The sequence below is a fragment of the Bombina bombina genome, chromosome 1 (genome assembly GCF_027579735.1).
Source record: "Bombina bombina isolate aBomBom1 chromosome 1, aBomBom1.pri, whole genome shotgun sequence".
NCBI classification, from domain to species: Eukaryota; Metazoa; Chordata; class Amphibia; order Anura; family Bombinatoridae; genus Bombina; species Bombina bombina.
The window spans coordinates 1,096,122,233-1,096,266,411 of NC_069499.1; positions in this window are offsets into that span (position 1 = coordinate 1,096,122,233).

Here is a 144,179-nt window from a genome sequence, read left to right on the forward strand (position 1 = left end):
TAAGGGTAATGGTAATGTAAATTAAAAATTAACACTTATAATTAGAGGAAAAATATAATAATAAAAAATTATTGTTGTGCACTGCACTGTGTACTACAGATGATCTATCTTCTGGGAATCTACACTTGACTGAATTGATTCAATTATATATTAAATATAAATAAAAATGTATTACATTTTCATCTATCCATCTGTCTCCAATTAGTCTATATATCATATCATTCTCATCCTCTATAAGCATACGTGTAGTAGATAGATATTATGGTAACATGATGAACATCATGTTGAATATATTATATATATTTTTTTTTAATTCACTTCACAATACATCATACAAGCAACCCTAAATGAACATTTATAAATAAAATATATTGTAAAATCAAACACAATGTTATGCGTCTCAAACACAGAATTAAAAAAAAACAAAAAAAAACAGTAACATAGTAACATAGTTACATAGTAACATAGTAGATAAGGTTGAAAAAAGACTGAAGTCCATCGAGTTCAACCTATACAGTAAGGCACTTTAAACTTTTTTTTACAAAACTCACTATATTGCTCAGAACTTTGAGTTGTCCCACCGCCACACCACCGCTTGACCACCGCTTGACCACCGCCACACCACTCCCATATGACTCTCAGAACACCTGTTGCTCCCACACACTCTGTCTGCAATCTCTTCCAAAATGGCCATTTTGCGGGCCTTCTCAGGTCTTCCCACGGCCGCACACTGGTCCGCCTCTCATCCTCCCTCTCCGCCTCCGTTTTCATAACGAATAGAGCCATTCTTTTTTTTTTTCTTCAAAAAATCGCATACTCTTGCGGTTTTTAAACCGCGGCGATAAATCACGGTTTAAAATAGCAACCGCGATTAATTGTGCAGCCCTAATATATACTGTATATATATATATATATATACACACACACACACACACACATACACAATGTATAATTTTACATTACAATCTCAAAGTGTTTAATGTCCCTTTAAGGAGTGCAGTGAAAACAATATTGTGCTAATTAAAAAAAATGATGTTAATAAAACATTTTTTTAGAATTACATTTAGCACACTTTAACATTATCAGAATTTTGACTGCTGATTTTCTTTCTAAATGTCAAAAAACAATTACGGATATTTGTTTAAATCTTGTTCATAACCTTAAATCAACTTTATTTGTTTCAAATTACGCTTAAATATTAAGACGTATATCAAAAGATCAAATGTTTCATTGAAATATGCATATATGCTGACATCATAATGACTTTAAGGTTATTATTCCATTCAACGGCATTTTTATACCTAAAAATGATGCCAGACTGAAAAGAATTATATTAAGAATGTAATAAAAATGAAAATCAAATGCAAAGCAAAAGCAATAATATCAATCAGTAAATTAGCACAATGGATGACAGATGCAGATTTGCAGTTAAAATATATATTTTGCAAATAACTTGTGGCACCGTTCTAATGGTTTTCGATATAATGATAATTTCTATTTATCTGCCAATGTAGTGTACGGGGATGACTTTAAATAATAGTTTGTCTAATCGTCAGAACTATGATGAACCCAGTATTTTAAAATATTTATTTTAATGTTTTGTATGTTACAAAATAATTTAAATACTCAAATAAATTTCACTATAGGAAAACAAACTGAAGATTAAAGTCCCACAGTTTTATTTTCAGTTAATATACTTTAAGGGACATGGAAACCAAAATTATTATTTCATGATTCAGATAGAACAAACAATTTTAAACAACTTTCCAATGTATTTTTATTATAAGATCAGCTTCATTTACCTGGTATACTTTGTTGAAGGAGCAGCTATGCAATACTGGTTGCTACTGGTTGCTAGCTAAACACACCAGGTGAACCAATGACAAGAGGTCTATATGTTTGTTTGTTTATGATTCAGATAGAACATGCTGTTTTAAACAACTTTCCAGTTCACTTATATTTTCTAATTTGTTTCGTCTTCTAAACAAGCTGTATTATATACTTCAGTTAAAGGTTATTATCAATTTTTCTTCCTTCTCTTGGGCTGGCCCATCTTTGGTTCAGCACCTGAGTAGGGCTTGCTGATTGGTGGCTAAATGTAGCCACCAATCAGCAAGCGCTACCCAAAGTGCTGAACCAAAAATGGGCCAGAACTTAAGTTTTACATTTCTGCTTTTTCAAATAAAGATACCAAGAGAATGAATAAAAATTGATAATAGTAGTACATTAGAAAGTTGCTTAAAATTGCATGCTCTATCTGAATCATGAAATAATTTTTTTGGGGTTCAGTGTCCCTTTAACCTGCACAATACAGAGCTTGAGCCATACATTTTGCAGTGAAAGCATTTCTCTATTATTCTTGAGGGCTTTTAATATTTGTCATGTAACTTTTAAACTATGTAAAAAAAACAAACAAAAAAACGCTACAATGTAAGTATTCCACTTTTTATTGTGTAAGCTAACCAAAAGGTATAGCAGTCAAAAATCCAGTGGCGTCACTGATCTGTAAGAGTGCACTGCTTGTGTGACAAGATGTAACAATCTGTGATTATGAAGATAGCATTGCCCAGTATACTGATGCAGAGCTTAGCCAAATGGCTTCTTTAATGGGTAAAACAAGAGAATGGGGGGGACTTATTGATAGTGGCCATCTTAAGTTGCAATCTTTTGTACAAGTTATCTATTTAGAATCTCAGTTTCCTGGGCTCATACAGTGCTTGAACCTGCAGAGCATGAGTTAGAAACTGTCCCTGAATGAATAGAGCTATTTTTTAGGTTGATCTGCAGCTCTAGTATCCTGGAGTATTTATTGAGGGTACAAACCCTGACAGCTACCTCTGGTGCATTGCAGAAAAACAGGAACAGAGGTAAAAGTGAACTCTTTATTTTCTTCAAAATTAACAGCATGTAAAACAATATGAGTAGGAGATATAGGGGGGTAGTTATCAAGCCGTCTACTTTTCTGGCTTCGCCGGCCCAATACGCCCGCCTAAGCTCGCCTCACATCGCCGCCGCGGACCTGAAAAAATACGCCTAAGTTATCAAATAAAGCTGTCCAAAAGCCGCGGGGCGATGAGCAGCGGACTGTGAGAGTTATCACTCATCCGATCTCGCTGCCCTTCGGCTTTTTCCCAGCTTTATTGCTAGCCTGTCACTAAGCACTCACACTAAACTACACTGTTCTACCCCCTATACCGGCGCCCCCGGAGCCTCCCGCAACTCAATAAAGTTACTAACCCCTAAACCGCCGCTCCTAGACCCCGCCGCAACTCTTATAAATGTATTAACCCCTAAACCGCCGCTCCTAGACCCCGCCGCAACTCTTATAAATGTATTAACCCCTAAACCGCCGCTCCTAGACCCTGCCGCAACTCTTATAAATGTATTAACCCCTAAACCACCGCTCCCGGACACCGCTGCCACCTACAGTATACCTAGTAACCCCTATCCTGCCCCCCCTACACCGTCGCCCTCTATTATAAAATTATTAACCCCTATCCTGCTGATCCCGCACCTCTCCGCAACTAAATAAATAGTTTAACCCCTAAACCGCTGCTCCCTGAACCCGCCGCAACCTATATTAAACCTATTAACCCCTATCCTGCCCCCCCTACACCGTCGCCACCTATAATAAATTTATTAACCCCTATCCTGCCCCCCACTACACCGCCGCCACTGTAATAAAATGATTAACCCCTAAACCTAAGTCAAACCCTAACCCTAACGCCCCCCTAACTTAAATATTAATTAAATAAATCTAAATAAATTAACTCTTATTAACTAAATGAATCCAATTTAAAACTGAATACTTACCTTTAAAATAAACCCTAATAGAGCTACAATATAAATAATAATTATATTCTAGCTATCTTAGGATTTATTTTTATTTTACAGGTACCTTTCAATTTATTTTAACCAGGTACAATAGCTATTAAATAGTTATTAACTATTTAATAGCTACCTAGCTAAAATAAAGAGAAATTTACCTGTAAAATAAATCCTAACCTAAGTTATAATTACACCTAACACTACACTATACTTCAATAAATTATTCCTATTTAAAAATAAATACTTACCTGTAAAATAAACCCTAAGATAGCTACAATATAATTAATAATTATATTGTAGCTATTTTAGGATTTATATTTATTTTACAGGTAACTTTGTATTCATTTTAGCTAGTTAGAATAGTTATTAAATAGTTATTAACTATTTAATAACTACCTAGCTAAAAGAAATACAAAATTACCTGTAAAATAAATCCTAACCTAAGTTACAATTAAACCTAATACTACACTATCATTAAATTAATTAAATAAACTACCTACAAATAACTACAATTAAATACAATTACATAAACTAACTAAAGTACAAAAAATAAAAAAAGCTAAGTTACAAAAAATAAAAAAATAAGTTACAAACATGTTAAAAATATTACAACAATTTTAAGCTACTTACACCTAATCTAAGCCCCCTAATAAAATAACAAACCCCCCCAAAATAAAAAAATGCCCTACCCTATTCTAAATTAAATAAATTTCAAAGCTCTTTTACCTTACCAGCCCTTAAAAGGGCCATTTGTGGGGGCATGCCCCAAAGAAAACAGCTCTTTTGCCTGTAAAAGAAAAATACAACCCCCCCCAACATTAAAACCCACCACCCACATACCCCTAATCTAACCCAAACCCCCCTTACAAAAACCTAACACTAATCCCCTGAAGATCATCCTACCTTTAGTTGTCTTCACTCAGCCGAGCCACCGATGGAACTGAAGAGGACATCCGGAGCGGAAGAAGTTAATCCTCCAAGCGGCGCTGAAGAAATCTTCCATCCAATGAAGTCATCATCCAGGCGGCGCTGAAGAAAAGTCTTCGATCCGGCCCATGTCATCTTCAAAGAGGCGCTGAAGAGGTCTTCTATCCGGGCGAAGTCATCTTCCAAGCTGGGTCTTGAATCTTCCTTCCGCCGACGCGGAACCACCTTCTTCACCGACGGACTACGACGAATGACGGCTCCTTTAAGGGACGTCATCCAAGATGGCGTCCCCTCAATTCCGATTGGCTGATAGGATTCTATCAGCCAATTGGAATTAAGGTAGGAAAAATCTGATTGGCTGATGGAATCAGCCAATCAGATTGAGCTCGCATTCTATTGGCTGTTCCGATCAGCCAATAGAATGCAAGCTCAATCTGATTGGCTGATTGGATCAGCCAATCGTATTGAACTTGAATCTGATTGACTGATTCCATCAGCCAATCAGAATTTTCCTACCTTAATTCCGATTGGCTGATAGAATCCTATCAGCCAATCGGAATTGAGGGGACGCCATCTTGGATGACGTCCCTTAAAGGAGCCGTCATTCGTCGTAGTCCGTCGGTGAAGAAGGTGGTTCCGCGTCGGCGGAAGGAAGATTCAAGACCCGGCTTGGAAGATGACTTTGCCCGGATAGAAGACCTCTTCAGCGCCTCTTTGAAGATGACATCGGCCGGATCGAAGACTTTTCTTCAGCGCCGCCTGGATGATGACTTCATCGGATGGAAGATTTCTTCAGCGCCGCTTGGAGGATTAACTTCTTCCGCTCCGGATGTCCTCTTCAGTTCCATCGGTGGCTCGGCTGAGTGAAGACAACTAAAGGTAGGATGATCTTCAGGGGATTAGTGTTAGGTTTTTGTAAGGGGGGTTTGGGTTAGATTAGGGGTATGTGGGTGGTGGGTTTTAATGTTGGGGGGGGGGGTTGTATTTTTCTTTTACAGGCAAAAGAGCTGTTTTCTTTGGGGCATGCCCCCACAAATGGCCCTTTTAAGAGCTGGTAAGGTAAAAGAGCTTTGAAATTTATTTAATTTAGAATAGGGTAGGGCATTTTTTTATTTTGGGGGGGTTTGTTATTTTATTAGGGGGCTTAGATTAGGTGTAAGTAGCTTAAAATTGTTGTAATATTTTTAACATGTTTGTAACTTTTTTTTTAATTTTTTGTAACTTAGCTTTTTTTATTTTTGTACTTTAGTTAGTTTATGTAATTGTATTTAATTGTAGTTATTTGTAGGTAGTTTATTTAATTAATTTAATGATAGTGTAGTATTAGGTTTAATTGTAACTTAAGTTAGGATTTATTTTACAGGTAATTTTGTATTTCTTTTAGCTAGGTAGTTATTAAATAGTTAATAACTATTTAATAACTATTCTAACTAGCTAAAATAAATACAAAGTTACCTGTAAAATAAATATAAATCCTAAGATAGCTACAATATAATTATTAATTACATTGTAGCTATCTTCGGGTTTATTTTACAGGTAAGTATTTATTTTTAAATGGGATTAATTTATTAAAGTATAGTGTAGTGTTAGGTGTAATTGTAACTTAGGTTAGGATTTATTTAACAGGTACATTTCTCTTTATTTTAGCTAGGTAAGCTATTAAATAGTTAATAACTATTTAATAGCTATTGTACCTAGTTAAAATAAATTGAAAGGTACCTGTAAAATAAATATAAATCCTAAGATAGCTAGAATATAATTATTATTTATATTGTAGCTATATTAGGGTTTATTTTAAAGGTAAGTATTTAGTTTTAAACAGGATTCATTTAGTTAATAATAGAAATATTATTTAGATTTATTTAATTAATATTTAAGTTAGGGGGGCATTAGGGTTAGTGTTAGACTTAGGTTTAGGGGTTAATAATTTTATTACAGTGGCGGCGGCGTAGTGGGGGGCAGGATAGGGGTTAATAAATTTATTATAGGTGGCGACGGTGTAGGGGGGGCAGGATAGGGGTTAATAAATTTATTATAGGTGGCGACGGTGTAGGGGGGCAGATTAGGGGTTAATAAGTTTAATATAGGTTGCGGCGGGTTCAGGGAGCGGCGGTTTAGGGGTTAATACATTTATTATAGTTGCGGTGGGCTCCGGGAGCGGCGGTTTAGGGGTTAATATGTATAGAGTAGCTTGCGGTGGGCTCCGGGAGTGGCGGTTTAGGGGGTAATAACTTTATTTAGTTGCGGCGGTGTAGGGGGGGACAGATTAGTGGTGTTTAGACTCGGGGTACATGTTAGGGTGTTAGGTGTAGACAGCTCCCATAGAAATCAATGGGATGTCTGTCAGCAGCGAACTTGCACTTTCGCTATGGTCAGACTCCCATTGATTCCTATGGGATCCGCCGCCTCCAGGGGTGGCGGATTGAAAACCAGGTACGCTGGGCCGTAAAAGTGCCGAGCGTACCTGCTAGTTTTTTGATAACTAGCAAAAGTAGTGAGAATGTGCCGCACTTGTGTGCGGAACATCTGGAGTGACGTAAGAATCGATCTGTGTCGGACTGAGTCCGGCGGATCGATGCTTACGTCACAAAATTCTACTTTTGCCGGTCTCGAGCCTTTGATAACTAAGGCGTATCAGCCTCGCCACAAATACGATGCGGAATTCCAGCGTATTTGAGGTTAACGGCTTGATAACTAGGCCCCATAGTCTTATGCTTTTCAGCTGGAACATACCTTAATCATAGACATGTTTCTCCTCTCTCCTACCCAATATTTTACTGTACAGGTTAGCATTGATAGGTGGAAAAGATATTATATAAATTTAGCAATCACATTTAAAGAGATAGACTACATTGGCAGGGTATACACTGTATAAGAAGCAAAATGCAATTATGTATACAAACCATCATTTTACCTGTATCTATATGGTTGCAAATCCAAATATGACACTGTAGATTTAGCATAACTAAATGTGAACTGTATATCACATTCATTCATATTATGGTATTCCACAAATTGGATAGCCTAGGACTCTGTACCTGTCCAAAAAATATCAGATCGTCAATGTATCTTTTTCAGTATATATAGCAATATGTTTTTTGAATGGGGTCCCATCTCCAGAAACATTGGACATCTCCCACCAACCGATATACAGGTTGGCATAGGAGGGAGCTACCTCCGATTACTTGCTGTATTGCAGCATTTTGTGTTCCTGCTGAGTGTTTCTAGTATTACTTTTTACCAGGCCTTGCCTAATGTTTTGGGGTTATGAAAGATTGAAGGTTTGGTGTAGCCAAATTTTGTTATAGAGACAGTTACAGATGATTTGCTGGCTCTGCTGACAGACCTCTAGGAGGAATATTCCAGAAAATATGGTTTTAAATTTGTGGACCGTGAATCCCTCTCTAATGAGTGTGAGAATATCCCTTGCTTTGTCAACTCTTCCAAGTTGTCCGGGGCTATAGAGAAACCTACTTCACTAACCCTATGTACCTCATGTAATGACCCGGGACCAGTTGAGAAGAAGGATTAGTGGCCAGGGGAGATGCAGGAGCTGGGATCCAATAGCTCTTCAAGGGGCAATGTAAAGGAAGAGATAGAGGTCGGCAAGTATATGCAAGAGCTACTGGATGGCACACAGCTGATTGTAGAGGAGGCGAGCTTTTTGGAAGTTGCTTGAATATGAAGGTAGAAGCCTCCCTTCTTAAAACAAGAGGAAAGGGTCTTATGACTATGCTAATTATTAGTTAAGCTTCCCCCTCTTACAGATTCAATCTTATGGATACTCATGGAGATCGTGTACTCTCAAAGTTTTATCTGCAGTCAGTCTTTGCAATCAATGGAGCCTGGAAGAAGCCCTAGTTGTTCTGCTGACCTCGATAAAACAGGTGATATGGAGATTTGGATTGAGCTAGAAAGACTACAGAGACTTCTGGTAGTCAGGCAGCCTCTAACTGCTCTGGTAGTCAGCTGGACTGGCTGGATGTTACCTATTTACCTTGTTTAAATATGGGTACACAACAAGCAGGATTACTTTAGAGAACATCCTGGAGTCATTTGATCATCAAACTATTTTAGAAGTAATTTGCACATCATCAGACATCATCAGGCTTGTAAAGTCATCAGCTAAAGTAAAACATTCTGGGTGATGACATAAGAATGATTAGCAGATTACCTTACTGATTACTTCACAAGCAAGAACAGCCAGTGAATGACTCTAGAGTCATCTCATTTAAATATTTCAGCCTGTGGGCATACTTCAGAATGACTTCTGATGACTAGTCTGGAGTCTTCTATTACTTCAGAATGACTCCAGGAAGATTATCATTTTTTGACTAGGGGGTTTACTAAGTCTAAATATGTTTTTAAATGGTTATACTATGGCTCCTTAGTGAGAAACAGCTTCTTTTGACAACTCAGTAGTTGAAAGTTTAAAGGGACATAAAACCCAAAAATGTATTCAGATATAGCATGCAATTTTAAACAACTTTCCAACTTAATTCTATAATCTAATTTGCTTCATTGTTTTTGTATTCTTTGTTGAACAAGCAGCAAAGTACTTCTGGGAGGTAGTTTGCACATTGAGTGAGCCAATAACAGGAAACATATGTACAGTCTCCAATCATCAGCTCCTGAGTCTACCTAGGTATCCTTTTCAACAAGGGATACCAAGTCAACTAAAATAATTAGATAATAGAAGTAAATTGGAAAGTTGTTTAAAATCACATGCTCTATCACATCACATGCTCTAAGAACAAATGTGGATTTCATGCCCCTTTAAAGCTGTGTAAAATACTGTAGGAAAAATGATTTACCAATTTATGTAGTGTTTTTTCATGTTTGTAGAAAGCACTAGGGGTGCGATCCGATATACGGAGCAGGTTTCAGCGCAAGCGTGGAAACCTGCGCCGCCCGTAGTTTCAGCTCGCAACTCGAGCTATCTTATATACGGCGCCGTCAGATGCTAAAGTCTGACAAACTAGCAATGTCCAGAAATATTATAAGATATTTGTAGTTTATTTAATTAATTTATTGATAGTGTAGGTGTATTTGTAACTTAGGTTAGGATTTATTTTACAGGTAAATTGGTAATTATTTTAACTAGGTAGCTATTAAATAGTTATTAACTATTTAATAGCTATTGTACCTAGTTAAAATAAATACCAAGTTACCTGTAAAATAAATATAAACCCTAAAATAGCTACAATGTAATTATTAATTATATTGTAGCTATCTTAGGGTTTATTTTATAGGTAAGTATTTAGTTTTAAATAGGAATAATTTAGTTAATATTATTAATACTATTTAGATTTATTTTAATAATAATTAAGTTAAGGGTGTTAGAGTTAGATAGGGTTAATATAGTTAATATTTATAATATAATAACTATATTAACTATATTAACCCTAATATAATTAGGGTTAATATAGTTAATATAGGTGGCGGCGGTGTAGGGGGGTCAGATTAGGGGTTAATATATTTAATATAGGTGGCGACGGTGTAGGGGGATTAGATTAGGGGATTAGATTACAGGCAAAAGAGCTGATTACTTTGTGACAATGCCCCGCAAAAAGCTCTTTTAAGGGCTGGTAATAGAGCTGGTTACTTTGGGGTAATGCCCCGCAAAAAGCCCTTTTAAGGGCTGATAATAGAGCTGGTTATAGCAAAAGAAGAGAGAAAGTATACACTTATAGCACTCCTAGGTCTAGAGGTAAATTTAATCTAACTAGGTAACACAAATTATTCCATAGGGAATAAATGTAAGGGGGAGAAAACAAATTTGAAAATTAAAATATAACTTTTATTGGGTTAAATTAAAATAGGAATGAACTTAAAATCACACTTTGGCACCGATTGTGTATGATTAGTACAAACAAACTATTACAGATTAGGATTGCTGCTCCTGGCACTTGTGTGATAATTGGCTGGAGTAGGGATTGCTATGTGCTTATATTTTAGAGATGTGAAGCACCACACGTTATGTATAAAATGCTCACAGATCTAATATGGAAATTCAATAAATAACGTTATATTTTATAGTAGATGTCTCCAAAGTGATATGTCTATATATAGAAATCTTAGTATAAGTGGAATATCAAGTATATAATTTATCTTTGCTTTTATTCAGCTAGAATTATATATACCACTTGTTACTTGAATTCTAAGTATCATTCATATTGGGACAAATTTATATTAGTAACGTTTACCGTTAACAGTTACAAACAGTATTGCTGCTTGTCCAAAGTAACTAAACTGATATGATAGCAATTACCTACTTAGAAATTAAAGTGTAAGAAACTCACTCTGGAATTCAAAAACTGTCATTCGTGAGCACTCTTATAGTGTATATTGGTGATTGAACTGTATTTAATAAAATTTCTACTTTTTTGAAATATTGTAAATACTTAATCGTTCATCGGCTGGATAAGCAATATAATGTTATAGATTCCTCTAAGGTTGTACATAAACCGCTGATTAGATACACTCTGATTCTAATTGCAAAGATTGTGTTCTTTATTATATGAACTTAAGCTAATTGTGCCAAGTGGCTCCGTAGATATCTCAATTGTATTATGGTAAGTGTCACTGTTCTGTGCTTTCCAAATCATACAATCATACAATCTCTATTAGGGTGCCCTTAATTATTGTGTATTGCTTATGAACGTAATCAAGTTAAATTTGCTAATGCTCTTAATATGTATATTTAGCGGCTCTTGGAACCGGTATGTGGTATAAGTTTAAGCAGCAGTAAAAAGGTATACCTGAGTGATATATTGCACAACTTGTGAGTCAAAGTTAAATTGTGTAAATTAAATGAACTTGGGTGGAAGTTGCATGCTCACAGTTTATTGCATAAGGTGCGCTTCTGTCAGACCACCAGATTATAAACAAATGCAATGTATTAAACAGAATTTTAGTACCTCATTGTGTTCGGGTACTTATACAGTGTGGTATGTTTAACAATGGAACGTGTTTGTTCCAAGCACAACAGGAGTTTAGCGCAATATGTACAAAGATTCTACTTGTATTGCAAAACTGTGAGTTTTAATACTACTGTGTTTAGTTTAAAGTTGCACACTCGCAACTGGTTAAGCAAATCTGTGCACGTTCAACCACCCTATCATGATCTCTACAGGTTATATTGTTGCACTGCTCTTTGTATGAGCGGTGTTAGAGACAAAGTTGTGCCTTTGTAATCAGGCTGCACTATATTGGTTAAAGAGTCACTTATTGCGAGCTAGTAAAAAACAAGAGCAAATACAATTTAGTTCCTAATGTGCTTAGTGCACATTGGCTTTAAGAGCAGAGATATCTATAAGCAACTGTGTATCGTAGATGTACTGAATGCAGCTAGAGGTCGATTGTAAATAGTTAGGCAGTAACCGCAATTGTGATTATATTGTCCAGTTACATTCACACTATACGTTTTTTAAAGCCAGTTATTGCAAGAGGAGTAGCGCTTAAAACAATACTCGGTGCCAGCACAGTAAATTAACACATAGTTAAATCTGAGCGTTCAGTATTTAAAAAGTAAATAGTTTGCAGACTACAGTAAGTTTCGGTAGCCTAAGGCTGTCTAAAAACACAGGAGCTCCTAGGACTCCTCACCATTGCCCTATCGTCCCTAACATGTTTCGCAACTTCACATTGCTTTTTCAAAGGTCCATAATTTACTGTGCTGGCACCGAGTATTGTTTTAAGCGCTACTCCTCTTGCAATAACTGGCTTTAAAAAACGTATAGTGTGAATGTAACTGGACAATATAATCACAATTGCGGTTACTGCCTAACTATTTACAACCGACCTCTAGCTGCATTAAGTACATCTACGATACACAGTTGCTTATAGATATCTCTGCTCTTAAAGCCAATGTGCACTAAGCACATTAGGAACTAAATTGTATTTGCTCTTGTTTTTTACTAGCTCGCAATAAGTGACTCTTTAACCAATATAGTGCAGCCTGATTACAAAGGCACAACTTTGTCTCTAACACCGCTCATACAAAGAGCAGTGCAACAATATAACCTGTAGAGATCATGATAGGGTGGTTGAACGTGCACAGATTTGCTTAACCAGTTGCGAGTGTGCAACTTTAAACTAAACACAGTAGTATTAAAACTCACAGTTTTGCAATACAAGTAGAATCTTTGTACATATTGCGCTAAACTCCTGTTGTGCTTTGAACAAACACGTTCCATTGTTAAACATACCACACTGTATAAGTACCCGAACACAATGAGGTACTAAAATTCTGTTTAATACATTGCATTTGTTTATAATCTGGTGGTCTGACAGAAGCGCACCTTATGCAATAAACTGTGAGCATGCAACTTCCACCCAAGTTCATTTAATTTACACAAATTTAACTTTGACTCACAAGTTGTGCAATATATCACTCAGGTATACCTTTTTACTGCTGCTTAAACTTATACCACATACCGGTTCCAATAGCCGCTAAATATACATATTAAGAGCATTAGCAAATTTAACTTGATTACGTTCATAAGCAATACACAATAATTAAGGGCACCCTAATAGAGATTGTATGATTGTATGATTTGGAAAGCACAGAACAGTGACACTTACCATAATACAATTGAGATATCTACGGAGCCACTTGGCACAATTAGCTTAAGTTCATATAATAAAGAGCACAATCTTTGCAATTAGAATCAGAGTGTATCTAATCAGCGGTTTATGTACAACCTTAGAGGAATCTATAACATTATATTGCTTATCCAGCCGATGAACGATTAAGTATTTACAATATTTCAAGAAAGTAGAAATTTTATTAAATACAGTTCAATCACAAATATACACTATAAGAGTGCTCACGAATGACAGTTTTTGAATTCCGGAGTGAGTTTCTTACACTTTAATTTCTAAGTAGGTAATTGCTATCATATCAGTTTAGTTACTTTGGACAAGCAGCAATACTGTTTGTAACTGTTAACGGTAAACGTTACTAATATAAATTTGTCCCAATATGAATGATACTTAGAATTCAAGTAACAAGTGGTATATATAATTCTAGCTGAATAAAAGCAAAGATAAATTATATACTTGATATTCCACTTATACTAAGATTTCTATATATAGACATATCACTTTGGAGACATCTACTATAAAATATAACGTTATTTATTGAATTTCCATATTAGATCTGTGAGCATTTTATACATAACGGGGTCGATCCGATAAAAATCGTGGCCCGCAAAAGCCGGCGACGCCAATATTTACGCTGGTTTGGTATCACATATACGGCGTAACCTAGAAGTTACGCGCGTATATTTCTGCCGTCGCCCGTAGTTTTTTGGGCTATAGGCAGGTATACCAAACCAGCGCAGTTTGGTATCCAATATGCAGCGTAAGGACTTACGTGGCGAAAATGGAGAAAACTTACTCCATTTTCACCTCGCCACAAAAAGCAGCCGTAAGAAGCCTTACGCTGACTATTGGAGCCCCGTAACTCCCTAAACTGGCTGCTAAAATAAACCTAACACCTAACGCATGCGCAATGTCTATCTCCCTGTCAACCGCGATCTTCTAAAATAAACCTAACACCTAACGCATGCGCAATGTCTATCTACCTGTCAACCGCGACCCCCCCCCCGAAATCCCTAATAAAGTTATTAACCCCTAAACCGCCGCTCCCGGACCCCGCCGCCATCTACATAAACTAACCCCCTCCTGTGAGCCCCTAAAACCGCCGCCATCTACCTTATCTATCCCCTAATTAGAACCCCTTACACCGCTGTCATCTACCTTATCTATCCCCTAATCTGACCCCTTACACCGCCGCCACCTATATAAAAATTATTAACCCCTAATCTAATCCCCCTATACCGCCGCCAGCTATATTAATATTATTAACTCCTAATGTAAGCCCCTTACACCGCCGCCATCTCTATTAAAATGATTAACCCCTAATTTAATCTACCTACCCCGCCGCCAGCTATATTATCTATATTAACCCTAAGTATATTATAGTTAATATAGGTATTACATTATATATATATTAACTATATTAACCCTAATTATATTAGGGTTAATATAGTTAATATAGTTACTATAGTATTTATATTAACTATATTAACTCTATCTAACCCTAACACCCCTAACTAAATTTATATTAAATTAATCTAATTCATTTATAAACTAAAATATTCCTATTTAAATCTAAATACTTACCTATAAAATAAACCCTAAGATAGCTACAATATAATTAATAATTACATTGTAGCTATGTTAGGGTTAATATTTATTTTACAGGTAAATTGTTAATTATTTTAACTAGGTATAATAGCTATTAAATAGTTATTAACTATGTAATATCTACCTAGTAAAAATAATTACCCAATTACCTGTAAAATAAATCCTAACCTAAGTTACAAATACACCTACACTATCAATAAATTAAATAAACTACAAACATCTATCTAAAATACAATTAAATTAACTAAACTAAATTACAAAAAAAAAACACTAAATTACAAAAAATAAAAAAAAGATTACAAGATTTTTAAGCTAATTACACCTATTCTAAGCCCCCTAATAAAATAATAAACCCCCAAAATAAAAAAATTCCCTGCCCTATTCTAAATTAAAAAAAGTTCAAAGCTCTTTACCTTACCAGCCCTTAAAAGGGCCTTTTGTGGGGCATGCCCCAAAGAATTCAGCTCTTTTGCATACAAATACAATACCCCCCCCATTACAACCCACCACCCACATACCCCTATTCTAAAACCACCCAAACCCCCCTTAAAAAAGCCTAACATTACCCCCCTGAAGATCTCCCTACCTTGTCTTCACCACACCGGGCCGAACTCCTGATCCGATCCGGGCGATGTCTTCCTCCAAGCGGCAAAGAAGAATTCTTCCTCCGGCGATGTCTTCCTCCAAGCGGCAAAGAAGAATTCTTCCTCCGGCGATGTCTTCCTCCAAGCGGCAAAGAAGAATTCTTCCTCCGGCGACGACTTCCTCCAAGCGGCAGCAAAGTCTTCATTCTTCCGGCGGCATCTTCAATCTTCTTTCTTCGCTCCGCCGCCGCGGAGCATCCATCCCGGCCGACGACTGAACGACGAATGAGGTACCTTTAAATGACATCATCCAAGATGGCGTCCGCCGAATTCCGATTGGCTGATAGGATTCTATCAGCCAATCGGAATTAAGTTAGAAAAATCTGATTGGCTGATTGAATCAGCCAATCAGATTCAAGTTCAATCCGATTGGCTGATCCAATCAGCCAATCAGATTGAGCTCGCATTCTATTGGCTGATCGGAACATATTTGTATGCAAAAGAGCTGAATTCTTTGGGGCATGCCCCACAAAAGGCCCTTTAAGGGCTGGTAAGGTAAAGAGCTTTGAACTTTTTTTAATTTAGAATAGGGCAGGGAATATATTTTATTTTGGGGGTTTATTATTTTATTAGGGGGCTTAGAATAGGTGTAATTAGCTTAAAAATCTTGTAATCTTTTTTTAATTTTTTGTAATTTAGTGTTTTTTTTTGTAATTTAGTTTAGTTAATTTAATTGTATTTTTAGATAGATGTTTGTAGTTTATTTAATTTATTGATAGTGTAGGTGTATTTGTAACTTAGGTTAGGATTTATTTTACAGGTAATTGGGTAATTATTTTAACTAGGTAGATATTAAATAGTTAATAACTATTTAATAGCTATTATACCTAGTTAAAATAATTAACAATTTACCTGTAAAATAAATATTAACCCTAACATAGCTACAATGTAATTATTAATTATATTGTAGCTATCTTAGGGCTTATTTTATAGGTAAGTATTTAGATTTAAATAGGAATATTTTAGTTTATAAATGAATTAGATTAATTTAATATAAATTTAGTTAGGGGTGTTAGGGTTAGATAGAGTTAATATAGTTAATATAAATACTATAGTAACTATATTAACTATATTAACCCTAATATAATTAGGGTTAATATAGTTAATGTATATAATGTAATACCTATATTAACTATAATATACTTAGGGTTAATATAGATAATATAGCTGGCGGCGGGGTAGGTAGATTAAATTAGGGGTTAATCATTTTAATAGAGATGGCGGCGGTGTTAGGGGCTTACATTAGGGGTTAATAATTTTAATATAGATGGCGGCGGTGTTAGGGGCTCACTTTAGGGGGTTATAGATATAATATAGCTGGCGGCGGGGTACGGGAGCGACAGTTTAGGGGTTAATAACTTTATTAGGTTGCGGCGGGGTACGGGAGCGGCGGTTTAGGGGTTAATAGCTTTTTTATTGTTAGGATAGTGAGGGGGGATAGCGGATAGAGGGTTAGACGTGTCGGGCTATGTTAGGGAGGCGTGTTAGACGTGTCGGGCTATGTTTAGGAGGCGTGTTAGACAGTGCGGGTGATTTAGACTTTAGTCAGGTTTTATAGGCGCTGGCAGTTTCTAACGTGGCGCAAGTCGCTGGCGACTCCAAAAATCTGTACTTACGCAGATTTCTGGACATCGCTGGTTTGTGAGACTTGCGCCACTTTAGCAAGTGACGGCGCCGCATATTGGATGGCTCGAGTTGCGAGCTGAAACTGCGGGCGACGTGGGTTCCCTCGCTTGTGCCGCAAACTGCGATCTATATCGGATGGCGCCCAACGTGTGGTGCTTCACATCTCTAAAATATAAGCACATAGCAATCCCTACTCCAGCCAATTATCACACAAGTGCCAGGAGCAGCAATCCTAATCTGTAATAGTTTGTTTGTACTAATCATACACAATCGGTGCCAAAGTGTGATTTTAAGTTCATTCCTATTTTAATTTAACCCAATAAAAGTTATATTTTAATTTTCAAATTTGTTTTCTCCCCCTTACATTTATTCCCTATGGAATAATTTGTGTTACCTAGTTAGATTAAATTTACCTCTAGACCTAGGAGTGCTATAAGTGTATACTTTCTCTCTTCTTTTGCTACAATTACGCTCATATACACAGCACCCTCATCCTGACAAACAATTGAGGAATTTGTAGGAATTTAGGTCTTATATTACAGTAGTGCCATTGGTTTCTTTTCAAATTCAATTGAATAGAGCTGGATACTTTGGGGCAATGCCACTCAAAAGGCCCTTTTCAGGGCTATTTGTAGGGTTAGACTTAGGTTTAGTGGTAGGGAAATTTTTGTATTTTAGGGGTTAATAAATTTAATATAGGTTGCGGCGGTATAGGGGGATTAGATTAGGGGCTAATAATTTTAATGTAGGTGGCAGCGGTGTAGGGGGATCATATTAGGGGGTAATATAGTTTAAATAGGTGGCGGCGGTGTAGGGGGATCACATTAGGGGTTAATATAGTTTAAATAGGTGGCGGTGGTGTAGGGGGATCAGATTAGGGGGTAATATAGTTAATGTAGGTGGCGGCGGGGTAGGCCGGTAGGGGGCTCACATTAGGGGGTAAAACATTTAATGTAGCTAGCGGCGGTGTAGGGGGGTCAGATTAGGGGGTAATACATATAATATAGGTGGAGGCGGGGTCCGGGAGCGGCGGTTTAGGGGTTAATATATTTATTATTAGGAGTGAGAGGGGGGATTGCGGATAGAGGGGTATACGTGTCGGGCTATTTTTCGGAGGCAGGTTAGACAGTACGGGTGATTTTATAACTTAGTCAGTTTTTTTATGCGGCGGCAGTTTCTAAAGTGCCGTAAGTCACTGGCGACTCCAGAAATTTGCACTTACGCAGATTTCTGGACATCACTAGTTTGTCAGACTTACGGCACTTTAGCATCTGACGGCGCCGTATATGAGATAGCTTGAGTTGCGAGCAGAAACTACGGGCGGCGCAGGTTTCCTCGCTTGCACCGAAACCTACGCCGTATATCGGATCGCGCCCCAGAATTGTCCTTTTTTTATACACTGTAGGTATGTGCATGGTTCACAATTTTTTTTAAGGGAATTCTATAGAGATAATATTAGTTAAAAATAGTTTCCATCATACTGGTATGACTTTGCTTCTAGCTAATCTCACTTCACTGTGAATGTGTTTTCTTCCTATATCTCTTGTTGAGATTTTTTTATTTTATTAATATAAGTGATGTCTGAAGCAAATTAATGTTAAATCTGTATAATGTTCCACAGCTCACACGTGTCAGGTAAATTTGCTTAATACTTTGTACATTTAATTTTGTCAATGTAAATAAGTCAAATCTTTTTCTTTATATTGTAGTTGGAAAATGTAATAAAAATTATAAAATAAAAAAAATAAGGAAGAGAATAGCTTTAAAGAGATCTGTGAGTACAGAATGAAAAACAATAGCATGGTTATTAGTAACCATACTACTGGAAATGTACTTTTAGTTTATAGTTTATTTTAGTTGCATAAATTATAAATTTCATTTAAAAAATTTTTTTAGATTTGTTTGTGCAAATGTGCAGAAAGATTAAAGGGACAGTGTACTGTAAAATATGTTTTCCTTTAATGTATTACTAATGAGTTGTTATAACAGCTGGAGGGTATGAAATGTAGAGGAAACTGTTCATTTATGTTTATTTTTGCAGGTGATAAAGTTGCTTCTATTAGATGAGACTACAACACAATGAAATGGACTGTGCAGGGAGAGCAGATGTCATTAGCTTAATGCTCTTTCAGACACACAGAAACAGTATCTTACCTTAACCCCTTAATGACCACAGCACTTTTCCATTTTCTGTACGATTGGGACCAAGGCTATTTTTACATTTTTGGGGTGTTTGTGTTTAGCTGTAATTTTCCTTTTACTCATTTACTGTACCCACACATATTATATACCGTTTCTCTCTCCATTAAATGGACTTTCTAAAGATACAAATTATTTTCATCATATCTTATAATTTACTGTAAAAAAATATATAAAATATGAGGAAATTTAAAAAAAAAAAAACACTTTTTTTTTACCTTTGACCCCCCAAAATCTGTTACACATCTACAACCACCAAAAAACACCTATGCTAAATAGTTTATAAATGTTCAAGAAAAAGAGAACAAACGATGGCACTACTGAGGTTGTTGCCCTTTTAAGTTTAAATATTATTAAGCCTACATTGGAGGCCAAAAATATATACAAGTGGATATCTAATAGGGCGGGTGCTGTACACTTGACAGAAGTAATGCACAGAAAAAGGATTCAGTCCAGGACTGAGAAAGAGTGTACATACATAGCACTCAACAACCGTATGTAATTGATTATTATTAACGGTACTAGCCTTAATAAAAGGAAGTGGTATAAATGTCTGGTTCCAATGTGTAAAATGTAACCTTTATTGTTATAAAATTTAAAAACAGTGTAACGCTAACAAAACCCTAAATGTTAAAAACACAGTCGCGGTGTCAGGGTGTGTGGGCAAAAAACACACAGGTATGGTGACTTCACCTGATAAATTGGAGCACTAATCAGGGTGTAGTAACTTGAACGAACTAAGAGGTGACTATAGGATAAATTTGGTCTCCTAAATGGAGAAATGATATTGAGCAGTACAATCAGGAGGATAACTATTCAAACCTCCTCTAAAGTAGAAACAGTGTGGGGGGTTATGAAGTGACAAATTAGTGTATCATTTGTCCACGTATCTGGGTGATGCTCTAAATTGTGTGATTCCCCTTTGTATATCACAATAAGTTTTAGATCAGCTGCATTTATGATGTATGGGCCTCAGTTAATATCTGGTTTATCTGCCAAAAAATTGCCATGCAGCACTGTGAAATGGGAGATTAACATTGCCGTTTAAAGTGGGTATATAACTTCCTGGAAAAAATGATCAGTATGCTTCACTTGTGTATTTGTAAAGTGTTTATTTTTTACACAATATTAACCTAACCATAGGTACACAGTCCGTTGACTTGTATCAGTTTATTTATTTATTTTAGTATTTGAGTACATATACCATAAGTATGATTATCGTATGGCGTGCACTATGTATAATCAAATTCCAAAGGTAGATAATGGTCACCTGAAGTTTAATATATATTATTCGATAGTTAATACTGGATATTAATTTGTAGCATAGGTATTCCCCATCGTATCACCTCTATCACATCGGGTTGAGTATCCCTGTGTTGTCAATTTATCAAGTCAAACATTAAAGTAATGAACAGTCATTACCTATCATTTACTAAAATGTGTCGATACCCATATAACTACAAATTAAATGTTGATACTGGTTTCTGCACAGTTTCCCGTATAGGAGTAGTAATCAGAATATTACCCTACGCCACATTTATTATGCGGCTGAAATTCTGAATTAGTTGCAATACTGCAGTAAAAGGTTTTATGGCTGTCTTAGTATACCGCCATCCACAATATCAATTACTAATATATTTAACTTAGGAGAACCATAGAATATTAAGGTGATGAATAGTTATTACCTATCATTTACTAAGATGTGTTAATACCCATATAACTACACATTAAATGTTGATACTGGTTTCTGCATAGTTTTCCGGTATAAGAGTAGTAATCAGAATATTATCTTGTGCCATATTTATTATGCGGCTGAAATTCTGAATTAGTTGCAGTACTGCTGTAAAAGGTTTTATGGCTGTCTTAGTATACCGCCATCCACAATATCAGTTACTAATATGTTTTACTTAGGAGGACCATATAAATACTCTGGATATAATATCCCTATATTATCAATCTGCCAGATAAATTATTTCAGTGGTGAGCGATTGTCACCTTACGTTTAGTACAATGCAATGTAGACCATATAGGCGTATATTTGATGCTAGTATTGGCTCAAGTACTACTTTTCTATGTAGAAGTGGTAGTCAAAGTATTGCCCTGTGCTGGAACCAGACATTTATACCACTTCCTTTTATTAAGGCTAGTACCGTTAATAATAATAATAATAATCAATTACATACGGTTGTTGAGTGCTATGTATGTACACTATTTCTCAGTCCTGGACTGAATCCTTTTTCTGTGCATAGTTTCTAAATGTTGTCCTGAGTTTAGAAATACCCAATGTTTACATGTTCTTTGCTTTTTTGCAAGTTATAGGGCAATAAAACATAATTTATGTAAGAACTTACCTGATAAATGTATTTCTTTCATATTGGCAAGAGTCCATGAGCTAGTGATATATACAATACAATCCTACCAGGAGGGGCAAAGTTTCCCAAACCTCAAAACGCCTATAAATACACCCCTCACCACACCCACAATTCAGTTTAATGAATAGTCAATTAGTGGGGTGATAAAGAAAGGAGTAAAAAGCATCAACAAAGGAATTTGGAAATAATTGTGCTTTATACAAAAAAATCATAACCACCATAAAAAAGGGGTGGGCCTCATGGACTCTTGCCAATATGAAAGAAATTAATTTATCAGGTAAGTTCTTACAAAAATTATGTAATTGGCAAGAGTCCATGAGCTAGTGATGTATGGGATAGCAATACCCAAGAAGTTGAACTCCACGCAAGAGTCACTAGAGACGGAGGGATAAAATAAAAACAGCCATTTCGCTGAAAAAAATTAATCCACAACCCAAATATAAGTTTATTCTCATAAATAAAAAAGAAAAACTTAAATCATAAGCAGAAGAATCAAACTGAAACAGCTGCCTGAAGAACCTTTCTACCAAAAAACTGCTTCTGAAGAAGCAAATACATCAAAATGGTAGAATTTATTAAATGTATGCAAAGAAGACCAAGTTGCTGCTTTGCAAATCTGATCAACTGAAGCTTCATTCTTAAAAGCCCAAGAAGTGGAAACTTATCTAGTAGAATGAGCTGTAATTCTCTGAGGCGGGGCTTTACCCGACTCCAAATAAGCTTGATGAATCAAAAGCTTTAACCACGATGCCAAAGAAATGGCAGAAGCATTCTGACCTTTCCTGGAACCAGAAAAGATAACAAATAGACTAGAAGTCTTCCTGAAATCTTTAGTAGCTTCAACATAATATTTCAGAGCTCTCACCACATCCAAAGAATGTAAAGATCTCTCCAAATAATTCTTAGGATTAGAACACAAAGAAGGGACAACAATTTCTCTATTAATGTTGTTAGAATTCACAACCTTAGGTAAGAATTTAAATGAAGTCCGCAAAACTGCCTTATCCTGATGAAAAATCAGAAAAGGAGACTCACAAGAGAGAGCAGATAATTCAGAAACTCTTCTAGCAGAAGAGATGGCCAAAAGGAACAACACTTTCCAAGAAAGTAGTTTAATGTCCAAAGAATACATAGGCTCAAATGGAGGAGCCTGTAAAGCCTTCAAAACTAAATTAAGACTCAAAGGAGGAGAGATTGATTTAATGACAGGCTTGATACGAACCAAAGCCTGTACAAAACAGTGAATATCAGGAAGTTTAGCAATTTTTCTGTGGAATAAAACAGAAAGAGCAGAGATTTGTCCTTTCAAGGAACTTGCAGACAAACCTTTATCCAAACCGTCCTGACAAAACTGTAAAATTCTAGGAATTGTAAAAGAATGCCAAGAGAATTTATGAAAGGAACACCATGAAATGTAAGTCTTCCAAACTCGATAATAAATCTTTCTAGAAACAGATTTACGAGCCTGTAACATAGTATTAATCACTGAATCAGAGAAACCTCTATGACTAAGCACTAGGCGTTCAATTTCCATACCTTCAAATTTAATGATTTAAAATCCTGATGGAAAAATGGACCTTGAGACAGAAGGTCCGGTCTTAATGGAAGTGGCCAAAGTTGGCAACTGGACATCCGAACAAGATCCGCATACCAAAACCTGTGAGGCCATGCTGGAGCCACCAGCAACACAAACAATTGTTCCATGATGATTTTGGAGATCACTCTTGGAAGTAGAACTAGAGGCGGGAAAATATAAGCAGGTTGATAACACCATGGAAGTGTCAACGCATCCACTGCTTCCACCTGAGGATCCCTGAACCTGGACAGGTACCTGGGAAGTTTCTTGTTTAGATGAGATGCCATCAGATCTATTTCTGAAAGACCCCACATCTGAACAATTTAAGAAAACACATCTGGGTGGAGAGACCACTCTCCCAGGTGTAAAGTCTGACGACTGAGATAATCCGCTTCCCAATTGTCTATACCTGGGATATGAACCACAGAAATTAGACAGGAGCTGGATTCAGCCAAAACAAGTATCCAAGATACTTCTTTCATAGCTTGAGGACTGTGAATCCCACCCTGATGATTGACATATGCCACAGTTGTAATATTGTCTGTCTGAAAACAAATGAATGGTTCTCTCTTCAATAGAGGCCAAAACTGAAGAGCCCTGAGAATCGCTGCAACCAATTTCAAACGTCTCATGTCCATTAGAGACAAAGTCATGGACACTGAATCTATCTGGAATCCTAAAAGGGTTACCCTTGTCTGAGGAATCAAATAACTTTTTGGTAAATTCATCCTCCAACCATGTTTTTGAAAAAACAACTAGTTGATTTGTGTGAGATTCTGCAGAACGGAAAGACTGAGCAAGTACCTAGAAATCATCCAAATAAGGAAACACCGCAATACCCCGCTCTCTGATTACAGAGAGTAGGGCCCTGAGAACCTTTGAAAAGATTCTTGGAGCTGTCGCTTGGCCAAAAGGCCAAAAGGAAGAGCAACAAATTGGTAATGCTTGTCTAGAAAAGAGAATCTCAGGAACTGATAGTGATCTGGATGAATCAGAATATGAAGATATGCATCCTGTAAGTCTATTGTGGACATATAATGCCCTTGCTGAACAAAAGGCAGAATAGTCTTTATAGTCACCATTTTGAAAGTTGGTACTCTTACATATCGATTCAAAATGTTTAGATCCAAAACTGGTCTGAATGAATTGTCTTTCTTTGGGACAATGAATAGATTTGAATAAAACCCCAGACCCTGTTCCTGAAACAGAACTGGCATGATTACCCCTGATAACTCCAGGTCTAAAACACACTTCAGGAAAGCCTGAGCCTTTACTAGGTTTGCATGGATGCGTGAGAGAAAAAATCTTCTCACAGGCAGTCTTACTCTGAATCCTATTCTGTACCCCTGAGAGACAATACTCTGAATCCATTGATTTTGGACCGAATTGGTCCAAACATCTTTTAAAAAATCTTAATCTGCTCCCTACCAGCTGAGCTGGAATGAGGGCCGCACCTTCATGTGGACTTGGCGGCTGGCTTTGATCTCTTAAATGGCTTGAATTTATTCCAATTCGAGGAAGGCTTCCAATTGGAAACAGATTCCTTAGGGGAGGGATTAGGTTTCTGTTCCTTATTTTGTAGAAAGGAACAAAAACGATTAGAAGCTTTAGATTTACCCTTAGGTCTTTTATCCTGAGGCAAAAAAAACTTCCTTCCCCCCAGTGACAGTTGAAATTATTGAATCCAACTGAGAACCAAATAACTTATTACCTTGGAAAGAAAGAGATAGCAATCTGGACTTAGAAGTCATGTCAGCATTCCAATATTTAAGCCACAAAGCTCTTCTAGCTAAAATAGCTAAAGACAAAGATTTAACATAAATAACAAATAAAATTACTAGCATGTTGAATCAAGTTAACAATGCTAGACAAATCAGGATCCAATACTTGTTGCGCTAAAGTTTCCAACCAAAAAGTTGAAGCAGCTGCAACATCAGCCAAAGAAATTGCAGGCCTGAGAAGATGACCTGAATATAAATAGGCTTTCCTTAGATAAGATTCACGTTTCCTATCTAAAGGATCTTTAAAAGAAGTACTATCTTCCGTAGGAATAGTAGTACATTTAGCAAGAGTAGATATAACCCCATCAACTTTGGGGATCTTTTCCCAAAACTCGAAAGTAACTGCTGGCAAAGGATACAATTTTTTAAACCTTGAAGAATGAATAAAATAAGTACCAGGCCTATTCCATTCCTTAGAAATCATATCAGAAATAGCATCAGGAACTGGAAAAACCTCTGGAATAACCACAGGAGGTTTATAAACAGAATTTAAATGTTTACTAGTTTTAATATCAAGAGAACTAGTTTCCTCCATATCCAATGTAATCAACACTTCTTTTAACAAAGAATGAATATACTCCATTTTAAATAAATAAGAAGATTTGTCAGTGTCAATATCTGAGGCAGGATCTTCTGAATTAGATAGATCCCCATCAGAGAAGGATAAATCAGTATCTTGCCGGTCATTTGAAATTTCATCAACTCTATGAGAAGTTTTAAAAGACCTTTTACATTTATTAGAAGGCAGGATGGCAGACAAAGCCTTCTGAATAGAATCAGAAATAAATTATCTTAAATTTACAGGTATATCTTGTGCATAGATGTTGAGGGAACAGCAACAGGTAACAAACTACTACTGATGGATACATTCTCTGCATGTAAAAGTTTATCATGACAACTATTACAAACCACCACAGGAGATATAACCTCCACAAGTTTACAACAAATGCACTTAGCTTTGGTAGAACTGTTATCAGGCAGCAGGGTTCCAACAGTGATTTCTGAGACAGGATCAGATTGAGACATCTTGCAAATGTAAGAGAAAAAAACAACATATAAAGCAAAATTATCAATTTCCTTATATGGCAGTTTCAGGAATGGGAAAAAATGCAAACAGCATAGCCCTCTGATAGAGAAAAAAGGCAAGAGGCATATAGGAATGGGGTCTTAAATAATGAAAATATTTGGCGCCAAGTATGACGCACAACAAACAGAAAAATATTTTTTGGCACCAAAAACGTCCGGAAATGACACACTCGCGTCACAGATGACGCAACCTTGTGAAGGATGAATTTGCGTCAACGAACGTAACTTCGTGCCAAAAAAATCTCGTGCCAAGAATGACGCAATAAACTTTGGCATTTTGCGCCCTCGCAAGCCTAATTCTGCCCGCGAATTTAAAAGACAGTCAATTTGAAAAAGAGACTATACCCCAGGTAAGAAATACATTTTTCCTAAAAAAAACATTTCCCAGATATGAAACTGACAGTCTGCAAAAGGAAATATACTGAAAACCTGAATCATGGCAAATATAAGTACAATACATATATTTAGAATTTTATATAAATACATAAAGTGCCAAACCATAGCTGAGAGTGTCTTAAGTAATGAAAACATACTTACCAAAAGACACCCATCCAAATATAGCAGATAGCCAAACCAGTACTGAAACGGTTATCAGTAGAGGTAATAGAATATGAGAGTATATTGTCGATCTGAAAAGGGAGGTAGGAGATGAATCTCTACGACCGATAACAGAGAATCTATGAAATAGATCTCCCGTGAGGAAAACCATTGCATTCAATAGGTGATACTCCCTTCACATCCCTCAGATATTCACTGTACTCTGAGAGGAATCAGGCTTCAAAATGCTGAGAAGCGCATATCAACGTAGAAATCTTAACACAAACTTACTTCCCACCTCCATAGGAGGCAAAGTTTGTAAAACTGAATTGTGGGTGTGGTGAGGGGTGTATTTATAGGCATTTTGAGGTTTGGGAAACTTTGCCCCTCCTGGTAGGATTGTATATCCCATACGTCACTAGCTCATGGACTCTTCCCAATTACATGAAAGAAATACAAGTAGCACTTTGCTATTTCCAAACCACTTTTTTTCAAAATTAGTGATAGTTACATTGGGACACTGATATCTTTCAGGAACCCCTGAGTATCCCTTGACAAGTATATATTTTTTTTAGAAGATTGATCTAGGCCCATTTTGGTATATTTCATGCCACCATTTCACCGCCAAATGAGATCAAATAAAAAAAATTGTTAACTTTTTCAAGAACTTTTTCACAAACTTTAGATTTCTCATGGAAATTATTTACAAACAACTTGTGCAATTATGGCATAAATGGTTGTAAATGCTTTCCTGGGATCCCCTTTGTTCAGAAATAGCAGACGTGACTTTGGCGCTGTTTTTTGGTAATTAGAAGGCCGCTAAACACGTGTATTATGCCCAGCAGTGAAGGGGTTAATTAGGGTGCTTGTAGGAAGCTTGTAGGGTTAATTTTAGCTTTAGTGTAGTGTAGTAGACAACCCAAAGTATTGATCTAGGCCCATTTTGGTATATTTCATGCCGCCATTTCACCGCCAAATGCGATCAAATAAAAAAAAATGTTCAGTTTTTCACAATCTTTAGGTTTCTCACTGAAATTGTTTACAAACAGCTTGTGCAATTATGGCATACGTGGTTGTAAATGCTTCCCTGGGATCCCCTTTGTTCAGAAATAGCAGACATATATGGCTTTGGCGTTGCTTTTTGGTAATTAGAAGGCCACTAAATGCCGCTGCGCATCACACGTGTATTATGGCTAGCAGTGAAGGGGTTAATTAAATATTCTTTTTTATTTTTTTCTGTAGTGTAGCTTCCCCCCCAAAGACCAACCCGCCAGACCCTCCCAGATCCCTTAGGTTCTTTTTATTTTTATTTCCCTTCCCCCTCTCTCACACTTTTTTTACAAATATTTTCTGTAGTGTAGCGGTTCCCACCCACTCCCGACCCGTGCACACGCACACCCCCAGCCCCTCATGCACGCGCGTGCATCCCTGCGCGCCCCTGGCTATCCCGCCCACGACCCCGCCCCCCTCTGCATCATAGAAGCCATCGATGGCCGCCTACCCGCCTCCCACGTCAACACCCACCAACCAACGATTGCGGCCATCGATGTCCGGTGCAGAGAGGGCCACAGAGTGGCTCTCTCTGCATTGGAGGGGTAAGAAAGGTTATTGCAGGATGCCTCGATATTGAGGCATCACTGTAGTAACCGGAAAGCGTCTGGAAGCGATCAGGATCGCTTCCATCGCTTTCCAAGACCGACGACGTGCAGGGTACGTCCTCAGTCGTTCAGTATATTTTTTTGGAGGGCATACCCTGCACGTTGTCGGTCGTTAAGGGGTTAAAGGGACTCTGAACCCAAAAAATTTATTTTGTGATTAAGATAGAGCATGCAATTTTAAGCAACTTTCTAATTTACTCCTATTATCAATTTTTCTTCGTTCTCTTGCTATCGTTATTTGAAAAAGAAGGCATCTAAGCTTTTTTTGTTTCAGACTCTGGACAGCACTTTTTTATTGGTGGATGAATTTATCCACCAATCAGCAAGAACAACCCCACCAAAAATGGGCCAGCATCTAAACTTACATTCTTGCATTTCAAATAAAGATACCAAGAGAATGAAGAAAATTTGATAATAGGAGTAAATTAGAAAGTTTCTTAAAATGTCATGCTCTATCTGCATCACGAAAGAAAAAATGTCTTAACTCTCCAATGCAGAGAGAGCCACTCTGTGGCCCTCTCTGCACCGGACATTGATGGCCGCAATCGTTGGTGGGTGGGAGTTGACGTGGGAGGCAGGTGGGCGGCCATCAATGGCTTCTATGATGCAGAGGGGGGCAACAGCCAAATGGGTCATTATGAACATATTAAAGAGAGAAAAAAAACAAAAAAATACTGAAACGAAACAGTGAATTGAATTTAAAAAGCCAAGAAATCCTGGAAAAGTAATAATTGGAATACTCAGACATCCCAAGTCTCCATGAAGTTCAGGGAGTCTCCCTGATTGTAATAGCAGCTCCCTGATGCCAGCAAATGGAGTGCAATCTACCTGAAACTCCAAGTACTATGATCCAATGTGGCCCAAATCCGCAAAAGTGTTTCTTTAAGGAATGCCTTTAGTTGCTGGGACGTTATAGAACCCTCAAATCCTGCATCAGTAACCAAAAGACTGATTTTAATAAAATAAAACACAAATACTACCTTATTTACTGCACGTAATTAAACTTCGTATTCTAAAATATTTGAGCATTCAACAAGCGTATGATCACTGAAAAATAGGAGGATAGAAAAACAAGGGGCGCCAACATAGTGTGAATCAGTTTGGAAAACTGGAAAACAGTAGTTATAATAAAATCTACTCACAAGTGGAGTGGCACCTAGAACCAACTGGGTGCATACAGGCAGGCTGACATTCAGGACCAGCAGTCAGTACGCTGGGGGTCTCACCCGGGAGACCTGTGGGTGGGTCAGATGAGGTAGATGGAGTCGGCTGTGTGTCGTCTGGTGAGCCGGATCGCCACTGTGGAAGTCCAAAGGGCTGTGTTGTTTATCCCAAAAGGGTAGCTGCTCACACGATCAGCCTTGTTTCCAAACGAGTTTCCAATGTCGGTGTATGGAACAAAGGGATAAAAACCGGCGATCCGGCTCACCAGACGACACACAGCCGACTCCATCTACCTCATCTGACCCACCCACAGGTCTCCCGGGTGAGACCCCCAGCGTACTGACTGCTGGTCCCGAATGTCAGCCTGCCTGTATGCACCCAGTTGGTTCTAGGTGCCACTCCACTTGTGAGTAGATTTTATTATAACTACCGTTTTCCAGTTTTCCAAACTGATTCACACTATGTTGGCGCCCCTTGTTTTTCTATCCTCCTAGATTTCCTGATTCATCACACCTTGGATTCAAGCGGAGCAAGCCATTTGTTTTGATCCTTTGAACTTTTGTTCTTTATATATCCTTTACATTGAATTTGGACTTTTTATCTCTGAACACTTATCACATATTGGACTTTTCAGTTTTTTGAGTTTAATCAAATTCAACTGTTCACATATTTTGTTGCAAGTCTTTAGTTCTTTGCAATATTCCAACTGATTTTTTGTTTAGGTATCACAATTGTTTCATGATTTGTTTGCTTATGTATCACAATTGTTTCAAGTCTTACGGTTTGTAACAAGTCACACATTCTCCTTTGATTAACAAGATTTCACTCAATCATATACACATATACACCTCTACTCTCACATACTTATCTGTCACGGTTCAACTCACACGATACCAGAGGAATTTCATTCACATCAACACAATTTCTATCAACACTACAGCGCGTCCCCTTAGTTTTTTCTTATAGAAAATACTTCTATACTTCACTGAAAAATAGGTTTGTTGTATGTGGTTGTGCAATAAAGATACTTTTTTTTAAATGTGACTTTAGTGGGAAGCTACTTTAATAATAAGTCTCTATCTTATTTAGGGTTTCAAGGTGTCCAATATATAACTGGGGGGGGCGGCGCAGTAGTGGGAGAAGCCAACTCCCTGAAATTAGTTTTTGGAGGTTGGGATGTCTGAATACTGGTGTCAAAATCTCTCCATGCAAGATAATATGGGCCCCATTTATGAAGCTGTTGATGCAGCTTCGGGGCCAGAGCATTTCATGCTTGCACGAGTGGGCCTGAAATGCTAGTTAAAGGGTCATGATACCCAAATGTTGAAACACTTGAAAGTGATGCAGCATAGCTGTAAAAAGCTGACTAGAAAATATCACCTGAACATCTCTATGTAAAAAAGAAAGATATTTTACCTCAAAAGTTCCTCAGTAGCCACATCCCATTGTAAAGGACTTCTAAGCAGCAAATCAGTATTTCTGTCCCGGGACAGCTAAGGGGTTGAGCCTTGTGCACTCTTATGTTATTTCCCTATTCAGTTTACAGGAAGTTTACTATGAAATCTCATGAGAGGTAAGTCAAATCTCATGAGATCACAGTAAAAGAGTTCATGACCTCAGCACTGTTGATGCTGATTGGCTGCAGTTCATGCCTTCATTTTATTTTATTTATTTTTTACCTGCAGCTGGGCAGCAGCTGACTATAACTTTTTACACAGAACTTACTCTGCTAAGCTGAGGAGATTTTGAGGTAAAATATCCTCCATTATTACATAGAGATGCTCAGGTGATATTTTCCTGTCAGCTTTTTACAGTTATACTGCATCAGTTTCAAGTGATTTAGCATATGAGTATTATGTCCCTTTAAGGGACATGATACCCAAATGCTGAAGCACTTGAAAATAATGCAGCATAGCTGTAAAAAACTCACTAGAAAATATCACCTGAACATCTTATGTAAAAAAGAACTATATTTTACATTAAAATGTCCTAAGATTTCCTGGGACTAGCCAATTAGGATGCTTGCATCTGGCATCTGCAGGCACAGTCATGTTATTTTACTATTCAGTTTAAAGAAAGTTTAATATGAAATCTCACAAGATTTAAGTGAAATCTCATGAGATCACAGTAAAGCAAAGCATGACCTCAGCACTGCTGATGCTGATTTGCATTTTTTTTAGCTTTCAGCTGGATAGCAGCTCAAGGATAACTTTTCACAGAGCACTAATGCTGGTGAGCTGAAGAAATTTTGAACAAAGAGATGTTCAGGTGATATTTTCATGTAAGCTTTTTACATGAATCCCTTAACAATCAGTGATGTACAAGGCATGCCGCAGTCATTAAAGGGTAAAAAAAAATAATAGACAAATAAATTTAAAAAAAAAAGGTAAACACACAATTTTCAAGAATCAATTAACCTAATTCAGTTTTGTAGTTCTATCAATAAACCATAATTTCATTGTTAATTGCACTATTTTACATGCCCATTCTTTATTATTCTGTGCAATAAAGATTTGTGGAACTTAATTTCTTATTGAATGGCTTTAATTGCCATTTTAAAATGATGGACTCTTTATTTTAAATTACAACTGTTTTGAAGAAAAACAATAATAATGCTTTAATTCCTTTAGCAAATGCTATTGATAATCAGGATCTTGGCCTATGTATTGTATGGGAAATAATTGTGATTTGTGCAATAAAATGAGAGAATGTTAACATGTTGGTATAACTGTGCTTCTAATTATTTATTCTAAGTAAACACAATCAGTGAAGATTCCAAGATATCTACAGAGATGGGAGTAGCTGCATTTTTCATTTGATGTTATTATTTTTATGACATCATTACCTTTCTGATACATATCATTTAAAGATCTAAAGCTTTTTTTTCCCTTCGTTAATTCATGTTCTTCTTTGCCCACAGTAACAAAAGTCCATAAATATTTCAAGCTTAGTTTTCCACTGTAGGATCTAGATTTTTATATCTATCACATTAAGATCGTGTTTCCGTTCTGTAATTACTTTTTATTAATATCTAACACTTTTAAACTGAAGCTGACTGTATAAAAAGCCAAAAAGGAGAAACCACAATGAAAGCAATTACTAAAAAGAAAATGTTCTTATACATATTAAATTACATTTTGTATTATAATTGCCAACTCTTCAGTGGTTGGAATAACTAAATGAATTTATACCATACATTGTAAGCTTGATGCTAAGTCAGACATATACCCTTAGGGTATTTTGAAATCAGAGCTAGCATGAATTGGTAACTATGCTTTGTGACCCTAAAAAGTTGTCTGCTAGTTTTTTTTCCTTTTATACTGTCACTATTTTCCTTTTTGATAGACTATAAGTATATAAATCAGCCGTTAGTGTAATTATGTGCTAATGTACCAGTAATTATATTTAAGCACTTCTGAATGTTTTTCTTTGCAATGACCCTTGCCTAAAGATGTGACAGTCAAGGACCAACAATTTAAAACAAATTATAATAAATACAATTACTTTCTACTTATATTATTTCTTCTATAAACTTTGATATTACTGTATTAAATATGGCCAGACATCAGAGGTTTCATCTCATCAAGTGTAAAATGTTTCTAATGACAGTGAAATGGTTAAGAGGCCGGTAGTTATAAATTAAAAGGCATTCCATAAAAAGTAGGGAGATAGATAGATAAATAAATATAGACAGGAAAAACTTTTATAAAAAAATACTGATTTATAGTACGTTTCCTGCTAAATATTTACTTTTTAAAAAAAATCTTACGCCTAGATTACGAGTCTTGCGTTAGGGTTAAAAAGCAGAGTTGGCCGGTCCCAACGCTGCTTTTTAACGCCTGCTGGTATTACGAGTCTTGAAATGACAGGCTCACCGCTCACTTTTTTGGCCAGACTAGGAAATACCGCAAATCCACTTACGTCAATTGCGTATCCTATTTTTTCAATGGGATTTGCATAGCGCCGGTATTACGAGTCTGACAAAAAGTGAGCGGCAGACCCTCTCCTGTCTAGACTGGTACCGCATTTTAAAGTCAGTAGTTAAGAGTTTTACACTACAACGCCGTAGCATAAAACTCTTAACTAAAGTGCTAAAAAGTACACTAACACCCATAAACTACCTATTAACCCCTAAACCGAGGCTCTCCCGCATCGTAAATACTAAAATAACATTTTTAACCCCTAATCTGCCGAACCGGATATTGACGCCACTATAATAAACATATTAACCCCTAAACCGCTGTACTCCTGCATCGCAAACACTATTTAAATATTATTAACCCCTAATCTGCCGGGCCCTAACATCACCGACACCTACCTACATTTATTAACCCGTAAAGTTATTAACCCCTAAATCTAAGTCTAACACTAACCCTAACCCCCCCAACTTAAATATAATTACAATAAATCTAAATAAAATTACTACAATTCACTAAATTATTCCTATTTAAAACTAAATGCTTACCTATAAAATAAACCCTAAGATAGCTACAATATAACTAATAGTTACATTGTAGCTAGCTTAGGGTTTATTTTTATTTTACAGGCAACTTTGTATTTATTTTAACTAGGTACAATAGTTATTAAATATTTATTAACTATTTAATAACTACCTAGTTAAAATAAAGACAAATTTACCTGTAAAATAAATCCTAACCTAAGTTACAATTACACCTAACACTACACTACAATTAAATTAATTACCTAAACTAAATACAAGTAATTACAATTTAAAAAAAAATATCTAATCTAATATAAGTACAAAACCCCCCCACTAAATTACAGAAAATAATAAAATAATTACAAGATTTTTAAACTAATTACACCTACTCTAATCCCCCTAACAAAATAAAAAAAGCCCCCCAAAATAAAAAAAAGCCCTACCCTACACTAAATTACAAATAGCCCTTAAAAGGGCCTTTTGCGGGGCAGTGACCAAAGTAATCAGCTCTTTTACCTGAAAAAAAAGTACAAATACCCCCCAAACATTAAAACCCACCACCCACACAACCAACCCTACTCTAAAACCCACCCAATCCTGCCTTAAAAAAACCTAACACTAACCCCTTGAAGATCACCCTACCGTGAGACGTCTTCACCCAACCAGGCAGAAGTGGTTCCCCAGATGGGCAGAAGTCTTCATCCAAGCCGGGCAGAAGAGATCCTCCAGACGGGCAGAAGTCTTCATCCAGACTGCATCTTCTATCTTCATCCATCCGGTGCGGAGCGGGTCCATCTTCAAGACATCTGACGTGGAGCATCCTCTTCATCCGGAGTCTTCTTCAACAATGATGGTTCCTTTAAGTGACGTCATCCAAGATGGCGTCCCTTCAATTCCTAAATTCCCTTCAATTCTATAAGCCAATAGGCCACACAAAAGGTCCTTTTAAGGGCAATTTGTCATTTAGTGTAGGGTAGAGCTTTTTTTATTTTGGGGGGCTTTTTATTTTGTTAGGGGGATTAGAGTAGGTGTAATTAGTTTAAAAATCTTGTAATTATTTTATTATGTTCTGTAATTTAGTGGGGGGGTTTCGTACTTTAGATAATTTTTTTAAATTGTAATAAATTGTATTTAGTTTAGGTAATTAATTTAATTGTAGTGTAGTGTTAGGTGTAATTGCAACTTAGGTTAGGTTTTATTTTACAGGTAAATTTGTCTTTATTTTAACTAGGTAGATATTAAATAGTTAATAACTATTTAATAACTATTGTACCTAGTTAAAATAAATACAAACTTGCCTGTAAAATAAAAGTAAAAGCTAAGCTAGCTACAATGTAACTATTAGTTATATTGTAGCTATCTTACGGCTAGATTACGAGTTTTTGTCGGTAAGGCTTGCGTGGCTAATGCTCCTTTTTTTCTTACCGCTCCCTTAAGCCAACGCTGGTATTACGAGTTTTCTGCAAGCCGGCGTTAGCCTCAAAAAAGTGAGCGTTGAGCAACATTTAGCTCCACATCTCACTTCAATACCAGCGTTGCTGGCAAAACGTGCTTGTGTATGATTTCCCCATAGGAAACAATGGGGCTGAGCTGGCTGAAAAAAAACACCTGCAAAAAAGCAGCGTTCAGCTCCTAACGCAACCCCATTGTTTCCTATGGGAAAATAAAAAATATGTCTACACCTAACACCCTAACATGAACCCCGAGTCTAAACACCCCTAATCTTACACTTATTAACCCCTAATCTGCCGCCCCCGACATCGTCGCCACCTGCATTATACTATTAACCCCTAATCTGCCGCTCCGGACACCGCCGCCACCTACATTATACTTATAAACCCCTAATCTGCTGCCCCCAACATCGCTGACACCTACATTATATTTATTTACCCCTAATCTGCCCCCCCAACGTCGCCGCAACTATATTAAATTAATTAACCCCTAATCTGCCACCGCCAACGTCGTCGCCACTATAATAAAGTTATTAACCCCTAAACCTAAGTCTAACCCTAACCCCCCCTAACTTAAATATAATTTAAATTAAACAAAATTAATTTAACATAATTAAATAAATTAATCCTATTTAAAACTAAATACTTACCGATAAAATAACTCTAAACTAGCTACAATATAACTAATAGTTACATTGTATCTAGCATATGATTTATTTTTATTTTACCGGCAACTTTGTATTTATTTTAACTAGGTACAATAGTTATTAAATAGTTATTAACTATTTAATAACTACCTAGCTAAAATAAGTACAAAATTACCTTTAAAATAAATCCTAACCTAAGTTACAATTACACCTAACACTACACTATCATTAAACTAATTACCTAAACTACCTACAATTAATTTAAATAAACTAAATTACGGAAAAAAAACACTAAATTACAGAAAATAAAAAGAGAATTACAAGAATTTTAAACTAATTACACCTAATCTTATCCCCCTAATAAAATAAGAAAGCCCCCCAAAATAATAAAATTTCCCTACCCTATACTAAATTACCAATAGCCCTTAAAAGGGCCTTTTGCGGGGCATTGCCCCAAAGTAATCAGCTCTTTTACCTGTAAAAAAAAAATACAATACCCCCAACATTACAACCCACCACCCACACACCCCTACTCTAAAACCCACCCAATCCCCCCTTAAAAAAAGCTAACACTAACCCCCTGAAGATCACCCTACCTTGAGCCGTCTTCACCAAGCCGGGCACAAGTGGTCCTCCATACGGCAGAAGTCTTCATCCGATCGGGGTAGAAGAGGTACTCCAGACTGCAGAAGGCTTCATCCAGGTGGCATCTTCTATCTTCATCCCTCCGGAGCGGAGCAGGTCCATCTTCAATCCAGCCGACGCGGAGCATCCTCTTCAAACGAAGTCCTAACGAAGAATGAAGGTTCCTTTAATTGACGTCATCCAAGATGAAGTCCCTTGAATTCCGATTGGCTGATAGAATCCTATCAGCCAATCGGAATTAAGGTAGGAAAAATCCTATTGGCTGATGCTATCAGCCAATCGGATTGAAGTTCAATCGGATTGGCTGAACCAATCAGCCAATAGGATTGACCTCACATTCTATTGGCTGATTGGAACAGCCAATAGAATGCAAGGTCAATCCTATTGGCTGATTGGAATTCAAGGGATGCCATCTTGGATGACGTAATTTAAAGGAACCTTCATTCTTCGTTAGGACTTCGTTTGAAGAGGATGCTCCGCGTCGGCTGGATTGAAGATGGACCCGCTCCGCTCCGGAAGGATGAAGATAGAAGGTGCCACCTGGATGAAGCCTTCTGCTGTCTGGAGGACCTCTTTTGCCCCGATCGGATGAAGACTTCTGCCGTATGGAGGACCACTTGTGCCCGGCTGGGTGAAGACGGCTCAAGGTAGGGTGATTTTCAGGGGTTTAGTGTTAGGTTTTTTAAAGGGGGGATAGGGTGGGTTTTAGAGTAGAGGTGTGTGGGTGGTGGGTTGTAATGTTGGGGGGGTATTGTATTTTTTTTTTACAGGTAAAAGAGCTGATTACTTTGGGGCAATGCCCCGTAAAAGGCCCTTTTAAGGGCTATTTGTAATTTAGTATAGGGTAGGGAAATTTTATTATTTTGGGGGGCTTTTTTATTTTATTAGGGGGATTAGATTAGGTGTAATTAGTTTAAACTTCTTGTAATTCTTTTTTTATTTTCTGTAATTTGGTGTGTTTTTTTCCGTAATTTAGTTTATTTAATTTAATTGTAATTAATTGCAGGTAGTTTAGGTAATTAGTTTAATGATAGTGTAGTGTTAGGTGTAATTGTAACAGGTTAGGATTTATTTTACAGGTAATTTTGTACTTTTTTTTAGCTAGGTAGCTAATAAATAGTTAATAACTATTTAATAACTATTGTACCTAGTTAAAATAAATACAATGTTGCCTGTAAAATAAAAATAAATCATAAGCTAGATACAATGTAACTATTAGTTATATTGTAGCTAGCTTAGGGTTTATTTTATTGGTAAGTAGTTTTAAATAGGAATAATTTATTTAATTATGTTAAATTAATTTTGTTAAATTTATATTATATTTAACTTAGGGGGGGTTAGACTTAGGGTTAGACTTAGGTTTAGGGGTTAATACATTTATTAAAGTGGCGGCGATGTCCGGTCGGCAGATTAGGGGTTAATAATTGTAGGTAGGTGGCGGCGACGTTGGGGTGCAGCAGATTTGGGGTTAATAAATATAATGTAGGTGTCGGCAATGTTAGGGGCAGCAGATAAGGGGTTCATAGGTATAATGTAGGTGGCGGCAATGGCCGGTTCGGCAGATTAGGGGTTAAAAATATTTATTTTAGTGTTTGCGATGTGGGGGGGCCTCGGTTTAGGGATCAATAGGTAGTTTATGGGTGTTCGTGTACTTTTTACCACTTTAGTTAAGAGCTTTATGTTCCGGCGTTAGCCCATAAAACTCTTACTACTGACTTTTAAATGCGGTAGGAGTCTGGACAGGAGAGGGTCTACCACTCACTTCTTCCAAGACTCGTAATACCAGCGTTAGGCCAATCCCATTAAAAAGATAGGATACGCAATTGATGTAAGGGGATTTGCGGTAGCCTCGAGTCGTGGAAGAAAAGTGAGCGGTACACCTCTACCTGTCAGACTCGTAATACCAGCGGGCATTAAAAAGCAGCGTTGGGACCTCTCTCCCCCAAAAGAGAGGGGGAGAGAGAGAGAGTGCAAAAGAGAGGGGGAAGAGAGAGAGTAAAAGAAAGGGGATAAAAAGCAAAAGAGAGGGGGGAGAGAGAGAGAGCAAAAGAGAGGGCAAGAGAGAGAGACTGCAAAAGAGAGGGGGAATAGAGAGAGTAAAAGAAAGGGGAGAGAGCGCGAAAGAGAGGTGGAGAGGGAGAGAGTGAAAAAGAGAGGTGGAGAGAGATAGAGCAAAAGTGAGGGGGAGCGCGAGAGTAAAAGAGAGGGGGAGAGAAATCAAAATAGAAGGGGGAGAGAGAGCAAAAGGGAAGCTGGAGAGAGAGCAAAAGAGGGGGGAGAGAGAGCAAAATAGAGGGGAGAGAGAGCAAAAAAGAAGGGGGAGAGAGAGCAAAAGATAGGGGAGAAAGAGCAAAAGAGAGGGTGAGAGAGAGAGCAAAACAGAGGGTGAGAGAGAGCAAAAGAGAGAGTGAGAGAAAGAGAGAAAGAGCAAAAAAGAGGGTGAGAGAGAGCGCAAAAGAGAGGGTGAGAGAGCGCAAAAGAGAGGGCGAGAGAGACTGCAAAAGAGAGGGGGAATAGAGAGAGTAAAAGAAAGGGGAGAGAGCGCGAAAGAGAGGTGGAGAGTGAGAGAGTGAAAAAGAGAGATGGAGAGAGATAGAGCAAAAGTGAGGGGGAGAGCGAGAGCAAAAGAGAGGGGGAGAGAAAGCAAAATAGAAGGGGAAGAGAGAGCAAAAGGGAAGCGGGAGAGAGAGAGAGCAAAAGAGGGGAGGAGAGCAAAATAGAGGGGAGAGAGAGCAAAAGAGAAGGGGGAGAGAGAGCAAAAGAGAAGGGGGAGAGAGAGCAAAAGATAGGGGAGAAAGAGCAAAAGAGAGGGTGAGAGAGAGAGCAAAACAGAGGGTGAGAGAGAGCAAAAGAGAGAGTGAGAGAAAGAGAGAAAGAGCAAAAAAGAGGGTGAGAGAGAGCGCAAAAGAGAGGGTGAGAGAGCGCAAAAGAGAGATTGAGAGAGAGAGCAAAAGAGAGGGTAAGAGAGCGCAAAAGAGAGGTTGAGAAAGACAGAGAACAAAATAGAGGGGGAGGGAGAGAGAGCAAAATAGAAGGGGAGGGAGATCAAAAGAGAAGGGGAGAGAGAGCAAAAGAGAGTGGAGAAAGAGCAAAAGAGAGGGTGAGAGAGAGAGCAAAAGAGAGGGTGAGAGAGAGAGCAAAAGAGAGGGTGAGAGAGAGAGCAGGGTGAGAGAAAGAGAGAGAGCGCAAAAGAGAGGGGGAAGAGAGAGAGAGAGAACAAAAGAGAAGGGGGAGAGAGAGCAAAAGATAGGGGAGAAAGAGCAAAAGAGAGGGTGAGAGAGAGAGCAAAACAGAGGGTGAGAGAGAGCAAAAGAGAGAGTGAGAGAAAGAGAGAAAGAGCAAAAAAGAGGGTGAGAGAGAGCGCAAAAGAGAGGGTGAGAGAGCGCAAAAGAGAGATTGAGAGAGAGAGCAAAAGAGAGGGTAAGAGAGCGCAAAAGAGAGGTTGAGAAAGACAGAGAACAAAATAGAGGGGGAGGGAGAGAGCAAAATAGAAGGGGAGGGAGATCAAAAGAGAAGGGGAGAGAGAGCAAAAGAGAGTGGAGAAAGAGCAAAAGAGAGGGTGAGAGAGAGAGCAAAAGAGAGGGTGAGAGAGAGAGCAAAAGAGAGGGTGAGAGAGAGAGCAGGGTGAGAGAAAGAGAGAGAGCGCAAAAGAGAGGGGGAAGAGAGAGAGAACAAAAGAGAAGAGGAGAGAGAGAGCAAGATAGAGATGGAGGGAGAGAGAGCAAAATAGAGGGGGAGAGAGAGCAAAAGAGAGGGGGGAGAGAGCAAAAGAGGGCAGGAGAGAGCGCAAAATAGAGGGGAAAGAGAGCAAAAAAGAGGGAGTGAGAGAGCAAAAGAGAGGGGAGAAAGATCAAAAGAGAGGGGAGAAAGAGCAAAAGAGTGGGTGAGAGAGAGAGCAAAAGAGAGGGTGAGAGAGAGAGCAAAAGAGAGGTGGATAGAAAGAGAGACAGTGTAAAAGAGAGGGGGAAGAGAGAGAGCAAAAGAGAGGGGAGAGAGTGTGAAAGAGAAGGGGAGAGAGAGAGCAAAAGAGAGGGGGAGGGAGAGAGAGCAAAATAGAGGGGAGAGAGAGCAAAAGAGAAGGGGAGAGAAAGCAAAAGAGAAGGGGGAGAGAGAGCAAAAGAGAGAGGGAGAGAGAGAGAGTGCAAAAGAGAGGGGAGAGTGTGAAAGAGATGGGGAGAGAAAGAGAGAGCAAAAGAGAGGGTGAGAGAGAGAGTGCAAAAGAGAGGGGGAGAGAGAGAGCAAAAGAGAGGGGAGAGAGCGCGAAAGAGAGGGAGAAAGAGAGAGCAAAAGAGGTGGAGGAGAGAGAGCAAAAGAGAGGGGAGAGAGAGCAAAAGAGAGCGGGTAGAGAGAGCAAAAGAGAGGGGGAGGGAGAGCAAAAGAGAGGGGGAGAGAGAGCAAAAGAGAGGGGGAGAGAGAGAGAGCAAAAGAGAGTGGATAAAAAGCAAAAGAGAGGGGGAGAGAGAGAGAGAGCAAAAGAGAGGGGGGTAGAGAGAGAGTGCAAAAGAGAGGGGGAAGAGAGAGAGTAAAAGAAAGGGGATAAAAAGCAAAAGAGAGGGGGGAGAGAGAGAGAGAGCAAAAGAGAGGGCGAGAGAGAGAGACTGCAAAAGAGAGGGGGAATAGAGAGAGTAAAAGAAAGGGGAGAGAGCGCGAAAGAGAGGTGGAGAGGGAGAGAGTGAAAAAGAGAGGTGGAGAGAGATAGAGCAAAAGTGAGGGGGAGAGAGAGAGCAAAAGAGAGGGGGAGAGAAAGCAAAATAGAAGGGGGAGAGAGAGCAAAAGGGAAGCGGGAGAGAGAGAGAGCAAAAGAGGGGGGGAGAGAGAGCAAAATAGAGGGGAGAGAGCAAAAGAGAAGGGGGAGAGAGAGCAAAAGAGAAGGGGGAGAGAGAGCAAAAGATAGGGGAGAAAGAGCAAAAGAGAGGGTGAGAGAGAGCAAAACAGAGGGTGAGAGAGAGCAAAAGAGAGAGTGAGAGAAAGAGAGAAAGAGCAAAAAAGAGGGTGAGAGAGAGCGCAAAAGAGAGGGTGAGAGAGCGCAAAAGAGAGATTGAGAGAGAGCAAAAGAGAGGGTAAGAGAGCGCAAAAGACAGGTTAAGAAAGACAGAGAACAAAATAGAGGGGGAGGGATAGAGAGCAAAATAGAAGGGGAGGAAGATCAAAAGAGAAGGGGAGAGAGAGCAAAAGAGAGGGGAGAAAGAGCAAAAGAGAGGGTGAGAGAGAGAGCAAAAGAGAGGGTGAGAGAGAGAGAGCAAAAGAGAGGGTGAGAGAGAGAGCAGGGTGAGAGAAAGAGAGAGAGCGCAAAAGAGAGGGGGAAGAGAGAGAGAACAAAAGAGAAGGGGAGAGAGAGCAAGATAGATATGGAGGGAGAGAGAGCAAAATAGAGGGGGAGAGAGAGCAAAAGAGAAGGGGGAGAGGGAGAGAGAGCAAAAGAGAGGGAGAGAGAGTGCAAAAGAGAGGGGAGAGTGCGAAAGAGACGGGGAGAAAGAGAGCAAAAGAGAGGGTGAGAGAGAGAGCGCAAAAGAGAGGGGGAGAGAGAGAGAGCAAAAGAGAGGGGAGTGAGAGAGCAAAAGAGAATGGTGAGAGAGAGCAAAAGAGGTGGAGGAGAGAGAGAGCAAAAGAGAGGGGAGAGAGAGCAAAAGAGAGCGGGTAGAGAGAGCAAAAGAGAGGGGGAGGGAGAGCAAAAGAGAGGGGGAGAGAAAGCAAAAGAGAGGGGGAGAGAGAGAGAGCAAAAGAGAGGGGATAAAAAGCAAAAGAGAGGGGGAGAGAGAGAGAGAGAGAGAGAGAGAGAGAGAGAGAGCAAAAGACAGGGGGTAGAGAGAGAGTGCAAAAGAGAGGGGGAAGAGAGAGAGAGTAAAAGAAAGGGGATAAAAAGCAAAAGAGAGGGGGGAGAGAGAGAGAGAGCAAAAGAGAGGGCGAGAGAGAGAGACTGCAAAAGAGAGGGGGAATAGAGAGAGTAAAAGAAAGGGGAGAGAGCGCGAAAGAGAGGTGGAGAGGGAGAGAGTGAAAAAGAGAGGTGGAGAGAGATAGAGCAAAAGTGAGGGGGAGAGAGAGAGCAAAAGAGAGGGGGAGAGAAAGCAAAATAGAAGGGGGAGAGAGCTCAAAAGAGAGGGGGAAGAGAGAGAGAACAAAAGAGAAGGGGAGAGAGAGCAAGATAGATATGGAGGGAGAGAGAGCAAAATAGAGGGGGAGAGAGAGCAAAAGAGAAGGGGGAGAGGGAGAGAGAGCAAAAGAGAGGGAGAGAGAGTGCAAAAGAGAGGGGAGAGTGCGAGACGGGGAGAAAGAGAGCAAAAGAGAGGGTGAGAGAGAGAGCGCAAAAGAGAGGGGGAGAGAGAGAGCAAAAGAGAGGGGAGTGAGAGAGCAAAAGAGAATGGTGAGAGAGAGCAAAAGAGAGGGGGAGAGAGAGAGAGAGGGGAGAAAGAGCAAAGAGAGGGGGGAAAGAGAGAGAGCAAAAGAGAGGGTGAGAGAGAGAGCGCAAAAGAGAGGGGGGAGAGAGAGCAAAAGAAAAGGGAGAGAGCGTGAAAGAGAGGTAAAGAGGGAGAGTGCGAAAGAGAGGTGGAGAGGGAGAGAGCGAAAGAGAGGTGGAGAGAGAGAGAGCAAAAGAGAGGGGGGAGAGAGAGAGAGCAAAAGAGAAGGGGGAGAGAGAGCAAAAGAGAGGGGGTGAGAACAAAAGAGAGAGGGAGAGAGAGCAAATATAGAGGGGGAGAGAGAGAGCAAAAGAGAGGGGGTAGAGAGAGAGCAAAAGAGAGGGTTAGAGAGAGAGCAAAAGAGAGGGTGAGAGAAAGAGAGAGAGAGCAAAAGAGAGGGGGAGAGAGAGCAAAAGAGAGGGGGAGAGAGAGCAAAAGAGAGGGGGAGAGAAAGAGAGAGATCGCAAAAGAGAGGGGGAAGAGAGAGAGAGCAAAAGAGAGGGGAGAGAGCACGAAAGAGAGGGGGAGAGAGAGAGCAAAAGAGAGGGTAAGAGAGAGAGCAAAAGAGAGGGGAGAGAAAGAGAGAGAGTGCAAAAGAGAGGGTGAAGAGAGGGAGCACAAAAGAGAGGGGAGAGCGTGAAAGAGATGGGGAGAGAGAGAGCAAAAGAGAGGGTGAGAGAGAGAGCACAAAAGAGAGGGGGAGAGAGAGAGAGCAAAAGAGAGGGGAGAAAGCGTGAAAGAGAGGGAGAGAGAGAGCAAAAGAGAGGGGAGAGAGAGAGCAAAAGAGAGGGGGGAGAGAGAGCAAAAGAGAGGGGGAGAGAGAGCAAAAGAGAGGGGAGAAATAGCAAAAGAGAGGGGGAGAGAGAGAGCAAAAGAGAGGGAAGAAAGAGCAAAAGAGAGGGGGAAGAGAGAGAGAGAGAGAGAGCAAAAGAGAGGGTGAGAGAGAGAGTGCAAAAGAGAGGGGGAGAGAGCAAAAGAAAGGGAGAGAGCGTGAAAAAGAGGTGGAGAGGGAGAGCGCAAAAGAGAGGTGGAGAGGGAGAGCGTGAAAAAGAGGTGTAGAGGGAGAGCGCAAAAGAGAGGTGGAGAGGGAGAGCGCAAAAGAGAGGTGTAGAGAGAGAGAACAAAAGAGAGGGAGAGAGAGAGAGCAAAATAGAGGGGGAGAGAGAGAGCAAAAGAGAAGGGAGAGAGAGAGAGCAAAAGAGAGGGGGTGAACACAAAAGAGAGAGGGAGAGAGAGCAAAAATAGAGGGGGGAGAGAGAGAGAGGGGGTAGAGAGAGAGCAAAAGAGAGGGTGAGAGAGAGAGAGAAAGAGAGGGTGGGAGAAAGAGAGAGAGAGCAAAAGAGAGGGTGAGAGAGAGCAAAAGACAGGGGGAGAGAAAGAGAGAGAGCGCGCAAAAGAGAGGGGGAAGAGAGAGAGAGAAAAATAGAGGGGAGAGAGTGCGAAAGAGAGGGGGAGAGAGAGAGCAAAAGAGAGGGTGAGAGAGAGAGCAAAAGTGAGGGTGAGAGAAAGAGAGAGAGTGCAAAAGAGAGGGGGAAGAGAGAGAGAGCAAAAGAGAGGGGACAGAGCGCGAAAGAGAGGGGGAGACAGAGAGAGAGCAAAAGACAGGGGGAGGGAGAGAGAGTAAAATAGAGGGGGGAGAAAGAGAGAGAGCAAAAGAGAGGGGAGAGCGCAGAAGAGACGGGGAGAGAGAGAGAAAAAGAGAGGGTGAGAGAGAGCGCAATAGAAGGGGGGAGAGAGAGAGCAAAAAAGAGGGGAGAGAGCGTGAAATAGATAATTTTCATCATAGGTATACCTCAACTATGAGAAACAAAATGTGGAAACAAATCCAGACAATCACATTGTCTGATTTGGAAAGAATTTATTTGCATATTATGGTGGAAAATAAGTATTTGGTCACCTACAAACAAGCAAGATTTTTGGCTCTCACAGACCTGTATCTTCTTCTTTAAGAGGCTCATCTGTCCTCCACTCATTACCTGGCTTGTGTTATAAGTAGATAGAAGAGAGTGGTTTTAGTAGCATTTAATATAGGGGTGCAATATATAAACTGATGGTGAGGTATGGCTAGATGAAAGAGTTTCATATAATAGAAGGAAGAAAAGCCCAAGTGTAACAGTTAAAATAATGTAATATAAAATTAAAATGTATGACATATAAATAAAATAATATGTATAATAACAATTTAATCAATGCTTATGGATTCATAAGAAACATATAATACCCAAAATTATAGTCTAAGAAAAGAGAAATGATAAATCCCAAAAAATGAAGAAAATCCCACTTGTGTCCTGAGTTGTTAAGTATGTACAAAAGGTGTTGTTCCTAAAAGTATATTTAAAAAGTTATCAAAGTACCCCAAAGTATTAGAAGCCGTCCACCAGAATTTGTATCATAGGACTGAGCAGCTTGTAATACTTTGGGGCATTTGTTAGAAATAGTTGTACGTTTTTTCACTATTTTGAAGATGATGCCATAACATTGATTTTAGAATTATCCTTATTCCTATTGGATACACTTTTTTTGGAATCACTTTTCCTATACTTTTTTGTAACAACACCTTTTGAATGGAACCTTGACTGTGGCAGGTTACAGGCAGGAACCACTGATTGTGACAAGTTATAGGCAGGAATCTTGACTGTGGCAGGCAGGGCCGCCATCAGGGGGTTACAGGGGTGACTGCTGTCAGGGGCCCAATTGGCCAGGGGGGCCAATGATGCAAGAACTTAAAAAAAAAATTTGTTTTTTTAAATTTTGGCAGCCACCAGTTGGTGCTACAGCAGAGTGCTAATTGAGCATGGGACATTTTATTACAAGGAGTAAAGTATTAGCATTTGAGAGGATTTCTGAGTGTGCACTAAATCACTATGCACAGTGTGAGACAGACTTGGCACTTTGTTTGTACAGTGTGTGCCTGAGTCAGACGGCAGATCACTTTCATTTGCAGAGGAGGTAGGACTTACTTAACAAATGTTTTTTATTTCTTTGTGCAATTTCAGATTGTAACTTCAATGTGGTAGTAGTTGTATGGTGGGGCCAGGGGTCCATAAAAACACATTTTCTTTTAGCAGCAGTGTTTTTATGATTATTTGACAATGCTGTAAAAATTCTATATTTAAAAACATGCAGAAAAGTTTCCTCCTCAATACACAAATGGTAGGTGCCCTTTTGGCAGATATGTGTATATATATATATATATATATATATATTACATTCCAGTTTACTGCCCCTTTATGCAAGGACTTTCCAGATGCAAGGAGGTATTTTATCATTTATATTTTTACATCTGCATAAAATGTTATACTCTCAGACTAAGATTTCTCAGTGTTTTAAATGAGACAGGTTAACTTAAAACTGGTCAGTTCAGTTTACGGGGCGGAGCCGGAACGCCATCTAAGATGGCTGTGTCTATCTGAAGCTCCTGCTAGTGGAAACAAATAAGGCAGAATTACCATACCTAAAAAGCTCGTTTGAGTTCAGGAGCGGTATAGATCGATCGGGGACACTGCGGTACATCTCCTGCTTCTTTCAAAGTCCCGATTCAGTAAATCTGACAGCCGCGACCCCGGAGGCCTACAGAGCATGAGAATCTGAGTAATGGCGGCCACCTGAACCTCCGATGCAGCGTGACTAGATTATTTGCTATCAGCTATTCTGGGGTAAGTGCCGGAGTGACCCTTAAGACATAAAAGCAGACGGAACCCCAAATGATATTGATTATCGATAAGCCTCATAATTATCACTCACACATGGGAGGAGGAAAAGAGCTGCTGTCACAGCTGCCGTTACATAAGACTCTCACAAGTAATTAAACCATGAACATAGGGAATTGCACATCTTCTTGGCCAGCAATAGTTGGGCGGATAAACAGACGCCACACTGCATAATTCCCCCTGAATAGAACAATAAGACTATCACTCTCAGAAACGCAAATGCAACCTTAATACCACATGATAAAACATTTTCAGCTCCTATCTATAAATAATTGCACAAATAAATGCATAACTCATCACAACAATGTCTACCAGAAGAGTGAATAAATCAGACAAACAGACCAAAGCGACTGCAGGAAATGTGGGCTCATTTTTTAAGGCTATAGACAAACAGAAATCTGCTGAAGATAATATTATTAACATGGCAGAAAACATAGCAGACAACGTACAAGATTCACAAAATGTGACTGACCTAGAACCCACACCTATAGACAAAAGCACAGGAATAGATAAAGAAGGCCCTGTCACACTTAAAGCAATGGAGCAACTAATAAACCAGGTGAAATCCTGTATAAAGGAAGAGTGTGCTGACCTTAAAAAGGAATTAAATGATCTAGGAACCAGAGTAGAGACACTGGAGGAGGACAGGGAAGAAATTACTTCTGAGATTCGGTTAATGTCCAACAAGATGCGTCATCAACAAAAACAAATAGTTGAACTGGAATCAAAATTAGATGACATTGAGAATAGGACGAGACGTAATAACTTGCATCTAAAAGGGATCCCTGAAACTGTGTTAGGACCTCATTTACGTAATTATTTAGAGGGTCTATTCAGATCACTGCTGAGAGATGATTACCCTGACTCTACCACTATTCAACTTGAAAGAGCACACCGCTCCTTGAAACCAAAACCTACTGATGATAATCCACCCAGTGACGTGGTGCTTTGCTTTACAAAGTTCCAGGAAAAGGAACTTATCCTCCAACATGCACGCCAACAACAATCTTTTCAATATCAAGGGGCTACAGTCAAATTTTTCGCTGATCTCTCGATAAGAACTCTACAGAAAAGACGAGAATTCAATGCCCTTACTCAGCATCTTCGAAACTTAAACATTCCATATAGGTGGGGGTTCCCTGTCCAAATACAAGTAACCAAAAATGGAAGGCGGTTTGACTGTGCACATCCAGAAGAGATCACAATCTTTTGTAACAAATTGAATATTTCACCGCCAACCGTGATACAAAGAGAGGACTCCCCACCATTGAGTTCAAAAAGACTCATACCACAGTCCTGAAATAACAAAGCATGGAGTGATATAGTTAAAAATCCTCCCAACAAATGACATCAATTCCAGGATCTCCAACGGATGGATCAAACTCAGAAATCTCTGGAAACCTCCTAACCAAGATGACTAAAAGCCTGCTGAATGAACTCCCACCTTTACACATATTTTCCTACCCTCTCTGGAGAAATGTCCCAAGGAGCGAGTAATGTCAAACTATAAAGACACCCTCTGATAGGAGAGACTTATTGAACATTTCGCATATCAGACAAAAAGACCAATAGAAAAGAGAGAGACTATCTCTGACAGCCGTTGGCTCTGATACCCAAGCTCCACAGACGAACTTCTTGGCTGGATGCTCCAGATGGATCTTTCAGACTTAGAATTTGTTTGATATACACTTAACTAGTTATTATTATTGTTTTTTTTATAGTGAGGCTTTTACAGGACCTATAGAGAAGTTGTTTGTTTTCTCTTTAGGTTTTCAGTACCCACAAGAAGCCTCAGAATTACTGGTTTGTTTGTTTGCTGTTGGTAAGTTGATTGCCTTGATGTTTTTATGTTCCCAATCCGATATCTCTATAACACACAAGATGTCTGGATTATTATATGATATGTCTGTTGAGTATGCAAGCCTTGACTTAAACTGTTAAAACATGTATTGTTGTCCCTTCACACTTTTTTATTCTTGCTATGCCCTGCACCCTCTAATTAGTGATAGCTAATAGACATTACATCAGGTCTTAAAATTAGTTCAACTCTGTTACAAAAAAAAAAAAAAAAAAAAGAGACCCCATCATGCAAGAGGTTTTATAATTAATAAGTATCTAACCCTCCTGACTCATTGTACATTTGCAAAGCCTTATTATTCCACTACACAACCCTTTTATATCTTCTCTCTAAATAAAACAGTTGACAGGTTTTACTAAAACTATACACCACTCTATCCAATCTACCTACTCACCCCACCTCTACATCTATCATCCTACATCCCCTATCCAACTAACTACAAGGAAATTGCTCTAAGATTTTTACCGCATCACTGGTATAGATTACGATGACTACAGATGTAGTAACCAATGGAAAACAAATCCATTCTAATAAGCTCCAAATAGCTACCCAAAATGTTAAAGGATTTTTATCACCTCAGAAACGCTCTATAGGCCTTCATGATTTCCACAAAAAGAATCTTGATATAGTATTTGTCCAAGAGACACATTTTAGGAAAAGAAACGAACCCAAACTCCCCACATTTTACTTTGACCAACACTTCACCAGCTCCAATCATACTAAAAAGAACGGAGTGTGCATACTTATCAAAAGAGGTCTACCCTTTGAATTATTACACCGGAGCCAAGATGACGAAGGCAGATTTATTCTACTAGTTGGGCTTTGCTATGGCAAACCCATCACACTACTAAATTTGTACGCCCCAAACAAACCTAACCCATCATTTTTTAGAAAGGTAATGAACTTGTTACTAGACCACGCAAAGGGCTCCATATTCATTGCAGGAGATTTTAACTTCCCCTTAGACCCCTCATTAGATGTATCATCCGGGAAATCCTACATATCCGCCAGAAACATTAAAGCTAACTGGTTAGCTCTGCAGAAAATACCCACTTTTGACACCTGGAGGTTGACCCATACCAAGATCAAAGATTTTACCTTCTTTTCCCATCCCCAAAAAGTATACAGTCGACTAGATTACATACTATGTGATCAATCATCTCTCCATCTACTTATCGACTCTAAATTGTCCCAAACACCATGGTCAGACCATGCAATGGTTATTAGCTCATTCACCTGGCCCCAAAGATCAGGGATAAGAAACTCATGGAGACTAAATGATGCAATCTTTACTGATGCACAGATCCTTAAAAATATTACAGAAAAAACCTCAATGTTCTTTGAGATTAACGACCCACTAAATACATCACAAGGTAACAATTGGGAAACATATAAATGTTTTATCAGGGGTGAGATAATCAAACAAACCGCACAACATCGAAAACAGATTAATAATTGCTATTGTACTCTCCTCAACACATTAAAATCTGCAGAGGCTGAACATAAAAAAACCCACCTTCGAATGAATTATTACAAAAAGTCATTTTAGCTAGAGAAGATCTTAACCAACATCTCATGAAAAATGCACATCGCAGAGCACTAGCACTTAATGCCAAATTTTTTGGGGGAAAAAATAAGGCAGGGAAGCTTATGGCTCGGTCACTCAAAAAAAAAACATACAAAACATTTATTAAGACAATCCAAGGTAAAGATGGGCAGCAAACCCATATCAACTCCAAAATAGCCAATACGTTTGCAGAATATTACAAGGGACTATATAACTTAAATGCCAGCAATCCCATAAAGGACAAAAAAATAAACATTGAAAATTACCTCTCACAAATAGATCTTCCCACCTTAGATGAAACCAGTAAAACCAAATTAATCTCTCCATTCACATCAATTGAATTACAAGACGTAATCCACCAATTAACACCAGGAAAAGCGCCAGGGCCAGACGGCTTCACACCAAAATTTTATAAACTGATGACACCTCACATTAAGACACATCTCCTATCATTATATAACTCCCTCACTGACACAAATCCCCTCTCTGATCAAATGCTTGGGGCCAACATTACTGTCATTCCAAAGCCAAGTAAAGACCCAAATAGAGTTGAAAATTATAGGCCAATATCACTTTTAAATGTTGATCTGAAAATATTCACCAAACTATTAGCGAACAGACTTAAAGCTCACCTCCCTTATTTAGTTAATGAAGACCAGGTGGGCTTTATACCCACACGAGAAGCTAAGGATAACACCACCAGACTTCTACAAATCATACATCATACTTCGATTAACAACAAGCCACTCACCCTGTTGTCAACGGATGCTGAGAAAGCGTTCGACAGGGTGGAGTGGCAATTCATTTGGGCAGCTCTTTTAAAATTCGGAATCCCCCAACAATTTATAAACAAGATCTTAGCTATATACTCACGCCCTAATGCCAAGGTAATAATTAACAACACATTGTCAGACACTTTTCATATAACAAATGGCACATGACAGGGCTGCCCCCTATCGCCCCTATTATTTGCTCTGTCAGTGGGAGTACTAGCAACTAGAGTCAGATCAGCTAAATAGATAGAGGGGATTAAGATAGGGACATATGAAACCAAATGTCTGTTATTTGCAGACGACATTCTGTTCACCCTGACAAACCCCCAGAGGTCACTTCCGATACTTGCAAATATCTTATCAGAATATAAATCAGTGTCAAACTTTTCCATTAATATGGGTAAATCGGTGATTATGGGTCTGAGAAACTCTACTGCAGACAATCAATTTATTAAAGCAAATACCCCGTACGTCTCAGCTAAACAGTTTACATACTTAGGACTAGTGATTAAACCCACCATATCAGAGACAATAGACACTAACTACACTAGCCTCAAACAAAAAATAGAAGTAGAACTCAATTCCTGGCACCGTTCAGGCCACCTGTCCTGGATGGGGAGGGTAAATGCTATTAAAATGTCAATACTCCCTAAAATACTATATATTATGCAAACCCTAGTCCTAGCTCTATCGACAACATTTATTAGTAATTTACAGAAAATGTTAAACAGATTCATATGGTCTTTTTCTAAGCCAAGAATCCAAAATCATACTACCTATATCTCTAGAGACCTTGGGGGCATGGGAGTCCCAAATATTCAAAATTATTACATAGCTATTCATCTATCACGAATAATATGCTGGAATCAAGCCATTAACCCCAAGATTTGGGTTACGGTAGATGAACAAGCTATTCATGATGTCAAGATGGGGGACCTCTGCTGGATGCCACACAAACTCAGACCTAAACTAGCCACACACAATCCCCTTATAGAGGAGACTCTACGGGTTTGGGATAAAACAATCTATTTAAATAACAAGATTTCCACACCAAACTCTCCTCTTACACCTATATTGCACAATAATATCTTTCCAGATTTAAGCTCTAGTAAACCAAAAGCTACTGATGAGAAACCTAGAAGTGTTCCCATTTATTCCTTACTAAAAAATGGCCAGATTAAAACTTTTCAAGAGATAAAAGATGATATAGGCCCCCCTCTACATACATGGTTCTCATACTTTCAAGTAAGACATTTTATCAATAACCATCCACACAAGACTCAGTTTACCAGACCCTTGACTCCGTTTGAAACGTTCTGTATTCTCCCCAACACCCCTAGACATCTCATATCTTTCATATATAACTTAATGATACTTTCATCCTCTCAAAAGCCCTCATCCTTTCGAACACACTGGGAACGTGAATTAAACCTACAACTAGACGATTCAATATGGAAAAGATGTTTTAAATCTTTAAAGAAATCCTCCACTTCACTGAATATAGTTGAGACTAATTATAAGCTTTTATCACGGTGGTATCTAACCCCTGTTCGACTTCACAAAATATACCCATCAGTCTCACCTAGATGTTGGAGGAAATGCGGAGGCCTCGGCTCACTGCCCCATATATGGTGGGAATGCCCACTTATTAAACTGTTCTGGTGTCAAGTTGAAGAACGAATAAATACCATATTGAACACAGATATAACCCTTGACCCACAGATGATCTTACTTAATAATTTACCGAACCTCCATTGCCAATACAAAATGAGTTTGTTACAGATACTGATTAATAGCGCCAAAAGGCTTATCCCTCGTTTGTGGAAATCACCCCAAACTCCTAGCTTAAATCAATGGTTACAAGAAATAAAACACGTTTTAGCACTTGAAGAATTATACCATAATTATAACAACAAAACAGAGCATTTCGCTAATGTCCTTTTCCTTTGGAACCAAGCTACTTCCTGTTGAAATAACTAAATATCATTAAAACCTGAAATGCAAAGAATTTCCTTGATCCTTGTAATATCCCATACCCCCTCCTCTTTTCCTCATTCTTTTTCCCTCTCCCTTACAAACCCCTGAAATCTCCTGATCCTTATATTGTATATTTGGTTGTTTTTGGTTATGTTTCCGATCAAAAATTGGAATGTATTCTTATATATATGTTTCGCATAAGAATGTACAATTGTTACCGATTTATTATTGATCCTGTTTCTCTCTAAAACTCAATAAAAAACATTGAATTAAAAAAAAACTGGTCAGTTTACACTACAGCTGACTTAATTTTGAAATACATACCAACAAGCCTAAATCCTGCATTTAACCAGATCTAATGGTATGAGTACCACAGCTTATGGTTCTACCAAGACCATATAGAGTACAGAATTTTCAAAATCCATAAGTACAGCTGACAGATGGGAACATTTGTACACTATATTTGAAGTGGTGCTCTTGGTTGGGGAAAATGGGGAAAAAACAAACAAACATATGTCAACCTTTTAAAAGTACTTTTCTTCATCTAGCAATCTACCCAGATCATTAATGTACAATTTTGAATTCACAGAATTATTTTTGTTTGCACATTTACAAATATGATTCTTTAAAAAGTGATCTCTTAATTGCTGCAATTTTTTTATCATGCATGTCACACACTGTTCCAGGACTAATCCCTGGAACGGGAGTGTATTGTAATAAATGGGCGTGAATTGTTATAAACGGGTGTGGAAATAACAAGGTCATTAGTTAGCATTGTGAGTGTAATTTCTGTAGAATGTTTAGGGTAGAACCTTGATTGATGATGGTCAAGTAAAATAACTGAATAAGATAAAGTGTACTTGGCACCTGTAGGCAAAAGACAGGTAGTAATGATACTGAAAATTAGAGGGTGACAGTGGATAAAGATAAGGATTCTTTGGGATGGGATTGAAAGCACATTCTTGAAAGAAAAAGGATTGAAATGTGCCAGTGGTTGGGGGGAAATGGGGTCTATAGAGCAAGTTGTCAGTTAAAAAGAAAATGTTGATACCTCATCCTCTGTAGCATGAGAGAAGGTGAAGGCTGTTTTAAAGTTTTGATGATAATGGTATTATATGTATCTCTGAATTTCAAGCTCTTGTGAAGGGAGTGTGGTTGTAGGTAAAGGTTTTGGATGACAAAGGGGGGAAGTGAGAGATAAGAAGAAGCCCTTGGGCCTTTATGTCAGAAGATTGCAATTTATTTCAAGCAGAACATAAGCATTATCGCATGTAGCTGGTCTGTTTCATGGATTACTGTTGTCATTGAGTGGAGTTGTAACAAAAAGTCAACATATATTGGCAAGAGAAAGTGGAAATTTTAATAAAAAAGTGTCTCTATTGTTAAAAGTATTGCAAAACCGTTTACATTCCTGTAGGATTGTAGTGTAGGAGGAGAAAAATGGATTCTGCCGCAAAACTGAGGTTACTTAATGATGATAAGTTATCCTTTGAAGAGGTATTTATTAGCTTGTACTTATACATGAGAGTATGATTCTGCATATACTGGGGAGCAACAATTTCTGCAGAAAATGTTATTACTATGTTGCTAAATAATTAGCAAATTAAAATGAATTGAAGTAAGAATGCAAATTCTAATACACAAATTCTAATACAAAATCTAAAGAATATACTGTGCACCACTTTTCAATAAGTGAAAAGTATAGGCATTCAATTTTCACCTTCATAATCAAACTACAAGAAAAAGGCTGTTGTGACTTACCACATCCTTGTATATTTTATAAAATTAGGTATTAAAATAATTTGTTTATCAGCACAGATATCTGTATATTACTTAGCAAAATATAAAATCACATGTTAATACATATACTGTAACATAAATGATCTGATAAAGGTAGCAGGGATCATGTATCAATAATGCACATGTGAAATCTTAGTACTGGATGCAGTGGTTAAGTAGAGAAATAGGATAGGTTCAAATGCAAGGTGAATAATACTTGTAGTAGTGTACTAACAAAAGGCACATCTGTGTGATGTTAAGACAAAAAACAAAAACAGAGGCGCCACATGTGTAGGTCAAAAAAGATAAATGAATCCAAAAAGCAGCAGATTAAGGGTACTCACAAAATTGGCGGCACTCTATTGTGCCAACAGGAGCAGGCTGGTATTCTACAGCGAACCAGCTGGCTGTATGGAAGATCCCCACCGGATGTGGTCCACAGCGCAGAACTTCAGCACAGCAAAGGGGATACCTGACACAAACTTTAAACTGCCTCCTGTGTGGTTAAAAAGTATCTACCTTGTTAAAAACCACAACAGATGGAAAAAAATCACTTTGAAACTCTTCCAAAACCCATCAGAAAGAGCCCTGGGCGACAGGGGCCTTAGCAGTTCGACTCCCAGAACCTGCACTAAAGTGTGCATTAAGGGCATTCCAGCCCATTTCTCCATTCCACCTGCAGTTCCAGTCGAAGGGAAGGATTGCCATTGGGTAGTATTCAGAAGCCCTGCAGGCAGCAAAATTCCAACACTGCACACATCCGGTGGGGATCTTCCATACAGCCAGCTGGTTCACTGTAGAATACCAGCCTGCTCCTGTTGGCAAAATAGAGTGCCGCCAATTTTGTGAGTACCCTTAATCTGCTGCTTTTTGGATTCATTTATCTTTTTTGACCTACACATGTGGCGCCTCTGTTTTTGTTTTTTGTCTTAACATCATAGAAGAACATCATCCCCTTGGGTGACGACAGAGAGCGGCCTATCAAGTTCTGGGACGTCTGAGGATACCTGTTGGACTTAACAGATCTGGCTTGTTTAATCTATCTATTTTATCATTTTATTTTGTATCATTTTATTTTGTATTGTTATTATTTTGCACATACAGGGAGTTTTATACATCACATTGTGTTCATGTATTTATATTTTTAGCGCCTCTTATAGAAGCCCAGTGATTCATATCTCGGCTGCTTCTTCATTACATCTGTGTGATAATGCAATTGAAGCAACAATCAGATTATATACATTTTGTCTATTAAATGTCAAACAGGGTAGCTTGGAGGTACTACAATGCCTTAGTAATCTGTTTATATAAACTCTGTCCAGCAAATATCAAACAGGGTAATTGAAACAAGAGGTGATACACAGGAATGCCAACAGCAAGAAGTTATATTTGTTGTAAAATATAATAAGTCAATTTAGTATTTAGGCAGAACTAAACAAAAAAATCAAGCAACAAGCAAGGGTGATGCAGTTAAGAAACATCAACCCAGAAAAAAAACAGAGGAAAAAAAGGTTTTCAGGTAAGCAAATGTAGGTCAGAGGGCAGCAGCAGGTCACTAACTAAATTATGGAGAAACAATAGTCACGCACAGACCACAGGCAGAATTACCCAATACACAGGCCAAGAACAATTAATAGAGATTATTTTAAAAACCAAGCAAAGCAATATTTGTCATCAGTTGTAAACTCACCTCAGAATGCCAAAACAAAGCATGATGAGATTCAGAGAAAGTGTCATTAATATTGAACATGTCTTGATAAAGCCTAAGAGCCAAACGCGTTGGCCTAGACACTTTGTCACCCTGGTACCCTGCTTCACTGTTCACTCAATGGACCAACTTTTACCCTGAGGAGTTCTCATTGTGAACGGAGGGAGATAGTGTGAACGTGATACATTGCCGTTTGCTGTATTATACAGAGACATTATTTGCTATTTACAGTCACTGGATGTGACAGCAAAGTCTTTTCATATCCAGTTACCGCAAAGTCTCTTTATATCCAGTCACTGGAAGTGACCGCCAAGTTTCTCTACATCGATCCCCAGGATCCCTTTCTGTAACTAGGAAAGAGGGGACATGGACAAAAGATACGTCCTCTAGAGAACTCAAAGTAACCCGCGAATTGGGGATCCCCTATGACATACTGTATCACTACATTGATAGCAATTCACCTACATCATCTGCCACTTGGCTATCATTATCGCCACATTATCGCTACACTATTGCTACATCGAGCGATTCTACACCTGACCTGAGTGACGTAAGAGGAGTCACGTGAGTCTAAAGAAAAAGCTGCATCCAGGTCACGGCCGATAACGCCAAAAGAGGATAAAAGCCGTAAGACCGGTCTCCTAAGGTAATACTCTCCTAAAGGTTACACAGGATATCAGATTAATTAGTACCATCAGACTCTAGGTACCAACAGATTCCTTATTAATTGACTTTTATTGGTTTACACCGGTAATCTTGTGAGCTACAGGCCTTGGCTTTATTGTTTTATTTTGCGTTTTTAAGTATTTTCTGTTATGCTTATTTGCTGCTATAGGTAGCATTTAAATGTACTATGGTAGACGTCCCTTTTATGCTCATTTCATTGTTTTATTAAATTGTATTTATTCATAGCTTTCATTTACTTGTAATTTGTCTTTTGTATCTATTCAGATACATATTTCTATTTCTATCTTTTCAGTTACATATTTCCATTTATATACCCACATTATTGGCTTTTTTTATGTATCCTAGCACTCTGTAGTCACCTATAGGTTCATATACTAGTATATAGAAATATATTGTATTCATAAGATCCTTGCTTTTAGCGCTAACTGTTTTTTTCTGCATTCATTAATATTGAAAACATGGCGTGCAAATGACGCTACTTAAAATGAAGTATAACACAACCAATAGAAAAGAATACCTGGTATGCTATAGCAAGAAGTCTTTTTTTTGTGTGTGTTTTTAAGAAGTGTCCCAGCTGGTCAAGTGCTCTTAGGCAGATGCCTAATTTGCCTAATTTGAATATTTGTGCACATGACATTCTACTTAAAGCAATCCTCCCCCGTTAGGGTATAACGAATAAACACCTGGTGCATAAATCAGTACAATGGTTATCACAATTTTGTCTCATACAGCATTTTACTACAAGGGTCTTCTGCATCAACTTCTACTCTAGCCTTTAGTAATGAGCAGCATTCAGCCTTCTACCACAATTGCTTTGAACAAGCTACACTACTGTAAAATATGCTACAATTCATATTTGACTCTAATTGTGCAACAAGCAGTAATAAAGCCTTAACCCAGATGAGCTACAATTAATCTTCTACCTGTTTCCCTTTCAATGTGCTGAAGTAAACTTGTGTCATATGCAATACAATGCTATATGTGTCTCTGCGGCTCTGTGTTACATGATCTACTATGGCTGCTTGGATGACTCATGTATCTATATATGTTGTTTAATAAATAAAATGAATATGATAAGATTGCTCGTACTTCACCCATGAGTCAGAATGATGGCTTTGAAGCTCCAACAGCCCTTCATGTATCACATCTGATTGTGCAGGTCTTTGGAAGTACTTAACAGGAGATGTTTGACTGTTCCTTTGTATTATTCCATTAACAATTCTCAAGATCTAAACAAAGGGAGGCATATAGCATTAGTTGTTGGTGGATTAAATTAAACTAAGAAAACAATATTATACAATGTAATTCTTTTTTTTTTTCTCTCAAATTTTTAGTTTACATTTTAAATAATAATGATTAATTTGTCTTTTACTGAAAAATATTAAAGTTTAATAGTTAATTACACTGTAAGAGTACAATGCTATTTATCAATGTCTGTTAATTATCCACTCTTGTACAGGCTTAATTTGGGAGGATAGGATCTAGTAGTAGGGCTTTTTGAACCATTGGCCTAGATTAAATGAAACACATTTGTAAAATAAATATATCGCAGAACATTGAAACTCCAAAATTCCAGAATTCATAAAGCTTTGTATCTGCCCCAGTCAAAATCCATGAGTTGAAATCGCTTTCCATTATAAAAAGTGGAGCAGTAGCTATCTTGTAACTGTTCACTCCTTGGTACACAGAACAAGTTACACTTTGAAGATATTGGCATCACAAAAATGCCATGAAAACTTTACAACCAAATGAATACAAAGAAAACTAAATCTAACTCAGTAAAAAAAAGTCCTCTCTATCACATGCAAAAAAGAAACATTGAAAACAGTTAAAGAGAAATACAAGAAAACTATATATAAGACTACCTTGGTAGCTTTGAAATAGCAAGTCTTTATAAATTCTGCGTGCTGGGCCTAAATGTAGGTGAAAACTCCAGCATATTCTTCTAAAATGCATTCCCAACATTTGTGGCTATGTATCTGGGACTCAGAAGCTTGAAGGGGGCTTGTCAATGTTTTGTGGGTGGGGCTGTGTCAGAGGGGGTGGATAGTGGGTGGGGTTGTAGGTGTGTCTGAATAGTTTGTGGGTGGGACTAAGGGGAATCAACTCAGGACATATGGCTGTCTCAGATAGACAGATGTCCGGTATAGCTAGGAGTCTTGCCCCAGTACACTCACAGCCAGCCCATTCAAACACATGCTCTATCCAGCAAGACTACTTTACCATACCGAAACAGACATCAATCTTTTACATTTGCAAACATTTACAAAAAACAATTATGCCAACATATTTTTCTAAAGGTTACAGTTGTGACTGTTCATGATGCTAGTGAGATTTTTGCCTTGTGTGATACAGTATGTGTTTGGCACCTTATGCAATAGGTAATAATTGCAGGAACTCCCACAAATGAAACTGTACAAAATATAGGTTAAGTGATGTTCAATGAATGTCAAACATGATCTCGTCTTTACAACAAGGCGTCTCAGCAATCACATGAGCTTCTATGAATTTAGACTTAACTTAGCTCCCAAAATCAGGATCTATAAATTGGTAACAGAGGGGGGCGTTTGTTCAGATAGAGCAGTAAATTGTACATGTTTAGGAGGCCACTTTAGATCAGTTTATGACTGATGAAGGTAATTCATATCGCAGATAGTACAAGGACGTAATATTGCACTAAAAGCAATATAATAATATGGATATTGCAGTAATTTAAGAATCGCCTTAGAAGCAGATAGATGAATTCATCATGCATAATTTTGGAAAGGAAAAATGTATTATTAACAAACATTTCTACTAAATACAAAAACTTTTTTTAAATAGTAAATAAAATGTATATCATAGGTTTAATAATCTGTGAGGATGTGCTTGGTTCCCAACTTTACATAACACTTTTTGTTACAGAAGGTACGTTTAGTTAAGAGTCTTATAAGAGCACTTAAAGGGACAGTGAACACCTTGAGATTTTAATTTAAAGGCCCAGATTATGAGGCCGAATTATCAAATGTCTGTCGGACCTGATTCGACAGTGAGGATCAGGTCCGACAGACATCGCTGAATGCGGAGAGCAATACCCTCTCCATATTCAGCATTGCACCAGCAGCTCACAAAAGCTGCTGGTGCAACGCCGCCCCCTGCAGACTCGCAACCAATCGGCCACCAGCAGGGAGGTGTCAATCAACCCGATTGTACTCGATCGGGTTGAATTGTGGCGATTCCTGTTCGCCTCATCAGAGCGGGCGGACAGGGTTATGGAGCAGCGGTCTTTAGAACGCTGCTTCATAACTGCTGTTTTTAGCGAGCCTGCAGGCTCGCCAGAAATAGGGGGGCCTCAAGCTCCATTTGGAGCTTGATAGATAGGCCCCAATGAGTGGAGCTCTATTGACAGCACAGTGTGAGCTATTAATATAGCAGGCCCACGCTAAAATAAGAGCACAATCTGACCATGGTAAAAAAAGAATAACCATGGAATCTTTACGCAGACTATGCTAAACATTGCTCAAATTACAACTGGATAGTTATTTGTTGCGCTCAGGAGAAACACATAACAGTGCTAAAAAAGTTGACTAGAGACCTAGGGGTATATTTATTAATGTGTGAGCGGACATGATACACATTTATCATTGTACCAGCAGTTCTTGTGAACTGCTGGTGCAATGCCGCCCCCTGCAGATTCGCGGCCAATCGGCCGCTACAGGGGGTGTCAATCAACCCGATCGTATTCGATCGGGTTGATTTCTGTCCGTGGCCTCAGAGCAAGTGTACAAGTTATGGAGCAGCAGTCATACGGAGCTTGATAAATCAGCCCCTAAAGTAAAGTGTTAAGGCTGGAATAAAAGTATAAAAGTATATTAACACACATGTATAAAATAATAAAGTACTTTACTCATATTTATAAATATTAAAAGTAAAAATATGTTTTTCATTAAAATAAATTATTAAAATGTGTTTTAAAGTGACATGGTATTTGACAAGGTGTTTGATTGGGAAGAGTTAAAAGGTATGTATGTGTGTGTCAATGTTCCATCTAATGAGTGCGGCAGAGCGGCCGCACATGGATTTCTATTGTCCCGTGCACTTTTTACTTACTGCCGCACATCGAAAGGGGCTTTGATCATCTTGAAGCCCTCAGCGTGCCAAAATTCTCAGTGCATAGTTGAGTTAGCGCCGGCAGCATCCGAGCATCGTCACATGTGGTTGTGCATGTGAAATCTGTGTGGAGTCCAAAACCGAGGTGGAAGGAGCTTCTGCATTGTAAGTATGGGGTCTGCCTGGCACAGTATTGCATTACAGTACTAATTACTCATCATTGGACTCAATATTCTGTAAGTTCTCTGCTCTGGTGATACTATCAGGTGTCAAGTTGAGTGGGAACACATGGGAACGGAGTTCCTGCAATATTTTTGCAGGTGAAACTAAGTTCTCTTTGGACAGAGAACATAAATGCTTTAGTAAACACTGCTGCTGGTGGTGGGAGGAGCTGGAGCACAGTCTGGTTAGAGGGATAGTTAGATCCTCTAGTAATGGGCAGTAACACTTCCTACAATACACGAAATGCAAGCCCATCAGTGGTCCTGCTGTGTGATCACCCTGCACTGTGTGGAACACATGGTGCTTACATTTCTGTGTGGCTTGCTCTGGGGTTATTTGGCTTCCCTCAGCAGAAATAGGACTATTGCATCTTAAGTGGGTGAGACTCTGTGACAGAGGAGGATTCTCAGGCCCAAAGGCAACTATTCAACCCTTCATTGGATTTAATTTTCTTTTATCAACCAAAGTGTATAGATTATATACATATAAATACAGTGTGCGTGTGTGTGTACAAAACAATATTAATTCTGAGGGGGGGTGGAAGTCTTGGTGAGTTCCCACACTTTTTCTTGTAGGACTTGATCCCTGGATACTATCAAACATGTCTCATGATGAGTAATCAGTACTGTAATGCATAGGTATATACCAAAGGTCTAGGACCGGTGTAATTCAGATCTGAGGACTGTATCTACTAAGTAAAAGGCCCTATACTATTTCCAAACTAATCTCTGCACAGAGAGACTGTTTCTTTTCACCCTCTGTGGGTACTCTTCTAGCAGCCGTTTTTCAACAGCGGTTATGGCTGAGTGACTGACAACACGTGAAGCTGAAGCATCTGAACGGCTATTCTATCAGTAGCCAAGTGGAATCCGTGCAGGGTCAGATCGAGGAAGGATCTCTGGCAAAAACACCTTAAGGCAAGAATTATACATGCCCTGCTACATTCGGGAATTGGGTAATAGTGAAAGACCGTAGGTCTTAAGCACCTCTCTCCAACTGCTATCTGTGGAAGTCCTGAAAACAGGTAAAGACACAAGTTAACTGTGGGACTGTGGAGAGGAGGATAACATATATGGTGTAAACGCCGAAAAAAATCAGCATAAACTACTAGCTATACTTGGACTCCGCACAGCTGATAAAAGACTGAATATAAGGTTATATCGCAGTATAAGGTCATATTGAACTACAGGTGGCATATGGATTTTGAATCTATAACAAATGGCTACAAATGCTTATAAATTTATATGTAGATAAGAAACATATGCAGTGAATTTATAACACTAATCACATGTTTTAAAAATTGGTTTTAGCTTATTGTGTGAACTTTTAAGTGTGAACATTATAATTTTTAGCAGTGACCGGTCACACATTTTTTATATTGTTAAAAATTACAAATAAATGTTTGGTTTTATATATATATATAGATTGCCAATTCCATTTTCTCTTTGAGAGATTTCTTTTACTTTCTACTGGTCTGTATGTTTTGCTGCACAGCGCTGTTCTAGATTCCCTTTTTCTGTACACTACAGTATTTATTGCAACGGCCATAGGGGAGAGCTGTTTTTTTCTAGAATAGCCAACATACTTTAGGTTTGTGCTTGGATATTTCTTTTGCATATTAGTACCATGGAACGGGACCAGCCATACTGAAATCTATATTTACAGTACCTGTATATAAAAGAAGTCCTGAATGACTCATCAACGCCCAGCTCAAACCATTAAACCTAGGAATGTGAAATTTGGAATTTACTTTGATTTTATGACATAAGCACCCACTAAGGAAGGATTTTTGGAAATTACTTCCCTAAGGGGGTGAAAAAGGGGGGTGAACTTTTTTATGACGATACCTATATCTCAAAAACCTACAATGCTACAGGCATGAAAATTGGTATTTAGATTCTCCTTGAAAAATAAAGAAACACATGTTTTACCATTTCCCCAAAATCCACTTAAGGAGGGTCAAAAAGGAGGGCGGCTGATTTATGAGGATACCTATATCTCAAAAACTGACAATGTTACAGGCATGGAAATTGGTATTTAGATTCTCCTTGAAAAATAAAGAATCACGTGTTTCACCATTTCCCCAAAATCCACTTAAGGGGGGTCAAAAAAGGGGGGCTGATTTTTGAGGATACATTTATCTCTAAAACTAACAATGTTACAGACGTGAAAATTGGTATTAAGATTCTCCTTGAAAAATAAAGAAACATGTGTTTTGCCATTTCCCCAAAATCCACTTAAGGGGGGTCAAAAGAGGGGGGCTAATTTATGAGGATACCTTTATCTCAAAAACCAATGATTTTACAGATGTGAAAACTGGTATTTAGATTCTCTATGAAATATAAAGAAAAACATGTTTTACCATTTCCCAAAGATCCACTTTAGGGGGGATCAAAAAGGGGGGGGGGGTGATTTATAAGGATACCAATATTTCAAAAACCAAAGATGTTATGTACATTAAAATTGGGACTGGTCTAGCAAATTTATAATGTTTGTTTTAAGCAGTGATATTTACAGAACATTTCTATTACAATCAATATTGTAGGGTTACTGTCACATGGCACATAATCTTGTTGGGCTGCAAATTAAATACCAATTACAGCCAAACAGATACTGGTCTAGCATATCAGAAATGTTCTGCAGATAAAACACTGTTTAAAAGAAACATTATTATTAATATTATTATATAATATTTAAGTGCTGTCAAGTTGTCCGGTCTTGTAAAAAAACATTGCTCAGAGAAGTAGCCGGTCCATACAGCTGTAAAACAACATAAATTATGCTTACCACTGCTTCATTCATTACTTGTGGGAATTAAGAACCTGGACACCAGGAGGAGGCAAAGACTCACTACAGCCAAAGGCTTAAAAACCTTCCCCACTACCCTCATCCCCCAGTCATTCTGCCAAAGGAACAAGGAACAGTAGGAGAAACATCAGGGTATAAATGGTGCCAGAAGGACAATATTAAATTTAGGTCCGCCCCCCACAAAAACAGGCAGGAGCAGTGGACTCTCCTCCCAAAGATGGAAATGAAATTATCAGGTAAGCATAATTTTTGTCTTCCATCTTAATGGGAGGAGAGTCCACTGCTTCATTCATTACTTGTGGGAACAAAAACCCAAGCTCTAGAGTACACTGAATGAAGAAAACGGGAGGGTAAAAGGAGGCGAACTCTATACTGAGGGCACCACAGCCAGCAGAACCTTTCTTCCAAAAGCTGCTTCCACCGAAGCAAAAACATCAAATATGTAAAATGTTGCAAAAGAATGTAAAGAGGACCAAGTAGCCCAAGAAGAGGCCACAGCTCTAGTTGAATGAGCCATAATCCTCAGAGGAGGCTTATGTCCCGCCGTCTCAATGCGAAACTGAGAACACTCATCAGCCAAAAGATAAGGAAGTCGAAGAGGCCCTTTGACCCCCACGCTTCCCGGAAAGAGAACAAACAGATATAGAAGTTTGTCTAAATTCCTATGTGGCCTGAACATAGGACTTCAAGGCACAAACCACATCCAGAATTACGTTGAAAGGAACCACAATCTCTTGATTGGAGTTGTGAATTGACACAACCTTAGGAAGAAAACCTAACTTGGTTCTTAGAACAACCTTATCAGCATGGAAAGCCAGATAAGGAGGGACGCATTGCAAGGAACCTTCCAAGACATAGTTTAATGTCTACGTCATGCATAGGTACCAACGGAGCCCGTGCAAAACAAGATTCAAACTCCAAGGAGGAGCAATATATCTAAACACAGGTCTAATCCTAGCAGAGCCTTAACAAGTGACTGCACATCAGGAAGCTCAGCGAACCTCTTGTGTAGTAACACAGACAGGGCCGAAATCTGACCCCTCAGGGGGCTTGTAGAAAAGCCCTTCTCCAGTTCATCCTGGAGAACAGAATAAGTAGTCCACCACACCTTATGATAGATGTGACAAGCAACCAGCTATGAGCTTGAATGAGAGTAAAAAAAAACAACCCTCTCTTGGCTAGGACTAAGCTTCAATCTCCACGCAGTCAGCCTCAGAGATCTAGACATAGATGAACAAAAAGACCTTGGTCAGCAGATCCCTGAGACAAGGTAACTTCCACGGAGGAGATAACAACATCCCCACTAGTCCGTGAACCATATCCTTCACGGCCAAGATGGAGCAATCACTATCACTGATGCCTGCTTGATTCGAGCCACTACACTAGGAAGTAGTGGTAACGGCCATAAAAGATAAATTGGATTGAACCTCCAAGGCACTGGTAATGCATCTGTTAGCTCCGCCTGAGGATCCCTGTACATCGACCCATTTCTGGGTAGTTAGGTAATGAGACGTCATAAGATCTTCATCTTGTAAATCTCTGCAAACACTTGGGATGGAGAGACCAATCCCCCGGATTAAAGTATTGTCTGCTGAGGTAATCCGCATCCCAGTTGTCCACACCTGGAATGTTGATCGCTGAAATCGAATAAATGTGAGTCTCCACCCACTCCAGAATCCGAGATACTTCCCTCATAGCTAGGGAGCTTCTTGTCCCCACCTGATGGTTGTTGTAAGCTTTTTTTGTCATTTTGTGGATCCGTAGGAGAAAGTGGAAAGACGCACAGTGACGTGGTCCGAAAATAACGCTGTCAGAATACCAGCCGGGAACTTTTGAATTGGTTCTTCCCCTGCTACGACGGACGCTGTCATCTACACGCTGTGGAGTTTTCTACCATATTATTTGGGGCGCTTTTAACTTGCTTTCTAGTAAGTGTTATTATTAGTGTGTGTTCACTCTGTATAATAAACTACTACCTTGAATCGGATGTGCACTGTCTTCCATTCTTCTGTTTCAGTGCTTTCAACTTGATATCCGTGGATGAGAAACCGATGGATTTTTGCACAGCAGCACTCTTTTTGGCTTGAACCTGGCCATTTCCTGACTGAGTACTACTATTGTGTGGATACTTTACCAGTTTCTACCCTATTCCAGGAATCAAGTTGTCTGGTAATGTAGCGCAGCCTTCTTTTTTCTTTTGTTGATGTAAGCTACCAAGGATATATTGTCTGATTGGAATCTGATAAACTGGGACGAACCCAGCAGAGGCCAAGCCTTCAGAGCATTGTATATTGCCCAAAGATCCAAAATGCGATCCATAGTCCATAGGCCCTTCCAGACAGACTCGCAACCATAGTCACAATCACCCAGGATGGTCTTGAGACAGACATTCCTTAGGACAAGTGATCCGGACAAAAAACCTCAGAGAGCGATTCTCTCGATCTGTTGTCCAGAGAAATCTGTTGAGAGAGATCCAAATGATCGCCATTCCACTGCTTCAGCATGCGCAGTTGCAACAGTCTGAGGTGAAACCTGGCAAGGAAATTATGTCCATGCTGGACACCATGAGACCAATCACCTCCATACACCGAGCCACAGATGACCTAAAGGAGGACTGGAGGGCAAGACATGTTGAAGCTAGCCTGCAATGTCTCTGGTCTGTTAGAAAAATTCTCATGTCTATGGAGACTATTATAGTACCCGGGAATTCCACCCTGGTACTCGATACAAGTAAACTCTCTCTAGATTTATCTTCCATCCATGAGATCGAAGAAGACAGAGGAGAAATTCCAAATGGTCCACTCTCCGAAGAACTTCTTGGAGAATGCCACGTTGGCTGGGATCAACCCCAAGTCAACTACTTGGAAGGCAGTTATGCTCCCCACTATACCAGCTAGACCAAACCGATGATAAACTGGAAGTGCTGGTCCAGGAACGCAAACCCCAGGAACTGGAAGTGGTCCTTGAGGATTGGTATGTGAAGGGAGTATCCTTCAGATCTATCATGGTCATGAACTGCCCTTCTCGAACGAGGGGAAGAATGGACCTATTGTCTCCCTCTTGAACGAGGGGACAATTAAAAACTTGTTTAAGCACATCAGGTCCAAATCAGATGGAAAGTTCCCTCCTTCTTTGGAACCACAAAAAGGTTTGAATAGTATCCCAAACCACTCATTGTGACAATAAGACAGATCCCGTACACACCCCAGAAAGGCTGAACTGCCCTTGGGTGGCAGAAACTTGAAATCTATCTTGTGATCCTGAGCTATGACCTGCAGGACCCATGGATCCTGCATGGCCCTGAATCAAGTGACTGAAAAGAGTGACAGTCTGCCCCCTACATGATCCAGCGGACGTCTTGCTCTGCTTGGGTTTATTCCAGGACTGAGCCGGCATCCAAGAGCTCTTGGTTTGCTCAGGCTTAGCGGAGGACTGCTGACATGAGCTTTATCAAAACGAAAAGAACTAAAATTGTCCTTAGACTCCTTGCCCCCTGTGGCCGTGGAGATAATTGAGTACAGGCCTGGACCAAACAAAATCATTCCCTTAAAGGGGAGGGAAAGAAGTCTAGACTTAGAAGCCATATCCGCAGACCATGACTTCAGTCAGAGCCTGACGGGCCTGAACAGAAAAGCCTGAAGCCTTAGCATTTAGGTGAATAATCTGCCTAATAGCATCACAGATAAAAGAATTAGCAACCCTCAAGGCCATAAATCTTTCCTGAGTAAAGTCTAGGGGGCCTCTCCACCCTGATCAATCCTATAAGGAGTCGCACCAGAAGGTAGTTTCTCCAGCAACCGCGGCAACGGCCAAATATCCCGTATGTTGAAAACAACTGTTTTAACAGAGTTTCCATCCTTTATCCATGGGCTCTTAAAAAGAAGAGCTATCCTCAACCGGGATAGTAATACGTTTATGTCACTCTTAAGTCTCCTTCAGGATTCAGCAGAAATTCTTCCTGCAATTTTATTAAGAAGGTGTCTATTACATATCATTCACATATGTTAGTGTGAAGAGTTTAAATAGTAAGTGTGTTGCTAATAATAACCACTCATATGTCATTTCTTGAGCCCTGATGGGTTAAATATAGCATTCTGAGGAATCAGGACACTTATTAAAAAGTGTAGAGGAGATTCCTCAATAAGATTGCAGTAATATGTTAAATATGGCAAAGAGTTGTACAACAAAAATATTATATGTCAGTCTTAGTTTGCATACTAGATAGGACACAGGTATATATATATACAGCTGAAATATGCAAAGACATCGAGTAAGGTAAGAGTTAATGGTTGTCTGTATCATAAGCATATTATGGATGTGGAATCTTAAATTCAGCTTAAGGTACCTTAGCTTGTTTCTCCAACGGAGCGGTTGAGCTTTGTGCAGGAAAGCAGTTACGGCCACAGGAGCTGCAAACAGCGTGCAGAGTGATGAGACGAGGAGTTCAGCTGACGGTTGTGGCAGAGGACCGTGAGATGCTTGTGTGCTGAGAAATCAGGAGAGCTGCGGCACACAGCTGACGGCTGCAGGAAGGTGAGTCAGATCAGCTGACTCAACCAGTGGGGCTTGATGAGATGGAGCAATGCAGTCTTGTAGTAGTAATAGAAATAAGATTTCCGTAATAACAGACAATCTTTTAGAGACAAGGCAAAAATCTGCAGTGAATCTTAAAATGAGAAATCCGTTGCAGCATCAGAGACCTGGAATATCTACAATTGACTCAGTGCAATCAGTTGCTACAATAAAGATTACCAAGCACTGTGGAGATGAAGGGAGGAGCTTTTAAAGGGTGAAAATAGGTCCCCTTAAAGGAATATTATCACAAGGTTGGAACATAAACACTGTGACAGAACCTCCCGCTCAAGAATCAGGGAGCAGGACAGTCAGGATGCCTGCGGTGGAAGAGCGACACCAATCGAGGTGCTGAAAGATTCAAAGAAGGTTCCCAAGTATCATCAGTATGTGAATAGCCCTTCCAGTGAACCAGGTACTGCAAGCGACCCTGGAGTCTTCTGGAGTCCATAATAGTTTTAACCTCGAACTTGCGATCTGGTAGAACCTGTAGAGCAGTATTCCTATAATCCTTAGGGGGGTCTCTGGTAGGAACATAAGGTTTCAGAAGAGAAACATGATAAGAATGGTGGATCTTGTAAGAGGTCGGAAGGTCAAGGACCACAGCATTATTGTTGATGATCCTAGAAATTTTGTAAGGACCAATAAATAATCATCCCAATTTTTTCGTGGGGATGTTTAGTCGTAAATGTTTTGTGGATAACCAAACCTGATCATCCACTTTGTATTCAGGAGGTCTGCTGTGCTTCTTATCATAGTATAGTTTTTGGCGGTCTTGAGCCGCCCTGATAACATCCTGTAATTGTCGGTGAGTTTCGTTGATGTTGTGTAGGTAATCAATCATTTTGGTGCAACATGTTTGTTTTATAGGGAACAGATGAGACATGCAGGCCCATTTATCAAAGGGCTTGCAGACCTGATCCAACACTGCGGATCAGGTCCGCAAGGCCTCGCTAAATGCGGAGAGCAATACGCTCTCTGCATTTAACATTGCACCAGCAGCTCACAAGAGCTGCTGGTGCAACGCCGCCCCCTGCTGACTCGGGGCCAATCGGCCGCCAGCAGGGAGGTGTCAATCAACCCGATCGTATTTGATCGGGTTGATTTCCGGCGATTCCTGTCCGCCTGCTCAGAGCAGGCGGACAGGGTTATGGAGCAGCTGTCTTTGTGACCGCTGCTTCATAAGTTGTGTTTCTGGCGAGTCTGAAGACTCGTCAGCAACACGGCCCTTCAAGCTCTGTACGGAGCTTGATAAATGGGCCTGTTGGGGTGAAATCCGTAGTTTAAGAAAAAAGGCGTTGCTTTGATGGTAGTGTTGAAGGAGTTATTGTATGCGAATTCCGCTAGAGATAACAGTGTTGACCAATTGTCCTGTTGAAAGGTACAGTAACACCTTAAGTACTGCTCCAACCACTGGTTGGTTTTCTCTGTTTGCCCATTAGTTTGGGGATGGTAGGCAATACTATAGTTGTGTTGAATTTGAAGTTGTTTACAAAAATGAGTCCAGAATTTAGAAGTAAACTGTGTCCCTCTGTCTGAGGTAATAGTAGTCGGTATTCTGTGTAACCTGAAGATATGATCAACGAATAATTGAGTAGTTTGACTGGCGGTCGGTAGACAATGATAGGGGATGAAATGTGCCATCTTTGTTAAACGGTCAACAATAACAAATATGGTATTTTTTTACCTGAGAGAGGCAAATCCACAATAAAGTCCATGCCAATCTCATCCCAGGGTTTACTGGGAACTGGAAGTGACATCAGTAACCCATATGGGGAATGTTTTCGATGTTTGGATTGAGCACAAACACTGCAAGTACGTATATAATTTTTTACAGACTTCAACATGTTAGGCCACCAAAACTATCTTTTCAGTAGATCCAATGTTTCGGTGATTCCTGAATGAATCAGCCTTTATATTCTTTGCTGCCGGTCTGTAGGATATGATGAAGTTAAAACGGGCAAAGAATATACTCCATCTCATTTGTCTTGATTTTAACGTTTTACTACTCCTCAGGTATTCTAAGTTTCTATGGACTGTGTAAATCAGTATAGGGTACTCAGTAGCTTCTAACAAAAGTCTCCAATTTTCTAGTGATAATTTTATTGCTAGCATCTCCTTTTCCCCTATGGGGAAATTAATTTGTGCACTGTTCATAGTCTTGGAAAAATAAGCTATGGGGTGGAGAGGATCTTTCACAGTTTTGCATTGTGAAAGTATTGCTCCCACCGTGTAATCTGAGGCGTCAATCTCCAAAGTGAATTGGAGTTTGGTATCTGGAAATTGTAATATGGGTGCAGTTGTGAACCTTAGTTTCAATTTGTCAAAAGAGTCTTGGGCGTCAGATGTCCACTTGAAAGTCTTATTGCCTGTTAGATAAGTTAAAGGTTTACTAATTTCTGCAAAACCTTTTATAAATTTGTGATAGAAGTTCGAGAATCCTAAGAATCTCTGAAATTCTTTTTTATTTGCAGGAGTAGGCCAGGATTTTACTGCTGTTACCTTGGAGTCATCCATTTGTATCCCATTAGGAGATATATGGTAGCCCAAGAAGGTAATTTTGTCAGTGTCAAATATACATTTTTCTGTCTTTGCATATAAATGATGAGTTTTCAGACGTGATAGAACTGTACGGACATGTTTAACATGATCCTTTACATTATCCAAATATATTAAGATGTCATCTAAGTAGATCACGATACATATATCTAACAAGTCACGGAACACTTCATTAATAAAATATTGAAATGTTGCAGGAGCATTGCACAATCCAAAGGGCATGACTGTGTATTTGTAAAGATCATAACGGGTCCTAAAGACGGTTAACCATTCATGTCCTTTTATACAAATGAGGTTATAAGCTCCCCTTAAGTCGAGTTTAGTGTAAATGTTAGTCCCCTGCAAACGTTCAATCAGTTCCGGTATCAATGGAAGCGGGTACCTATTTTTTACTGTGCGCTTATTTAGCTCTCTGTAATCTATGATAGGTCTGAGGGTGTTGTCTTTATTCCTCACAAAAAATATTCCAGCACCTGCTGGTGAGGATGAAGGTCTTATAAATCCTTTTTTTAGATTTTCATCTAAATATGCTTTCAGATGTTGTAATTCATCTTTTGAAAGCGGAAATAGGTGCCCGTACGGTATAGATGAACGCTATAGATGGAAGTTTCTGCCTCCTTTTTATCAAAAATGTCACTAAAATCCATGCAGTGAGAAGGGATATGTGTCTGAGTGAGCTGGTTAATAGTATGCGTGTTGTTGCATGTTAGGTTGCAATAATTTGTGTCAAATGAGATTGCCAACAAATATGTAGCTGATGTAATCTGAACCAACATAGTCCTAGAACTACTGGAAACAATGGTGATGTAATAACGTCAAAAGATATGCTTTTTGTATGACCACATTTTGTAGAGAGTGTGATGGGGACAGTATGATGGGTAATAGGACCGGAGGGTATGTGAGAACCATCAATAACTCGAACAATAACAGGTGTGTTCTTTTAAATCATAGGAATTTTATTGGTTTGTACAATTTTTTTATCAATGAAAACTCCTGAAGCTTGACCGGCACAATAAAAGCTTATTGCTTCTTCTTCTGTTCTTTTCCTCGAATGTAAGAGGAGCTCTAGTGAAACCTATGTCCATAGGTTCAGAGCTTTGTTTTTGAAAAGTAACTACAGAAGGGAAGCTCCTTTTGTAACTTGTGTCAGAGGTGTATTTTTCTGATCGTCTCTCACGTAAGCGTCTATCTATGGTGACTGTGAGTGTCATTAAAGTCTCAAGGGATGGAGGCAAATCTATTCTTGCTAACTCATCCTTAAGGCTTTCTGATAACCCCAATCTATACTGGTTTCGTAGGGATATATCATTTCACATAGTATCAGTGGACCAGCGTTTAAATTCTGCTATGTAGTCCTCTACTGGACGTTTGCCCTGCTTAAGGGCTCTCATTGCAAACTCTGCAGTGAGCTGTTTGTTAGGATCCTTGTAGAGGACTGCCATAGCAGAGAAAAAAGATTATGTGGAGTTGATAATGGGGTCATTAATAGGTATCTGCCCATGCCCTGGGCACACCCCTTAAATAGGAAATAGCAGTCAAAATTCTCTGTCTATCTGTAGTGTAAGTTTTTGGTTTTAGGGAGAACATTAGTAAACAGGCATTTTTCAAACTGGCGAAATTCTGATCTGTCTCCTTTAAATACATCAGGTGGACAGACCTTTGGTTCGGTGGAACTGGTTTTGGCCCTAACACTATCTTCGATAATGTTTCGTAATGTATTATTTTCAGTTTATAAGTCTCTCAACCCCTGGGTAAGGAGATCAATTCTCTGTGAGAGATTGTTGACATGATTTATGATTTCTGCTTGATCCATCTTTTTTATTTGGCTTGGTAATATGTCACGATACTCTTAAGTCTCTTTCAGGATTCTTCCTGCAATTTCATTAAGAAGGTGTCTATTACGTATCATTCACATATGTTAGTGTGAAGAGTTTAAATAGTAAGTGTGTTGCTAATAATAACAACTCATAAGTCATTTCTTGAGCCCTGAGGGGTTAAATGTAGCATTCATATACTTACTGAGGAGTCAGGACACTTATTAAAAAGAGTGGAAGAGATTCATCAATAAGATTGCAGTAATATGTGAAATATGGCAAAGAGTTGTACAACAAAAATATTATATAAGTCAGTCTTAGGTTACATACTTGATAGGACACAGGTATATATATATATAAAGCTGAAATATGCAAAGACATCGAGTAAGGTAAGAGTTAATGGTTGTCCGTATCATAAGCATATTATGGATGTGGAATCTTAAATTCAGCTTAAGGTACCTTAGCTTGTTTCTCCAATGGAGCGGTTGAACTTTGTGCAGGAAAGCGGTTACGGCCACAGGAGCTGTAAACAGCGTGCAGAGTAATTAGGCAAGGAATTCAGCTGACGGTTGTGGCAGAGGACCGTGAGACGCTGGCTTGCTGAGAAATCAGGAGAGCTGCTGAACACAGCTGACGGCTGCAGGAAGGTGAGTCAGATCAGCTGACTCAACCAGTGGGGCTTGATGAGACGGAGCGCCGCCGTCTTGTAGTAGTAAGAGAAATAAGAGTTCCATAATAACAGACAAGGCAAAAATCTAAAGTGAATCTTAAAATTAGAAATCCCTTGCAGCATCAGAGACCTGGAATATCTACAACTGACTCAGTGCAATCAGTTACTACAATAAAGATTGCCAAGCACTGTGGAGATGAAGGGAGGAGCTGTTATAGGGTGAAAATAGGTCTCCTTAAAGGAATATTACCACAAAGTTGGAACATAAACACTTATGTGACAGTTTAGCAAGGATGAAGATAGTGCCATCCCTTATAGGGACAGAACCTCACAACTCCATTGAGAGTCCAGGGCTGGGAATGATTTGTTAAAGGGAGAAGAGAGGAACAATCCAGTCCCATTCATTCTTAATATGTTCGCCATCTAACAGGAGAAGGGAAGGATAAGGTACCACCCTGTCCTCAAACTCTATCCAATTTAGGAATTAAAGGTTCCTCGGGCAATTTGGCCTCTGGAACCACTGAATTCACCAAAAAACTTTCTTTAGAAGAAAGCGCAAATTCCTAAAACTAAAGTCTGGTTCCTCAGCAGCCGGAGGTTTAGAGGCAGCAGACTCCAACCCAGAATGTTCATACTCTGAAGTCTCAGAAAGAACTTCATCTTCTGATAACCCTATCAGTTAAATCCAATAAATTATCTAATGTATTCTGGGAAGGAGTGCAATGCGTAACCTTTCGCTTGCGCTAAGCAGGGCGAGGTAAAACATTAAAGGCCGCAGGCACCGCCATCTGAGCTGCGCAGTAAAGTCTGGTGAAAAATGGCCCCCTCCAGATGGAGGATCAGCAATGCTACGGGAAACTGTATGTGTAGAGAGATAAGCATGTGGGCTACGCACCTCACTGGAGAACAACTCCTTAGAGGTGGACGGCTCAGTGGTATCAAACATGTTTGATATTATCACATTATGAAGGCATATGGAACATAATTGAGGGGGCGGTAAGGCCTCCTCACATTATAAACAGGAATTACTCTTTAGTAATAGAGGGTGTGCCCTCTAAGTAACAATCCTCCATCACTAGTGCAATAAATAACCGGAGAACTATAAAAAATAAAACATTATTTTATTCAAAAAAACTGCACCTTTATATCCCAATGGCTGTGGCACTCACCACCTCCCATGACCCAGACAGTACAGAGAGTTAGGACTCCTCTCTGATAGACACCCGGTCAGGAAAGAGGGAAGCATCATATAGTGCACAATGCAGGACCGTCCCTGCTGTGAGAAAAAGCGTGCCAAGCTTGTAAGCTGCATGGCTTCCAAAGTGAAAGTGAAACCTGTATATTCCATAACAGCCTATGAGCCCATAACATCTCACACATAAAAGCAGCATAAAATCAAATAAACATATAAGATTATCCCCCCCCCCCCCATTCAATAATCCCCCTCAGGAGATATGAACCCTTGATTTTATACAGATAAAAGGAGTCACACTGTGACCCTTTCTTCTTGCGTTATCATACATGTATAAAAAATGAAACAATCTTACGAGAATCTATGCCGTGGAACAGGAACACAGCCTTTCAAGTGTGACAGGTTAGTAGCATCGCTCCTGACATAGACTTGAGAGCAGAAAACAGGCAGCGAAACTCGTCAACGCTGATATTGCTTAAGGAGCTGTTAATATGAGTCAGGATGGTTTCGCAGAAGAACTCCCCCTGCATCTCCGGACTCTAACTTTCACCTATGCTCTCACTGAGAGGCTGACAGGACTACTTAAAACTCCAGTCCCATTGCGAAGATTACTACCCTCCATAAGAGACTACTCCGAATCTTACAACACTTCTCTGCCAACCTCCTGTGAAGAAAGGCAAATAATGACTGGGGGATGAGGGGAGGTATTTAAGCCTTTGGCTGGGGTATCTTTGCCTCCTCCTGGTGGCAAGGTTCTTAATTCCCACAAGTAATGAATGAAGCAGTGGACTCTCCTCCCATTAAGATTGAAATATTAAAGGGAACATTGGTGTGTGTATTTGTTTCTGTGTATGTATATACTGTATGTTTATATGTGCACATACATACTGTAGGTAGATAGATAGATAGATAGATAGATAGATGATAGATTGATGATAGATAGATAGATAAAAATAGATAAAAATAAAAAAAACAACTTTGCAATATACTTTCATTATTTACTTTCCCCCATTTTAATCTAATTTAGCTCTAAAAATAAGGGATTTTTTAATTCTCAGAATTTGAAATTATTATCATTATTGTTATTATTATTTATTTGCAGAGTGCAAACAGATAGTAAATGCTCTGAACGAACCCTACTAAGTACTAAAGGCTAACCCTGCTACAAGTCTTATCTTAAAGGGCCACTAAACCCAAAATCTTTCTTCCATGATTCAGATAGAGAATAGAAATTTAAACAACATTACAATTTACTTCTATTATTTATTTTGTTTCATTGTTTAGATATCCTTAGTTGAAGAAAAAGCAATGCACATGGTGAGCCAATCACACAAGGCTTCTATGTGCAGCAACCAATCAGCAGCTACTGAGCATATCTAGATATGCTTTTCAGCAAAGAATATCAAGAGAACAGGGCCGGATTGGGCAGCCGGGATACCGAGAAAAATCAAGGTGGGCCGCTTAATTGATGCTCACTTGCAATATTGAATTTGCGGCCGGTAAATATCTAACAGTCCCTGTTACACTGACTTACACTTACTGCAGCACTGTGTCTATAAGTTATAACCTTAAACCTAACCCGGCCCCTTCGCCTCCAGCTCCGCAAGTACTACCTAACCGCTAACCTTACTGCAGTGACTGAGTCTGTGTCTGTTTATCTCTCACACAGTCACAGGCTCAGTCTGTCACAGTGTCAGTGACTGAAGCCAGCGATAGGCTGGGCAGGGCCACTACTGGGCCAGGGTCCAGGAGAACTCAGAAATCTTATGCGGGCCGGGTCAGGTGGGGTAGGCCGCCGGGTCAACGGCTTACGTGACGTCACTGAGTAAGTTGACTGACTTACGTCACTCTGTGTCTCTGTCTTCCGTTCTCTCACCATGTGACATAGTGGAGGGAGCCTCAGCCTGGGTCTGGGAGCCTCTGCGTCAGTGACAGGGAGCCGAGCCGCTGTTGAGGAGGCCAGGTGGGGTCATGTGTGGGAGCAACTTGGGCAGCAAAGCAGAGGCGGCAGGCACATTCATTCATTCAGTTCAAGACAGTCTGAACTGAGCTGAACAATCGATCATCAGGATTCAGTCACGATCATACAATATGTAGTATATTTTTATTATTATTATTGTTAATGTGAACATGAAGTGAAGTAGTAGTACTGCTGACCTGTCCCACCGTTGGCTGCAAAAGAGGTAGCAGCCCTCTCTGGAAGCCAAGGGGTTGTGTTATGCTGGTGGGTCTGTAAACCGAATGGGTAGTGAGCGGCTGAGCCAGCTGTATGTACATAATTTATTAAATATGTTGTATATTGTGCAATGTAGTCTTAACCTATGGTAACCGCACTGGTACATACAGGTTGTTCTATAGTGGCCTGTCACTGATCAAATGGGCTGAGGGCTCAATTTTGCATGCAGTGTAGGTATAATATATAAATATGTGTTATGAGTGTGTAATATTTATATATACTGTGTGTGTATGTATATATATATATATATATATATATATACATATATAAATTATGACATTGTAGTGATCAACTAATTTAATAATTGGGGAAATCTGAGGCGGAGGGGGACGGGGCTGAGTCTGATGGGGCGGGGCTGAGTCTGAGGGGGCGGGGCTGGGCCGGGCCATACATATTTCCAGGGCCAGTCTGATTTCCCAGTCCGGCCCTGCAAGAGAATAAAACAAATTAGATAATATAAGTAAATTAGAAAGATGTTTAAAATTACATTCTCTTTCTAAATCATGAAAGAAAAAATGTGGGTTTCATGGCCCTTTAATTGTTTTTAACTGATAACTGCAAAACAGTGCCCTTTATACTAACATAATGACCAGAGTTGTCTGCAATTAGAACCCCAGATAAGCTCCTCCAAATGTGCTTATGAGATGTGTCAAGAACTGTAAAATCAGCTTAGCATATCTCTTAGTTTTATATTTACCAGCTTTTTATCACAGCAGGACTTATTTGGATGCATGACAGGTTAATGTAGACAACACCAAGCAAACCAATCAATATATTTGCAAAATGATTTTAATGACAAACTATAATTATTTTATTAGCACAAAAAACATAATTTATGTAAGAACTTACCTGATAAATTCATTTCTTTCATATTAGCAAGAGTCCATGAGCTAGTGACGTATGGGATATACATTCCTACCAGGAGGGGCAAAGTTTCCCAAACCTCAAAATGCCTATAAATACACCCCTCACCACACCCACAAATCAGTTTAACGAATAGCCAAGAAGTGGGGTGATAAGAAAAAAGTGCGAAAGCATAAAAAATAAGGAATTGGAATAATTGTGCTTTATACAAAAAAATCATAACCACCACAAAAAGGGTGGGCCTCATGGACTCTTGCTAATATGAAAGAAATGAATTTATCAGGTAAGTTCTTACATAAATTATGTTTTCTTTCATGTAATTAGCAAGAGCCCATGAGCTAGTGACGTATGGGATAATGAATACCCAAGATGTGGATCTTCCACGCAAGAGTCACTAGAGAGGGAGGGATAAATTAAAGACAGCCAATTCCGCTGAAAAATAATCCACACCCAAAACAAAGTTTAAATCTTATAATGAAAAAAAATGAAATTATAAGCAGAAGAATCAAACTGAAACAGCTGCCTGAAGTACTTTTCTACCAAAAACTGCTTCAGAAGAAGAAAACACTTCAAAATGGTAGAATTTAGTAAAAGTATGCAAAGAAGACCAAGTTGCTGCTTTGCAAATCTGATCAACCGAAGCTTCATTCTTAAATGCCCAGGAAGTAGAGACTGACCTAGTCGAATGAGCTGTAATCCTTTGAGGCGGAGATCTACCCGACTCAACATAAGCATGATGAATCAAAGACTTTAACCAAGATGCCAAGGAAATGGCAGAAGCCTTCTGACCTTTCCTAGAACCAGAAAAAAATAACAAATAGACTAGAAGTCTTTCTGAAATCTTTAGTAGCTTCAACATAATATTTCAAAGCTCTAACTACATCCAAAGAATGCAACGATCTTTCCTTAGAATTCTTAGGATTAGGACACAATGAAGGAACCACAATTTCTCTACTAATGTTGTTAGAATTCACAACCTTAGGAAAAAATGTAAATGAAGTTCGCAACACCGCCTTATCCTGATGAAAAATCAGAAAAGGAGACTCACAAGAAAGAGCAGATAATTCAGAAACTCTTCTAGCAGAAGAGATGGCCAAAAGAAACAAAATTTTCCAAGAAAGTAATTTAATATCCAGCGAATGCATAGGTTCAAACGGAGGAGCTTGAAGAGCCCCCAGAACCAAATTCAAACTCCAAGGAGGAGAAATTGACTTAATAACAGGTTTTATACGAACCAAAGCCTGTACAAAACAATGAATATCAGGAAGACTAGCAATCTTTCTGTGAAAGAGAACAGAAAGAGCAGAGATTTGTCCCTTCAAGGAACTTGCAGACAAACCTTTATCCAAACCATCCTGAAGAAACTGTAAAATTCTAGGAATTCTAAAAGAATGCCAAGAAAAATGATGAGAAGAACACCAAGAAATGTAAGTCTTCCAGATTCGATAATATATCTTTCTAGATACAGATTTACGAGCCTGTAACATAGTATTAATTACGGAGTCAGAGAAACCTCTATGACTGAGAATCAAGCGTTCAATCTCCATACCTTCAAATTTAAAGATTTGAGATCCTGATGGAAAAAAGGACCTTGCGATAGAAGGTCTGGTCTTAACGGAAGAGTCCACGGTTGGCAAGCAGCCATCCGGACAAGATCCGCATACCAAAACCTGTGAGGCCATGCTGGAGCCACCAGCAGAACAAACGAACGCTCCTTTAGAATCTTGGAAATCACTCTTGGAAGAAGAACTAGAGGCAGAAAGATATAGGCAGGATGATACTTCCAAGGAAGTGACAATGCATCCACTGCTTCCGCCTGAGGATCCCTGGATCTGGACAGATACCTGGGAAGCTTCTTGTTTAGAAGCCATCAGATCTATTTCTGGAAGTCCCCACATTTGAACAATCTGAAGAAATACCTCTGGGTGAAGAGACCATTCGCCCGGATGTAACGTTTGGCGACTGAGATAATCCGCTTCCCAATTGTCTATACCTGGGATATGAACCGCAGAAATTAGACAGGAGCTGGATTCCGCCCATACCAGTATTCGAGATACTTCTTTCATAGCCAGAGGACTGTGAGTCCCTCCTTAATGATTGACATATGCCACAGTTGTGGCATTGTCCGTCTGAAAACAAATGAACGACTCTCTCTTTAGAAGAGGCCACGACTGAAGAGCTCTGAAAATTGCACGGAGTTCCAAAATGTTGATTGGTAATCTCGCCTCCTGAGATTCCCAAACCCCTTGTGCTGTCAGAGACCCCCAAACAGCTCCCCAACCTGTCAGACTTGCATATGTTGAGATCACAGTCCAGGTCGGAAGAACAAAAGAAGCCCCCTGAACTAAACGATGGTGGTCTGTCCACCACGTCAGAGAGTGTCGTACAATCGGTTTTAAAGATATTAATTGAGATATCTTTGTATAATCCCTGCACCACTGGTTCAGCATACAGAGCTGAAAAGGTCGCATGTGAAAATGAGCAAAGGGGATCGCGTCCGATGCAGCAGTCATAAGACCTAGAATTTCCATGCATAAGGCTACCGAAGGGAATGATTGAGACTGAAGGTTTCGACAAGCTGAAACCAATTTCAGACGTCTCTTGTCTGTCAGAGACAGAGTCATGGACACTGAATCTATCTGGAAACCTAAAAAGGTTACCCTTGTCTGAGGAATCAACAAACTCTTTGGTAAATTGATCCTCCAACCATGTTCTTGAAGAAACGATACAAGTCGATTCGTATGAGATTCTGCTAAATGTGAAGACTGAGCAAGTACAAAGATATTGTCCAAATAAGGAAATACCACAATACCCTGTTCTCTGATTACAGATAGAAAGGCACCGAGAACCTTTGTAAAAATCCTTGGAGCTGTTGCTAGGCCAAACGGCAGAGCCACAAACTGGTAATGCTTGTCTAGGAAAGAGAATCTTAGAAACTGATAGTGATCTGTATGAATCGGAATATGCAGATATGCATCTTGTAAATCTATTGTGGACATATAATGCTCATGCTGAACAAAAGGCAGAATAGTCCTTATAGTTACCATTTTGAATGTTGGTATCCTTACATAACTATTCAATATTTTTAAATCCAGAACTGGCCTGAAGGAATTCTCCTTCTTTGGTACAATGCAGAGATTTGAATAAAACCCCAGCCCCTGTTCCAGAACTGGAACTGACATAATTACTCCAGCCAACTCTAGATCTGAAATACATTTCAGAAATGCTTGAGCCTTAACTGGATTTATTGGGACACGGGAAAGAAAAAATCTTTTTGCAGGAGGCCTTATCTTGAAGCCTATTCTGTACCCTTGTGAAACAATGTTCTGGATCCAAAGATTGTGAATCAAATTGATCCAAATTTCTTTGAAAAATCGTAATCTGCCCCCTACCAGCTGGGCTGGAATGAGGGCCGCACCTTCATGTGGACTTGGGAGCTGGCTTTGGCTTTCTAAAAGGCTTGGATTTATTCCAGACTGGAGATGGTTTCCAAACTGATACCGCTCCTGTAGGGGAAGGATCAGGCTTTTGTTCCTTATTGTGACGAAAGGAACGAAAACGATTAGCAGACCTAAATTTACCTTTAGATTTTTTATCCTGTGGTAAAAAAGTTCCTTTCCCCCCAGTAACAGTTGAAATAATAGAATCCAACTGTGAACCAAACAATTTATTACCCTGGAAAGAAAGGGAAAGCAAAGTTGACTTAGAAGACATATCAGCATTCCAAGTTTTAAGCCATAAAGCTCTTCTAGCTAAAATAGATAAAGACATATACCTGACATCAACCCTAATGATATCAAAGATGGCATCACAAATAAAGTTATTAGCATGTTGAAAAAGATTAACAATGCTAAGAGTATTATGATCTATTACTTGTTGTGCTAAAGCCTCCAACCAGAAAGTTGAAGCTGCAGCAACATCCGCCAAAGATATAGCAGGCCTAAGAAGATTACCTGAACATAAGTAAGCTTTTCTTAGAAAGGATTCAATTTTCCTATCTAAAGGATCCTTAAAGGAAGTACTATCTGCCGTAGGAATAGTAGTACGTTTAGCAAGAGTAGAGATAGCCCCATCAACCTTAGGGATTTTGTCCCAAAACTCTAATCTGTCAGATGGCACAGGATATAATTGCTTAAACCGTTTAGAAGGAGTAAATGAATTACCCAAATTATTCCATTCCCTAGAAATTACTTCAGAAATAGCATCAGGGACGGGAAAAACCTCTGGAATAACTACAGGAGGTTTAAAAACTGTATTCAAACGTTTAGATTTAGTATCAAGTGGACCAGATTCCTCTATTTCTAATGCAATTAAGACTTCTTTAAGCAAAGAACGAATAAATTCCATTTTAAATAAATATGAAGATTTATCAGTATCAACCTCTGAAACAGAATCCTCTGAACCAGAGGAATCATTATCAGAATCAGAATGATGATGTTCATTTAAAAATTCATCTGAAAAATGAGAAGTTTTAAAAGACCTTTTATGTTTACTAGAAGGAGGAATAACAGACATAGTCTTCTTAATAGATTTAGAAACAAAATCTCTTATGTTAACAGGAACACCCTGAATATTAGATGTTGATGGAACAGCAACAGGTAATGGAACATTACTAAAGGAAATATTATCTGCATTAACAAGTTTGTCATGACATTCATTACAAACAACAGCCGGAGGAACAGATACCACAAGTTTACAACAAATACACTTAACTTTGATAGATCCAGCATCAGGCAGCAATTTTCCAGAAGTATCTTCTGATTCAGGGTCAATCTGAGACATCTTGCAATATGTAATAGAAAAAACAACATATAAAGCAAAATTGATCAAATTCCTTAAAAGACAGTTTCAGGAATGGGAAAAAATGCCAATGAACAAGCTTCTAGCAACCAGAAGCAAATAAACAAAGAGACTTAAATAATGTGGAGACAATAATGACGCCCATATTTTTTAGCGCCAAAAATGACGCCCACATTATTTGGCGCCTAAATGCTTTAAGCGCCAAAAATGACGCCACATCCGGTAACGCCGACATTTTTGGTGCAAAAACGTCAAAAAAAATGACGTAACTTCCGGCGACAAGTATGACGCCGGAAATGACAAAGAAAATTTTTGCGCCAAAAAAGTCTGCGCCAAGAATGACGCAATAAAATGAAGCATTTTCAGCCCCCGCGAGCCTAACAGCCCACAGGAGAAAGTCAAATTTTAAGGTAAGAAAAAATGTATTATTCAAATGCATTATCCCAAATAATGAAACTGACTGTCTGAAATAAGGAATGTTTGAACATCCTGAGTCAAGGCAAATAAATGTTTGAATACATATATTTAGAACTTTATAAAATAGTGCCCAACCATAGCTTAGAGTGTCACAAAAATAAGACTTACTTACCCCAGGACACTCATCTACATGTAGTAGAAAGCCAAACCAGTACTGAAACGAGAATCAGTAGAGGTAATGGTATATAAGAGTATATCGTCGATCTGAAAAGAGAGGTAAGAGATGAATCTCTACGACCGATAACAGAGAACCTATGAAATAGACCCCGTAGAAGGAGATCACTGCATTCAAATAGGCAATACTCTCCTCACATCCCTCTGACATTCACTGCACGCTGAGAGGAAAACCGGGCTCCAACCTGCTGCGGAGCGCATATCAACGTAGAATCTAGCACAAACTTACTTCACCACCTCCACAGGAGGCAAAGTTTGTAAAAACTGATTTGTGGGTGTGGTGAGGGGTGTATTTATAGGCATTTTGAGGTTTGGGAAACTTTACCCCTCCTGGTAGGAATGTATATCCCATACGTCACTAGCTCATGGACTCTTGCTAATTACATGAAAGAAATTATATTTTTCCTTGATTCAGGCTCCCACCTTGCTTGTTATAGTTATAATAAACAAGGGTGCAAAATGTAAAATCAAATATTTGAATGCATTGCCAATCTCCATTAATTGTGAGTTCTATAGCACGACTGCAAATAGGGTTGCCAGCTGCACTGCACAAAAAACACTGGACAATCTATTGGTGTCTGTGCACGATAGTAGTTGGGATCACACAATGATCCCAAAAAGCTCTACCTTAGCCCCCACTTTTGAACTCACCATATATATTTTTCACAACTAAGCAGTAATTTTACCCCATTCCTGCCAGTAACATATAAATCAATAATTGGACCTCTTTGGCTGCCAGTAACACACGTAAGAAATTATTTGAACCCCTTGACTGCCCCTCATTTTATTCCGTTCCATATTTGTAATGAGTTGAAGCATAAAAGGCCTTTTACATTTAAAGTAACTAACACTCATGGACTTTAAAAAATAGATATGAAGGGGCCTATCTATCAAGCTCCGAATGGAGATTGATGCCTCGTGTTTCTGGCGAGCCTGCAGGCTCGCCAGAAACAGCAGTTATGAAGCAGCGGTCACAAAGCGGTCACCGCTGCTCCATAACCTGTCCGCTTGCTCTGAGCAGGCGGACAGACCTCGCCGGAAATCAAGTACGATCGGGTTGATTGACACCTCCCTGCTTGCGGCCGATTGGCTGAATACGGAGAGCGTATTGCTCTCCGTATTCAGCGAGGTCTGGCAGACCTGATCCGCACTGGTGGATCAGGTCCACCAGACTTTGTTAAATATAGGCCGAAGTGTCCTGCTACAATGCAGGACTGTCTGGTTGAATACAGGACACCTGGCATACCAACAGCTTATATTACCAAAAATACTTTTCTTTAAAAGTGAACACTATAGAAAGCTATAGAGGATCAACTCAGTAAATAATATTTTTCTAGGGATAAAATTTGTTTCTGACAAATCCTTATTTTGACATAGATTTTTATATCATTAGTAGCATATCCAGTAAGTACCTCCTTTCCATAAAAGCATATTCTATTCACTATTATGTTAACACATTTTGTGAGTTCCATTTATTTCAGGTACTAGAAGTTTGTTTATTAAGAGGATTTCAGTTATTCAGTAACATTCTCTTTGCAGTCATCATGAATAACCTACGTTTTCTTTATCTTCCATAGATGTCGCTTCAAGTTCATAGTTCTGGTGGCCATGGAACATGATGAGAAATTTCAAGCCCTCGTTGCTTTCACATGACTTTATTTGGTTGAATGGAAACTGCCTTTTCAGAACTCCTTTTTCTATGTTGAAAAGTGTTTTAGTGTTGTAATCAATCTGAAAATGTGAAGAAAATAAATGAAAGCTTATTCCATGAATATGCAACAATGTGATGGTCTAAAAAGATACTAAAGTTTCTAGGTACTTAAACTACATAGAACGTTTATACAAACTGGTTGTTTATTTTAAAGGGACAGTCTAAACAAAATTTAACTTTCATGATTCAGATAGGACATGTTATTTGAAACAACTTTCCAATTTACTTTTATCATCACATTTTCTTTGTTCTCTTGTTATTCTTAGTTGAAAGCTACACCTAGGCTGGCTCATATGCTAATTTCTATGCCCTTGAAGGCCACCTCTTATCTGAATGCATTTGATAGTTTTTCGCAGCTAGTGGATGTTAGTCCATGTTTGCCATATAGATAAGATTGTGCTCAATGCTCATGCCCGTGGTGTTACTTGTGAGAGGGCACTGATTGGCTAAAATGCAAGTCTTTTAAAAGAATTGAAATAAGGGGGCATATTTGATCTTTTGTGCATATTGCTTGCAATTATGAAATTGTTGGCATATGTGGTCAGTATTTATTCCCTTAACTGGTTTACTTGATTGTTTTGCTGTAACGTGTACCTGGAAACGCATTTCAAATGCTGCCAGCTATGCTGTTTCTCATCAATTTCTTTACATCTAATACTTGCTCATTGTTTTTTGTGTGCCTCATTCATATTTCTGGCAGTACCCTGTGATACCTCTTACCAGTTCATGCAATTGTGTTCTATGTATGAATCCTCCTCACTGGGCATCTATATGTCTTTGGACTTGGCTTTCTATCAGATTCTCTGCTTAATATATGTAAACTAGAGCCAGTAAAGTATATGTACTCTCACAAACAGAAGGATAAATAATACAATATTACCTACACTTACAGTGCCAAGTGATTTTGAATAATAGGATACTATTCAATCAGTATCAGTAACAACATTTTGTTGTGAATGTTCTTTAGAAACATAACTACAAATAATACATCATACAATATTTTTATGCAATCCCCAAAGTGTGGCATCTTATGAAAATCTTATATTGTAAAAATCTAACAAACGTGAAAAAGTAATGTACCCCCATAGAGGATGAGTTGGAGTAAATTATGCCTGCATTACAAACAGCTATGTAAAAAGTGTATTTACCCATTGAGGATGAGATGGAGAAATTAATGTTTGCGCAAAACTCAGTAGCTGAACTGGACGCATTCTTATTTAAACCATTAACCTCACAGTTACCAGAAAGGGATCAGCCAAATTATCACATTGGGCAATAAACTTTATGCATTTTTTTTTCTACATCAGCAACATACATATTTTGTAATAGACGGTAAAAATTAGACTGTAAATATTATTAGCAAGTTCTACATTATAGTAGAAAAATCCTACTTTGTAATATCTTTTGCTAGGGTACATTTTGCTAATTTCTCTGATGCTTCTTATAATAATAAATATATTTAAAGAAACATGGAACTGTAAAAATAAAAATTGCTCTTTTTGTCTGAGCATTTTTTATTTAAACATATTCCCTTTTTGTATTATGGGCCAGATTACAAGTGGAGCGCTAAATATTTTTTCGCTTACTTTTACACCGCTAAAAGTAAACGTATTACTAGTCGAAAGTAAAAGTCAAAACCTAATGCACACTAAATTCAGGGCTTCCGATAGCACAACTACATTAATTACTTCTCCCCAGAGAAGAAATTGTTCCTTTTATTTTTAGAAATATGTTTTAATATACGTATATAGTATATATATATATATATATATATATATATATATATATATATATATATACGGTATATCTGATGATTTTTTGTAAAACATATATATACTGTAAAATATGTTTGTAAAATATATATATAGTGTGTGTATGTGTATATATAGATAGATAGATAGATGATAGATAGATAGATAGATAGATAGATAGATAGATATATACAGATAAAATACTAAAAATATGAATGTGAAATATTTACAGTAAAACTTAATAATAAAAAAAGGATAAATATTAATATTCATGTTTGAAGGCATTTGCCTGGGAAAGGTTCAAAAGTGTGTGTGTGTGTGTGTGTATATATATATATATATATATATATATATATATATATATATATATATATATATATATATATATATATATATATATATAATTTCTCTAAACTCACATATTTAAAGTAGATGCCATTTTTATTTATTAAATCCTGCAATAAAAATGTGCTCTTACAATTTTTAGCCTTTTTGCCAGTAGGAACAATAGTAAAAGCATAAACTGCCTTTATACACAGAATTATTTCAATGCCTAAGGCACACGGAATACTTTATTTTCCCAGTCTGGCTGGCCTGTTGCCAATTTTAGTGTTAAGAAAGGTGAAGAAAAAAATTGTTGCCTGTGCATCGTTTTCCCGTCACTGAGAAAAGCCAGAGGTGTTCTATTATTTATACAGTTTCAATTTTTAATCCTTTAAGGCCAACGGGGCAGATGGAGAGCCCAGTAAAACAATATCAGTTCACATTTCACATGTTCAGCAGGCAAAGTTGGTCAATTACCTGCAGAATCCTCTTTTGCCAACGGTATCTGTATTTGTAGACACAGAAGTTGTATTGTAGTAGGCATGCTGGATCCTGAGATTCCTATAAAAAACAACATTACATATAAGAAGTTCTGTTATAGCAGTGGGATATTTACTGAACTCTTTATTTAAAAAAAAATAGATTTAGGTCTTAGTGAAAAATGAAAATAATTTTCCCATTGTGTTACTTGCATTAGGGGAGCCACTGAAAATGTAACTTAAAGGGACATACTACTCATTGGCTAAATCACTTGAAAGTGATGAAGCATAGCTGCAAAAAGCTGACAGGAAAATATCACCTGAGCATCTCTATGTAAAAAAGGAAGATATTTTACCTCACAATTTCCTCAGCTCACCAGAATAAGTGCTGTGTAAAAAGTTATACCCCCTAGTATTTATTTGCATTATCCCAGACTGGCTATAGACATTCAAATGAGGTTGCACAGAGCATATGTATATATGTTCTGCATGTACCCATGCAGAGTAAAAGCTATCATTGACACAGCGATACCATGTCCCTTTAAGTGGTAAGGTGATGCAGTCATTTTTAGTTGCAGTTCTATGCAGATAATGTGGCGACTGCTGCTGGAAATATATCCTCATGCTGCAATATATAATAATTTTTCATTAAAGTATCAAGGCCTACTTTATCATAAAAGACATATTGCAAGTAATCTAGCTTCATTATGTTAATAATTAAGATATTTATTACTTCTACGGTTATTAAAGAAACAAGAAGCAGTGCCAAACAGGCGACAAGTCAAAGGCCAAGAAGAGTTTTATGCTGATATTGCTTTTTATAACAATTCTATACATACATATTCCACATTGAAAAAAATGCTAAAGGGGCTGTGAAGTAAGAACATGCAATTTCAAAAAACTGGAAACAAAATGGTGCCACATAGGGTAGACTGTATATTCAAAAGGATAAATGAAATATTCTAAATGGGTAACTCACAATCGGCAAAACAATAGTGCATGTAAGGCAGACTGGATGTCAGGCTCGTCACTATATAACGGTACAGTCTGCACTATGATATGTACTTCTGTGCTTGATTTCCAGGGATTCTAAAGGGAGGCTTTTATAGTCACCGTAAATAACAACAGTTTTCAGTCAGCTGGTAACTGTGACATCCAGCCTGCCTTACGTGCATGTTTTGGTAGTGCCACCCTGATTGTGACTTACCCATTTGGCATATTTAATTTGTCCTTTTAAATATGCAGTCTACCCTATGAGGCATCCTTTTATGTTTTGCTTCCAGTGATTTGTCTGAGGTTGCCACATCATATGAAGAGGAGCAGCCCTAGTGAACTGAAATCCAATTTGCGGATGGACTGATACACTTTGCAATATTTTCATTATACAATCGTTTGCTACATCAAATCTTTCTGTATGCATTTGTATTATGACCCTGAGTTAGTCTCCCTAAGGATGATGGGGAGCCAGACGTGGACTCCTTGTCCAATGTGCTTAGAGGGATATGGCTGCACCTCACTGACGAGGACCACAGAGGGCCGAAATGATCGCCTTGGGTTGCCATGTTTTAGCCTGGTATTTTGGGGCTGGACTGACTTTACTAGGTGGAATTAGGATGATATATTTCAGAAAATTTCTCCTCTGAGAAAAGCACAAATGAGCTAAAAGAGGCTGCTCCTAGGTAGTAACTTGCCATAGATCAAGCTACTGAGCTATTGTTCGTTCCTAGTAGTCAACGTTTCAGCTTGTAAGGTAAGCTTCTTCAAGACAACATTATCTTATTTAAATGTAAATGGTTCAGCATTATATAGTGTCATTCATGAAAAATATAGAACAGAGTGCTGTGTTTTAATTTCAGTGCAGACCTGGGACTCTTTGTTTGAACAAATTCACTGAGAAAAGAGAACCCCATTGGTGGTGAAGTATCACATGACCACAAAACACAGAAACAATAGAGAGTGAACTGCAGAGTTTGAATTCCTTATGGTCTTTTGCAAACCACAGCCTAGCTCTTCTTTGCTTCTTATTGATGAAGAGCTATTTTCTAGTTTGCACAACTTAAGCTCTGCCCCTAAGAGCCTGTTTGAACAGTCCTCGTTGTGGACTTCACTTCAGTTGCCATTTAACATTCTTTTTGTAGGTCACTTGATGTTATCCTATGATTGTTGAGTGACATTCAAACCAGTTAGAGGTCATCCCAGGCAGTGAAGAGTGGTGTTTCGCCCTCTGTCAGTCTGTAGCTTTGTTGTCTCCAATATCTGCTGCTTTACCTTGCTCTTATGAACAGCTGTCTTTAAAATTATATGAATGGAAGCAACCTGATGCTCACTGTATACCTCTGCCAGTAAAGGCAGAATTTAACCGTTCTTTTCCTCATTTAAAACTTTTCTTTTCAACTCTTTTGGCATGGCCAATCGTTTTTGTTTTATTCCAATAACCAGCATTGTTTTTGCCATCCAGCTGGTCCTATTGCAAGTGAATAGTGATGACCACAGCTTTTTCTCATTAAATAAGATTTGGTTCAAGTTATCATCTAATCAGTACCTCATTAAAGGACCAGTAAATACAGTAGATTTGCATAATCCAAAAATCCACGATAGAAAGACTTCAAATGAGTAATACATTTTTTTCTGACAAATTTCAAAGTTATGTTTATTTCCACACCTCCTGTATCATGTGACAGTCATCAGCCAATCACAAATGCAAATATATATATATTCTGTGAATTCTAGCACATGCTCAATAGGAGCTGGTGACTGAAAAAGTGTAAATATATAAAGACTGTGCACAATTTGTTAATGGAAGTAAACTGGAAAGTTGTTGAAAATTGCATGCTCTATCAGAATCATGAAAGTTTAATTTTGACTTGAGTGTCCCTTTAAGTAGAATGAGGTGTACTTGTGTTGGACACAAACACACAAGAAAAAAATTGGAGTGGTCTCAAAACGAAATGTGAACTGATTACATAATTTTAGATTTCATACTCTGGGATCAATTAACCAAATGTCGGGCAGACATGATTCGCTATAGCGATCCATTTCCGCCCGGCATCGCTAAATGCCGTCAGCATACGCTGTCAGCATTTAACATTGTACAAACATTTATTGTGAAATGCTTGTGCAATGTAGCCCCCCCCCGCACATTCGCTGCCAATCGGCCCCTAGCAGGGGGTGTCAATCATCCCAATAGTATCTGATCGGAATGATTGCAGTCCGTCTCCGGAAACTACTGCTGATAATTAAAGGAACATAATACTCATATGCTAAATCACTTGAAACTGATGCAGTATAACTGTAAAAAGCTGACAGGAACATATCACCTGAGCATCTCTATGTAAAAAAGGAAGATATTTTACCTCACAATCTCCTCAGCTCAGCAGAGTAAGTTCTGTGTAAAAAGTTACACATGCTGCTCCCAGCTGCAGATAAAAAAAATATGAAGAAATGAACAGCAGCCAATCAGCATCAACAGTGCTGAGGTCATGAACTCTTTTACTGTGATCTCATGAGATTTGACTTAACTCTCATGAGATTTCATAGTAAACTTCCTTTAAACTGAATAGGGAAATAAGATGAGAGTGCACAAGGCTCCTCCCTTCGGCTGTCCCAGGACAGACATACTGAATTGCTGCTTAGAAATCCTTTACAATCAGATGTGGCTACTGAGGAACTTTTGAGGTAAAATATCTTTCTTTTTTACATAGAGATGTTCAGGTGATATTTTCTAGTCAGCTTTTTACAGCTATGCTGCAGCACTTTCAAGTGTTTAAACATTTGGGTATTATGGCCCTTTAAATCTCCCCCCTATATAAACCAGAAAAGGTTCTCGATTTTGAAATAGTTGCATATTTTTACGTGTAAAATGGCACAGATTGGAGAGGGGATGGGACCAAATGTAAACAATAATAATTTATATAATTTAAGTAATATTAACATGATATAATACAACTTATAAGTGCACCCTAAAGGTAATTTGATATCATATTTAACACTTTTGTATACATCGTAGCAGGAAAAGATAGTAGTGTACTGAATCAGAAAGGTAATAGGAGGGGAATATGGAATATTAATGAAAAGTCTGGATTTCTGAATAATTCTGGATTTTGACATTTTAGATTTGGGGATATGTACCTCTATATGAATCAGTGATTGGCTGATAGCTGTCACGTGATACTAATGGCAGGGAAATGGAAGACATTTTGGGAATTTTCATGAACAAATCTACTGCATTGTTTTTGGTTTGTTCTTTTTTTCATTATGCATTTTTTGATTGTGCAATTCTACTACATTTAAAGGGACAGTCTACATCTTAGTCATCTTAAAGCCTTACTTTAGATTAAGCTGAAAATTGCCTCCTGCACAGTTTCTATATCATGCAGCAGAAAAGTAAAAAAGTTATTTTAAAATGTATAGTGTTTCTGGCCAGTTTGAAATGGCTGCCAAGCTCAGCCCACTGATGACATCACAATCTAGGCTGCATCTAGGCACTTTGCTGAATAGCATTGACAGGCTGTTGAATGCAACTAGTGAGCCTTTTGTGATTGGATGCCATATGCAACCCAGATTATTATATCATCAGTGGGCTGAACTTGGCGCCATTTCACACTGGCCAGAAACACTATTAATTTTAAATTAACTTTTTTACTGTTCCTGCTGCATTATATAGAAAGAGTGCAGGAGGTTATTTGCAGCTTAATCTAATGTAAGATTGTAAGATGTCTAAGGTGTAGACTGTCCCTTTAATTAATGGTTCTTTAACAGATCCCTTTGTTTTCAGGGATGATTATAGAATGACATCTAAAATGATATAATCAATACACATTTTATTTACTTATTTGCATCCTCTTACTCTTAATTTGCTTAAACAAAATAATTAGAGAGTTAGAGATTTATTAAGTTTGTGGCAAAAACAAATATAAAAATGTATATTTGTGAAAGACAAAAGGCAAACATCAACATCTACAGGGAGTGGAATTATATGAGTGACCTTGCTAATAAAACCAAGATGCTTTATCTGACTGAAATAATGAAATTAAATTAAATCTCTAACACAGCCTTATCATAGAGGGAAAAATGTTTACCTACTTATCTGTTTGAATTATGACTATTTTGTGGTATCTTGTTCCCAGTGATTTATTTATTTACTGTTGAAACTGTGTGAGTGACAAAATGGGAAGTAAATTTATTCAAAGAAAAAAAATCGTTATAATAAGAAATATTCTGCTAGGGAGGTAGTTCTCTTTCTCATCTATGTATCCAATAATCTCACTTTATTTTACAATAGATAGCTACAGTAAAATGAGAAATATCCTAATACATTCATGAGTTTGTCTAAAGAAGGTAAAACAATACACAAAGTAAAGTAAGGTAGTCACACATCTGTTTGCTGTGTTCAATGAAATTAATATTAAAGAGACATGAAACCCAATATTTTTCTTTCAGACATAGCATGCAGCTTTAAACAACTTTCCAATTAACATCTATTATCTAATTTGATTCATTCTCTGGGGTACCTTTTTTGAAAAACATACCTATGTTGGTTCAGTAACAGCAATGTACTACTGGGGGGAAAGTCTCATTTCATTGGCTCACCAAATGTGTTAAGTTAGCTCCGAGTAGTGCATTGTGACTCCTTCAACAATGGGTACCAAGAGAATGAAGCATATTTGATAATAGAAGTAAACTGGAAATGTGTTTAAAAATGATATGCTCTATCTGAATAATGAAAGAAAATATTTAGGTTTCATGTCCCATTAAGAAGTGGGTTATGTAATTTATGTATTAGGAAGGGACATTATAAGTCTGATGTTTCAAATGCCTTTAACTCTGGTTTGCATTTGCAATGACCAACTTGGCAGGAACAGAACATTTTTTTGCAGTCACTGGTAATCAGCAGAGCTTACAGCCATACGGCATCTGGTGGTATCATCATGCTTTAATATCTCTACCCTGCTGTTTGCATTTAATGTTCTGTTTACATAGCATACTAGTACTCATATGTGCATTCATATTCAGACAAAATGCAAAAACCAAAATCACTGATATTTGCTGAATTATTTTCAAAAAACAAAATTAGTGCCCCTTTAATGATTAAATGAAAGAACGAAAAATAGTGCAGTAAAAAAACAGTTAATTCATTTATACGGTTAAAACTTTTACTCTAGCAAAGGGTTTAAAAGTTCATAATACCTATAAAATAAACAATAAGCTAGCTACAATATAACTAATAGTTACATTGTAGCTAGCTTAGGGTTTATTTTTATTTTACAGGCAACTTTGTATTTATTTAAACTAGGTAGAATAGTTATTAAATAGTTATTAACTATTTAATAGCTACCTAGTTAAAATAAATTCAAATTTACCTGTAAATTAAATCCTAACCTAAGGTACAATTAAACCTAATACTACACTATAATTAAATTAATTCCCTACATTAAATTAAATTAATTACAATTAAATTAAATAAACTAAAGTACAAAAAAACCCACTAAATTACAGAAAATAATAAAATAATTAAACGTTTTTTAAACTAATTACACATAATCTAATCCCCCTAATAAAATAAAAATCCCCCCCAAAATAATAAAAATCCCTATCCTATACTAAATTACAAATAGCCCTTTTACCTGTAAAAAAAAATACAATACCCCCCAACATTAAAACCCACCACCTACACACCCAACCTTACTCTAAAACCTAGCCAATCCCCCCTTAATAAAACCTAACACTAACCCCTTGAAGATCACCCTACCGTGAGACGTCTTCACCCAACCGGGCAGAAGTGGTTCTCCAGACGGGCAGAAGTCTTCATCCAAGCCGGGAAGAAGAGGTCCTCCAGACGGGCAGAAGTCTCCATCCAGACGGCATCTTCCATCTTCATCCATCAGGAGCGGGTCCATCTTCAAGACATCCGACGCGGAGCATCCTCTTCTGTCTTCATCCAACGACTAAATGACGGTACCTTTAAGTTACGTCATCCAAGATGGCATCCCTTCAATTCCGATTGGCTGATAGAATTCTATCAGCCAATTGGAATTAAGGTAGAATAAATCCTATTGGCTGATGCAATCAGCCAATAGGATTGAAGTTCAATCCTATTGGCTAATGCAATCAGCCAATAGGATTGAGCTTGCATTCTATTGGCTGTTCCAATCAGCCAATAGAATGCAAGCTCAATCCTATTGGCTGATTGCATCAGCCAATAGGATTTTTTTCTACCAGAATTCCGATTGGCTGACAGAATTCTATTAGCCATTTGGAATTGAAGGGACGCCATCTTGGATGACATCACTTAAAGGTACCATCATTTAGTCGTCGGATGAAGACAGAAGAGGATGCTCCGCGTCAGATGTCTTGAAGATGGAGCCGCTCCGCTCCGAATGGATGAAGATAGAAGATGCCGTCAGGATGAAGACTTCTGCCCGTCTGGAGGAACTCTTCTTCCCGGCTTTGATGAAGACTTCTGCCCATCTGGAGGACCACTTCTGCCCGGTTGGGTGAAGACGTCTCAAGGTAGGGTGATCTTCAAGGGGTTAGTGTTTTATTAAGGGGGAATTGGGTGGGTTTTAGAGTAGGGTTGGTTGTGTGGGTGGTGGGTTTTAATGTTGGGAGGGGGGGTATTGTATTTTATTTTCCAGGTAAAAGAGTTGATTACTTTGGGGCAATGCCCCGCAAAAGGCCCTTTTTTATTTTATTAGGGGGATTAGATTAGGTGTAATTAGTTTAAAAAACTTGTAATTATTTTATTATTTTCTGTAATTTATTATTTTTTTTTGTACTTTAGTTTATTTGATTTAATTGTAATTAATTTAATTTAATGTAGGGAATTAATTTAATTATAGTGTAGTGTTAGGTGTAATTGTAATTTAGGTTAGGTTTTATTTTACAGGTACTTTTGTATTTATTTTAGCTAGGTAGCTATTAAATAGTTAATAACTATTTAATAACTATTGTACCTAGTTAAAATAAATACAAAGTTGCCTGTAAAATTAAAATAAACCCTAAGATAGCTACAATACTGTATAACTATTAGTTATATTGTAGCTAGCTTATGGTTTATTTTATAGGTACGTATTTAGTTTTAAATAGGAATTTTTTTAGTTAATTGTAGTCATTTTATTTAGATTTATTTAAATTGTATTTAATTATGTATTAATACATTTAATATAGTGGCGGCGACATTGGGGGTGGCAGATTAGGGGTTAATAAATGTAGGTAGGTGGCGGCGATGTTAGGGACGGCAGATTAGGGGTTAATAAAATTTAACTAGTGTTTGTGATGCGGGAGTACGGCGGTTTAGGGGTTAATAACTTTATTATAGTGGCGGCAACATTGGGGGTGGCAGATTAGGTTTTAATAAATGTAGGTAGGTGGCGGCGATGTTAGGGATGGCAGATTAGGGGGTTAATAAAATTTAACTAGTGTTTGTGATGCGGGAGTATGGCGGTTTAGGGGTTAATAACTTTATTATAGTGGCGGCGACATTGGGGGCGGCAGATTAGGGGTTAATAAATATAATGTAATTTGCGGCGATGTTCGGGGCAGCAGATTAGGGCCTCTAGTTATCAACATGTCTACTTACCTGCCATCGCTGGCCCCAATACGCCCGCCTAAGCTCACCTTACATCGCCGCCGCGGACCTGAATACGCTCGCCAAAGTTATTAAAAAAAGCTGTCCAAACGCTGCGCACCATGTACGGGGCGATGAGCAGCGGACTGTGATAGTTATCACACATCGATCTCACTGCTCTTCGGCTTTTCTACAGCTTTATTAATACCCCTGTCACTAAGCACTCACACTATACTATACTGTTCTACCCCCTATACCGGCACCCCCGGAGCCCCCCGCAACTAAATTAAGTTATTACCCCCTAAACCGCCGCTTCTAGACCCCGCTGCAACTATAATAAATGTATTAACCCCTAAACCGCCGCTCCTGGACCCCGCCGCAACTATAATAAATGTATTAACCCTAAACCGCCACTCCCGGACCCCTCCGCCACCTACATAATACCTATTAACCCCTATCCTGCGCCCCTATACTGCCGCAACCTATAATAAATGTATTAACCCCTATCCTGCCGATCCCGAACCTCGCCGCAACTAAATAAATTGTTTAACCCCTAAACCGCCGCTCCCGGACCCCGCCGCCACCTATATTAAACTTATTAACCCCTAATCTGCCCCCCCTACACCGTCGCCACCTATAATAAATTTATTAACCCCTATCCTGCCCCCCATACCGTCGCAACCTAAAATAAAATTATTAACCCCTAAACCTAAGTCTAACACTAACCCTAACACCCCCCCTAACTTAAATATTAATTAAATAAATCTAAATAAATATTACTCTTATTAAAATAGTTATTCCTATTTAAAACTAAATACTTACCTATAAAATAAACCCTAAGATAGCTACAATATTACTAATAATTATATTGTAGCTATTTTAGGATTTATTTTTATTTTACAGTCAAATTTAAATTTATTTTAACTAGGCACAATAGCTATTAAATAGTTATTAACTATTTAATAGCTACCTAGTTAAAATAATTACACATTTACCTGTAAAATAAAACTAACCTAAGTTACAATTACACCTAACACTACACTATCATTAAATAAATTATTCCTATTTAAAACTAAATACTTACCTGTAAAATAAACCCTAAGATAGCTACAATGTAATTAATAATTACATTGTAGCTATTTTAGGATTTATATTTATTTTACAGGTACCTACAATTAAATACAATTAAATAAACTAACTAAAGTACAAAAAATAAAAAAAACTAAGTTACAAAAAATTAAAAAATATTACAAGAGTTTTAATCTAATTACACCTAATCTAAGCCCCCTAATAAAATAACAAAGCCCCCCAAAATAAAAAAATTGCCCTACCCTATTCTAAATTACAAAAGTTAACAGCTCTATTACCTTACCAGCCCTTAAAAGGGCCTTTTGCGGGGCATGCCCCAAAGAAATCAGCTCTTTTGCATGTACAAAAAATACAAACCCCCCAACATTAAAACCCACCACCCACATACCCCTACTCTAACCCACCCAAACCCCCCTTAAAAAAACCTAACACTAACCCCTGAAGAATCATTCTACCTTTAGCCGTCTTCAGCCAGCCGACCACAGATGGAACAGAAGAGGATATCTGCAGCAGCCAAAGTAATCATCCAAGGGGCGCTGAAGAGGTCTTCCATCCGATAGAAATCTTCATCCATGTGGCCTCTTCAATCTTCATCCATCCGGAGCGGACACGGAGCCATCCTCTTCCAACGATGCCTACCCGACGAATGGATATTCCTTTAAGTGATGTCATCCAAGATGGCATCCCTCGAATTCCGATTGGCTGATAGGATTCTATCAGCCAATCGGAATTTAGGTAGGAAAAATCTGATTGGCTGATCCAATCAGCCAATCAGATTGAGCTCGCATTCTATTGGCTGATCAGAACAGCCAATAGAATGCAAGCTCAATCTGATTGGCTGATTGGATCAGCCAATCGGATTGAACTTGAATCTGATCGGCTGATTGCATCAGCCAATCAGATTTTTCCTACCTTAATTCCGATTGGCTGATAGAATCCTATCAGCCAATCGGAATTCGAGGGACGCCATCTTGGATGATGTCACTTAAAGGAATATCCATTCGTCGGGTAGGTGTCGTTGGAAGAGGATGGCTCCTCCTCGGCTCGTTTGAAGAAGGCTCCGCTCTGCTCTGGATGGATGAAGATTGAAGAGGCCGCATGGATGAAGACTTCTATCAGATGGAAGACCTCTTCAGCGCCCCTTGGATGATGACTTTGGCCGCTGCGGATGTCCTCTTCTGTTCCATCGTGGTCGGCTGGCTGAAGACGACTAAAGGTAGGATGATCTTCAGGGGGTTAGTGTTAGGTTTTTTTAAGGGGGGTTTGGGTGGTTTAGAATAGGGGTATGTGGGAGGTGGGTTTTAATGTTGGGGGGGTTGTATTTTTTTGTACATGCAAAAGAGCTGATTTCTTTGGGGCATGCCCCGCAAAAGGCCCTTTTAAGGGCTGGTAAGGTAATAGAGCTGTTAACTTTTGTAATTTAGAATAGGGTAGGGCATTTTTTTATTTTGGGGGGCTTTGTTATTTTATTAAGGGGCTTAGATTAGGTGTAATTAGATTAAAAATCTTGTAATTTTTTTATGTTTTGTAACAGTTTTTTTTTATTTTTTGTAACTTAGTTTATTTAATTGTATTTAATTGTAGGTATTTGTAGTTAATTAATTTAATTTATTTATTGATAATGTAGTGTTAGGTTTAATTTTTAACTTAGGTTAGATTTATTTTACAGGTAATTTTGTATTTCTTTTAGCTAGGTAGTTATTAAATAGTTAATAACTATTTAATAACTATTCTACCTAGTTAAAATAAATACAAAGTTACCTGTAAAATAAATATAAATCCTAAAATAGCTACAATGTAATTATTAATTACATTGTAGCTATCTTAGGGTTTATTTTACAGGTAAGTATTTATTTATAAATAGGAATAATGTAGTTAATGATAGTGTAGTGTTAGGTGTAATTGTAACTTAGATTATTTTTTATTTTACAGGTAAATTTGTCTTTATTTTAACTAGGTAGCTATTAAATAGTTATTAACTATTTAATTGCTATTGTACCTAGTTAAAATAAATACAAAGTTGCCTGTAAAATAAAAATAAATCTTAAAATAGCTACAATATAATTATTAGTAATATTGTAGCTATATTAGGGTTTATTTTATAGGTAAGTATTTAGTTTTAAATAGGATTAATTTAGTTAATAAGAGTAATTTTTATTTAGATTTATTAAAATAATATTTAAGTTAGGGGGGTGTTAGGGTTAGTGTTAGACTTATGTTTAGGGGTTAATTAGTTTAATATAGATGGCGGCGGTATAGGGGGGCAGGATAGGGGTTAATAAATTTATTATAGGTGGCGACGGTGTAGAGGGGGGCAGATTAGGGGTTAATAAGTTTAATATAGGTGGCGGCGGGGTCCGGGAGCGGCGGTTTAGGGGTTAAACAATTTTTTTTTGTTGCGGCGGGGGTACGGGATCGGCAGGATAGGGGTTAATACATTTATTATAGGTTGCAGCTGTATAGAGGGGGCCGGATAGGGGTTAATAGGTTTTATGTAGGTGGCGGCGGGGTCCGGGAGTGGCGGTTTAGGGGTTAATATAATTATTATAGTTGCGGCGGGGTCCGGGAGCAGCGGTTAGGGGTTAATAAGTTTATTAGAGTGGTGGTGGGCTCCGGGAGCGGCAGTTTAATGGGTAATACATGTATTTAGTTGCGGCGGTGTGGGGGGGCAGATTAGGGGTGTTTAGACTCGGTGTACATGTTGGGGTGTTAGGTGCAGACATCTCCCATAGGAATCAATGGGATGTCGGGCAGCAGCGAACATGAACTTTCGCTATGGTCAGACTCCCATTGATTCCTATGGGATCCGCCGCCTCCAGGCCGGCGGATTGAAAACCAGGTACGCTGGGCCGGAAAAGTGCTGAGCGTACCTGGTAGTCATTTGATAACTTCCAAAAGTAGTCAGATTGTGCCGAACTTGCGTTCGAAACATCTGGAGTGACGTAAGAATCGATCTGTGTCGGACTGAGTCCGGCGGATCGAAACTTACGTCACTATATTCTACTTTTGCCGGGCAGCAGGGCTTGATAATCAGCCTCACCACAAATACGCTGCAGAATTCCAGCATATTTGAGGTTGACGGCTTGATAACTAGAGGCCTAGGGGTTCATAAGTATAATGTAGGTGGTGGCGGTGTCCAGAGAGCCAGATTAGGGGTTAATAATATAATGTAGGTGTCAGCAATAGCGGGGTGTCAGATTAGGGGTTAATAAGTGTAAGATTAGGGGTGTTTAGACTCGGGGTTCATGTTAGGGTGTTAGGTGTAGACATAACTTTTATTTCCCCATAGGAATCAATGGGGCTGCGTTAGTAGCTGAATGCTGCTTTTTTGCAGGGTGCTAGGGTTTTTTTCAGCCGGCTCTGCCCCATTGATTCCTATGGGGAAATCGTGCACGAGCATGTTTAGCCAGCTGACCGCTACCGTAAGCAACGCTGGTATTGAGGTGAGATGTGGAGCAAAAATTTGCTCTCCACTCACTTTTCTGTGGCTAAAAAAAACGTAATACCAGCGTTACTGTAGGTGAGCGGTGAGCATAAACTGCTCGTTAGCCACGCACAGCTTTACTGACAAAACTCGTAATCTAGGTGTAAATATTTATATATATTTACTGGGAACACACATGCTTCAATTTTTATTTTTTAATAAAATACTCTGCACTGTATTTTGTGGGCAATTGGGGACATTTATAAAAATGAAACAGAGTTTTTGCAGTAGCAAAAACCAGCCACTTGTAATTGGCTGATTATTTATCATGTGCCCGCAAACGGGTGAATTTGCCCTTTTGCCGGTGCATGATAGGTTAGCGCTCTTTTGCAGTTGGCTTAAAGTACCGTCTTAAAGATCTGTACTTAGACTTCCTATGGTATTCAACAGAGCAACAAAAGTTGAAAGGAATACCCCTTCCCATAGGGGATCTATAGTAAAGTAAGCTTGTTGTTTTAGCCTTAAGGAAAAGAAGAACCCTTTCCACCTGTGGAATGAAACAAATATATTCCATGGCAAACCCAAAATAGGGATACAGCATTAAAGAAAATGCTTGGGAAAACTATCAACCTACAAAAGCTTATGCAAAAAAACTTCTAAGATTCTGAACAGAGAAAGTTGTAGATTTATTAGCTCAGTGTAAAGGATCAAAAGAGACATTAAAGTTAATTAAGTTAGTCAACAGAAAAAAAATTGTTTATGTGAAATATGCTGAAAAAAGAAAGTAAAATATCTGAAGGATGCAGAGAAGCCACAAAAGAGTGAAAAACAAATGATACATACAGTGAATTGAGAACACGGGTCTGATGAATAAAGGCTTTTTTTATGCACGTCTAGAGACAAAAAAAAGGTGCTTTCCACTGTAGGAACATCATATATTTATCAGATGACTCAGGAGAAAAACAATTCAAAACTATCTTTAATTTTTAATAAGACTTTGACATTTGCCAAAAATAGGGACATCAAACCCCTATGGGGGAAAAAGATAGGAAGCATTATCTAACCACAGATCTTCCATTTAAAATATTTGAAGATTATGGAAATCTCACAATTCAACTTGCCAGTGTTTTCCATGTGAGAAGATATTACACTTGTAGGCTGGGGGGGGGGGGTGTTGCCTGATTATTATTATTTTTTGTATTTTGTTTACATTGTTTTTTTTATTATTATTGTGGATTACATCTGATGAAGAAAAGAACACTTTGGATGGTGAGTAATAATATCTGTTGTTGATGTTCAATGATATTTTTTCTTGTTTTTGTTTGTTTCTTGTTGTTTGATTTTGTTTTTATGATTTTTTTTTGTTTCTTGTTGTTGGATTTTGTGTAATGTTTTGTGTACTTTGTTGTTGATGTTTGCTTTGGTTGTTTATTGTTGTGTAATTTTGTGTAGAGTTTTGATTATTTTCTTTAGTTTTACTGTTGTGAGTTTTTATGTGATATGTTGTCTTTGCTTAAGATTGTGGCTTATGGCATTTAAGGGGTTAATAGTGTAGTGGGCTTAGGTTGCTTTATGGGTTAATAATGTAGTGTGCTTGTGTGGTGGGCTAAGCTTAGGTCATGGTGGAGGTTATTGCATTGAAGGCGTTAATAGTGTAGTGGGATTAGGTTGAGATGAGGTTCATGGAACTTAAATGTAGGGCTGAAAGGAACATCAGGGGCAGAGTCATCTACATTCCATAGGCAGAGTTGGGTGGCCAGGGAACAGGGTCAGGAATGTTATGACCAGACTCTGGGCAATCTTTTGTTTCTCTAGGAAAACTGGGGTGTGTCAAAGAAGTGGAAAACTGTGAGCGGGGCAGTGTGACAGAGGGCCCATACTGTGACATCCCCACAATATGCAGGATGGTTGGGAGCTGTACAATGGGTGGCCAGATACTTGCAACAATAATATTCTATAACAAGAGGGACAGCAATATTCTTTATTAATCTGTATAGAAAAGCACTTTGGGCAGGAATAGATCTACACCCCACAGTGTTACCAGGAAGAGCTAAAAATGCCTGCAAGTAAGACTGTATATGAGAATAATGGCGCTAATGATTTCTAATATGTCTATAAAGCTGATCATTTCCAGAACTGTTTTCTATTTATATTTTCTTTGTTTCAGCTTTGGATTCAGGCTCAGAATGTTTTACTGAGAAATATCCTGATAGGCTTATGTTACTGGCAATACCATGCGCCAGTTTATATAAAGGAGTCTAAAGCAAGTTCAGGTTTTTTTATTATTATTTTATTGATTGATTGATTGGTTTGATTGATAACTTGATTGATAGTAAATAATTGGTATTCAGTGCAGTCATGGGCATCTGCAAAAAATATTCTGTATACTTTGCTTTGAAGCCTGGGCAACTAAGCCAAAATGAACAAGCAAAGTGCTTAAAAAAATTTTTTTTAAAAAGTCAGTGCAGATTTGAAGTATTTTGGTCACATTTCAGCCTGAAAAACTCAAAATAAAAAACAAAAATTATAAAATAGATAGTACAGTGTTTTTTTTAGTTTAATTTGCTCCTGTTCAGTCGTAACTAAAGCTTCTTCCATACCAATCTCACTTTTTAGAGGATATCCAGGATCTCTTTTTGAAATGCAGAAATGGCTTAAAAAATGTCAACTTCACAGGTAAAACATACATTCTTAAAGGGAGACTAATACTTAAATAATAGTAATAAAAGTGTTTATTTTTTTTTTTTTAAAAATGCTTCTATCTCTAAAAGAGGGTTAGTTTAAAATGTTTTTTGTAAAGTGATTATGAATTCCTGTATAAAAAAATGTTTTTTATGTCTGCTGAAGGCTTGTCTCTGGCTGTCAGCTGACTCTTTATGAGCCAGAAACCATGTGAAATGTTTCCCTGCTTGTTTATAAATTATTTAACTTCATTGTGAAGCCTTAAAAAAACACACAAACAACTATATTCAACACAAACAAGAAAAGTCTTAGCATCAAAGGGAAAAAATGTTCCATATAAAAGTCTGATTCACCTGTGATGTAGGATTATACCGTATTCATGCACAACTGTGTTTGGCCAATCAAGGCCTTAATTAAATTCCGCCTCTGACATCCACACAAAGGCTTAATGAATGTACAGGCAGACACTTCTGTAAAAATATATGAACAGTTGACACAGTCTTATGTGTGCACACTGTGTTTGCGTCGTGAGTCTTACCCACTTTCTGCGGAGGAATGGCTGGAATCTTTGTCACATCTGAGTGTCAGTCCATAGGAGCCTTTTCTCTTGACGGTTAGCTTTTCCTTTATTGATAATGCCACATCCGACTGTGCTCCCTCCTCAATCACAACAATAACGATTTTGACATCACCAGTGTCTCCATTTTTCCTCTTACTGCTTGTCTAATTTGTACCTTGTACTGAGGGAAATCCTGCCTCCACCCAGTGTCTGACTGTTACTTATGTAACACCTGTGCTCACTCCTCCCCAACTTGAATTGTAAATTTGCCGAACATACCAATGAGAGGAGCACTAGGCAAATCCAGTGAATAAAAATTAACTTTTATTTCGCTTTGCAGCTTCAATTTAAAATCTTATGTTATAACAACAACATCTAGTAGACAGATAGAACAGCGTTCTCTAGCTTATGCATTTCGGTGAAAGCCGTAGTCATAGCATGAGAAACTTAAACACATTACACTCTTTTAAAAAGCCTACCTTATTCTGATAGGTTAATTAAAACCATGTTGCTGGCTATCTGATTGGTTGCATTCTCTATGTGAAATCCCCTTCAGATACTTGATCAGGTGTGGGATCTTTAACCATGTGGTTCCTATGCTCTTATACAGCAAAAAAAATATACTAATCGGATTGAGCTCGCATTCTATTGGCTGTTCCAATCAGATTGAATCAGCCAATCAGATTTTTCCTACCTTAATTTCCGATTGGCTGATAGAATCCTATCAGCCAATCGGAATTGAAGGGACGCCATCTTGGATGACGTCACTTAAAGGTACCGTCATTGTTTAAGAAGACTCCGGGTGAAGAGGATGGCTTTGCGTCGGCTCCTTGGAAGATGGCTCCGCTCCGGATGTATGAAGATTGAAGACACCGCCTGGATGAAGACTTCTACCGGATGAAGGACCTCTTCTTGCGCACCTTGGATGAAGATTTTGGCCCAGTTGGTGAAGACGACTCAAGGTAGGGAGATCTTCAGGGGGTTAGTGTTAGTTTTTTTTAAGGGGAGTTTTGGGTGGGTTAGAGTAGGGGTATGTGGGTGGTGGGTTTTAATGTTGGGGGGGTTGTATTTTTTTTTACAGTAAAGAGCTTATACTTTGGGGCAATGCCCCGCAAAAAGCCCTTTTAAGGGGCTGGTAAAAGAGCTGATTACTTTTGTTATTTAGAATAGGGTAGGGCATTTTACTATTTTGGGGGGCTTTTTTATTTTATTAGGGGGGCTTAGATTATCTGTAATTAGTTTAAACTTCTTGTAATTTTTTTATTTTCTGTAATTTAGTGTTTGTTTTTGTATTATAGATTAGTTTATTTAATTGTATTTTAGTTTAGCTAATTGTAGTTAATTTATTTAATTAATTTATTGATAGTGTAGTGTTAGGTGTATTTTCAACTTAGGTTAGGATTTATTTTACAGGTAATTTTGTACTTATTTTAACTAGGTAGCTATTAAATAGTTATTAAGTATATAATAGCTATTGTACCTAGTTAAAATAAATACAAAGTTGCCTGTAAAATAAATATAAATCCTATATAGTTACAATGTAACTATTAGTTATATTGTAGCTATTTAGGGTTTATTTTATAGGTAAGTATTTAGTTTTAAATAGGAATATTTATTTAATGATAGTAAATTTATTTAGTTTAATTAAAATTATATTTAACTTAGGGGGGTGTTAGGGTTAGGGTTAGACTTAGGTTTAAGGGGTTAATAACTTTATTATAGTAGCGGCGACGTTGCGGGCGGGAGATTATGGTTAATAATTGTAGGTAGGTGGCGGCGATGTTAGGGACGGCAGATTAGGGGGTTGATACAATTTATTATAGTGTTTGACGAGGTGGGAGTGCAGAGGTTAGGGGTTAATACATTTATTATAGTGGCGGCGAGGTCCGGTCGGCAGATTAGGGGTTAATAAGTGTAGGTAGGTGGCGGCGGACATTGGGGGGGGGCAGATTAGGGGGTAATAAATATAATATAGTTGTCAGCGATGTTAGGGGCAGTAAGATTAGGGGTTCATAGCGATAATGTAGGTTGCGGCGGTGTCCGGAGCGGCAGATTAGGGGTTAATAATAAAATGCAGGTGTCAGCGATAGCGGGGGCGGCAGATTAGGGGTTAATAAGTGTAAGGTTAGGGGTGTTTAGACTCAGGGTTCATGTTAGGGTGTTAGGTGTAGACTTAGAGAGTGTTTCCCCATAGAAAACAATGGGGCTGCGTTAGGAGCTGAATGCCTGCTTTTTTGCAGGTGTTAGGTTTTTTTTCAGCCAGCTCAGCACCATTGTTTCCTATGGGGAATCGTGCACGAGCACGTTTTTCCAGCTTACCGCTACCGTAGGCAACGCTGGTATTGAGGGTTGAAGTGGAGCTAAATTATGCTCAACACTCCCTTTTCTGAGGCTAACACAGCCATTTAGACAACTCTAAATACCAGCGTTGTCTTAAGGGTGCGCTGGAAAAAAAAGCAGCGTTAGCACCGCGGGTCTTTACCGACAAAACTCTAAATCTAGGCCATAGAATAACTTAAATCCAGCTCCCAGTGTATTTAAGATCTATGGTTCTTTAGCACTTGATACGCAAGGGAACTAGGTTGTGTAATATCTTACCCCAATGCCAGATAAACAGAGATCTCTATATAGAACATGTAATATGAATTGGTATTATCATTAAAGTTTAAAATGGTGCTAACTATTACATACAATACAAGTATAATCAATCACAATATTTTGTAAGAAATATGTAATGTTTGTAATGGGGGATTTCACTAAGTAAAATAAAAGGTGTTACTCTTTATATAAAACATACGTGTGAAAAGTCACAGAACTTTGTATGGAACATGTGTTTCCAAGGATATGATGCTTGTCCTAAACATGAGGAATTGTTACAATCTATTCTGTTAGTGTGACTCACACAATGTATAGTTTGCAAAATGATTTTTAGTAATAAGAGTATTTCAAATGGAAGATAACTTTATACATTGAAATAATTTGAATGTAATTATATGAGATTCAAATATCTATATAAATATCGTCTACCTTATACAAATGTTTTGCTAAAAGTATAATAGGTAGTGAACAAAGTAAGCGACAAGGTGCAACAAATCATACTTAAATAGTTACTCAAATCTCAATACACATTAAAGTGTTTACAATAAATATAAATTATATAAGATAAGTTAATACATGGTTTAGTCTGAATGAAACAAAATATTAGTATTTATTACTTGTGTATTGTTTATCGACTCGTTACATAAAACCCTTTAAAAGCCATAAAAACACTACATTTAATGTTCTCCAATCATGTAGAAAATAACTAGTGAAAATTATTATTTCCATCACACATTAGTTCATTTATTCGCAAAGATGTAGGTTAAATTGATATGGAGTGATGTATAAATACTAACAAGTACCTATTGAGAATGTAAGTTTGTTTTTGCTGTATAATAGCATAGGAGCCACAGGGTTAAAGAGCCCACACCTGATCAAGTATCTGAAGGGGATTTCACATAGAGAACGCAACCAATCAGATAGTCAGCAACATGGTTTAATTAACCTATAAGAATAAGGTAGGCTTTTTAAAAGAGTGTAATGTGTTTAAGTTTCTCATGCTATGACTACGGCTTTCATCCGAAACGCGTAAGCTAGAGAACGCTGTTCTATCTATCTACTAGATGTTGTTGTTGTAAACATAAGATTTTAAATTGAAGCTGCAAAGTGAAATAAAAGTAATTTTTATTCACTGGATTTGCCTAGTGCCCTCTCATGTTAGTAGTTCGACAATTAACAAACAACTAAACACACACACACGCACACAATCGTCTCTTTTAAATTGAGTTACCTTACCTACTGTTCATCACATAGTCAATGTGAAAATGACAGTTTTTGTAATCTGTAGACCCCAGGTTTAGAGGTTATATTTGTGTGGGGGCCGGGGGAGCTCATTAATTGACTATCTATTTAGTTGAAAATAAGATCCATGGATAGTTAAGGTCACTAATTAAAAAAAGGTGAATCAACTCTAAGAAATTTGGGGGTCACTTGACCCTCTAAATAGCTACTAATGTAGATGGGACCAATGCAAATAGTTTAAATCATCATACCCAAATTGTAAAGTAATAAAAGGGGATGGTTATTTATCCTAATTTCCTTTAGTGAAAAAGAAGAGACTTCTCTTCAATTAGGGTAGGATGACCATATAAAATCAAGATATGTTGCTTGATGAAAAATGGTAGATAATTAACTACACACTAAGTTTAAAACTGCACTTATCTTTATACCAGCTCACAGCTGATACTTAATATTATTAGGACAGAGTCTCTTTCTTAAACTGCTACAACCCCCATTGAAAAATACACCAAAACCTTCTAACAGCTACTCCCCCCAACAACCCTAAGTTAACACCCCCTAAGTTACAAAAAATAAACCTAGGGCACTAGAGCTGTCCTCATTCTTTTCTGCCATCCGATCCTTCATCCTCTTCCATCTGATTGCTTTCTTCATGCAGTCACCACTGTACACTGAAGTTTGAATGCCAGGTTTTAACCTATGAAGGGGGCGCCCTTGCATTTCTATTGGCTGATGTTTAACTCTTAGTCCAATCAGCCAATATATGAAAAAGCTTTTTCTATTGGTTGATTGTACTAAGAATTAAAAAAACAGCCATTTGAAATGCAAGGGGTTGACTGCATGAGGAAGCATTTGGATAGAAGAGGAATGAAGGATAAGGATGGAAGAGAAAGAAGAGGACAGCCCCAGAGAACCAATGCCAAGGATGGCAAAAAGAAGAGGAGCAACACCTGAGCTGGATTCAAGTTGGTGAGTTACTAGCTTTGAGGTTTAGCATTAGGGATTTTTTGGGGGGTTTAGTATAGAGATTGCAAAAGAGCTAAATCCCTGATGCCCTTTTCAGAGCATCTTTTTATAGGATAGGGGATTTTTTTTTTATTTTTTTTGGCGAAAGAGCTAAATTGCTGATGCCCTTATCAAGGCATCTTTTTTTAAGATAGCTTGTTTTAAAGATTGCCTTTTCAGGGCAATTTTTAGAGTAGGTTTTATTGTTAGTTTAGGGGGGGGTTTAGTGGTGTTTTTTTTTCTAAGCGAACCTTAGTGTTAGGATACTGGTTGTTGTTTTTTATTTTTGGTAAAAAGAAATTGTAATGGTAGTTTTTTTATTTTTTTGTAACCTGGGATGTTAGATTAGGGGTGTTGGGGGGGGGGGGGCTAGCTGTTAGGAGGTTAGATGATATTTTGCTATGGGGTATTGGTGATTAGGGAGATAATAGTATAATGGGGTAGTTTGTGATGGGGTATTGGTGAATTAGGGGTAATAGTGACGTGGGGGTGATTTGCAGTGGCTATGCGGCAGTTTAGGGATTAATAGTGTAGGAGGTGATTTGTGGTGGGGGTTGTGCTGTTTAGGGTTTATAGTGTAGTGTTGGTGATTTGCGGTGGGGACTGTGGCAGTTTTAGGGGTTACCGGAGTAGGGTGCTTATTTTGTGATATGGATCAGCATACGAGTATGGGTGTTAGGTTTTGTTCAGTTTGAGCGTTTTATTGAAGTCAATGGAGTAATAGTTAACGCAATTGCGAAGTCTATCTTTTTGCACGTGTAGGGTTTTCTTGCATCAAACTTTTTACTTCAACTTATAATACGAGCGCAACTTGACGCACACAAAATGCCTCCATCTACCGAAGTTAACACGCAAGTGGTAGTGCAAAATAGCTCTCCACTTGTAATCTAGCCCTATTTGTGGATTACCAGGAGCCTTGATATTTAAAAAGCTTTGTTTGCCTTATATTTAATAAGTTCATGACAACAGATTCTATATTGCAAACATACGTTTAACTTATTAACAAAAGGTGATTGAGGACTCTTATGTGTTATTATTTTTTTTAGATTTGTTGTCTCTGTCGTATCTCTATCCTTTTTCTAGTGCAGCAGCACTTTATCCAGTTATTTACTTTTATTTCATTACTTTTAAGACTGTAGTTCTATTTTTGAGTTCGCTCAATTTTGTTTTGCATTCCACACTTTATTGATGTTTGTGTTGATAATTGGGAGATCATGCCAAATACTGATCATGGGGCCAAGTTCATTTATAAAGTAAGCCAAAAAAGGTAAAAACAGGTAGTGCGACTATGCAAAAAAAGAATCATATATTTAAAATGTGATCTTTCAAATGTGTGAAACTACAAATATGTTAAGTTTACTGAAAAAGGTAACAGTAAAAAATATATTAGAGAAACAAATGTTAGATAAAATATAGAACAAGCGAACAGCAAAGTGCCACAGCCTACATTATGTTTTGATCACATGGAACAGACTCCTGGCAGATGAGTTAGCAATTCTGAATTTCATGCTTACTGCGGATACCTTTAACCCAGAATAGTACACGGAGCAAATACAGAAAAGAATAGGCTTATTAATACTTATCTGAATTATGTGACTGTATTAAAAAGAGAAGTAGGCTAATATTTTTCGAATTCATTTGGCAGACGCATTTATTTTTATTGTATCTTTTAACACTACAATATCTAGGACCACAGCACTGCAAGTCCTATGAAATGCATGAATTTTCCATTATTTCCCAACAATTCTGCTATAAAATAATAGCTTAATTCATATTTTATGTAGTATTGACCACCTGTCCTGTAAATTCCCTTTTCCCTATAAAATCTTTTCAGACACAGTCAAATTCTCAAGCATAAGAGTATTTATGCTATCACGGAGCGCTGGCTGCTGGACGCACAATTGGCAGGAGAAGCTTTGCTTTATTTTTCTATCGTGCAAGCCAAGTATGAGCTGAGAATATCAATTATTATTTGACTTATCTTTGTGTGTTTGTGCCAAAGATGCGCTGAAAAAATATTGCATGCTTGGAATAGAAAAGAAATGAGAAAGTAAATCAATATTATAAAAAAAAAAAGTGCATAAGCAGAGCCTCCAATATTCAGCACTTAGCATCACTGTCTTAGCATTGCCGCAGGTCTAAGCATCTAATGCTGACAAGGGCATCCATGAAAAGGGTCTGGCATTAAAAGACCCCAACACTTGCGCCATTGCTACCTAGATGGACACATGACTCTATGGAAAAAATAATTTAGCAAAAAGGTCGTTTAGACTATGTGCATTTTCTGTAAAAATAAAATAACATCCCACTAGATAGCAGTGATTTAAAATTTAGCGGTGGCTTTAAAGGGACATGCCACCCACATTTTTTCTTTTATGATTTAGAAAGAGAATGCAGTTTTAAACATCTTTCTAATTTACTTATATTATCTAATTTGTTTTATTCTCTTGATATTCTTTGATGAAAAGCATATCTAGATATTCTCACTAGCTGCTGATTGGTTGATGAACATAGAAGCCTCGTGTGATTGGCTCACCATGTGCATTGCTTTTTCTTCAACTAAGGATATTTAAAAAAATGAAGCAAAATAAATAATGGAAGTAAATTGTAATGTTGTTTAAATTTCTATTCTCTATCTGAATCATGAAAGAAAGATTTTGGGTTTAGTGGCCCTTTAACAGAGCCCATATACTAAAAAATACATTCACAAGCAGTTGACATCACATATAAGATATAGAATAGTAAAATGGCACCTAAACTAAAGGACTGTCATAATTTGTGACAAATGTCATGCAAAAGTAACATCAACTACAATGGATCAATAGATTTTAAAATATATAGCATCAGAGCGGTAATCACTGGTAAATATACATAAATATTAGTTGCTGTTGATGACGGTGGTGCACTCAGTAAATATTTGATCAAATATCTCTCGTGGACAGGGAAAAGTACTAGAGCGCACTGGCAGATTTTCCTGTTCCAGTTGGTCTTCAACTGTATCGTGCACAAACATATGCTCTGACGTACACACTGCAAGGCACCAGCCAAAAAGCATGAAAGGACGCAGCAGGAACACAAGAGGAATCACTGCTGTTAAACTCAGCATGATGTAGAAATAAATCTTCTAGATAGGTCCTCTCCATATTATGCACCACACTGTTACCTTTCAGCTAGTTGCAAAACTGATATTCCTGCTAATTTGTAACTGAACAATATTGTGCAGTATGACATTTACTGCTAGATTACTAGTTTTACAGTATGAGTGAAAAAGCAGCGTTAAGGCTCTTTTTCACTACCGCTGGTATTACGAGTTTTGCAGGTATAGGTGTACCGCATACTTTTTTGGCCGTAACACAACGTAAATCCTGCAGCTTTTAAAAATTCCTTTTTCAATGAGACTTCCATAGCACCGGTATTACGAGTTTGCCTGGGAGGCCAAAAAGTGAGTGGTACACCCTATAACTACAAGAGCTGTACCGCCACCTGAAAGTCAGTAGTTATGAGTTTTATGCTACAACGCCGTACCATAAAACTCATAACTAAAGTGTTACAAAGTACACTAACACCCATAAACTACCTATTAACCCCTAAACCCAGGTCCTCCCCCGCTTCGCAAACACTAAAATAAAATTTTTAAACCCCCTAATCTGCCGCTCCAGAAATCGCCGCCACTATAATGAACATATTAACCCCATAAACCGCCGCAACCCCACATCGTAAACATTAGTTAAATATTAGTAACCCCTATCTGCCGCCCCCCAATGTCGTCGCTACCTACCTACATTTATTAACCCCTAATATGCCGCCCCAACTTCAACCGCCACTATACTAAATTTATTAACCTCTAAACCTAACCCTAAGTCTAACCCTAACCCCCCTAACTTTAATATAATTAAATGAAATCTAAATAAATAAATTACTATCATTAAAAGGGACATTAAACCCCAAAAAATTATTTCTTGATTCAGATAGAGAATACAATTCTAAACAACAGTCTAAATTTCTTCTATTATCTATTTGCTTCATTCTTTAGATATCCTTTGTTAAAGAAATAGCAATGCACACGGGTGAGCCAATCACATGAGGCATCTATGTGCAGCCACCAATCAGAAGCAAGCTGAGCCTATCTAGATATGCTTTTCAGGAAAGAATATCATAGAGAATGAAGCAAATTAAGCTAAAAAAAAGTAAATTATAAAGTTGCTTAAAATGGTAGTCCTCTATCTAGAATCATGAAAGAAAAAAAAATGGTTTTTATTGTCCTTTTAACTAAATAATTCCTTTTAAAACTAAATAGTTTACCTGAAAAATAAAACCTAAGCTAGCTACAATATAACTAATAGTTACATTGTACGAGCTTAGGTTTGATTTTTATTTCACAGGCAAGTTTGTATTTATTTTAACTAGGAAGAATAGTTAGTAAATTAGTTATTAACTATTACTAGCTACCTAGTTAAAATAAATACAAATTTACCTGTAAAATAAAACCTAACCTGAGCTACACTAACACCTAACCGACACTACAAGTAAATAAATTACATTAATTAATATAAATTAACTAAAATTACAAAAAAAACACTAAATAAACACAATAAAATAGAAATGATCAAATATTAAACTAATTACACCTAATCTAATATCCCTATCAAAATAAAAAAGCCCCCCCCAAAATAAAAAAAACCCTAGCCTACAATAAACTACCAATGGCCCCTTAAAAGGGCCTTTTGCGGGGCATTGCCCCAAAGTAATCGCTCTTTTACCTGTAAAAAAAAATACAAACAACCCCCCCAACAGTAAAAACCCACCACTCACACAACCAAACCCCCAAATAAAAACCTATCTACAAAAACCTAAGCTCCCCATTGCACTGAAAAGGGCATTTGGATGGGCATTGCCCTTAAAAGGGCATTTAGCTATTTTTCTGCCCAAACCCTAATCTAAAAATAAAAACCCATCCAATAAACCCTTTAAAAAAACTAACACTAACCCCGTAAGATTCACTTACAGTTTTTGAAGACCTAACATCCATCCTCAACGAAATGGCAGAAGTCTTCATCCAAACGGGCAGAAGTCCTCAACAAAGCCGGGAGAAGTCTTCATCCGGACAGCATCTTCTATCTTCATCCAAACGGGCAGAAGTCCCTCAACAAAGCCGGGAGAAGTCTTCATCCAGACAGCATCTTCTATCTTCATCCATCCGGCGTGGAGCAGCTCCATCTTCAAGACATCCGGCGCGGAGCATCCTCTTCTTTAATTATATTCAATTAGTGGGTATTGGGTTAGGGTTAGACTTAGGGTTAGGTTTAGGGGTTTATAACTTTAGTATAGTGGCGGCGACATTGGGGGCAGCAGATTAGGGGTTAATAACTGTAATGTAGGTGGCGCCAACCATTGGGAGCGGCAGATTAGGGGTTAATAAGTGTAGGTAGGTGGTGGTGATGTTGGGCGGCGGCAGGATTCGGGGTTAATAAGTGTAGACAGGTGGCGGCGACATTAGGGGCAGCAGATTAGGGGTTAATAAATATAATGCAGGTGGAGGTGATGTTGGAAGGTGGCAGATTAGGGGTTAAAAGTGTAATGTAGGTGTTGGCGATGTCGGGGGCAGCAGATTAGGGGTGTTTAGACTCGGGTTTATGTTAGGGTGTTAGGTGTAAAACATAACTTTTATTTCCCCATAGGAATCAATGGGGCAGCGTTACGGAGCTTTACGCTCCTTTATTGCAGGTGTTAAGCTTTTTTTCAGCCGGCTCTCCCCATTGATGTCTATGGGGAAATCGTAGCACGAGCACGTAAAACCAGCTCAAAGCAGCGCTGGTATTGGAGTGCAGTATGGAGCTCAATTTTGCTCAATGCTCACTTATTGCCTGCTAATGCCGGGTTTATGATAACCTGTAATAGCAGCGCTGTAGGGAGGTGAGCGGTGACAATAACTTGCAAGTTAGCACTGAGCAGCTCTTACCGCAAAACTAGTAACTAATCTAGCCGTATGTTAGGTGAGAACCTTCAATAGCAATTGCCTGATAGCTTCACTAGACATTAGAAGGGGCATTTATTTTAAAGGGACATTATACACTAGATTTTCCTTTGCATAAATGTTTTGTAGATGATCCATTTATATAGCCTATACAGCTTTTTTTTTTTTTTTTTTTTTTTTTTTAAAAAGAAGCATTGTTTTGCTTATTTTTAAATAACATTGTGCTGATTTTCAGACTCCAAAGTTTTTAGGAGAATACTGATGTATACCTACTCCAGCTTGCTCCTGTTTGTGTAAAGAGTATTTTCATATGCAGAATAACGGCGAGTGTCTGTTTTTCAGTGGGTGTTCCAACTAACATTTTGAACAGAGCTAAACTAAATAAGTTTTTTATTTTATAAAATAAAAACTGTTTTATAAAACAGTTTTATACTGGATTTTTATATCAGTATCTGTACATATTATTCTTTATAGTAGTGTCTATTACATGCAGTTAAATGAAAATTGGTGTATACTGTCCCTTTAAGCTATGTTTCATTGTGTATATTAAACAAACTGTTGCAGTGTACTTTCATTATGTATTTATCTTATTTTTGCTGCAATTAAAAAAGTATGTGTGTGTGTACGTGATATGTAATAAACTGTAACTTAGCAGAAACTATGCAAAGCGTGTTTATAAATAACACTTTGCAATCAAGGCATATATCGTAAATATGCAGATAATCAAAGTTTTTAAAACTTGCAAAAAAAAAGCTAAACATGACCAGCTTGAAAAAGTGTAAACAAATTAAAGGGACAGTAAAGTCAAAATTAAGGGGGGGTGCTGAATACAATCTCCATATTTATAAAAAAAAGCCAGCAAAAAGACGCGCTCCAAGTATGGGCAATGAGCATCGTACTGTTGTTAACTAACAGTCATCGATCTCGCGGTCTCTATTCGGCTTTTTCACAACTTTATTTAATACCCTATCACAAATGCCGCCACTATACTAAAATGTTTAAACCCCTATCCCGCTGCTTCCGGACCCCGCCGCAACCTAAATAAAGTTATTAACCCCTATCCCGCTGCTCCCCGACACCGCCGCAACCTAAATAAAGTTATTAACCCCTAAACCTTTGGCCTCCCACATCACTACCACTAACTTAAACCTATTAACCCCAAAACCACCAGCCCCCCACATTGCCATAAACTAAATTAAGCTATTAACCCCCTAAACCTAACAAGCCCCTAACTTTAAATTAAAATTACAACATCCCTATCTTAAAATAAATTTAAACTTACCTGTAGAATTAAAAAAAACTATTTTAAACTATTAATAACCTACCCTTAACTATTATACTACAATTAAATTAAACTACCAATTAAATTAACTAAATTACATATTAGAAAACCGTAACCCTACTCAAATATTTAAATCTACTATTAAACATTATTTAAAATGACTAAATTACCAAAAAAATAAACGCTAAGTTACAAAAAATAAAAAACTCTAAATTACAAAAAACAAACAAACCACATTATCAGAATAAAAAAGAATACACCTAATCTAATAGCCCTATCAAAATAAAAAAGCCCCCCCCAAATAAAAAAACCTTAGCCTACAATAAGCTACCAATTGGCCCTTAAAAGGGCATTCTGTGGGGCATTGCCCCAAAGAAATCAGCTCTTTTACCTGTAAAAAAAATACAAACAACCCCCAACAGTAAAACCCCCACCCAACCAACCAACCCCCCCAAATAAAAAACTAAAATGATCTAAAATAACCAAAAGCTCCCAATTTCCCTGAAAAGGGCATTTGTATGGACATTGCCTTAAAAGGGCATTTAGCTCTTTTACCTGCCCAGACCCTAATCTAAAAATAAAACCCACCCAAAAAAAACCTAAATAAACCTAACACTAACCCCCGATGATCCACTTACAGTTATTGAAGTCCCGCTTGAAGGATCCATCCAGCCGGCAAGAAGTCTTCATCCAGGCGGCCTCTTCCATCTTCATCCAGCTGGTGAAGTCCTCATCCATGCGGCAAGAAGTCTTCATCCAGATGGCAACTTCTATCTTCATCCATCCCGGCACGGAGCGGGTTCATCCTGAAGACATCCAGTGCGGAGCTCCTCTTCATACGGTCGCCACCGTAAACTGGAACTTCATAGGATTGAGCTCTCATCCTATTGGCTGATTGGAACAGCCAATAGGATGAGAGCTGCTCAAATCCTATTGGCTGATTGGAACCTTTCAGCCAATAGGAATGCAAGGGACGCCATCTTGGATGACGTCATTTGCCTTGATGTTCCAGTTACAATGGCGATCGTATGAAGAGGATGTCTTTAGGATGGACCCGCCAGAGGTTTAGGAGTTAATACATTTATATAGATTGCAGTGGTGTCTCGGGTGTGGCGGGATAGGAATTAATAAGTTTATTTAGGTTGCAGCGGGTCCAGGAGTGGCGAATAGGGGGGTTAATAAGTTTATTTAGGTGTCGATGGGGTGCGGGAGCGGCGGAATAGGGGTTAATAATTTTATTTAGGTTGCGGCTGTGGTCAGGGATCGGTAGAATAGGGTTAATAACATTATGTAGGTGGCGGCGATGTCGAGGGCAGCAGATTAGGGGTCTTTAGACTCGGGGCTTATGTTAGGTGTTAGGTATAAATCGTTACTTGTTTTCAGCCATCAAAATCAATGGGATATCTAGGCAGTATCGAACATAAGCTTTCAGTGCTTTCAGACTCCATTGAATTCCTATGGCATCCGCAGCCTCCAGGTTGGCGGATTGAAAACCAGGTACGCTGGCCGGAAAAGCCGCGAGCGTCCCTGTCAGAAATTTGATAAATGGGAAAAGGGTCAAATAGTGCCGAATGTGTATTCAGAACATCTGTAATTGATGTAAGCATCGATCTGAGTCGGATTGAGACCGGCGGATCGTAAGTTATGTCACAAATGTCAACTTTTGCTGGTCTGTAGGCTTTGATAACTAGGTCGGGATCAAGCTCACAACAATTACCGCTGCGTAATTTCGGTGTATTTGTGGTTGACAGCTTGATAGATATCCCCCTACTATGTTCATGATTCAGGTAGGGCATGCAATTTTAAACAACTTACCAATTTACTTCTATCATCAATTTTGCTAAGTTCCTCCTTGGTATTCTTTGTAAAAAAAAGTATACTAGGTAAGTTCAGGAGCATGCATGTGTCATTAGCCATCTGGCAACAGTGTTTGCAACAATGTTTATTGTTACGTTATATATAGTTGCAAACTCTGCTGCCCATAGAGTGTCTGTACCCTTCTATGGCAACAGTTTTTGTATAACATCGCTATAAACCTTGTTGCATAACAGAAACAGAAGCTGGAGAGTTTTTAAAAATTAAGCCTCAAGGTCAGTGTCTCACTTTGTTTGCCTCAACATAAACAGTAGATAACCTATCTGGATTGGAAAATCTCAGAGCAAATTTAACAGGCAACATACAACACAATGAGGCCAATTTAGAAATGTCTTGCGGACCTGATCCGACAGTGCGGATCAGGTCCTCAAGACTTCGCTGGAATGTGGAGAGCAATACGCTCTCCGTATTCAGCATTGCACCAGCAGCTCACAAGAGCTGCTGGTGCAACGCTGCCCCCCTGCAGACTCCTCGGCCAATGGGTACTCAATCGGGTTGAAAAAAGCTTGATTTATTAACAGATGGAAACAATAAACAGTTTAAAAAATACTACATGCAGGTAGAAAAACGGGCAGACGCATTTCGGGCACGCACCTTCTTCCATAGCCTGAAATACAACACTAATAATGTTTCTTTTCCTTGACACAATTATAAATGTAATCTAATTGTTTTCAGTGTTCACTTGTGTTCACCTCTAGTTTAGCATACATGTCTTTTTTCTGCCACACAGTGCACTGCATAGTTTAAGATATTTCACCAGCGTACATTTAGAGAGATGAACATGAGAACTTAATTGTAAAAATACTTAAAGAATATGAACTTTAAGAGAATTTTCAGACAATGTTCAAGGAATGCCACTGTTTAAGCCCCAATCGCTACAACTGCAAAAACTCATTTTAGGCAAAATTCACCAGCATGGAGTGAAACTTCATGCCAAACCATTGCATGAGCAGACAACACTGAATTCTATGAATAAGGTGACAAATCTGGAAGTCCCTGTGAGTGACGAGCTGCAATGAAGCTCTCTGGAACACAGAACCTAGCAGGGGAGGGGTCACCACCTGTAACAGGAAGCACCTGGCACTCAAAGCAAACATTTAAAGGGACAGTAAAGTAAAAAATAAACTGTCCCGATTCAGATAGAGCGTTGCAATTATAAACAACTTTCCAGTTTACTTCTGTTATGAAAGTTTCTTTGTTCTCTTGGTATCTTTTTATTTATGAGAAAACTAGGTAGGCTCATAAGAGCTCAGGAGTGTGCATGTGTCTTTAGTACTCTATGGCAGCAGTGTTTTGCAACATTGTATAACAAAGCTCACAAATAATGTTGCAAAACACTGTTTTAATAGAATATAAACGTGCACACTCCTGAGCTCTTATGAGCCTACCTAGATAACCAAGGGAACAAAGAAAATTTGGTAACAGAAGTATCTATCCGAATCATGAAAGGTTTATTTTTGACTTTACTGTGCCTTTAAGCAAATATAAATCAAATTGTGCGGATTTCAGTGCACATTAAAATACATTTCCTTATACCTTTGTATAAATGTCTTTTTATAATCATAAAATAAGTGCATTGTGTATTTTGTGGAAATGGCTTACATTTGGTGGGATAAAACAGTAAGACCTCTTTGGAGAATACAATGTGGACTGTGAGAAAACTTCAGACACACCTGAGGAATGCCCCTGTGTCATCAATACTCATTTTACAACAGAAATAGCATGCTTAATAGGAGCGGAGGTACCTCAGAAAGTGTGCCCATAAATAGACTGTGCAATCATTTGATAATGGAAGTAAACTGGATTTTTTTTTTTACTTTCATGTGATGTCTGAACCATGAAGTTGAATTTTGACTTTTGTGCCCCTTTAAAAAATGCCTTTCCATAATCTTGTGAAGGATTTGTAGCAGTTTCTTTTTAGATAATCTCACCTGACTAGAGAACTTTAGAGAATCAGGCCCTCTGTGAGCTGAAAAGATAGCCCTTTATATCTACAGCCAGCATGCTTTAATGGATTACTTTATTGCTGCCATTTATATGTTAGTTGTTACTTTACTCTTTATAATATATGAAGACAAATGATTGAATTCAAGAAATGCGCTGATTCAGTGATTTATTTTTTTCATTACAATGCAATGTAGTACACGGGTTCCTGGCATTTGAAAAAGTCCCTAGACAGAACAATAAGCTATGGTAAAGGATCTCTAATAAAATAGTTCTCATACAGCTGGCAACACGCTCAGACTCCTCATCTGTGTTATTGACTTTCACTGAAATCTTTCAAATCAAACAAAAGTAATAATAGTTTTATTTCAAATGGAAAAAAAAGCTGTGCACATAAAAGTTTGGGAAATATACAACCTGATTTTTGGACAGCTTACAATATTTTAAAATATTTAAATAAATAGCATTAAACTTGCAATAAAAGTATACAGAAAGGCATGAGGGTCTAAGAGTGGGACAGTTTTGCTCTTTATTAGCCCAGGCATATGCATTCACAAGTCATGTTGCCAACAATCCACCATTTTTAAAGTTGTGTGCAGCTAATGCGTACACCAGCTTATGCTCCACTGACATTATTTTGTTATGTGCATTTTATGTTTTTAAACCATATAGAAAAGCTTTAGAAAGAAAAGTTTCCTGGCTTCCTTGGTCAGTCTTGGTCAGTTTCATTGTAGGCTATGGGCCAGATTACGAGTGGCGTGCTAACAGTTACGCGCAAGCGACATTGGGTTTATCACGCTATCACTTGAGTGCAATGGAATTTGATGCGCGTCGAGATAGGACGATCTCAAAACCCTTGTTAACTGTTACACTCGATAAAAAGTGTCACAAAAAGTATCACAAAACACATCAAAAACAAAATGTATGCTTACCTTATAAATGTATTTCTTTTCCAGGCCATGGAGAGTTCACGAATCATTCCAATTACTAGTGGGATATACACTCTTGGCCAGCAGGAGGAGGCAAAGAGCACCCCCAGCAGAGCTGTTAAGTATCACTTTCCTTACCCATAACCCCAAGTCATTCGGCCAAAGGAAATGGTAAAAGAAGATAACACAAAGGTATACAGGTACCTGAGTTTTTTTACAAAAAAAACTACCACCCTGAATGAAAATAAGGGTGGGTCGTGGACTCTCCATGCCTGGAAATAAAATAAATTCATCAGGTAAGATACATTTTGTTTTCTTTCCTTTGGCATGGAGAGTCCACAAATCATTCCAATTACTAGTGGGAACCAATACCCAAGCTAGAGGACACAGAATGAAGGAAGGGAGAACAAAACAGGCGGACCTAAATCCAAAGGCACCACCGCTTGGAGAACTTTTCTCCCAAAAGAAGCCTCAGCCGAGGCAAAAGTATCAAATTTGGAAAATTGGGAAAAGGTATGAATAGAGGACCATGTTGGCGCCTTGGCAAATTTGCTCCACCTAAGCTTTAATTTTGAAAGCCCAGGAAGAAGAGACAGCTCTAGTGCAATGAGCCATACTTCTCTCATGAGGCTGTTGTCCAGCTGTCTCATAAGCTAAACGGATAACACTTCTCAACCAGAGAGAGAGAGTGGTAGAAGTGGCCTTCTGACCCCTACGCTTACCAGAGAAAACAACAAACAGGGCATAAAGTCTGCCGAAAATCTTTAGTTTGCTTGTAGGTAAAAGCTCGCACAACATCCAAGTTATGCAAAAGACGTTTCTTCTGGAATAAAGATTGGGTCAAAAAGAGGGAACAACAATTTCCTGATTAATATTACAATCCAACACTACCTTAGGGATAAACCCAGCTTAGTACGGAGGGAGCCGCCTTATCAGCATGAAAATAAGGTAAGGGGAATCACACTGTCAGAGCCGAAAGTTCGGAAACTCTGCGAGCAGAAAGAAATAGCAATAAGAAACAAAACCTTCCAAGATAGTAATATAAAATCAACAGAATACAACGGCTCAAACTGAGCCTGCTGCAAAACTCTAAGAAGACACGGTTAGGCTCCAAGGAGGAGCAACAGGTTATAAACACAGGCCTGATTCTGACCAAGTCCCTGAACAAAAGACTGAACATCTGGCAGAACTGCCAGATGTTTTATGCAAAAGAATAGACAATGCAAGAAATCTGACCCTTCAGAGTACTGACTGACAAACCTTTCTCCAGGCCCTCCTGAAAGAAAAGCCCAATTTGAGGAACCCTTACTTTGTTCCAAGGAAAAAACCCTTTGAATCACACCAATAAAGGTATTTACACCATATCCTATGGTAATTCTGCGAGTAACCAGTTTATGAGCCTAAAGCATAGTATCTATGACTTTCTCAGAGAAGGCTACGTCTAGCCCAAAACTAGACGTTCAATCTCCAAGCAGTCTGCTTCAGAGAAACCAGATTGGATGAAGGAAGGGACCCTGAAGAAGAAGGTCCTTCCTCAGAGGTAACATCCAGGGTGGAAGAGATGACATCATCACCAGATCCGCAAACCAGATCCTGCGAGGCCATGCAGCAGCTATTAGAATCACAGAAGCTCTCTCCTGCTTGATGCAAGCAATTACTTGTGGAAGAAGTATGAGATAGTACTAGAGAGCGCAGGAAGATACACCAAACTCCTAAAAATACCTATGGGTCCCCAACTACGGTAGCAGGACATGAACATATGAGTGAAAAAATAGATAGGAGCGCTAAAAGCTAAAGGTGCTAAATGTATTGATGTGATATTTATTTGAAAAAGAAATAAACAAATTAGATGTATGTCTAAAGAAACATAGATTTATTCCACATTAGGTGATATAAAATTGTAAAAACGGACATCTCCGTAAATAAAAACAATTTCTACAATAAAGTTGCCATCATTTGATATAAGAAAGACTTGTAATATAAAGTTCAGTCCAAATCCGCACTTAACTTTTAAATCGGAGTTGGTTTGTTAGCAAGGCCAGGGGCTTACCCAAACGAGTGCACAGTCAGTCAGCATCCGTGTTTCGTTGTACGGCCGTAATGACGTCACTTATTGGGGGCGCTGTCTTGAAAACACTTACTGATTGGTGTAAATGCGATGTTAGTAGGTTACACTGTTTCTTGGCTTCTTTTGCTCCAATATAGCGTTCAAATGAAGAGAATGATCCTGCACTTAGTGCCAAATAGCACGCAGGATAACTAATCCAAAAGTGTGGTATCAAGTGGTGTCCAGAGATGACCCGTTACAGGTCTAGTGGCAAGTTGGAAATGGCTAACAGTGTTAGCAGGTAGCTTTGGTTTATCCCAAATCCAAGGACGTAGTAGGAGTAATGTCCAGAAATGACCCGTTACGGTCTAGTGGTAAAATCAGAAAGGGCTAACAGTGTTAGCAGTATGGCTCACTTTTAAATGGCAAGTGTTAGCTTAGGTGTAGTTGCAGTACATCAACGCGTTTCTCCCTCTGCAGGGCTTTTTCAAGGATGACTGGTCTGCAACAGGTGTATCTTCTTTTAATGGTGTAGCTTGCTTCCCATTGGTCAAATTTTACCTGGGAGATAGAAGCTAAGGCGGTCTTTGATTTTAAGGTAGTCATATTTTAAAGGTGGTATTGGCAACAATAGATTAAGGCAACTAATATATAAAAATATATATATATACCTACAATCTTAGGGAGATTTACAATTAGTATTCCCACTCCTAAAAAAGGGTTTCTTAATTCAAACAAAATATTTAATAATAAGACCAAAAGGAAAAAAGAGAGAAAAAGGATAGAAAAAAAGAGTAAAAAAGTCAGAAAAAAGAAAAGAATGCAAACAAGGGGGAGAGTCAAAAATTATATATAATAGGAGAAAATATCAATAGAACCTGCTAAATAATTGGTGTCATGTTTATTTGTGCAGACTAATTTTTAGTCAAATAAAAAAGGAGAAATGTCTAACTCAGAGTTCAGGACCGGCAGGGAACAAGGTGTTGTATTTATAAATCAATTCTGCTTCTTTGATTTTTAGAGCTTTCTCTATATTGCCTCCCCTCCAGTTTTGTTTCACCTGTATTATTCCCCAATAACTCAAATCTTTGGTATTTCCTTTGTGTATTGATTTGAAATGCTTATATAGGTTGGTGTCTACCATTCCTTTCTCAATGCACAATAAATGCTCCCTGATCCTATCTCTGATCATTCGTTTGGTTTCCCCAAAATATATCAGATTGCATGTGCACCTCAAAATGTAGATTACTCCTTTTGTGGTACATCTAATACAGTCCTTAATCGTAATTTCTTTATTTGATTTTGGGATATGTATTATTTTTCTCTTATCACTATGCTTGCAAGCCTTGCAAGAATAGCAGGGAAAAAAACCTGATATTGTCCCTCCTTGTAGATCTTTCTGTGTAAGGGTCAGTTTTTTAGTTGTTCTTGTACGTGTGCTAGGTGCAAGTAGTGTTTTGAAATTTCTAGTTTTTCTAAAAATCAGTCTTGGTTTCTGTGGGAGTGAGTCTCCAACTATAGGATCAGCTTTTAATATGGGCCAGTGTTTGTTGAGAATTTTTCGCATAATTCTATGATCTTCATTGTATTCAGTTATGAATGGGACATTAATTATTTCAGAGTCATTATTGGTGGGTTTTTGTTTGTATGAGAGGAGGCTCTTTCTGTCTGTGTTCCTTGTTCTTACCACAGCTTTATTTATGACCTCATCATCATAGCCTCTATCTTTGAATTTATCAATCAGGGATTCTATTTGATTCTCAAAGTCTGAGATCCTGGAGCAGTTCTTCCTTACTCTTAAGCTTTGGCCCACTGGAATGTTATCTATCCATTGCTGAAGATGACAGCTTTGTGAATGAATGAAGTTGTTACAGTTTACCTCTTTGAAATGTGTTTTAGTCTCTAAATTGCTGTTTATTACCATTATTTCTAAATCTAGAAAAACTACCCTATCTTTACTATGGTTAAATGTAAAATTAAGCCCTTTGTCATTCGAATTGATATTGGAAAATAGTTTCAACAGCTCAGATTCGGACCCCTTCCATATTAATAATACGTCATCTATGTAACGTCTATAGAGCACGAGGTTCGTACCATAGTCACCCAACTGGAAGAAGGACTCTTCCCAGTTACCAACGAATAAGTTGACATAACTTGGTGCGAACTTCGTGCCCATAGCCGTACCCTCTATTTGTAAATAGAATTTATTGTTATACATAAAGTAATTGTTTTTTAAGATAAATGAGATACTTTTTAACAGAAATTCTTTTTCTTCTGATTTTAGTTCCACGTCTCTATCTAGATATTGTTTGATTGCTGTGACTCCTTTCTCATGATCAATTACTGTGTATAGGGACGTAATATCTCCAGTCACTAAAATAAAGTTATCCTCCCAATTAACTTGTTCTAAGATGTTAAGTACCTGAGTTGAATCTCTCAGATATGAGTCCAAACCCCTCACATATTTTTGTAGGAATGTGTCCACATATTGTGAGAGGTTAGAGGAGAGCAACCCTATGCCTGAGATAATAGGTCTCCCAGGAGGTTGGGAAAGATTCTTATGTATTTTTGGGAGGAAGTAGAATACCGGGACCCTAGGATAATTGGGGTCCAGGTATTCTACCTCTTTTTCATTTAATATTCCTACATCTCTACCTTCTCTTATCAGTTTTTTAAGTAATGCAGCAAACTTATTCGTGGGGTTAAGATCAAGTTTTTTGTATGTTCTAATGTCTCCTAAAAGTCTTAGGGCCTCTGTTTCATAGTAGGTGGTATCCATTACTACAATCCCGCCGCCCTTGTCGGCGGGCTTAATGGTTACATTTTGATTCTTTTTTAAATTTTCTAGAATTAGGGTCACTTTTTTTGTCATATTTGTTTTAAGAAATTTTGAAGGTTTGCTATTTTTCAGATCTTTTAGTACCATTTGTTCAAAGGTCTCAAGATGATTCCCTTTCGCAGAGATAGGGTTAAAGGTGGATTTTGGTTTAAGATTAGTATGACTAAATTTATCTTCTGATGAATTTGCTTTATTGGCAGAGATTCTTTCCAGAGGACCTTTCATATAGAATCTTTTCAAGGTAAGGTTTCTGATGAATTTTTTCACGTGAATATGTGTATTAAATTTGTTTATCCTTACACTAGGGGCAAACGAGAGACCATAATTTAAGATCTTTGTCTCCTCATCTTGTAGTACAATGCTGCTAATATTAAAGACTCCATTTTTTGTTATCTCCCTCTTTTTGCCTCTTTTGTTGATTCCACTACCTCTTGTTCCTCTAGAGGTCTTTTTCTGTTTTTCTGTTGTGGATACTGTCCCCATACACTCATTTTGCTGTTCTCCATGAGATCTTTTGAGGTGCCCTCCCTTGGAGGGCTGTTCACTAAAAAAGGAGTGTCAATCTCCCCACGACTATTCCTTTCAATGTCAGGATCTAATGGTGAATATCTGTTTCTTACAGGTGTCTCCCACCTATCTTTGTGTTCCCAAATGGGTCTATTTGTACGATATGGTAGTTCTCTATCTGGGTAATTGTCATAATGCTCATTGGATCTATTACCCATATAATGGTTATAATAGTTGTTCCTGTTATCATATGAGTGGGTATTTCTATAATTATAATGTTCATTATTATATCCTCTGTTGTGATATGGGTGATACTGTCTCCAAGATCTATTTGTATTTCTATTCTGTTCCCTCATATCTCTATCTCTATAATTATGAGTGTTAGATCTTGAGACATGAAAATTTCTATTATCTTTCTTTTTATTGTAATTGACAGTTGTCCAATTTTCATTTGGAATGTGGGGGTCCCTGATATTATTCTCATTGTTTACATTTTCATCTGGTTTCTTAGTGTCCCTTTCTAATTTTTTCCATTTAGTTCTTAAAATATCTTTATTCAAGATGTTTAGTCTATCGATAATGTCTTTCTGTTTTTCTTTAAAAGATAGCGATTTTTTATCCTTTAATTTTTCCTTAATATCTACTATTTCTTTCTCTAAATCCACTAAAGTGTCTTTTCTAGACCTTTTTAAGATCTCCATTAGATTATTTGAAGCTTTAGATAAAACTTCTTCCCATTCTTTTTGAAAAATTTCTTTAAGGGGAAAGGCACAGGCTTTGGTTAATATTAGGCCTTTAGGGATTAGGCCTTTCCCAGTGTATTTATTTAAGAAAATTATTTCAGTTTTTTGTTTTAATTCCTTTATTAGGAGTTTCTCCAATTTAATAAGGGTGTCTTCTAGGCTTTCATATTCTAGATCTGTGTTATCAGTATCTTCTTTGTGGTCATATAATTCTTTGTGTAAGTGATCTCTAAATGCAAAGATATCCTCCATATTAGGGGAGTTGGGCATCTGTGAGTGAAAAATTATAAGTGAGAAAATAAGGGTGAAAATCTATGTATATATCCTTGAAATCGAGTGAATATACGTATCGTAATGTGATATATCTATAATAGTGAACAAATATAGCAGTGATTCAGTAACAATAATAAAGCTGCAATGTGCCAATTATTTTCAAAGTAACAATAATAAAGCTGCAATGTGCCAATTATTTTCAAAGTATAAATTCACAGGTGTATTTGAGTACAAGAGTATTTTTGATAGGAAAAGGTCAGATATAAAAAGGTCAGATATAGAAACAACCGCTGCTCAATAGAAGGGACACAAGAGCAAATAGTATGAGAATAGTACTAGAGAGCGCAGGAAGATACACCAAACTCCTAAAAATACCTATGGGTCCCCAACTAGGTAGCAGACATGAACATATGAGTGAAAAAATAGATAGGAGCGCTAAAAGCTAAAGGTGCTAAATGTATTGATGTGATATTTATTAGAAAAAGAAATAAACAAATTAGATGTATGTCTAAAGAAACATAGATTTATTCACATTAGGTGATATAAAATTGTAAAAACGGACGTCTCCGTAAATAAAAACAATTTCTACAATAAAGTTGCCATCATTTGATATAAGAAAAGACTTGTAATATAAAGTTCAGTCCAAATCCGCACTTAACTTTTAAATCGGGAGTTGGTTTGTTAGCAAGGCAGGGGCTTACCCAAACGAGTGCACAGTCAGTCTGCTCCGTGATTCGTTGTACGGCCGTAATGACGTCACTATTGGGGGCGCTGTCTTGAAAACACTTACTGATTGGTGTAAATGCGATGTTAGTAGGTTACACTGTTTCTTGGCTTCTTTTGCTCCAATATAGCGTTCAAATGAAGAGAATGATCCTGCACTTAGTGCCAAATAGCACGCAGGATAACTAATCCAAAAGTGTGGTATCAAGTGGTGTCCAGAGATGACCCGTTACAGGTCTAGTGGCAAGTTGGAAATGGCTAACAGTGTTAGCAGGTAGCTTTGGTTTATCCCAAATCCAAGGATGTAGTAGGAGTAATGTCCAGAAATGACCCGTTACGGTCTAGTGGTAAAATCAGAAATGGCTAACAGTGTTAGCAGTATGGCTCACTTTTAAATGGCAAGTGTTAGCTTAGGTGTAGTTGCAGTACATCAACGCGTTTCTCCCTCTGTAGGGCTTTTTCAAGATGACTGGTCTGCAACAGGTGTATCTTCTTTTAATGGTGTAGCTTGCTTCCCATTGGTCAAATTTTACCTGGGAGATTGAAGCTAAGGCGGTCTTTGATTTTAAGGTAGTCATATTTTTAAAGGTGGTATTGGCAACAATAGATTAAGGCAACTAATATATAAAAATATATATATATACATACAATCTTAGGGAGATTTACAATTAGTATTCCCACTCCCTAAAAAAGGGTTTCTTAATTCAAACAAAAGAGAAGAAGAAGGTCCTTCCTCAGAGGTAACTTCCAGGGTGGAAGAGATGACATCATCACCAGATCCGCAAACCAGATCCTGCGAGGCCATGCAGCAGCTATTAGAATCACAGAAGCTCTCTCCTGCTTGATGCAAGCAATTACTTGTGGAAGAAGAGCAAACGGAGGAAACAGGTATGCTAGATTGAAGTTCCAAGGAACCACCAGAGTGTCTATCAGAACGGCTTGAGGATCTCTTGACCTTGAACCGTACTTTGGAAGCTTGGCATTTTGACAAGACGCCATCAGATCCAACTCCGGAACCCCCACCTCTGAAAGAAACAGCGCGAAAACAGAGCACTTCCTATAGAGAGGCTAAACCTCTAAGGCCAAAGCGGAGCGGCTGACAGACATTACAGCAACAGGAAGCTGCCAAATCTCTGGCAAACAAGCACCAAAAACACCTCCTAAAATGTAAAGGAGGATAAATACCCCAAATTTACAGAGCCCAGACACCTATGTAGCCCACTATATAACAAGAGTCCTCTCATTTAGAAAGTTCCTTAATGCAGTGCCTCTTACATGTTCCCTGGACAGAAAATAATATGCTCTGTATTGGCATACAAGTTCCCCTGATTACTGTCCACACTTCACAGAAATCTTGTACAATTATTTCCTAGAGTGCTGGCCCCTTCTAAACTATAAGGGAAAGCACTTACATGTGGAAGCAGCAGTCAGGCAGGGAATTAGCTTCTTAGGTGTGTCAGATTACTCCACATCTAACAGTGACCTGTAGAAAAAGAAAAAGCAGAGTAACCAACTCTGGTTTTCTATAATGGGTATAGCATAGTTGCTAGAAATAAAGCAATGACCACCTTGCCGCCTTCTAACTGCTAAAATCCACCATTACTCTTACTAAAGAGATTGACATGGACAAAGCACAACCCCAAATCCTTGCTTGCAGGGAAAAGTACCCATAAAAGGATTACATATCTTCAGACACCAACTTCGCACATCCTCCCTTGAAAGAGGCAAAGAGAACGACTGAGGGTTATGGGTAAGGGAAGCGATACTTAACAGCTCTGCTGTGGTGCTCTTTGCCTCCTCCTGCTGGCCAGGAGTGAATATCCCACTAGTAGGGGAATGAAAGGTAGCAGAGTCTCCTGTAATGGAGTTAAGGGATGAGCTGACAGGCTAGTGAAAAATCCCAGTGCAGTGTAGTAGCAACAATGTTGCAAAGTAAGGGGAGGTCTTAGGCTTACCTCATATAAGGCAAGTTCTGGAACAATCTGGCCTCTTCCACCTGGGATTTTGCAAGGAGAAAGTTTTGCCATTCTTCAAGTGAAAATGTCTAGATCAAAGAGAAGTGCTGCGGTGCCCATTCGCTTCAGGGAGTCCCCTGGGAGATCCTTGAGGAGTGCATCTGTAATTGAAGAGGAGGATGAGGATGTGGTGCCACCAACTCCGGAGAAAACAAGGCCAGTATCATCTGCTTTAACTCCTAATGTTGTGGTCATTAACCCCCAGCCCCTGAACTTGCACCCGCCGGGCCCGGTACTGTTATGGTTGCGGGACAGGCGGGTGCAGTGAGCGCTGGCCCATCCGGCCTAGACACGGCTTTGGAGGCAGGCCTGGGGGCCCTTACGGCCTCCGGAATGTCTCCTGAGGCGGCGGCGGCCATAGTGGGCATGTTTAAGGCCCTCACGGCCGCCGTTCTGCCTCCGGTGGCAAGCCGGGTGGAACCGGGGCCTACCGCCCCTCATCATCCCCCTCATGTGGGCCAGGGGCCTAGCGAACCTCATCAGGCAGGGCCCAGTATTGAAGCGCATCCAGTCGGGTCCCTAGGGCCCGGCCCAGATGCCTCATTGGTGGCTCAGTCGGCGGCGGGAGCGGGGCCTGCGGGTCCTCGCCCAGTCGCTGGACCGCCGCTTCCATTGGTGGCTCAGTCGGAGCCTGCAACTTCCAATGCAGGCTCCGGTTGCGGCCTTGCGTCCACCGCGTCCATTTCCGGCCGGTCAGGTGACACGCGTGACATCACTTCCGGCGCCGCAGTAGTCACACGGCCGGAACCTGGAGCGGGGGGACAAATACAAGGAGCGCGCAAGAGGCCTAGCCGGGTACTCTCCACAGGTGAGGGGGGAGTATCCGGGCGGGCCTGCTCGGCTGCGCGACACTCTGCAGCATCTAGCATGGCGAACAGGGCTAGTCTCCTGCAGAGGGGCCGCGGCATGCAGAGAGGGAGGCTCAGGGGGTCCAAGGTTACCAGGCAGGGTTATGGGAGAGCTAGAAGCGCATTGCTGGGGCGCCAGTGGTCTGACAGGGGGGGTGCCAGCAGCAATTATGTACCCCAAACCAGGGATAATGCGCCCGCTGATGGGTCACAGGGCAATTCGCTATACACAATAACTGCAGGGGTCCAGGGAGGCCAAGGGCCGGTTGCTGCAGGTACTCAGAGCGTTCACTCAGCCAGGGAGCGCGTGGTCAGAGAATCCCCCTATGTGGCAGGGCCAGTGATTGAATTGAGTGGTGATACGAATGATGTGAGGGCTAGAGGGGTCCCTGATAGGGCCGGGGGCAGTACTTCTACCCCGATTGGGGACGGCAGGCAAGGGGGGCACATGGCTGGCCTGGATACTCCCCTCTTGTTTGTTTCTCCCCCACAGGACATGATGCCTGCACCACCGAGGACAGAGGGCTCGGGTACAACGGGAGTTGGACTATCGGTACAGCCGTCGGGCGGATCGGTGGCAGCAGCACCAGGAATATCTACACCTTCCACATCGGCAGTTGGTGAGAGAAATGTATTTAATTTGTCACGCATCACTGACACCGACTATAGCACTGATTCAGACTCAGATGGTGGGAAGAAATTAGGGCTTAACAGTAAGGGGCAGCGCCGCATGTTCAAAATGTTAAAACTACTGGTGGCTGAGCATAATCAGGCTAAAGGTTTAGGTAACACGGAGCAGCCTGCGCTGATAGCGGGGCAAAGCACAATAGCAATATCCACGGGCAATTCCCAGGGAGGCGAGAGCGTTGCGCAGCTGCAGGACATGTCAGGCAGTGCCAGGAGGGTGGCCTTGCAAGGGGACTCTTACCCCTGCAAGATCCACTGCCTGCATGCACATCTCAAGCCCAAGACGGTACAGAAAATTTGCGATCATAAATACGTCAATATGTTCGATCTGTCCCTAGAGGCGCAGCGCGACAAAGAGCATAGTGAGGATGGGACTGGGCCGAAGAAGATCCAGCGCCCAGATACATTTGAGGAGTGGAGGAAGTGCTTTAGGGTATTTTCCTCTTGCTACATCGAACAGAGGCCGGAGGCCGCAGTAGATGTAATTAAGTACGCGGAAATAATAGAATGTATCTATAATAGATACGGGGAAGGCATGTGGCGTGCTTACAATAGCGAATTCAGGCGGAAGATGGTCGGTAACCCGGTTTTGAACTTTGGGGTAAAAGACTTGGACCTGTGGTCCCTGCTCATACCAGAAAAGGGGGCGGCAGGAGTTCCTTTGCTGCGAACAGGGCTCCAGAGGCCAACAGGCCCCATCAAGCGGCGAGGCAGGGAGTGCTGGAAGTACAATGAGAAGCAGTGTGACAAAGGAGCCTCCTGTTCCTTTCGGCACGCTTGCATGTACTGCAGCGGTCAACACCCAGATGTTGAATGCCCGAAGCGGAGGGACGGAGGAGCTTTCCGTGGGGCAAAATCGGGGGGGTCTGGACAAAAGAGCTCCAACACCCCTGAAGCTGGACGCCATTAGACCTTGGCTGGCGGCCTACCCAGACAGGGTGTCGGCTGCCAACCTACTAGTGGGGATCGGGGAGGGCTTCAAGATACCAACATCGGGGTTGGTAATGGGGTCCTCGTCTCACAAGAATTTAAAATCGGCTTACGAAATGCCGGGCGAAGTTAGGGCGAAACTGAGCAAAGAAATTGCTCTGGGAAGATTTGCTGGTCCATTTGAACAACCTCCCATCCCTGACCTGGTTATTTCCCCTTTAGGGGTGGTCCCCAAAAAGGAACCAGGGAAGTTCCGCCTGATTCAGCATTTGTCCTATCCGAAAGGGGGTTCCGTCAACGACGCAATAGACCCCCTGATAAGCTCGGTGTCTTACCAATCGTTTGACCAGGCGTTGGAATTGGTAGTGGCGGCGGGTCCGGGCGCGCTGCTAGCCAAACTGGACATCGAGTCTGCTTTTCGGCTACTCCCCATACACCCAGCATCCTTCAGACTGATGGGGTGTAAATTCGAGGGGAATTATTTTGTCGACAAATGCTTGCCCATGGGTTGCTCGCTATCGTGTGCTTATTTTGAAGAGTTTAGCTCATTCTTGCACTGGGCTATCATCACGGCGGCCGGCGGGGGAATAGTCGCTCATTACCTGGACGACTTCCTGCTGGTTGGCGCCGCGAACACACGCGAATGCGAACGACTGATCGCAGTAATGCGAATGCTAATGTCGAAATTTGGAGTGCCACTAGCTGAGGAGAAAACACAGGGCCCCTGTACAAGACTCACATACTTGGGGATCGAAATTGACACTGCTGCAAGGCTATGTCGTCTTCCAGCCGATAAGGTGGAAGCAATGCTCTTGGCGGTGCGCAAAGCCGGGGCAGCAAAGAGCATGCCCCTGAGGGAGCTACAGTCTGTACTAGGCTTACTCAATTTCGCGTGCAAAATTATACCCATGGGTCGCGTGTTTAACAGGAGGATGGAAGCTTTACTTTCCACTCCGCACGGTGCACGTAAAGTGTCGGTTTCTGAAGACATGCGGGAAGACTTGAAGGTCTGGGAACACTTCCTGCAAGGCTTCAATGGAACACTGCTTTGGCGCGCTCCTAGGGTTTCCAGTCAGACAGTGCACCTGCTGACGGATGCAGCTGGAGCAGCAGGTTATGGCGCCTATTTGGATGGGTAATGGAGCGCCGAGCCACGGCCCCTGTCATGGGTCCAAGTCGGTCTGACAAGGAACTTGACACTTCTGGAGCTCTTTCCCATAGTTGTGGCGATGGAGCTCTGGGTGCCGGCGTTAAAGGATCGTTACATCGTGTTTTGGACAGACAACGCTAGCGTTGTGTTCGCCATAAATAGGTTGTCTGTGTCGTCACCGGTAGTTGTTAGGTACTTGCGCCAGCTAGTGCTGAGGTGCCTGCAATTCAATATTCAGTTTTCCGCGAGGCACGTTCCAGGGGTCAACAACACCCTGGCAGACGCGCTCTCGAGGTTTCAATGGGAGCAGTTTCGCAGACTGGCCCCTAACGCAGCAGCAGTTGGCTTACCTTGTCCCCACTCTATTTGGCAGTTGGCGGGGCAGGGAGGTCCATAGGGCACCTAGTGAGAGCGTCCCTAGCACCAAATACATGGAGAGCTTATTCACAGCACTGAGGCGAGTGGGTAAGTTACTGTCACAAGCAGGGCGCAGCGCCGGAAAGGGTCTCGAGGGATCTGTTCTTGGAGTGGCTGGCAGAGAAACACGGGCAAGGGTTTTCGAAAGGTGCTATATCCAATAGAATAGCAGCAATCTCCTTCTTTTACAATATGTTGCAGTGGCCCAACATCACTAAAGGTTTTCTGGTGAGGCAAGTGATTAAGGGCTGGGGAAGGCTCGAGGGTAGAGCGAAAGATGCGCGCGAACCTGTGACATTCTGTAGGCTGGCCAAGCTATTGGAAGCCATCAAGGGCATTTGCGTCGAACCCGGTGAAAGAGAACTGTTTCAGTGCGCATTCTCATTGGCGTTCTTTGCGGCACTTAGGCCAGGCGAGCTGGTCGCAACCTCAAAGGATGCGGTTAACGCGGGCATGCAGTTGGCTCATGTCAAATTTGCGGGCGCTAATTTGTTATTGTTTATCCCGCACTCGAAGACTGACCAGGAGGGCAAAGGGGTGTGGATCACCCTGACACCCTCAGCGTCGGGCGTCTGCCCGGTTGAGAATACAAGGGCCTACATGGCACAGCGACCGCGGGGCCCCGCCCAATTCTTAGTGCATTCCGACGGATCGAATCTCTCCCGGTACCAGTTCTCAGCGGTGCTCAGAAAGGTAGTGCTTGCAGCAGGTTTGGGGAACTGTAGAATCACCCCCCATTCCTTCTGAATAGGGGCTGCTACCAGCGCAGCGGCACTGGGTTGGAAGGGAGAATGCATACAGAAGTTGGGTAGATGGAGGTCCCAATGTTACAAGTCTTACGTGCGCCCCCCAGCTGAGGCATAGGGGGTAATCGGGGCAGGAGTAAGGAAACAGGCGTTTTACAGTTGTTCTGGTTGTGTTGTTTAATTTTAGTCTCTGGTGATTGACTATGTAATCCGTTTTTCAGGTGTGGCTACAGGTCCTTCTCGCGTCTGGATAATAGGGCACTCCTACGTGCACTGGGCGGCACTGAAGGCCCATTCTCTTCCTGAGGGGCAGCAGTTGGGGATTCCGACGTCTAAGGCATCAATACGGTGGTTGGGCCATAGAGGCTTACAGTGGGATGGTTTGCCTGCCCTCCTCCAGAATGCCAGACATAGATGGGGACAGCCCCACATCATCCTCCTTCACATGGGGGGAAATGATATAGGGAGTGCACCGGCTCTGGACCTCATCAATGCGATGAGGTCGGATGTCAAGTGGATCTGTACCACTTTCCCGAGGGTTAGGCTGGCTTGGTCCAACATAATCCCCCGTCTGCGTTGGAGATATTTTCCCACACCTAGGATAGCATATAGGGTCAGGAAAAAAGTTAATAGGGAGCAGGGTAGAGCAGTACTAGAGGTAGGGGGTTTTGTGGTCCGCCATGAACTGATCTCAGCGGACAAAAAAGGGCTGTATCGCCCGGATGGGGTGCACCTGTCCGATGAAGGGCTGGCGATCTTCCTGGCGGACCTCAAAATGGCACTGGTTAGTAATATTTAGCGGGTGGCGGCAAGAGCCCGGTTTATGTGGGAGTGCCTGTCTCTTGTGGCGGGAGGTCGTAGCCATCAACAATTGAGGGCGGAGTCTGCAGAGGTGACAGTCGGGCTAATGGGCGGGGGTGATGTCCTCAGGTTGTGACCTGGGAGGCCCCGCCCCGCGGGTCTGCTGGCTGAAGATCCTTTAGGACGTCCGGCGCTATTAGACGGAATGGGGTGAGGCCACATTTGCGACCCACCCTTGGCATTTGCAATTCCACAACATCTGGCTGCGACCTCTTGTCATATGGAGCTAATAGTATTATTTTACTAGGCCTCGAATGCCGCCACAGGTTAAATATTTGAATGACTTCCGTTGAAGTCAAGTTAATATTTGTTAATAAATATGACCATCGTTATGGTCTTTAAATCCCAGCTAACTGTGTCGTGTCTTTATTTATAGGTTAAGTAGTTATGTTAAGAGGTTTTGTAAGGGGTTGGAACTACCAGTTACAGCATCAGCCCTTAGGGGAATGAAAGGTAGCAGAGTCTCCTGTAATGGAGTTAAGGGATGAGCTGACAGGCTAGTGAAAAATCCCAGTGCAGTGTAGTAGCAACAATGTTGCAAAGTAAGGGGAGGTCTTAGGCTTACCTCATATAAGGCAAGTTCTGGAACAATCTGGCCTCTTCCACCTGGGATTTTGCAAGGAGAAAGTTTCCCTCCCTCCCAACCCTATTGTTAATTGGTTAATAAGTAGTTGCTAAATGCAACATCCATGGCGTCATTCAGGCCAATGGCTTCCCGATGGGTTGCTGGTACTTTAGTTGCGAAAGGCAGGGATGGGGTTAGTTGACCTAGTCTTGGTAAGACCTTAGCTGTAATTTATTTGCTTCCTGGATGAGCTTTGCTGCAGGGCTTTGCCATACCAGTGCCTTAGAGGCTGAAGCGCATCATAACATCCATGTATCTCCTAATGGCGGGAGGTCGTAGCCATCAACAATTGAGGGCGGAGTCTGCAGAGGTGACAGTCGGGCTAATGGGCGGGGGTGATGTCCTCAGGTCGTGACCTGGGGGGGCCCCGCCCCGCGGGTCTGCTGGCTGAAGATCCTTTAGGACGTCCGCGCCTATTAGACGGAATGGGGTGAGGCCACATTTGCGGCCCACCCTTGGCATTTGCAATTCCACAACATCTGGCTGCGACCTCTTGTCATATGGAGCTAATAGTATTATTTTACTAGGCCTCGAATGCCGCCACAGGTTAAATATTTGAATGACTTCCGTTGAAGTCAAGTTAATATTTGTTAATAAATATGACCATCGTTATGGTCTTTAAATCCCAGCTAACTGTGTCGTGTCTTTATTTATAGGTTAAGTAGTTATGTTAAGAGGTTTTGTAAGGGGTTGGAACTACCAGTTACAGCATCAGCCCTTAATTGGAATGATCCTTGGACTCTCCCTGCCATAGGGAAGAAAATATATTTAAAAATACAGTTCAACTAAATAACATTAGCTTATAAAAACATGTTTAAAAATTGCAAAAAAGTTATAAGGGCTCAAACATATGAGATCTTAGGTGTTAGAAGAAAAAAAAGGACTGAAAGGACTTTAACATATATATACATACCACATATATCTGCACTCAAAAACATAATCCAAATAGTAAAAACACAGACTGCCCTGACTGGATTTAAGTGAAAAACTCTTGAAAATGTAATAAAAGATTGTAATACACAATACAATATAATCTATATGTCTAAAACGTAATTCACCCTCCATGTGGGCAAAGTATAATAAACAGCTACATTATTATCAAGTATACATCTTACTAAGGCCAGTATGTGTAAGGTGGTTTAGGGTATGTGTACCTTATATTGATATCACTTATGGACACATTGTTATCTGATATGTAGTAGTGATAAGCTACATGGATATTGTTGGTTCACATGATATATGTATTATGTTTCACTCATTTGACAAGGCATTTTGTGATGGCCTATATGCAAAACACTGCTATATATGTTTGCTCAGTCACTTTGGGAACTGTTGTTGTATCACTATGGTAACAATGATTTGGAATGGAAACTAAGCCTTAGATAAGGGGTGGATTGTATGGTCAAATGGTCATGGTCAAATGATATGGTTATGTTCCTTAGATTTTAACTGAGGGTTTAAAGCAGAACAGACCCAATAGCGTAACTGTATTCGGCACTCTTTGAATTACTCTATGGGAGAATACAAATAATAATTGTTTTATACTGTGTCTGTGTACACAAGCTGACTAAATATTTATTTTTAACATTCATTTTTCACATTATACATTATTAGATGCTGCTAAATAATAGCTTTATTATGAGCCAACTTCCTGGTTCTCAGAAGGTTAAAAAGTCAAATGAATCCTTTTGGGATTAAAAAACAACATCCCAAGGTTTGATACAATACTGTATTCCTCATATTATCCAACTGAGCCATTTCTCTTCTGTAGTAAGTAATTTGTTCTTTTCAGCTTGCGATAACTAAATGTACCAGATAATGCCATGGAAACTAAACTCTGTAACAGTGAAAAATTATTTTGCAATAATTAGTGAAAAGCAGTTATTCTTCATTCAGTAAACCATTTAGTTATTTACCTTGCCTTTAATGGGATCACTATCTATGAGGCACATTATGATGTTTTCAGTATCAGCAAATACTTTGTTATAGTATGACCATAAAATTGTCATGGTAACAATGACCTCACGCTGCTAGATAAAAAACCCTAAGAGCTGACCTGGACTATAGCTGTTACTATAACTGTTACCAGGTCCCTAATACAATCTCAAGACCTTCCCTTATAGGGACAGTCTAATCAGATAGGGCATATCATTTTAAACAACTTTCCAATTTTTAGCATCAAATTTGCTTTGTTCTCTTGGGATTCTTAGTTGAAAGCTAAACCTAGGTATGCTCATATGTTAATTTGCAAGCACTTGAAGGCCGCCTCTTATCTGAATGCATTTGACCGTTTTTTTTTTAGTGTTAGTTCAAGTGTGCCATATAGATAACATTGTGCTCACGCACATGGAGTTACGTATGAGAAGGCACTGATTGGCTAAAATGCAAGTCTGTCAAAAGAACTGAAAGAAGGGGGGCAGTCTACAGAGGTTTAAATACAAGGTAATCCCAGAGGTAAAAAGTATATTAATTTAACCGTGTTGGCTATGCAAAACTGGGGAATGGGTAATAAAGATATTATCTATCTATCTCTTTAAACAATAAAAATTCTGCAGTAGACCATCCCTTTAATGCTCATCTCTTATACTTTTTCTACCCTAGAATAATCTCAACATCTAATTAACATTGCCCATAAAATGTCCCCCCCCAACAGTAAACCCCACTCTAAATCATAACCATCCACAAGGATATCAACTATGCCACTTACACATCACAGCACCCAAAGACACCTGTCATATGTAATATGTTCTGTGAAGTGTGATGTCTTTACTAATTTAGAGCTAGTTTACGAGTGTAGCGCTAGCATTTGCGTGCAAGCCATATTGGGTTTTCAAGGCCATTTGCATGTAAGTTAATATCTCCAGCATTATAAGTTGAAAATAAGTGAGTGCAGTCGCGATTTACGCTAGAATGATTACCGTGACTTCAGAGCTCTGGTCAACTGTTATGTGAGTCAAAAAAGTGTCACGAAACACATCAAAAATACATTTACAGTTACACTCATAATAACACTGTCTAATAAAAATTATTTTAAAAAAAAATTGCACAAAAATGTAATGAAGGCTCAAAGATATGAGGTCTCAGGTGTTAGAAAAAAAGTCATGCAAAGGGCTTTAACACAGAGATACATACACATTTCTAAATATATACATGTGTGTGTGTTTATATGTGTTTACATATGTATGTATGTATTTATTTATATGTCTATATGTATTTACAGACATATATACACATATAAACACATAAATACATATGCACACATGTATGTGTATATATATATATATATATATATATATATATATATATATATATATATATATATATATATATATATATATATATATATATATATACATAAAAGCTTTATTTCATTTTTTTTTCCATTATTTAAAAAAAAAAAAAAAAACATATTCTGCTGTGTAGGATCCCTCCTTAGCCCCAACCTGCCTGATCCCCCCCAAGGAGCTCTCTAACCCTCCCCCCACTAACTATTAGCCACCATTTTGGGTACTGGCAGCTGTCTGCCAGTACCCACTTTGCAAAAATAACTTTATTTTTATTTTATAAACCTAACTTTTTCTGTAGTGTAGCTGCCCCCCTCCATACCCTACACCCTCCCCCTCCCAGATCATTCCCAGATCACTCCAGATCACCCCTCCTCTGCACCCACCACCCTCTCTCAGCAAAAATAAAATCCCCAGCAACAAATTCCAACTGCATTAGATTGTGGGTGCGCGCGCACTTGTGTAAGACGTACCCTGTACAACATGCGTCGTTAAGGGGTTAAAAATGCTACCAAGTGACAGTGCAAACACACACTTCTTATTTAAGAGAATAATTCTTGTTTTGCTGAGAGTTAGGGGCCCATTTATCAAGCTCCGGATAAAGCTTGAGGGCCCGTGTTTCTGCAGGCTCTCCAGAAACACCAGTTATGAACCAGCGGTCTAAAGACCACTGCTTCATAACCTGTCCGCCTGCTCTGAGCAGGCGGACAGACATAGCCGTAATTCATCCCGATCGAGTACGATCGGGTTGATTGACACCCCCTGCTGGCGGCCGATTTGCCGCAAATATGCAGGGGGCGGCGTTGCACCAGCAGCTCACAAGAGCTGCTGGTGCAATGCTGAATACGGAGAGCATATTGCTCTCCGCATTCAGCGAGGTCTGACGGACCTGATCTGCACTGTCGGATCAGGTCCAACAGACCTTTGTTAAATAGGCCCCATAGCCTTGAGCTGGGCCTTCCTAAAATGTATACAGCAATTTAATTGTCTAGTTTAATCAAGTCTTCATTATATAAAGCATTGTTTTCATTATAATTATTAATCCTGTGAACTTTTTGCATCCCTGCTTAATTGTATTTACCAATAACTGTGTATGAAGCCCTAAATGTTCCCTCAAGTGTTAATACTATAGAAATCAGTTTAACATCCACGTAATCAAAAGAAACACTGTCATCAGATTTGGAAAGAAAAAAGTTTACTTTTCTCTACGAGGTGCCAAGCAAGGGTGCCAAGCCTTCCATTGTCTGTGTGTGTATATTCAACATAGAATTTCTCTTTTATCTATGTAGGGCTTGAGCATTCATAATCCTATTAAAACCCAAAGCAGGTGTACAAGTATCACAATTACTGAAGAAAGATTAATAAATAAAGAGCTTAGGTTATAACTTATTGCTGCCTTTCTCCGGTAAACATATAGCTCATTATCTGATGTACATTTCCAGGTAGAGTATTCTGGGCCAAAAATATTTTAATCTGGACAACATGTTTGAACATGCACATTCTGTATATAAACTAAATAAATGGCGCTCAATGGCTCATTTCCCATACAGTCGCTCCTCACTGATGAAATCCATGGCAATTGTAACAAACTATTTAAGTATCTCTTTATCTAATTCAGCTGAGAATTATTGTCTGGTTAGTGTAAACTGTTAAATTAGAAAGGGCCACAATGTACTGTTAGGTTAAAATGTATACAGAATATATATATATATATATATATATATATATATATATATATATATATATATATATATATATATATATATATATATAAAAACACTGAAATGGACTGCTCACAGCCCTGGGTACTCGCTAGCACTCACAGAAAGCTGCACCGCTTTCAATGGTTCGGGCAGTTAAAAAAAATTACAGAACAAAAATATCAACACGACATATACTTTTTGTAAGCACACAGCTAGATTAAAGGCACATTTCTAGTGTTAATTGACTAAAGGTCACGTCAAATGCTAAAGGACCACGTCAAATGCTGTTTCTCCCTGGGTACCTAACTATCAGCCACACAAGGCATGCCTTCACTCAGAAAACTGAGATATAAACAAGGGTGACACAGTTCTTCTGTAATTTCCCTAGACATACAAATAACAAAAGCACTTTATTCCAAAGGGATCCATCACGGGATTAAGATTGCCTGTGAAATATTCAAAACTGCTGATATCAGTGTCTGAAGGCAGTCTCTCAGGGACGCGTTTTACTATACATCCCAGGGTGGCTATACTGGCGATATATTCAAAGCAGCATTGCCATCTACATTAAAAGTGTAATGTAAATACCTCTTTATACAGTATTGTATGGCAATATAATTTACATGTGTCAACCGAAACTTTTGATAAAATACAATAGTTAAAATAGGATATAGTATAATAATATACCTATAGGAGCTGGGGCATTGTGGGTATATTGTACATATGTATACACATTTTTATTTATTGTAGAACCCTAGAATATGTATTTAAATTATTGTGTTTTTAAAAGTTGTATTTTTTTCTTTTTGGCATGCTTCTCTTTTTTTAGGATTATTTTGTGTTTGTGGTATTAATATTTCATAGAAGACAGTAGCCACGACTTTCTAGTTTTACTATTTTTATTTCTTTATTACTGATATAATTTCTCACTGTTCTGAATGTGTTATATTTATAATATTGCAAACACACTGTAACAAACATGTTTTTAATAACACATTTATTACAGTGCATTTGCAATATTGTAAGTATAACGTTCAGAACAGTGAGAACTTATATCAGAAATAAAGAATATAAAGAATATAAAACTAGAAAGTCGCGGCTACTTTCTTCTATGAAATATTAATATCACAAAATTAAATCTTCTTCCTAAAAAAGATAAAAACACGCCAAAAGCAAAAAAACACAACAATAATTTAAATACATATTCTAGTATTATACAATAAAATATATATAAATAAAACATTATATACACATGTTCAATATACCCACAATCCTACAGCTCACAAAGTTTAATAGTACATTATTTTTTTGGCTTTATTGACAAAGGAGATCACAAATATAATATATATAGGCATTCCGTGGGAGTTTGATGGGAGCTTTATGGGAGTAACTTGAATTTTAATAGAGAAACATTGCAGTGAATTTCTGAAATTTAAAGCCCTGTCCTCCATCTTGGAAGCACCTTTTCAGCCATATCAGTCTTGCCAACTTTTCAGTGGAGAGAATTTCCATTGTGAGAAGTCTAGTGAATTTTCAGTGAAACTTAATTTACATATGCATAAGTTGAAGTGTTATTACATCAAAACCATTATTTGTTTTAGCGAACGCTATATTGTTATAACATTCTTTTAATACAACCCCTCTGCTGTGTTGGCGAACTTTTGCTCAAGCTGCAATCCCTATTATTTCCTGAAAGAGATACATCGCCACTCGTCAGAACAGAGAGGTTCAGCCCACTTTTTTTAATTTATCTCAAGACCCACAGACTGGTAAGGTCAAAAGGGAAATTTTGGGGTTATGGCACCTTTATTCTGTGAATAACTTCAGGCAGATTGCTTTTAGTAATGTCCAAGAATATATGGCCTGATAAAGTTATTGGTCCCCAGACAAAAATTCCCTGGTTGATAATAAATCTATAGATTTCACCTTAGTAAGAAAGGAATAACTAGTGTGAAGAACAGCCCTATCCTGATGAAAACTGGAAAGAAGGTATGCAAGAAAAAGCTGAAAGTTCATAAAATCTCCTGGCAGAAGAAATAGCCAGGAGAAAAAAAACTTTGCGATCCTCTTATGGGACAAGATCGAATGAGCAAAATCAACCCCTAAGAGAACTAGCTGTAAGCAATATCCTTTAACTTACGTTTGGCTTTTCTGTGTGTGTCATGCTACCACACTAGTGAATCCAGGAAAACTAACTATGAGGTCAGGTCCTCCTGCTGGAACAGTCATAATTACACTAACAAGTCCAGATGCGCTTTAGAAAGACAATCCCCTTCAATAGGAAGCCTCCAAAGCAGACACAGGCATTTGAACTAGATCTGTAAACCAAATTCTGCTAGACCACACCGGAGCAATTATAATTTTTCTTGCTTGATTCTGGCTATCACACTGGATAGCAACATAAATAGAGGAAATATGTAAATTAGCTTGAACAACAATGGAACCACTAAAGCAGAGGGTCCTGAGACCTGACACAATAATGGGGAAGCTTGTGATACAAGCAAGAGGCCATAAGATCTATCTCCATCAGGTCCCAACTTCTCACAATCTGGACAAAAACCTTCTGATTCAGACACCACTCCCATGAGGGAAGTGACTGGCAACTTAGAAAGTCTACCTCTG